This window comes from Ylistrum balloti, unplaced genomic scaffold, assembly GCF_031769215.1.
Source record: "Ylistrum balloti isolate Yb309-2 unplaced genomic scaffold, AGI_CSIRO_Ybal_v1 Utg370126, whole genome shotgun sequence".
Lineage (NCBI taxonomy): Eukaryota > Metazoa > Mollusca > Bivalvia > Pectinida > Pectinidae > Ylistrum > Ylistrum balloti.
This window is the reverse complement of record NW_026782140.1, coordinates 1657060-1785552: the sequence shown is the minus strand read 5'-3', so window position 1 is coordinate 1785552 and position 128493 is coordinate 1657060. Positions and strand designations below refer to the sequence as shown.

Sequence of the window (128493 nt, the reverse complement as noted above, 5' to 3'; positions counted from 1 at the left end):
TCTCCACACATACACAGTTAATGTTACAGACCACTGAATCTATTACACTGAACACCTTGTTCTCCACACCTACACAGTTACAGACCACTGTTACATCTATTACACTGAACACCTTGTTCTCCACACCTACACAGTTAATGTTACAGACCACTGAATCTATTACACTGAACACCTTGTTCTCCACACCTACACAGTTAATGTTACAGACCACTGAATCTATTACACTGAACACCTTGTTCTCCACACCTACACAGTTAATGTTACAGACCACTGAATCTATTACACTGAACACCTTGTTCTCCACACCTACACAGTTACAGACCACTGAATCTATTACACTGAACACCTTGTTCTCCACACCTACACAGTTAATGTTACAGACCACTGAATCTATTACACTGAACACCTTGTTCTCCACACCTACACAGTTAATGTTACAGACCACTGAATCTATTACACTGAACACCTTGTTCTCCACACCTACACAGTTACAGACCACTGAATCTATTACACTGAACACCTTGTTCTCCACACCTACACAGTTAATGTCTACAGACCACTGAATCTATTACACTGAACACCTTGTTCTCCACACCTACACAGTTACAGACCACTGAATCTATTACACTGAACACCTTGTTCTCCACACATACACAGTTACAGACCACTGAATCTATTACACTGAACACCTTGTTCTCCACACCTACACAGTTACAGACCACTGAATCTATTACACTGAACACCTTGTTCTCCACACCTACACAGTTAATGTTACAGACCACTGAATCTATTACACTGAACACCTTGTTCTCCACACCTACACAGTTACAGACCACTGAATCTATTACACTGAACACCTTGTTCTCCACACCTACACAGTTACAGACCACTGAATCTATTACACTGAACACCTTGTTCTCCACACCTACACAGTTAATGTTACAGAACCACTGAATCTATTACACTGAACACCTTGTTCTCCACACATACACAGTTAATGTTACAGACCACTGAATCTATTACACTGAACACCTTGTTCTCCACACCTACACAGTTACAGACCACTGAATCTATTACACTGAACACCTTGTTCTCCACACCTACACAGTTACAGACCACTGAATCTATTACACTGAACACCTTGTTCTCCACACCTACACAGTTAATGTTACAGACCACTGAATCTATTACACTGAACACCTTGTTCTCCACACCTACACAGTTACAGACCACTGAATCTATTACACTGAACACCTTGTTCTCCACACATACACAGTTAATGTTACAGACCACTGAATCTATTACACTGAACACCTTGTTCTCCACACCTACACAGTTACAGACCACTGAATCTATTACACTGAACACCTTGTTCTCCACACCTACACAGTTACAGACCACTGAATCTATTACACTGAACACCTTGTTCTCCACACCTACACAGTTACAGACCACTGAATCTATTACACTGAACACCTTGTTCTCCACACCTACACAGTTACAGACCACTGAATCTATTACACTGAACACCTTGTTCTCCACACCTACACAGTTACAGACCACTGAATCTATTACACTGAACACCTTGTTCTCCACACCTACACAGTTAATGTTACAGACCACTGAATCTATTACACTGAACACCTTGTTCTCCACACCTACACAGTTAATGTTACAGACCACTGAATCTATTACACTGAACACCTTGTTCTCCACACCTACACAGTTACAGACCACTGAATCTATTACACTGAACACCTTGTTCTCCACACCTACACAGTTAATGTTACAGACCACTGAATCTATTACACTGAACACCTTGTTCTCCACACCTACACAGTTAATGTTACAGACCACTGAATCTATTACACTGAACACCTTGTTCTCCACACCTACACAGTTACAGACCACTGAATCTATTACACTGAACACCTTGTTCTCCACACCTACACAGTTAATGTTACAGACCACTGAATCTATTACACTGAACACCTTGTTCTCCACACCTACACAGTTACAGACCACTGAATCTATTACACTGAACACCTTGTTCTCCACACATACACAGTTACAGACCACTGAATCTATTACACTGAACACCTTGTTCTCCACACCTACACAGTTACAGACCACTGAATCTATTACACTGAACACCTTGTTCTCCACACCTACACAGTTACAGACCACTGAATCTATTACACTGAACACCTTGTTCTCCACACATACACAGTTAATGTTACAGACCACTGAATCTATTACACTGAACACCTTGTTCTCCACACCTACACAGTTACAGACCACTGAATCTATTACACTGAACACCTTGTTCTCCACACCTACACAGTTACAGACCACTGAATCTATTACACTGAACACCTTGTTCTCCACACCTACACAGTTACAGACCACTGAATCTATTACACTGAACACCTTGTTCTCCACACCTACACAGTTACAGACCACTGAATCTATTACACTGAACACCTTGTTCTCCACACCTACACAGTTACAGACCACTGAATCTATTACACTGAACACCTTGTTCTCCACACCTACACAGTTAATGTTACAGACCACTGAATCTATTACACTGAACACCTTGTTCTCCACACCTACACAGTTAATGTTACAGACCACTGAATCTATTACACTGAACACCTTGTTCTCCACACCTACACAGTTACAGACCACTGAATCTATTACACTGAACACCTTGTTCTCCACACCTACACAGTTAATGTTACAGACCACTGAATCTATTACACTGAACACCTTGTTCTCCACACCTACACAGTTAATGTTACAGACCACTGAATCTATTACACTGAACACCTTGTTCTCCACACCTACACAGTTACAGACCACTGAATCTATTACACTGAACACCTTGTTCTCCACACCTACACAGTTAATGTTACAGACCACTGAATCTATTACACTGAACACCTTGTTCTCCACACCTACACAGTTACAGACCACTGAATCTATTACACTGAACACCTTGTTCTCCACACATACACAGTTACAGACCACTGAATCTATTACACTGAACACCTTGTTCTCCACACCTACACAGTTAATGTTACAGACCACTGAATCTATTACACTGAACACCTTGTTCTCCACACCTACACAGTTACAGACCACTGAATCTATTACACTGAACACCTTGTTCTCCACACCTACACAGTTACAGACCACTGAATCTATTACACTGAACACCTTGTTCTCCACACCTACACAGTTAATGTTACAGACCACTGAATCTATTACACTGAACACCTTGTTCTCCACACATACACAGTTAATGTTACAGACCACTGAATCTATTACACTGAACACCTTGTTCTCCACACCTACACAGTTACAGACCACTGAATCTATTACACTGAACACCTTGTTCTCCACACCTACACAGTTACAGACCACTGAATCTATTACACTGAACACCTTGTTCTCCACACCTACACAGTTAATGTTACAGACCACTGAATCTATTACACTGAACACCTTGTTCTCCACACCTACACAGTTACAGACCACTGAATCTATTACACTGAACACCTTGTTCTCCACACATACACAGTTAATGTTACAGACCACTGAATCTATTACACTGAACACCTTGTTCTCCACACCTACACAGTTACAGACCACTGAATCTATTACACTGAACACCTTGTTCTCCACACCTACACAGTTACAGACCACTGAATCTATTACACTGAACACCTTGTTCTCCACACCTACACAGTTACAGACCACTGAATCTATTACACTGAACACCTTGTTCTCCACACCTACACAGTTACAGACCACTGAATCTATTACACTGAACACCTTGTTCTCCACACCTACACAGTTACAGACCACTGAATCTATTACACTGAACACCTTGTTCTCCACACCTACACAGTTAATGTTACAGACCACTGAATCTATTACACTGAACACCTTGTTCTCCACACCTACACAGTTAATGTTACAGACCACTGAATCTATTACACTGAACACCTTGTTCTCCACACCTACACAGTTACAGACCACTGAATCTATTACACTGAACACCTTGTTCTCCACACCTACACAGTTAATGTTACAGACCACTGAATCTATTACACTGAACACCTTGTTCTCCACACCTACACAGTTAATGTTACAGACCACTGAATCTATTACACTGAACACCTTGTTCTCCACACCTACACAGTTACAGACCACTGAATCTATTACACTGAACACCTTGTTCTCCACACCTACACAGTTAATGTTACAGACCACTGAATCTATTACACTGAACACCTTGTTCTCCACACCTACACAGTTACAGACCACTGAATCTATTACACTGAACACCTTGTTCTCCACACATACACAGTTACAGACCACTGAATCTATTACACTGAACACCTTGTTCTCCACACCTACACAGTTACAGACCACTGAATCTATTACACTGAACACCTTGTTCTCCACACCTACACAGTTAATGTTACAGACCACTGAATCTATTACACTGAACACCTTGTTCTCCACACATACACAGTTACAGACCACTGAATCTATTACACTGAACACCTTGTTCTCCACACCTACACAGTTACAGACCACTGAATCTATTACACTGAACACCTTGTTCTCCACACATACACAGTTAATGTTACAGACCACTGAATCTATTACACTGAACACCTTGTTCTCCACACATACACAGTTACAGACCACTGAATCTATTACACTGAACACCTTGTTCTCCACACATACACAGTTAATGTTACAGACTACTGAATCTATTACACTGAACACCTTGTTCTCCACACCTACACAGTTACAGACCACTGAATCTATTACACTGAACACCTTGTTCTCCACACCTACACAGTTAATGTTACAGACCACTGAATCTATTACACTGAACACCTTGTTCTCCACACCTACACAGTTACAGACCACTGAATCTATTACACTGAACACCTTGTTCTCCACACCTACACAGTTACAGACCACTGAATCTATTACACTGAACACCTTGTTCTCCACACCTACACAGTTACAGACCACTGAATCTATTACACTGAACACCTTGTTCTCCACACATACACAGTTAATGTTACAGACCACTGAATCTATTACACTGAACACTTTGTTCTCCACACCTACACAGTTAATGTTACAGACCACTGAATCTATTACACTGAACACTTTGTTCTCCACACCTACACAGTTAATGTTACAGACCACTGAATCTATTACACTGAACACCTTGTTCTCCACACCTACACAGTTAATGTTACAGACCACTGAATCTATTACACTGAACACCTTGTTCTCCACACCTACACAGTTACAGACCACTGAATCTATTACACTGAACACCTTGTTCTCCACACATACACAGTTAATGTTACAGACCACTGAATCTATTACACTGAACACCTTGTTCTCCACACCTACACAGTTAATGTTACAGACCACTGAATCTATTACACTGAACACCTTGTTCTCCACACATACACAGTTAATGTTACAGACCACTGAATCTATTACACTGAACACCTTGTTCTCCACACCTACACAGTTAATGTTACAGACCACTGAATCTATTACACTGAACACCTTGTTCTCCACACATACACAGTTAATGTTACAGACCACTGAATCTATTACACTGAACACCTTGTTCTCCACACATACACAGTTAATGTTACAGACCACTGAATCTATTACACTGAACACCTTGTTCTCCACACCTACACAGTTACAGACCACTGAATCTATTACACTGAACACCTTGTTCTCCACACATACACAGTTAATGTTACAGACCACTGAATCTATTACACTGAACACCTTGTTCTCCACACATACACAGTTAATGTTACAGACCACTGAATCTATTACACTGAACACCTTGTTCTCCACACCTACACAGTTACAGACCACTGAATCTATTACACTGAATACCTTGTTCTCCACACCTACACAGTTACAGACCACTGAATCTATTACACTGAACACCTTGTTCTCCACACCTACAAAGTTAATGTTACAGACCACTGAATCTATTACACTGAACACCTTGTTCTCCACACCTACACAGTTACAGACCACTGAATCTATTACACTGAATACCTTGTTCTCCACACCTACACAGTTACAGACCACTGAATCTATTACACTGAACACTTTGTTCTCCACACCTACACAGTTAATGTTACAGACCACTGAATCTATTACACTGAACACCTTGTTCTCCACACATACACAGTTAATGTTACAGACCACTGAATCTATTACACTGAACACCTTGTTCTCCACACATACACAGTTAATGTTACAGACCACTGAATCTATTACACTGAACACCTTGTTCTCCACACCTACACAGTTAATGTTACAGACCACTGAATCTATTACACTGAACACCTTGTTCTCCACACATACACAGTTAATGTTACAGACCACTGAATCTATTACACTGAACACCTTGTTCTCCACACCTACACAGTTAATGTTACAGACCACTGAATCTATTACACTGAACACCTTGTTCTCCACACCTACACAGTTAATGTTACAGACCACTGAATCTATTACACTGAACACCTTGTTCTCCACACCTACACAGTTAATGTTACAGACCACTGAATCTATTACACTGAACACCTTGTTCTCCACACCTACACAGTTACAGACCACTGAATCTATTACACTGAACACCTTGTTCTCCACACCTACACAGTTAATGTTACAGACCACTGAATCTATTACACTGAACACCTTGTTCTCCACACCTACAAAGTTAATGTTACAGACCACTGAATCTATTACACTGAACACCTTGTTCTCCACACCTACACAGTTACAGACCACTGAATCTATTACACTGAATACCTTGTTCTCCACACCTACACAGTTACAGACCACTGAATCTATTACACTGAACACCTTGTTCTCCACACCTACACAGTTAATGTTACAGACCACTGAATCTATTACACTGAACACTTTGTTCTCCACACCTACACAGTTAATGTTACAGACCACTGAATCTATTGCACTGAACACCTTGTTCTCCACACCTACACAGTTAATGTTACAGACCACTGAATCTATTACACTGAACACTTTGTTCTCCACACCTACACAGTTAATGTTACAGACCACTGAATCTATTACACTGAACACCTTGTTCTCCACACCTACACAGTTAATGTTACAGACCACTGAATCTATTACACTGAACACCTTGTTCTCCACACCTACACAGTTAATGTTACAGACCACTGAATCTATTACACTGAACACCTTGTTCTCCACACATACACAGTTACAGACCACTGAATCTATTACACTGAACACCTTGTTCTCCACACATACACAGTTACAGACCACTGAATCTATTACACTGAACACCTTGTTCTCCACACCTACACAGTTAATGTTACAGACCACTGAATCTATTACACTGAACACCTTGTTCTCCACACCTACACAGTTACAGACCACTGAATCTATTACACTGAACACCTTGTTCTCCACACATACACAGTTAATGTTACAGACCACTGAATCTATTACACTGAACACCTTGTTCTCCACACCTACACAGTTACAGACCACTGAATCTATTACACTGAACACCTTGTTCTCCACACCTACACAGTTAATGCTGCACCACTGAATCTATTACACTGAACACCTTGTTCTCCACACCTACACAGTTAATGTTACAGACCACTGAATCTATTACACTGAACACCTTGTTCTCCACACCTACACAGTTAATGCTGCACCACTGAATCTATTACACTGAACACCTTGTTCTCCACACCTACACAGTTAATGCTGCACCACTGAATCTATTACACTGAACACCTTGTTCTCCACACCTACACAGTTAATGTTACAGACCACTGAATCTATTACACTGAACACCTTGTTCTCCACACCTACACAGTTAATGCTGCACCACTGAATCTATTACACTGAACACCTTGTTCTCCACACCTACACAGTTAATGCTGCACCACTGAATCTATTACACTGAACACCTTGTTCTCCACACCTACACAGTTAATGCTGCACCACTGAATCTATTACACTGAACACCTTGTTCTCCACACCTACACAGTTAATACTACAGACAACTATTTTATACGTCCTATACTTATTTCTTGTTTGAAAGTGAAATGAAATTAAAAGTTTTTAGTTACACTCTCTGGATCCCATGTGTTTATATAGGTGAGAGATTGTGGACACTTCTGGGCACAGTATTCAGAGAGAGACAACTGTGATGCAATAGTGGGCATCCACATGTGTCTTAACCAGGGCACATGTCTTATGGTGAGTGTTTTTAGCAGGTGTCCACACCTGTCTTAACCAGGGCACATGCCTTATGGTGAGTGTTTTTAGCAGGTGTCCACACCTGTCTTAACCAGGGCACATGCCTTATGGTGAGTGTTTTTAGCAGGTGTCCACACTTGTCTTAACCAGGGCACATGCCTTATGGTGAGTGTTTTTAGCAGGTGTCCACACTTGTCTTAACCAGGGCACATGCCTTATGGTGAGAGTTTTTAGCAGGTGTCCACACTTGTCTTAACCAGGGCACATGCCTTATGGTGAGTGTTTTTAGCAGGTGTCCACACTTGTCTTAACCAGGGCACATGCCTTATGGTGAGTGTTTTTAGCAGGTGTCCACACTTGTCTTAACCAGGGCACATGCCTTATGGTGAGTGTTTTTAGCAGGTGTCCACACTTGTCTTAACCAGGGCACATGCCTTATGGTGAGTGTTTTTAGCAGGTGTCCACACTTGTCTTAACCAGGGCACATGCCTTATGGTGAGTGTTTTTAGCAGGTGTCCACACTTGTCTTAACCAGGGCACATGCCTTATGGTGAGTGTTTTTAGCAGGTGTCCACACTTGTCTTAACCAGGGCACATGCCTTATGGTGAGTGTTTTTAGCAGGTGTCCACACTTGTCTTAACCAGGGCACATGCCTTATGGTGAGTGTTTTTAGCAGGTGTCCACACCTGTCTTAACCAGGGCACATGCCTTATGGTGAGTGTTTTTAGCAGGTGTCCACACCTGTCTTAACCAGGGCACATGCCTTATGGTGAGTGTTTTTAGCAGGTGTCCACACTTGTCTTAACCAGGGCACATGCCTTATGGTGAGTGTTTTTAGCAGGTGTCCACACTTGTCTTAACCAGGGCACATGCCTTATGGTGAGTGTTTTTAGCAGGTGTCCACACTTGTCTTAACCAGGGCACATGCCTTATGGTGAGTGTTTTTAGCAGGTGTCCACACCTGTCTTAACCAGGGCACATGCCTTATGGTGAGTGTTTTTAGCAGGTGTCCACACTTGTCTTAACCAGGGCACATGCCTTATGGTGAGTGTTTTTAGCAGGTGTCCACACCTGTCTTAACCAGGGCACATGCCTTATGGTGAGTGTTTTTAGCAGGTGTCCACACTTGTCTTAACCAGGGCACATGCCTTATGGTGAGTGTTTTTAGCAGGTGTCCACACTTGTCTTAACCAGGGCACATGCCTTATGGTGAGTGTTTTTAGCAGGTGTCCACACTTGTCTTAACCAGGGCACATGCCTTATGGTGAGTGTTTTTAGCAGGTGTCCACACTTAACCAGGGCACATGCCTTATGGTGAGTGTTTTTAGCAGGTGTCCACACTTAACCAGGGCACATGCCTTATGGTGAGTGTTTTTAGCAGGTGTCCACACTTAACCAGGGCACATGCCTTATGGTGAGTGTTTTTAGCAGGTGTCCACACTTAACCAGGGCACATGCCTTATGGTGAGTGTTTTTAGCAGGTGTCCACACTTAACCAGGGCACATGCCTTATGGTGAGTGTTTTTAGCAGGTGTCCACACTTAACCAGGGTATATAATCATTGTAAGTGTTAGTAGATGATTTAAGATATGTATACTGGGAAGATAAGGTGGTGAGGTAGGGATGATCAGTCACTCGAAAGGACAATATGGAGGTTTGTGAATGGGAGACTCCCACCTATATTGAATTGGGATTTGATGGAGGAATAAGGAGGGGATGGGGGTGTAGGGGTTGAGAGTTGACAAGGGGAAAACACTGAAGATATATAGAAGGAAGGGATACTTAGGCAGGTTTGACAAGAGGTGGTGGGATGGGAGTGTGAAGATATATAGAAGGACGGGATACTTAGGCAGGTTTGACAAGAGGTGGTGGGATGGGAGTGTGAAGATATATAGAAGGACGGGATACTTAGGCAGGTTTGACAAGAGGTGGTGGGATGGGAGTGTGGAGATATATAGAAGGACGGGATACTTAGGCAGGTTTGACAAGAGGTGGTGGGATGAGAGTGGGGTTGGGGGGATGGAGGGAATCATTCACTAGAGATTGACAGTGGAAAACACTAAGAGTAGCTTCACAGGTGTAAGGATTCTGAGGTAATTTTTTACTGTATATTAAGGGATAGGGACCTTGGGGTGGTCAGTCTCTGGTGCTTTAACACCAGGAAAACATGGAGGGTAGGTATGTGGATGACAGGGGCTATCATTTAGGTTTGATTTTGGTATACTTTACATTGTTACAAATGTTGATGACTGTTTCAGCCTTTAGTGGGATGCATTACTGTGGGGAAGATGTGTGCTGCACCGTTTGAGGATGAGACAAGAGAATACTACAGGGCAAGAGTAGACAACATCATTCGAACACAACTGCCTCATACTAAACAATTCAGGGAGTCCTTAGAGGTAAACCTACTTCTGAGACACTGCACGACTTTACACTGATTCAGTTTCATATGTTTTCATTATTTTAAATGTAGATGACATTAAAATTAAAGTTTTATGTGTTTATTTTAAGAGTGTGCAATGTATGCATGATGCATGTAGAAATTTGAAATGTTTATACACAGTTGCCTCCATGACAGGTTTTCTTTGTGGATTACGGTAACACAGCTGTGGTTGCCCGAGAAGATGTCCGAGAACTGCCCGACTCTGTCTCCACGGTGCCCTTCCAAGTAAGTGTTGTAGATTCAAAGCCCATAGTTTATCCTGCAGTTAATAACATATGTTATCAGTGGAATCAGATGTTCATCAACCAATCAACATCATGATGTTAGAGGTTTTACTTAAAGTGAAAAGTTTGATTATTGAAATATTTTCTAAATGACTCACAGGTCTCGGTTTGGGGGACCAGGACATTTAAATGTATTTTTCTGTTTTATTTCTATCCAACTCTGAATAATCAAAGTCAAGTCAGCACACTTAATAAGGATTACCTATTTCATTTGTTTCAATCATACAGGCTGTGGAGTGCTTTCTAAGTGGGATACGGCCATCCGTCATCAAGTGTCCAGATGGACGATGGACAGAACAGGCCCACAACACTTTCATTAGTATGGTGATGAACAAGGATCTGTTCGGAAAGGTGAGGGCATTGGTCTGTGTGCAAAAGTGAGGGCACTGATCTGTGTGCAAAAGTGAGGACACTGATTTGAGTGTAAAGGTGAGGGAACTGGTCTGTATGGCAAGATTAGGGCATTGATCTGTTTGCAAAGGTGAGGACATAGTCTGAGTGGAAAGACAGCTTATTTTGTGAAAAGGTGAGACAACTAATGGTGGGTCTTGGGTGAGATAAGTAATAGTGGGTCTTGGGTGAGATAAGAGATGGTGGGTCTTGGGTGAGATAAGTGATGACAGGTCTTGGGTGATGGTGGGTCTTGGGTGAGATAAGTGATGGTGGGTCTTGGGTGAGATAAGTGATGGTGGGTCTTGGGTGAGATAAGTGATGGTGGGTCTTGGGTGAGATAAGTGATGGTGGGTCTTGGATGAGATAAGTGATGGTGGGTCTTGGGTGAGATAAGTGATGGTGGGTCTTGGGTGAGATAAGTGATGGTGGGTCTTGGGTGAGATAAGTGATGGTGGGTCTTGGGTGAGATAAGTGATGGTGGGTCTTGGGTGAGATAAGTGATGGTGGGTCTTGGATGAGATAAGTGATGTTGGGTCTTGGGTGAGATAAGTGATGGTGGGTCTTGGGTGAGATAAGTGATGGTGGGTCTTGGGTGAGATAAGTGATGGTGGGTCTTGGATGAGATAAGTGATGTTGGGTCTTGGATGAGATAAGTGATGGTGGGTCTTGGGTGAGATAAGTGATGACAGGTCTTGGGTGAGATAAGTGATGGTGGGTCTTGGGTGAGATAAGTGATGGTGGGTCTTGGGTGAGATAAGTGATGGTGGGTCTTGGGTGAGATAAGTGATGGTGGGTCTTGGGAGATGAGATAAGTGATGGTGGGTCTTGGGTGAGATAAGTGATGACAGGTCTTGGGTGAGATAAGTGATGGTGGGTCTTGGATGAGATAAGTGATGGTGGGTCTTGGGTGAGATAAGTGATGACAGGTCTTGGGTGAGATAAGTGATGGTGGGTCTTGGCCTATAATTCTATGTGAAGTAAACTTATATAGTTTACTGCAGAGAAGTGATTGAATGTTTAGTGCGATTATTTATGTTAGGTTGGTTGATGTTATGTAAACATGTTTGGATATGAGTGTTTTGAATGTTTACCTGGACAGATTCTAAACGATCTTATTCTGGCAGATATACTCAGTGGTCAGAGGAGTGCTTCGTCTGGAGCTGATAGAGGTGTTGAGAAACGGTCGCCAGATTTGTTTCAACCATGAACTCATTGCCTTGGAGTTTGCTGACACTGCTGAAGAAAGCTTTTTGTCCAAGGTACAAACAGACTCTTTTGTACTTATAGCCTGTCATCTATACCACAGTTATTAATGATATATTATACATGTGTGTAGTGAACTAAAGAGGAATGGGAGGAGGATAGATCTGATAGTTAACCTATCAAATATTTGTCGGTGGATAGACAAAGATAAACCACTTAACACAGGCAACCAAAATTTAACTAAGATCAAATCATTTGTAAAGACAAATGTTAAGATTGTGGTTTATACTTTACCAAGCAAAACCATGAGCAGCGTGCGATGGAGGAGTCTACAGGGCAGCTAGGTCAAACAGGACAACAAAGGAAAAACATCAGTCAACAGACGAGCTGGCTTAACCTCTCACTCAAACCAAGTATGACCTTCAGGGAAGATCGCAGAGGAGGCAAGGTAAGTCTTTCAAATATGTACAACTTATCCTATGACTCTAACCAAGTATAATGTTTGGGGAGAATTCTTAAAGCAACAAGGTAAGTCTGCTGGAGTCCTTCGTACTTCTGTCATATTGTCTTGTAAAGTTACTCAAAATACTTCGCATATTGTCACCAGTATAATAGGAGAATACTTAACATATTGTCACCAGTATAATAGGAGAATACATCACATATTGTCACCAGTATAATAGGAGAATACTTAACATATTGTCACCAGTATAATAGAATACTTAACATATTGTAACTGGTAAAATAGAAAAATACTTCACATATTGTAACTGGTAAAATAGAAAAATACTTCACATATTCTAACTGGTAAAATAGAAAAATAGTTCACATATTCTAACTGGTAAAATAGAAAAATACTTCACATATTGTAACTGGTAAAATAGAAAAATAGTTCACATATTGTAACTGGTAAAATAGAAAAATACTTCACATATTGTAACTGGTAAAATAGAAAAATAGTTCACATATTGTAACTGGTAAAATAGAAAAATACTTCACATATTGTAACTGGTAAAATAGAAAAATACTTCACATATTGTAACTGGTAAAATAGAAAAATACTTCACATATTGTAACTGGTAAAATAGAAAAATAGTTCACATATTGTAACTGGTAAAATAGAAAAATACTTCACATATTCTAACTGGTAAAATAGAAAAATACTTCACATATTGTAACTGGTAAAATAGAAAAATACTTCACATATTCTAACTGGTAAAATAGAAAAATACTTCACATATTGTAACTGGTAAAATAGAAAAATACTTCACATATTCTAACTGGTAAAATAGAAAAATACTTCACATATTGTAACTGGTAAAATAGAAAAATACTTCACATATTGTAACTGGTAAAATAGAAAAATACTTCACATATTCTAACTGGTAAAATAGAAAAATAGTTCACATATTGTAACTGGTAAAAAAGAAGAAACAAAAAGTGTAATGATTTACATGAAATGCCGTACCATTATTTTTGTCGTCCAACAGATGAATCTAAGAGGTCCTCACAATCCGTACGAGATGAGCTTCATCAGTATGACCAATGTAGGATCCTGTCGGTAGGTATCATTCACCGGGTTATCACCCACAATTTAACAGGAAATCTGTCCTAGATCAACAATACAACACATGAAATCTGTCCTAGATCAACAATACACACAGGAAATCTGTCCTAGATCAACAATACAACACAGGAAATCTGTCCTAGATCAACAATACAACACATGAAATCTGTCCTAGATCAACAATACACACAGGAAATCTGTCCTAGATCAACAATACACACAGGAAATCTGTCCTAGATCAACAATACAACACAGGAAATCTGTCCTAGATCAACAATACAACACTGGAATCCTTATTGTTGGGCAAGCTTCCCTGCTAATTAGTTGTTTATCCATTGTCTACCAGATAGACATGTCTGGTGTTAGGACCAGAGGAGGCTCTGTCTACCTGATAGACATGTCTGGTGTTAGGACCAGAGGAGGCTCTGTCTACCTGATAGACATGTCTGGTGTTAGGACCAGAGGAGGCTCTGTCTACCTGATAGACATGTCTGGTGTTAGGACCTGAGGAGGCTCTGTCTACCTGATAGACATGTCTGGTGTTAGGACCAGTGGAGGCCCTGTCTAATTGTTGACCAATATAGTTGATACAGAAGTGCTGGTGTTGATAGATTATGTTAATGATAAGAGACAATAAGATAATTCAAAAAGAGATCCATCTATATCAATGGTATTTTAATTTTGAAGGTGTGCCAAGATTGAACCAGGTAGCATTAACTGTGTTTCCATCGACGATGAACCTCATGACCCTCACTCGAGACTGATGATTGCAGCATTTGTTGGACTTAACCCAGGGGGATCCACCATGTTGGCGCGGGACACCACGGTGATGCCACTGATACCAGGACTACCCACTTTGATTTCTTTGCTGTTTGCACCTATCGCGGAATTCAGGTAAATTTCCAGCACAGAATTAATGTTGTTAATCACATCTAAAATATCTAGAGAAAAATTCTTCAAATATGAGAAAGGTTTGTCGATAATTTTTCACAAACAAGATCCATCTCTATAGCTGTGATATCAGACCAAGGCAGGATTAAGAAGGTTTGAAGGCTTCATGAAAAAAAAATCATGCTATTTTCAATAATCAATCTACTATTTATTAGGTCATCTTGACCCTGTTTAGATGACAGATAGCCATTGAGTTTCGTCTGTTGTTGTGCACCATCCTTTTTGAAACCCTACTCCTCTTTCATACTTGGATGGATTTCAACCAGATTTGGTCAGATGCATCATTGGGTTTAGGTAATCATTTCTGTAATTCAGAATTTTGATTTGACCCTTAGAGGTCAAGGGATAGGACCCCAAAGGAGGAGGTGCTGAAATTAGATTTAAAACCCTACTCCTCCTTTCTGCCTAGGTGGATTTCAACAAAATTTGGCCTGATTCATCGGTTAGAGTAGGCAATTGTTTTTTAAATTCAGAAATTTGATTTGACCCCTTCAGATTTTGGGGGTGGGGGGTAGAGCCCCAAAATGGGAAGTTAGACAAGATTTTGCTGCAAAGTGCTACTCTTTCTTAATGCTTGAATGGATTTCAACCAAATTTTGTCTAAAACATCACTGAGAGTGGGGAATCATTTCTTAAATTCAGAAAGTTAATTCCACCCCTAGTTAATAGGAATGAACTTGATCCACTTGAAAGGTCACAGGGATCAAGTATGTTAAAATCTTTAAATGACTTATTCTCAATAACCAAAATGCCAAGGATGATGATATTAGGCCTGTAGCATGCTACATGGATGAAGGGCTACCTACTTTCTGAATATGAATGACATTGACCCTCTCTCAAGGTCACAGGTACCAGATGTGTTAAAATATGTAAGTGACTTCTTCTCAATAACTAAATGGCCCAGGGTGCTGATATTGGACCAACTTTCAAAGTCACAGGAGTTACATGTGTTGAATTACTTAAGCAACTTCTTCTAGATAAATAAAAAAGGCCAGGGGTCTTGATATTTGGCCTGTAGCTTTTTTTTCAACATGCAATATCTCCGGAGTAATGGCAATTATGTAGTGCATGTCTTGATGAACCAACAATGTCTTCTGCAAAAGCTGTAGAGCAATTTATTTATAGTCCATATTATATTTATTTATAGGCCTGTTTGTTATCAAAAGTCCTTTTCAACTTTATTATTAAAAACTACGAATAGAAAATTTAAGTGTTTCCAGAAATTCAGTGCGACCCTTGAAAATTCAGCGAGTACAGGTTTCAGGACTCACCAGTAGATCTATCTCTGTATCATCAGTGTTAGAGAAGAACCACCTTTAAGTGTTCTTTCCACATTTCATTTCTTTATCATTTCTTGTTCATTACATCAATTGCAAGCATGAGTAACAAGTATATATGATTTTACTTTGTCATGATGGTGTACAGGACAGATCCAGAACTGACCAGTCTGACCGGTGCTATTTGTGGACTTGGACCGGCCCAGAATATGGAATATTCCTGTTTCCCTGACCATGACCTTGAGGTCATCTTTGATACTAAGATTGACATGGAAGATATTTACAAGGTAATGATGAACCAGGTTGCAGCCTGGAAGAACAGTTACTTCATTGTTGGTCAAAATATTTCACCATTATCAACTTGCAAGTTGGGATGAAAGGTTAAGTTTTCAATCCATATGAATTATCTAAACCAAATTCAGTGTCTGCATGTGTCCATTCATCTAATCCTTTGTCAAACATACATGATGTAATTGTAGTGAGGACAAGAGTTACTTTGATTTCACCCACAGAAGTGGGATACTTGAGGAGATACAGGCTCTCTTGTTGGCTTTATTAAACACCTCTTTCCCAATAACTATTATAACTGTCTCCTCCCCAGATGTCATTTTCACCTCAGGCCAAAAGGTAGATATGACTCTTCAAGGTCTGTATCACCTTCACCTTGGGCATTCAGGTAGTTTGAACTAAATAAGGTCTGTCTCATCTTCACCTCTGACCTACAGATAGTTTTGACTATGTACATTCTGTCATGCCTTCATCTCAGGCCTACAGGTAGTTTCTGATGTAGTCCATGAAGATTTCTTTTGACATGGTCCTCATCTTCCTAACAGAGTATTTTTATCAAGTTCAGGTAGATTAGGAGTCATTGTATCTTCCCACTACATTGATTGTATGGATATTTTCAGATCAATGGTGTACGAATGGCCATCAACCTTGCTGTCGGCAGTCAGGAGAAGGTGATGGGCTGGGGCCCTGATGCTGTCTACAAGATACAGGACTCAGCTCGCACTAAACTTATGGAGTATGTTTTGTCAAGGCCCCAAGTCTGGTCGACATACTCATTATAAAGTCTGGAACTAAGTCTTGCCAAACGAAGATCAATCAATCAGTCTTATCTGATCACACTAAAATCAGGGAGTAACTTTTGTCTGGTCACACTAAAGTCAGGCAGTAACTTTTGTCTGGTCACACTAAAATCAGGTAGTAACTTTTGTCTGGTCACACTAAAATCAGGTAGTAACTTTTGTCTGGTCACACTAAAGTCAGGTAGTAACTTTTGTCTGGTCACACTAAAGTCAGGTAGTAACTTTTGTCTGGTCACACTAAAATCAGGTAGTAACTTTTGTGTGGTCACATTAAATCAGGTGGTAACTTTTGTCTGGTCACACTAAAGTCAGGTGGTAACTTTTGTCTGGTCACACTAAAGTCAGGTAGTAACTTTTGTCTGGTCACACTAAAGTCAGGCAGTAACTTTTGTCTGGTCACACTAAAGTCAGGCAGTAACTTTTGTCTGGTCACACTAAAGTCAGGTAGTAACTTTTGTCTGGTCACACTAAAGTCAGGTAGTAACTTTTGTCTGGTCACACTAAAATCAGGTAGTAACTTTTGTCTGGTCACACTAAAGTCAGGTAGTAACTTTTGTCTGGTCACACTAAAATCAGGGAGTAACTTTTGTCTGGTCACACTAAAATCTTGTAGTAACTTTTGTCTGGTCACACTAAAATCAGGTAGTAACTTTTGTCTGGTCACACTAAAATCTTGTAGTAACTTTTGTCTGGTCACACTAAAATCAGGCAGTAACTTTTGTCTGGTCACACTAAAATCAGGTAGTAACTTTTGTCTGGTCACACTAAAATCAGGCAGTAACTTTTGTCTGGTCACACTAAAATCAGGCAGTAACTTTTGTCTGGTCACACTAAAGTCAGGTAGTAACTTTTGTCTGGTCACACTAAAATCAGGCAGTAACTTTTGTCTGGTCACACTAAAATCTTGTAGTAACTTTTGTCTGGTCACACTAAAGTCAGGTAGTAACTTTTGTCTGGTCACACTAAAATCTTGTAGTAACTTTTGTCTGGTCACACTAAAATCAGGCAGTAACTTTTGTCTGGTCACAATAAAATAGGTAGTAACTTTAGTGTGATACAAATCTGAAAATCTTGTGAGGGAGTATGTCTTGTTAAAGTGTGATACAAATCTGTGAGGGAGTATGTCTTGTTAAAGTGTGATACAAATCTGTGAGGGAGTATGTCTTGTTAAAGTGTGATACAAATCTGTGAGGGAGTATGTCTTGTTAAAGTGTGATACAAATCTGAATATCTTGTTAGGGAGTGTGCCTTGTTCAAGTTTGGTACAAATCGACTTTCACCAGGAAAGTTTCAGGTTAAGTGTTTGTTGTTACAGGGTTCTACAGAAGAGAAGAGAGAGTATCCAGATGAGGAATGCTGAGAGACCATACAAATGGAACCAGGTACTCTTTAGTATATTATTAGCTCACCTGGCCCGAAGGCGTCCACCGTCACCCTTTTTCCATCAAATAATTTCTTCTCAATAACCAAAGGGTCAAATGTTTTGACATTTGGCTGGTATGTTCCTAGGATGAAGCATGAGAAAGTTTGTGAAAAGAAGTTACCTTGACTTATATTTAAGGTCACAGGGATCAAATTTAAACATTTAGGAAATGAATTGAATAATTGTCAAGGTCACATTGGTCAAATTTGTTAAAACCTTTAAACAACTTCTCCTCTGAAACTAAAAGGCCTAGAGGCATGATATATGGCTGGTATATATGTAACAGGTGAGTGATGCAGGCCCATTAGGCCTCTTGTGTACTTTTTTCATGCTAAACTTTTCATATGGAAAAAAATTCACAGGAAATTGTCAATGCTTTGTGTCCTATACTCTACTGGAAACAAGCCATAGGGATGTTTTTAAGATTTCCATTTTATATTAAACTGGAAACAAGCAGTGAGAATGTCTCCATAATTTCCATCTTTTATTCTACTGGAAACACACAGGAAATATGGAAAGTGGTGTAAAACATGCTAACAGGATTCTTTTGATGAAAATTTCTGAAACATTTGATAAATAAGTTAGTTTGAAGGAAATTGATATGCTGACAAATGATAATCTTTATGTATTTAAGGACACAGACTGTCCCATTTTATATTGAATAAAACATGAAATCTTGTTTCAGCTGAACCCCGACGACATCCTACACCATAGACTGGAGAACACAGATGCAGACAATCCAGTGTTACTTAACCTCCACTCGGCTGTAGCCTTGGTAGATGACGAGGTGAACGAGCTGAGTCTGGACACAACTGACCAGCACAAAGAATATCTCAAGCAGCATGTTAAATTTCTCAAAATGGCTGCCAAGAAGTAAGTTGGCAAAATGACTTGATATTGTAGTGTGTATCAACATTTTCTTTGAGGCAATACTTACTCCTGAATGCCTTATTTAGACGACATTTTGTCTAAAGAATGATAAGGTTGATGTTATGAAATTTTGTTTTTGACTACAGTGGAGGATGATAAATATTTAGAAGTAGTGGAGGGAAATGGAAAAACATGAGCCAATCAGATGACATTTTGTACGTGGCCTGTCATTCATAAACGATTCTTGTTATCACTACTCCACATTCCATTGGATCTTCTACATCCTGTCATTACATGTATGTGTCCCACGGTCGCTAGCTGGTCCTAACATTTTTCATATTTATTTAATTTTAAAGATTGCTACAAGTGGCCATTTTGAGTTTCGGCAGGAAAAGTTTGTTATCGGTACTTCTCCTAAAACTATCAGGTTTGATACTGTAGATGTGTGTTTCCCTTGGTCCCCAAGCTAGTGCTTAGTGATATTCAACATGACCTAATATTTATTCTGAACTACAGTTCGACCTCTGCCCGTGTTCATAGAAAACCTTGTTCTTGTCATATCTCCTATCCTGTTTCATATTGGTTCACCAAACTTCCTCCATAGGAACATTTTAGGCACATAGCAAGGTCACTGTGAACTATTACATGACCTTTGACCTTGTTCAAACATTTTCTCAACATGTCTCTACCACTATTTCGGGCAGGAATATTAGTTTTGATGTAGAGGGACAACTTAGGCAACTTGGATCATAATAAGGTCACTATGCACATTTTAGAACCAGATTGTCAGGTGACCCATACAGTACTAAAGCTTTGAGATTTCATGTTAGCTCACCTGGCCTGAAGGGTCAAGTGAGTTTATGCCACGGTGCATCGTCTGTCATCTGGCATCCGGCATCAACTTTTTTCTTTAAAACAACTTCTCAATAACCAATGGACCAAAAGTGAGCGATGCATGCCCATTGGGCTTCTTGTATACAAGTTCACCAAATTCCATCTGGAGGCCAAGTCAAGAACAAAAGGCATTGAATAAAGAGACTTAAATTTGTTGGTCAAATGCATTCTTCGATGAAGGGAATCCAAGTTTGTTTGTAAAAAAAAATGAGAAAGTGGGGGGTATAAGAAATAAATAAATGTTCATCATTATATAAGATTGCAAGAGCAGATGCCATATTGGGAAGTTGTGTGTGATATTGTTGTAGTCATGATGGCTGAAATAACCAGTTGAGTGATATCCTAAAACTCCTAAGTAACAAATTTCACCTCTGTTTTCAGTTTATACCGACGTGACCCTATAACATGTGAGCTGTGTAATGTGACAGCAAACACTCCTCAGCTCCTGGCATCTCATCTTGACATGCGAAGACACAGAGAGAGAGAGGAAGCTCTGCAGGAGGAAGGATAAGTGAAGGAAGATGATGATGTGTTCTATCAGTGATATACAGTGCTAAAACTATCAAGTGTGGTCCCAACAACACAAAAATGGATTGATCAATCTAAACACAAATTTTAGTGGGACTGGAAGCTATACAACAATGGCAGATTGATGACCACAAGTCTGGTTTACTGAAATCCTTGTGGACTGACAGCTAGACAACAATGGCAGACCACAAGTCTGGTTTACTGAAATCCTTGTGGACTGACAGCTAGACAACAATGGCAGACCACAAGTCTGGTTTACTGAAATCCTTGTGGACTGACAGCTAGACAACAATGGCAGACCACAAGTCTGGTTTACTGAAATCCTTGTGGACTGACAGCTAGACAACAATGGCAGACCACAAATCTGGTTTACTGAAATCCTTGTGGACTGACAGCTAGACAACAATGGCAGACCACAAGTCTGGTTTACTGAAATCCTTGTGGACTGACAGCTAGACAAAAATGGCTGATTGATGAAATCCTTGTGGACTTACAGCTAGACAACAATGACAGACCACAAATCTGGTTTACTGAAATCCTTGTGGACTGACAGCTAGACAAAAATGGCTGATTGATGAAATCCTTGTGGACTTACAGCTAGACAACAATGACAGACCACAAATCTGGTTTCCTGAAATCCTAGTGGACTGACAGCTAGACAAAAATGGCTGATTGATGAAATCCTTGTGGACTTACAGCTAGACAACAATGACAGACCACAATTCTGGTTTCCTGAAATCCTAGTGGACTGACAGCTAGACAAAAATGGCTGATTGATGAAATCCTTGTGGACTTACAGCTAGACAACAATGACAGACCACAAATCTGGTTTCCTGAAATCCTTGTGGACTGACAGCTAGACAAAAATGGCTGATTGATGAAATCCTTGTGGACTTACAGCTAGACAACAATGACAGACCACAAATCTGGTTTCCTGAAATCCTAGTGGACTGACAGGTAGACAGCTATGGCAGATTGGACATCATAAACCAAAATTCTGGTTAACTTGAAACTTGGTGGACAGTAAACTAGACAACATCATTGTTTGAACAGTGACTGCTCAGGATGGATTATATTTGTAAGATGCTGATTTGTATAGGTTGGACCAGGATGTATCTGGCAAAAGTGTTGGACAGCTCTAGTCATCTCTCTTTGTCAATCTTCTACACAACTTGTGCCTCGACAAAAAGTGTGCCATCATTTTTCTGCAGTCAATCTTCCTGCTGATAGACTTTTTATACTAATAACAAAATTAACATTTTTCATCAGTATTTACCATTGTCACTATGGTAGGAGAACAATAGGGTAGCTAAATCTGTTTTCATGTTGTTGAAGTGACCTATTGTCATGGTTACTTCGATAGACGGGTCCAAGATGTAGAGTGCCAAGAAGGATCAACAATTTTATATTTATACCTGTATGTAAGCTGTATGTGATGAGGATGTTGGCGTGTGAAACAATGAAAATTGAGACAGTTATAGATTTACATACTAATGTTTCTCATTAAACGTTAATCGTCATTTAAACATTGAAATGTGATTGCTGTTACTGTTTTTATACTCTCCGTATAGTACTACAGATTCAGTTTCATAAAGATCCAAAGATAAGTCAGACAATGAAAATCAGTGTTTCCCAACTTCTCAATGTATCTCATTCAAATACTCAGGGCTACTAGCTTGCTATTCCAAGCCACAGTATTTAGCCGTTCGCTTCACTTAGAAGGCTCTAGGACAAATGATTGTGGCATTGTTTGATATAGAGCACTCCATGTCCTAGGCCAATAACATATATAACTAGTAAGACTTTAAATGTGTTTTTCATGCAGCTTATTTTTCCTAGAATTAACTCAGTTATTGATTTCTTCATGTACATGATGGCGTACTGAGCCAATTTATCTTCCTATATAAACCTGCTTTTTGTAATTGAACTTGAAATTGATGTGATAATTATATCTTAAATGTTTAATGCAAGTCGGTGGAGAAGATAGAAATAGACAAATGAAAGTAAGTTTAATGGATGTAAATGAGGTTTGCATGGCTGTGGACTGAGAAAAACAAGGTTTGTTTGGTGTAAATGAGGGTTTCATGGCTGTGGACTGAGAAAAACAAGGTTTGTTTGGTGTAAATGAGGTTTTCAAGGCTGTGGACTGAGAAAAACAAGGTTTGTTTGGTGTAAATGAGGGTTTCATGGCTGTGGACTGAGAAAAACAAGGTTTGTTTGGTGTAAATGAGGTTTTCAAGGCTGTGGACTGAGAAAAACAAGGTTTGTTTGGTGTAAATGAGGGTTTCATGGCTGTGGACTGAGAAAAACAAGGTTTGTTTGGTGTAAATGAGGGTTTCATGGCTGTGGACTGAGAAAAACAGGGTTTGTTTGGTGTAAATGAGGGTTTCATGGCTGTGGACTGAGAAAAACAGGGTTTGTTTGGTGTAAATGAGGGTTTCATGGCTGTGGACTGGCTGTGGAGAAAAACAAGGTTTGTTTGGTGTAAATGAGGGTTTCAAGGCTGTGGAGTTTGCTGGCTGTGGACTGAGAAAAACAAGGTTTGTTTGGTGTAAATGAGGGTTTCATGGCTGTGGACTGAGAAAAACAAGGTTTGTTTGGTGTAAATGAGGGTTTCATGGCTGTGGACTGAGAAAAACAAGGTTTGTTTGGTGTAAATGAGGGTTTCATGGCTGTGTGGACTTCAAGGCTGTGGACTGAAAAACAGGGTTTGTTTGGTGTAAATGAGGGTTTCATGGCTGTGGACTGAGAAAAACAGGGTTTGTTTAGTGTAAATGAGGGTTTCATGGCTGTGGACTGAGAAAAACAGGGTTTGTTTGGTGTAAATGAGGTTTTCATGGCTGTGGACTGAGAAAAACAAGGTTTGTTTAGTGTAAATGAGGTTTTCAAGGCTGTGGACTGAGAAAAACAAGGTTTGTTTGGTGTAAATGAGGGTTTCATGGCTGTGGACTGAGAAAAACAGGGTTTGTTTGGTGTAAATGAGGGTTTCATGGCTGTGGACTGAGAAAAACAGGGTTTGTTTGGTGTAAATGAGGGTTTCATGGCTGTTTTTGTTTGGTGTAAATGAGGGTTTCATGGCTGTGGACTGAGAAAAACAAGGTTTGTTTGGTGTAAATGAGGGTTTCATGGCTGTGGACTGAGAAAAACAGGGTTTGTTTGGTGTAAATGAGGGTTTCATGGCTGTGGACTGAGAAAAACAGGGTTTGTTTGGTGTAAATGAGGGTTTCATGGCTGTGGACTGAGAAAAACAGGGTTTGTTTGGTGTAAATGAGGGTTTCATGGCTGTGGACTGAGAAAAACAGGGTTTGTTTGGTGTAAATGAGGGTTTCATGGCTGTGGACTGAGAAAAACAAGGTTTGTTTGGTGTAAATGAGGGTTTCAAGGCTGTGGACTGAGAAAAACAGGGTTTGTTTGGTGTAAATGAGGGTTTCATGGCTGTGGACTGAGAAAAACAAGGTTTGTTTGGTGTAAATGAGGGTTTCAAGGCTGTGGACTGAGAAAAACAAGGTTTGTTTGGTGTAAATGAGGGTTTCATGGCTGTGGACTGAGAAAACCAAGGTTTGTTTAGTGTAAATGAGGGTTTCATGGCTGTGGACTGAGAAAAACAGGGTTTGTTTGGTGTAAATGAGGGTTTCATGGCTGTGGACTGAGAAAAACAAGGTTTGTTTGGTGTAAATGAGGGTTTCATGGCTGTGGACTGAGAAAAACAGGGTTTGTTTGGTGTAAATGAGGGTTTCATGGCTGTGGACTGAGAAAAACAGGGTTTGTTTGGTGTAAATGAGGGTTTCATGGCTGTGGACTGAGAAAAACAGGGTTTGTTTGGTGTAAATGAGGGTTTCATGGCTGTGGACTGAGAAAAACAGGGTTTGTTTGGTGTAAATGAGGGTTTCATGGCTGTGGACTGAGAAAAACAGGGTTTGTTTGGTGTAAATGAGGGTTTCATGGCTGTGGACTGAGAAAAACAGGGTTTGTTTGGTGTAAATGAGGGTTTCAAGGCTGTGGACTGAGAAAAACAAGGTTTGTTTGGTGTAAATGAGGGTTTCAAGGCTGTGGACTGAGAAAAACAAGGTTTGGTGTAAATGAGGGTTTCAAGTTTGTTTGGTGTAAATGAGGGTTTCAAGGCTGTGGACTGAGAAAAACAGGGTTTGTTTGGTGTAAATGAGGGTTTCAAGGCTGTGGACTGAGAAAAACAGGGTTTGTTTGGTGTAAATGAGGGTTTCAAGGCTGTGGACTGAGAAAAACAAGGGTTTGTTTGGTGTAAATGAGGGTTTCAAGGCTGTGTTTGAAATGAGGGTTTCATGGCTGTGGAGAAAAACAGGGTTTGTTTGGTGTAAATGAGGGTTTCAAGGCTGTGGACTGAGAAAAACAAGGTTTGTTTGGTGTAAATGAGGGTTTCATGGCTGTGGACTGAGAAAAACAAGGTTTGTTTGGTGTAAATGAGGGTTTCATGGCTGTGGACTGAGAAAAACAGGGTTTGTTTGGTGTAAATGAGGGTTTCAAGGCTGTGGACTGAGAAAAACAAGGTTTGTTTGGTGTAAATGAGGGTTTCAAGGCTGTGGACTGAGAAAAACAGGGTTTGTTTGGTGTAAATGAGGGTTTCAAGGCTGTGGACTGAGAAAAACAAGGTTTGTTTGGTGTAAATGAGGGTTTCATGGCTGTGGACTGAGAAAAACAGGGTTTGTTTGGTGTAAATGAGGGTTTCATGGCTGTGGACTGAGAAAAACAGGGTTTGTTTGGTGTAAATGAGGGTTTCAACTGGCTGTGGACTGAGAAAAACAGGGTTTGTTTGGTGTAAATGAGGGTTTCATGGCTGTGGACTGAGAAAAACAAGGTTTGTTTGGTGTAAATGAGGGTTTCAAGGCTGTGGACTGAGAAAAACAAGGTTTGTTTGGTGTAAATGAGGGTTTCAAGGCTGTGGACTGAGAAAAACAGGGTTTGTTTGGTGTAAATGAGGGTTTCAAGGCTGTGGACTGAGAAAAACAGGGTTTGTTTGGTGTAAATGAGGGTTTCATGGCTGTGGACTGAGATTGTTTGTGTAAATGAGGGTGGCTGTGGACTGAGGTTTGGTGTAAATGTTTCAAGGCTGTGGACTGAGAAAAACAAGGTTTGTTTGGTGTAAATGAGGGTTTCAAGGCTGTGGACTGAGAAAAACAAGGTTTGTTTGGTGTAAATGAGGGTTTCAAGGCTGTGGACTGAGAAAAACAAGGTTTGTTTGGTGTAAATGAGGGTTTCAAGGCTGTGGACTGAGAAAAACAGGGTTTGTTTGGTGTAAATGAGGGTTTCAAGGCTGTGGACTGAGAAAAACAAGGTTTGTTTGGTGTAAATGAGGGTTTCAAGGCTGTGGACTGAGAAAAACAAGGTTTGTTTGGTATAAATGAGGGTTTCATGGCTGTGGACTGAGAAAAACAAGGTTTGTTTGGTGTAAATGAGGTTTTCATGGCTGTGGACTGAGAAAAACAAGGTTTGTTTGGTGTAAATGAGGGTTTCATGGCTGTGGACTGAGAAAAACAAGGTTTGTTTAGTGTAAATGAGGTTTTCATGGCTGTGGACTGAGAAAAACAAGATTTGTTTGGTGTAAATGAGGTTTTCATGGCTGTGGACTGAGAAAAACAAGGTTTGTTTGGTGTAAATGAGGGTTTCATGGCTGTGGACTGAGAAAAACAAGGTTTGTTTGGTGTAAATGAGGGTTTCATGGCTGTGGACTGAGAAAAACAGGGTTTGTTTGGTGTAAATGAGGGTTTCATGGCTGTGGACTGAGAAAAACAGGGTTTGGTTTGTTTGGTGTGGACTAAATGAGAGGTTTCATGGCTGTGGACTGAGAAAAACAAGGTTTGTTTGGTGTAAATGAGGGTTTCATGGCTGTGGACTGAGAAAAACAAGGTTTGTTTGGTGTAAATGAGGGTTTCATGGCTGTGGACTGAGAAAAACAAGGTTTGTTTGGTGTAAATGAGGGTTTCATGGCTGTGGACTGAGAAAAACAAGGTTTGTTTGGTGTAAATGAGGGTTTCAAGGCTGTGGATTGAAAAAAACAGGGTTTGTTTGGTGTAAATGAGGGTTTCATGGCTGTGGACTGAGAAAAACAAGGTTTGTTTGGTGTAAATGAGGTTTTCATGGCTGTGGACTGAGAAAAACAGGGTTTGTTTAGTGTAAATGAGGGTTTCATGGCTGTGGACTGAGAAAAACAGGGTTTGTTTGGTGTAAATGAGGGTTTCATGGCTGTGGACTGTCAAAAGAAAGGTTTCCTGATAGATAGAATGAGAGTTTCACAATTGCAGAGCAGTGACAGCATGATTAGTGGTGGTGTGGATTTAGTGAGATATCTGCCTACTTCAGACAGACTGATGTACATCTGGGTACTTCAGACGGACTGATGTACATCCGGGTACTTCAGACAGACTGAGGTATATCTGTGTACTTCAGACAGGATGTGGTATATATGTGTACTTCAGATAGGATGTGGTATATCTGTGTACTGCAGAAAGGATGTGGTATATCTGTGTACTGCAGATAGGATGTGGTATATCTGTGTACTGCAGATAGGATGTGGTATATCTGTGTACTGCAGATAGGATGTGGTATATCTGTGTACTGCAGATAGGACGTGGTATATCTGTGTACTGCAGATAGGATGTGGTATATCTGTGTACTGCAGATAAAGTGTCATATATTGTTTGATTCAGTTTCTTTAATGAACCTGAAGTAAGGTGCAATTTTCATACATAGTTTGTTTTTCTTTATTTTTCCTTTCACTTATAGTCATTTGTTTATTACTCCTCATCATGTATGTGATATTGCTTTGTTATAAAAAATCAAAAATTTAAATTGTTCTGTTGTGGATTTATTTTTTATCACCTCAAAGTTTCTAATACCCTTTATCTAGTGTCATGCATCAGTAAATAATTTGATACATTTGACTTCTTTTAAAAAAACACTGATCCAATTTCAATGAAAAGATCAACCAAAATTGTAAATTATACAGTCCCCCCAGCCCCTATCCCCTAGGGGCCTGAGGGATGGGACTAAAAGGAGTCAAATTGACTCAGAATTCAAATATCTTCCTCTCAAGACCCAGATATGGTATAATCAAATGCTCTTCTTGAATGGAAGCATCTTAAGGTGCTTTACCAAAATTGTGAATTTCATTGCCCCAGGGTCTCACATTTCCCACAGGAAATAACTTTATACGAATTATCAGTATAGGATGGCAGTTTTGATGGAATGCATGTATTGACACTGTCTATATTCAGTATCACAATTTATGATTCATGACACTATCCTTTAATCCTTATATTCAATATTGCTTATCTCAGGTGAGCGTCAAGGCTGCAATGCCTCTTGGTTTTTTGGAGGTTTTTTGGGGGTTTTTTTGGGGGGGAAGGACATGTTCCTTGGATGAAGCCTAACAAAGTTTGCAAAACAAAATGGCCTTGGCACATATCCAAAGTAACAGGGGCCAGATTGATTAAAACGTTTTGACAACTTCTTCTCATGCACTAAAAGGCTTAGAGGCCTGACATTTGGCTGGCATGTTGCTAGGATGAAGCCCAGCAAAATTCCGAAAAGAAGTGACCTTGATTGATATTCAAGGTCATAGGGGCCAAATTTGTTAAAACCTTTTAACTGTTCTTTTCATCGGTCATCGTGGGTGGTATGCTGAGTATGCCTTCCGCTGAACTTTCCATTCAACTGATTTCTTCTCAATAACCGAAAGGCCCATAGTGCTGATTGAAGGCCTGTAGTATGCTTGGATGAAGGACTACAAAGTCTTAAAGAATTAATGACTTTGACCCACTTTCAAGGTCACAGGAGCCAAATGTGTTGAAATCATTAAACAACTTCTCAATAACCAATAAGCCAGGGGTTTTGATATCAGGCCTGAAGTAAGCTGGCTGGCAGAATGGATGACCTTGACCCACTTTCATGGTCAAAGGAATCAAATATAGTAAATCTTTAGACGACTTTTGCTCAATAATCCAAAGGCTCGGGGTGCTGATGTTGGGCTTGTAGCATCCTTGGATGATGGGCAAACAAGTTTAAAATGAATGACCTGTCAAAATGTCAAAATCTTTAAACTAAACAACTTATCAATGACCAAAAGGTCAAAGGTTCTTTAATGTAAGTGAGTGAATGGCTACCAATTTGTTATATTCAAAATTTCTTGGGTTAAGTGAGTTGATATCTTAAAATTTCTTCTTCAACAAGCAGTAGGTTCCAAAGTAATGGCATTTGTGAAGTAGCAAGTATAAAGAATATGATTTTTAGAAAATTTAGTTGAGCAATTTATTTTAGGCCAATTTGGCTTCTTTTCTATATAGGTCTTTATAGTCAGATGACCGTTAAGACCCGTGGGCCTCTTGTTTCATTATCTCTCGATCAGAGACCAACAGGGATATTGTTGTCACTTCCTGTGTCCATTGGTCCATTTCTCTACATTTCTGATCAATTCCAATCACATTTCCTGACAGAAAGGTTTGAGACAACTTCTCAGTCTATATGTGAAAGGCCAGTTAATTCATTGTCTTAGATGTCAAAGGTCACCTACCATTTAGCATAAAAAGATGACTGATATCCATACAATTTCTCCCGTTTTGTTTGGCTAATTCATCTCGCACTTTATCAGTTGCTGTCTCACATAATGTACATGATTGGATCTTTTTTTTTCATGTCCAGAGGTCGAATTTCAAGGTCATTGTTACTATGGATAGAAAATTTGTTTCTCCAAAATTTCACGTTCTGCAGTATTGATGCATCCCCGACTTCATGCATTGAAGTCAAATCAGAATTTACTCCACTGATCGGTAATTCTCAGTCAAAGGTCAAAGTTAAACTTTATCTTTTCAATGTTTTATGTCGTTAAAACCTAATCAAATTAAAACAAAATTGTGAAGTCAGACTTCAGAGAAGTATAGTTTTACGCCTCCTAATTAGCTAGTATTTTGTTAAAATATTATGTTTACTGTAGATCAGAATTGTGGGAGTTCAAGGCTACAATCGGACGTGAAATTAATATCTTTAATAAGTTCATTAAATTTCATTTCCGTTGACACATCACAGCACAAATTTTAGTCTAGTGGTATAGACTTATAAATGAATATTACAGTAGTCAACATGTACAGGATCATGCTATCATTGTTTATAGACACACTTTATTGTTGGGGAATGTCACCACTAGTTTTCAATATAGCTCGGTTTCAAATGAAAAATATTAATTTTTTTCAGTTTGAATATTTGCCTATGCAGCTGTTTGCCCTCATTGGCCTATGAGTTTCTTAGCTCCCATGGACTCAATCTGGTATTCTCAACATTAACAATTCTACATGTCCACATCCTATCTGAAGTACACATATATACCTCAGTCTCTCTGAAGTACACATATATACCACATCCTATCTGAAGTACACAGATATACCTCAGTCTCTCTGAAGTACACATATATACCACATCCTATCTGAAGTACACGTATATACCTCAGTCTGTCTGAAGTACACATATATACTGCAGTCTGTCTGAAGTACACAGATATACCTCAGTCTGTCTGAAGTACACAGATATACCACATCCTATCTGAAGTACACAGATATACCTCAGTCTGTCTGAAGTACACATATATACCACAGTCTGTCTGAAGTACACATATATACCACATCCTATCTTAAGTACACATATATACCTCAGTCTGTCTGAAGTACACATATATACCACATCCTATCTGAAGTACACATATATACTGCAGTCTGTCTGAAGTACACAGATATACCACATCCTATCTGAAGTACACAGATATACCACATCCTATCTAAAGTACACGTATATACATCAGTCTGTCTGAAGCACATATATACCTCAGTCTGTCTGTAGTACACATATATACTGCAGTCTGTCTGAAGTACACAGATATACCACATCCTATCTGAAGTACACATATATACCACATCCTATCTGAAGTACACAGATATACCACATCCTATTTGAAGTATACCTCAGTCCGTCTGAAGTACCCAGATATATTTGATTTATCAGTTCCTAACCCATCTTTGAGATGTCCATTGTTTTGCCTTTAAGATCGCCAATCGTCATGGTATGTATCTCATAAGCTGTACTGAATTGTTCCAGTGTCCTTTTGTACAATCCTTTTAATAGAATCAAGTACACGCTCTTGTAAAATCCGCCAAGAGCGGAATGAAAGAAAGACAAATTTCAGAAACACATTTATTTATTTATTTCAAACGCGACAAGAAATAGGGTCAAGACAAATTTAACCCTTATCAGAGTCGTCCATCATGCTCACCTTCAGCCGACGTCCCGTGTTGTGTCTGATCTCCAGGGGCATCACGTCATCACCCCACGACTTGCCTGATGCAGTGAATAATGGAGGGTTGAAGTCGAACGGGCTGTTGCTACTGGAACTTTTGTCATTTGACAAAACATTGCGTTCCCACGGCGGTTTACACATGGCGTCCCTTAGACTGCTGTTGTTATGTGTGATGGGCGCCAATCTTGGCGCATGACGTCTTGGCGCATCCATTGAAGGGATATAAGGCATGTCATCCTGGTTAGATAACATCCTGGTTTGGCGCAGTTCTCCAATCGACCGTTCAGTTGCAGCATCCGCCGACACGATGCCCTGTTTTCCCAGCTGATTGAGAATGGCGGTTGTCCCTGGCTTTCTTTGTGACACATGGTGCAGTGTTAGGGTTTCTCTATCCAAGTCACGTATATTTGAGAACGGCTTATTGTCAAACACGTCGTTTCTCCCTGACCGGAGGATATCGGTGTTATTCATTTTCATGCTTCTTGCGAGCCGTGATTCCGATCTATCATCTGAAACTTCCCCAGTACCGTTTCTTTTCATTTGACAAGGTGACTGTTCATGTATTTGTAGTAAATTAACACCTTTCGTATTGGTGAAGGACTCGTGTCTGATTGGCGGTTCCACTGGCATGCCGTGACCAACAAATGGCGTACCCAAACGTTTGGAGGTATGCCGTGCGCGGGTGATGTGCGTTTCTTGAAGGAGACCCACTCCATTATATACATGATTCGTCTTCTGCTTCTTTCCAAGATCATTTCGACAATCGTCAACTGAAACATCTACTTCTTCTAAACTGACATTTGAACGTCTTAAATGAAGCGGACTGGTACTTTCGCAACGTAGGTCGAGTTCTGTGTTCTCGTCCTTTATAATAATCTCACTTTGTTCTGGTTCGAGTTGAGAATCCGAGTCGTCCCTTATATCGCTATCCTTACTTTTTGTGCTGGCTGCTGATCCCATGTTGTACTCCAAATCGTAAAGATAGAAGTCCAGCGTCCTTTTTCTCTTTTTAAGCAATCGTTTAGCCCTGAGTTCACAATTCCGCAGTGGTAGTTTATCCATCATCCATTTTATATCGTTTCGATATATCACCAAGGTAATAATGTCACATGGTTTCGACGTTACGTCATATGACTGCAGCAATTGTCTAATGACGTCACAATTGGTGATTGTTTGGTATTGATGGTTGTGCTTATCACTGGCGCTAACGCCCGTGTTTACTCCTCGTCAACAGCGGACCAGAGAAACAACACTCATGTGACTCAAGAGGGGGAGCGCGGGACAACAAATGGGGGCTTCTCCAACAAAACAGCAACCAAAAAATATCCAAGTGAAATGTGTTAGTGAGAGAACACCATCGAATTTCTCCTCGGATTGTGAGGACAGCGGGCATTCATTGGCAGCTTCCAGCAGTTCTACCGTTACGGATATAGATGAACCGACAAATTTATCTTCTGAAAAGGGAGACCAGTCCCCAATCAGCGCCGTCGACAGCGGTACGTCACCCGGAAAAGTTTCAGAAGAGAGATATGAATCAAAACAGGAAAACAAACAGAAAGCGAAATCAAAAGAAAGCAATTTTGTCGAAACGTCTGAGTTTCCTTATGCAAAAGCAAAACTTGTGCATCCCCAGACCAGCCGGGAATACCAAGAAGCCAGAAGCGAAGGCAGGCGTGTAGACGGCAGCTCAACAGGTCAAACATGGACTACGAAACCTCACCGACCAAAACAGCAGGTAAAACACGTGGTGTTTGGCGGCCACAGTCAAAGCAGGGCTGAGCGGACCATTAACCCACACCTTCTGTGGCGTCTTCATTCCCATGGTAGCGGAATCAACGTCGTTCCATGTACAGAAGTGTCCCGTCGAATCAGCGATCACATGCCAGCCAACACATGGAGGAACCCTAATAGAGTACATACATACTTTCGTGATCAGAGCACACTGCCCACAGAAGACCCAGTGTTGGATAACAATGACGTGCGCCGATATGACCAATACGCCGTCCGACCGCCAACACCGTGTACTCCCGCCAATACATCTTTGTGGTCAAGTGCCGCTAACAGCGGGTCTGCGTTTGGGTACAGCGATGAGGAGAGGAAGGCTTTGATCAGGGCACAATATAAAGTAGAGCTAGAAGCTATCAGACAGATGACCCAGCAGTATTCAAAGATGTCTACAACAGGACACAGGTGAATTTTCAACAATACGGCATAATCATTGCCACTGGCAAGAAAGTGGGTGAAATCCCAATCGCTTAACTGCGGTATCTAGATCGTTTCTTCATTTTAAAACTCTTAATCACGAAACGTAAATAAAATGCATCATTGAAAATAACGTTATCAAACTAAATGAATTGTCTTTATGGGCTTAAATTAATTACTGGTCAGAGTCATACACAATAATAGCTTTCTTGTTTTCAAACCTGAAAATGAATTAATGTTTTGCTAAGTTCCCGTGACGTTGGAATCTGATTACTTCCGTTTCATGAACATTTCTTGATTTATAGACAACATAATTGCGGTATACAGGATTTGACCAATGTAAAATAAAAATTCTAAACATGAAACATACCAAAGCAAACAATTGCAGAAGATGAAATGGAGGTGTTGAAGGTGCAACACCGTGTCTTATTTGTTTGACTACTAGAATATTCAGGAAAAAATGTGAAACATTTTCTCTTATTTTAATCCTCATTCTGCAAATTATCATAAAGCAAATATCACATAAAATAGATCCAGAGATACCTGTACCTGTACCAGGAAATATCTATATATAGACACCAAAACACAATAGATATGTAGTGTTTACCTGTACCAGGAAATATCTATATATAGACACCAAAACACAATAGATATGTAGTGTTTACCTGTACCAGGAAATATCTATATATAGACACCAAAACACAATAGATATGTAGTGTTTACCTGTACCAGGAAATATCTATATATAGACACCAAAACACAATAGATATGTAGTGTTTACCTGTACCAGGAAATACCTATATATAGACACCAAAACACAATAGATATGTAGTGTTTACATGTACCAGGAAATATCTATATATAGACACCAAAACACAATAGATATGTAGTGTTTACCTGTACCAGGAAATATCTATATATAGACACCAAAACACAATAGATATGTAGAGTTTACCTTTACCAGTGCTGGGAAAGGAAGAAAGATCCCAGGAGTTTATGAGGATAACAGATCAATAGATTTTATACAATACAAGAGATCCCAGAGGGATCTTGGCGCCCACCATTTGAGGATCTGTTTTCAGTTCTTGAATATTTGTTTTTTTTTTGTTTGTTACAGGTGTTGTAAATGTTCATGAACTGGTCTTCATTGAATGTACTCAATGATGGCACAAGATATTTTTATTAAGCACCTATTAGCAAATATCATTTAAAAAGATCCCAAAGTATTATTAGATAGCAGTCAGTTACAGGTGGATAATGGACAATATGCTTGTGCTGTATTACTGTCGACATCCAAGATGGCTGCCTGTGGGCCACCTTGATTTCAAATCAGTCCAAAAAAGGTACAATGCACAACAAGGGACCAAGGGAAACCAATATCTATGAAATATCAGAAGGATCCATCCAGTACTTCCTCAGATATAGCAGTAACAAGATTTTACTCTCAAAATCCAAGATGGCTGCCTGTCAGCCATCTTGATTTCGGATCAGTCCAAAAAGGTATAATGTACAACTTGGAACCAAAGGGAACCTGCATATGAAATTTGAGAAAGATCCATCCAGTACTTTCCAAGAAATAGCAGTAACAAACTTTTACATTCAAAATCCAAGATGGCCACCTGTCGGCCATCTTGAATTCGAATCAGTCCAAAAAAGGTACAATGCACAACTAGGGACCAAGGGGAAACTGCATATGAAATTTGAGAAAGATCCATCCAGTACTTTCCAAGAAATAGCAGTAACAAACTTTTACATCCAAAATCCAATATGGCCACCTGTTGGCCATCTTGAATTCGAATCAGTCCAAAAAAGGTACAATGCACAACTAGGGACCAAGGGGAAACTGCATATGGAATTTGAGAAAGATCTATCCAGTACTTTCCAAGAAATAGCAGTAACAAACTTTTAATTCCAAAATCCAAGATGGCTGCCTGTCTGCCATCTTGAATTCGAATCAGTCCAAAAAAGGTACAATGCACAACTAGGGACCAAGGGGAACCTGCATATGAAATTTAAGAAAGATCCATCCAGTACTTTCCAAGAAATAGCAGTAACAAACTTTTACATCCAAAATCCAATATGGCCACCTGTTGGCCATCTTGAATTTGAATCAGTCCAAAAAAGGTACAATGCACAACTAGGGACCAAGGGGAAACTGCATATGGAATTTGAGAAAGATCTATCCAGTACTTTCCAAGAAATAGCAGTAACAAACTTTTACATCCAAAATCCAAGATGGCCACCTGTCGGCCATCTTGAATTCGAATCAGTCCAAAAAAGGTACAAAGCACAACTAGGGACCAAGGGGAAACTGCATATGAAATTTGAGGAAGATCCATCCAGTACTTTCTCAGAAATAGCGGTAACAAACTTTTACTTCCAAAATCAAAGATGGCCACCTGTCGGCCATCTTGAATTCGGATCAGTCCAAAAAAGGTACAAAGCACAACTAGGGACAAAGGGGAAGCTGCATATGAAATTTGAGAAAGATCCATCCAGTACTTTCCAAGAAATAGCAGTAACAAACTTTTACTTCCAAAATCTAAGATGGCCACCTGACGGCCATCTTGAATGCAAATCAGTTCAAAAAAGGTACAATGCACAACTAGGGACCAAGGGGAACCTGCATATGAAATTTGAGAAAGATCCATCCAGTACTTTTCCAGAAATAGCAGTAACAAGAATTGTTTACGTCCGGACGTCCGACAGACGACGGACGCAGGGTGATTTGAATAACCCACCATCTATTAGATGGTGGGCTAATAATAAAAACACAACAACAAATTCACATATCATGATTGATTTATTGTGCATTAAATATCTGCATAATGTTAACTTGTATCAAACAAGAACAGCAGCCTATCCCTGGTTAACCAATTACAAGCACTAAAGCCTACACCACATAGAAATCACCACCATAAGAAACAGTGTGCATCAATTACAATATCCCACAAAAATACCTATGTATTGGAGCATACCAGGATGGGCTTTGTGAACATGAATTGTTAAAAAATATCAACGATTTAAATTTCTGAAATGATTAAACCAGTATATACAACCACGACAGGAAGTTCACAGGAATATACAACCAGGATACAGGAAGTATATACTACTGCGTTTCACAGGACAGACGCATACAACCAGGGAATTATATACAACCAGGACCTCACAGGACGTATATACAACCAAGATCTCACAGGAAGTATATACAACCAGGATCTCACAGGAAGTATATACAACCAGGATCTCACAGGAAGTATATACAACCAGGGTCTCACAGGAAGTATATACAACCAGGGTCTCACAGGAAGTATATACAACCAGGTGCTCACAGGACGTATATACAACCAGGATCTCACAGAAAGTATATACAACCAAGATCTCACAGGAAGTATATACAACTAGGGTCTCACAGGAAGTATATATGACCAAGGTCTCACATTAAGTAAATGCAGCCAGGGTCTCACAGGATGTATATACAATCAGGATCTCACAGGAAGTATATAAAACCAGGGTCTCACAGGAAGTATATACAACCAGGGTCTCACAGAAAGTATATACAACTAGGGTCTCACAGGAAGTATATATACGACCAAGGTCTCACATTAAGTAAATTCAACCAGGGTCTCACAGGATGTAGATGCAACCAGGATCTCACAGGATGTATATACAACCAGGGTCTCACAGGAAGTATATACAACCAGGATCTCCAAGGAAGTACATACAACTAGGGTCTCACAGGACGTATATATGACCAAGGTCTCACATTAAGTAAATGCAGCCAGGGTCTCACAGGATGTAGAACCAACCAGAAACTTTCTGGTGTGTTCATATGAACAGTCATTTAGAAGACATTGACAGTAGGCAGCTTGAAGTACACTTAATAACAACAATATTGCACTGTTATAATAACACTACGAACACTGATCCCAGACTCAAAGGGACTTGAATCCTTTACATCAATAGTATCAGTTCTAAGATCACAAAAGTATAAGATTCTATTCCTCAGCCTTACACCACCTCCTCTGTGATGGTACACCAGTCTGACAGCTTCCCAGAGAGTTGATAACTGTCCCTTGTTATTGATCGGCTTGGTAAAGTCTCTAACGAACCCATCATAGCACCTAATAGAAAAAAGGGAAGATATTTGAAATGATTCCAGACTCTCTTCATTTGACCCTTTATTTTGACAATGTCCAATCACTTTCTGAATTTTTCATAAATAACATTTAAGGTATATAAGCATTATTGAGTTTTTTCTCTGTATAGTCTTTTTTCATTGATGAGATGAACTGATGCAGGTTAAGTTTTCAAAGCAGAGAGTATTTATCATTAATGAGGACAATGTCAGGTTAAAGCCAATAACATGTTCTTACCCCCCAACCATGCAGCATAGTTTTCCTTAGCTGGCAGCTTATGGAATTTGAATGTCTGGATGGATAACTGTTCCTTGTACTTGGGTTTCCTGAGCAGGTCGTAGAGTTCTGATCCAACACGATGGTGGAAACCCTTCAGCATTGATGTGCCGCCAATGATCACAATATTACTCGCCAATTCCAAACGCATGTCTATTGGACACTGAATCAACAGGCAACACATTTTGTATGGAACTAATATTGTCTAAGATTTAAGTAACTTGGGAGATTTTTTTTATTTCTTTCTTCATTTTTTGTTTTTAAAAGGTACATGCCATAACTATATCAAATTAGCTTTTATATTGTGCTAGAAAGAATGACAAGAAAACATGTTTACAGCAGACTAACACAAGGCAGCATACATTTGTAGGACAATGATAAATGCCTAATTCTTCTTTCTGAGATACCTTTTAACTTAAACTCAATCCTTTGGCAATTGTTTTGTATAAGGAAACTCTGTATGATGCGTGAACATGAATTTATCAGTGTGATCATAAATGATACCCTCTGATTGTCATTACATTATCCCTGTTGGTCTCTGAGGGTGTACAGATTTACACCAGTTAATATACAACAAAATTACATATTCCACAGATCACAGCAAGATATGTAAAAATACATCATTATTCACACCCACCTTGAGGATGGCATCCAAAATGGAGGTAGTCACAGACTGTTCCTCGTTATCCTGTTCAAACAGTACTTCACAGCTTTGTTCTCTGTTCAAAGCATTTACAAAGTCTCAAAACAGTGACCACAACAACTCATAGAGGACACATTTACTTTGAAATCAGATTTGAAACCCCACACTATACTCTAAAAGATATATTCTGAACAAGCTAGCAAATTTCTTGATTTTTCCCCCCTTTCTTTCTTTTTAGAACTATTTATAATGACTTTTAAAGCTATGTCAACATCAAAATATATTTCCTAAGGTCAGTTTGGACATGTGATGATTTTATGTTAAGTATTGTAACACTAACATGTACTGACCTGACTTTTCCAGTTATGTTCAGGACTTTGCCCCCATCCAGTGGATATTGAACACTGGGAGGAGGAGTAGGCAACTACAAAATACAAGTGTAAATACATGTCATAGCAGTATCTGGATCACCAACAATGTCTATTTTTCCTTTCAAATAAACTGTAAATCCCTAAACAACTCTATAACAGATATACAGAACACATCAGTTCCATTTCCTATTACTTCATTCTTCATTTGTTTTCTTAACACAGCTCACGTAGGGGTATTTTACCAGTGACTTGTTAACACAGTTGATCTAGGAGTACTTACCAGTGACTTGTTAACACAGTTGATCTAGGGGTATTTTACCTGTGACTTGTTAACACAGTTGATCTAGGAGTACTTACCAGTGACTTGTTAACACAGTTGATCTAGGAGTAACTTACCAGTGACTTGTTAACACAGCTGATCTAGGAGTACTTACCAGTGACTTGTTAACACAGTTGATCTAGGAGTTGTTAACACAGTTGATCTAGGGGTATTTTACCTGTGACTTGTTAACACAGCTGATCTAGGAGTACCTTACCAGTGACTTGTTAACACAGTTGATCTAGGAGTACTTACCAGTGACTTGTTAACACAGTGATGATCTAACACAGTTGATCTAGGAGTAACTTACCAGTGACTTGTTAACACAGCTGATCTAGGAGTACCTTACCAGTGACTTGTTAACACAGTTGATCTAGGAGTACTTACCAGTGACTTGTTAACACAGTTGATCTAGGAGTACCTTACCAGTGACTTGTTAACACAGTTGATCTAGGAGTACCTTACCAGTGACCTGTTAACACAGTTGATCTAGAGGTACCTTACCAGTGACTTGTTAACACAGTTGATCTAGGAGTACTTACCAGTGACTTGTTAACACAGTTGATCTAGGGGTATTTTACCAGTGACTTGTTAACACAGCTCATCTAGGAGTACCTTACCAGTGACTTGTTAACACAGCTCATCTAGGAGTACCTTACCAGTGACTAGTTAACACAGTTGATCTATGAGTACTTACCAGTGACTTGTTAACACAGTTGATCTAGGAGTACCTTACCAGTGACTTGTTAACACAGTTGATCTAGGAGTACCTTACCAGTGACTTGTTAACACAGCTGATCTTGGAGTACCTTACCAGTGACTTGTTAACACAGTTGATCTAGGAGTACTTACCAGTGACTTGTTAACACAGTTGATCTAGGAGTACCTTACCAGTGACTTGTTAACACAGTTGATCTAGGGGTACCTAACAATTGAATTGTTAACACAGTTGATCTAGGAGTACTTACCAGTGACTTGTTAACACAGCTGATCTAGGACTTGTTAACACAGTTGATCTAGGGGTATTTTACCAGTGACTTGTTAACACAGTTGATCTAGGAGTACTTACCAGTGACTTGTTAACACAGCTGATCTAGGAGTACCTTACCAGTGACTTGTTAACACAGCTGATCTAGGAGTACCTTACCAGTGACTTGTTAACACAGTTGATCTAGGAGTACTTACCAGTGACTTGTTAACACAGTTGATCTAGGAATAACTTCCCAGTGACTTGTTAACACAGTTGATCTAGGGGTATTTTACCAGTGACTTGTTAACACAGTTGATCTAGGAGTACTTACCAGTGACTTGTTAACACAGCTGATCTAGGAGTACCTTACCAGTGACTTGTTAACACAGCTGATCTAGGAGTACCTTACCAGTGACTTGTTAACACAGTTGATCTAGGAGTAACTTACCAGTGACTAGTTAACACAGCTGATCTACGAGTACTTACCAGTGACTAGTTAACACAGTTGATCTAGGGGTATTTTACCTGTGACTTGTTAACACAGCTGATCTAGGAGTACCTTACCAGTGACTTGTTAACACAGCTGATCTAGGAGTACCTTACCAGTGACTTGTTAACACAGTTGATCTAGGAGTACTTACCAGGAATAACTTCCCAGTGACTTGTTAACACAGTTGATCTAGGGGTATTTTACCAGTGACTTGTTAACACAGTTGATCTAGGAGTACTTACCAGTGACTTGTTAACAAAGTTGATCCAGGAGTAACTTACCAGGAGTAACTTACCAGTGACCTGTTAACACAACTGATCTAGTGGTACCTTACCAGTGACTTGTTAACACAGCTGATCTAGGAGTACTTACCCGTGACTAGTTAACACAGTTGATCTAGGAGTACTTACCAGTGACTAGTTAACACAGCTGATCTACGAGTACTTACCAGTGACTAGTTAACACAGTTGATCTAGGGGTATTTTACCTGTGACTTGTTAACACAGCTGATCTACGAGTACTTACCAGTGACTAGTTAACACAGTTGATCTTGGAGTACCTTACCAGTGACTTGTTAACACAGCTGATCCAGGAGTAACTTACCAGTGACTCATCTGCGCCATGGATTACAACTTCCTGGATGGCTTTAGATCTCTTCAGGTTTGTCACAAAACAACAACGAACTACAACCAAGATATCACATTGTTAATCACAAAATAGCATCACACTATAACCAAGACACCATAATGAAAATTATTTCATATTTATTAACATGACCATAAGGCAGAAAGTAAATATCTATCACAAACACTTTATGGTTAGATGAGCAGGATAATGTTACTGTGAAATTTCCAATAAATCTTTTTCTGTGGTAGTTTCATAAACGAAACACAAAACTATTTAAACAGTTGGAATCCTTTGGAGTAGGATCATGAAAGTCTGATACCTCAGATGTATGTCTGTGTCAACACGTAACACTCAAGAGAGTTGGAATCCTTAAGAGTTGGAAAACGTATGCCTATGTTATCTTTACAAGTTTAACTGCTATCAAACAAAAGTAATATTCATTTTCAGCTACCAATAATTAACTCCCTTTCACCTTACCTTTTATATCTTCTAAAATTTGGTTATTTAAACAATCTGAAAATAAAGAAAAAATTGTACAAACATGTACAGGATGTAAACAAAACTACTGATGAAGGCACACATTTAAGACTGAAATTTTCTGAAACTCAGAAAATCATATTTCAAGAATGTCAGGAGAATAAGAGAGTAGCTCAGATCAGGTATCAACTGAAGCATTCTGTACTAATATAGAATTCAAACCTTGGAAAATTAAAAAAAGACATTCTTCTCTGAAACTGTACCAATGACTTGTTAACACAATACTGTACTAGTGACTTTTTAACACAATACCATACCTGTGACTTGTTAACACAATACCGTACCCGTGACTTGATAACACAATACCATACCAGTGACTTGATAACACAATACCATACCAGTTACTTGTTAACACAATACTGTACCAGTGACTTGTTAACACAATACCGTACCCGTGACTTGATAACACAATACCATACCAGTGACATGATAACCCAATATATTACCTGGTAGACTAGATAGAGGACATTCCTCTCTGGTATTTGTCATCACTGTTGCAGAATCCAATAGGAGACTTTCTATTTTTCTGTTGGAATGAAAAACATTGTTTTTTGAAAAGAACAAATCCAGTCTGTAAAATCGTAATCAGTATGTAGCAATGTAATTGACATCATTTGATAATGGATATGAGAAATTATTTCTCAATCCGATATTTTACAAAAGTACTACAGTATAAATTAAAACTCTGCGCAAATTCAGTATTCACAAAGGCCTCTAGCTGCACAACACATCGAAGTTTAATCCAAGCACTCAGGATGACAAAGAATATGGATGTAACAAATGATCTTATCTAACATCAGCAGATTAAAGAATAGATAACTGTTTTACAATTATATTATATTAAAAGAACAATTGGGGTTTCATACTCATGTATAGCTTTGGCTGCTAGTGGAATACACTGAATCGCTTTCACCACAGGAATGCCTTCATATACCTGTATCAAGTTAAGGTTATAAAGAGCTGTATAAACAAGGTGACGTGTGAAACAGCCTATATATCATTTTCTTCCTTTTCAAAATAATTTGTAAAATAACAAATGCTAAAAAGAGCTCCCAGAGGGATGTTGGTGCCCACCATTGTTTAGCCTTTGTATGTTTTTTGAAGTATTGATAATTTCCCTTCTTTTCTATTCTTTCTCCTAGGTTTGCTTTAAATTATATAAAATTTGAAAACTCCTCTAATAAAAAAGCAACAATAATCTTGAACTGCCAAATCCAAGAGTTGCCGATCTGTTACTTGGTATTTCTGATCAGTCCCTAAAACAGAAATGCAGATCTGGAGACCTATGGGAACATACATATGGAATCGGAGAAAAATCTATTCAGTACTTCTCAAGAAATATCTTTAATAAACTTTCATAGTCAAAATCCAAGATGGCCTTCTGTCAGCCATATGGTTTTCTGATCAGTCCCAAAATCAAACAAGCACAATGACAGACCACGGGAAACTTGCATATAAAATTTAGGAATGACCCATCCAGTACTTTTCAAGTAAAAGCAAAAAAATAAATCTTTCATAGTTCAAATCTAACCAGTCAGCCATTATTCCTTACCCATCCCAAGAGCAAGAGGGCACAACTAGGGACCGAGGGAAACCTACAGATGAAATTTGAAAGAGCCCCGTCTGGTACTTATGCAGAAATAGTGATAAAAAAAAATTTCATAGTCAAAATCCAAGGTGGCCACCTTTCAACCAATTTCTTTTTCTGATCACTCCCAAAGTCTAAGTGGCACAACTGATATGGAATTTGAAATAGATCTATCCATTGTTTCTCTAGAAATAGTGATAACAAATTTTCAATGTCAAAATTCAAGTTGACTACCCACCAGCCATTTTGTTTTCTAATCATTCCAAGAATCTAATGGGTACTAGTGGGAAAGGAGAACCTTAATAATAAATTTGAGAAAGATCCATTCAGTACTTCTGGAGAAATAGTGATAACAAGAATTGTTTACAGACAGAGGAACACTTTTGTTGAAAACTCAATTATGCATCTGATTTCTTGAAGTCTTTATTTCTCCATGCTGACTCTGTTGAGTTACATATTTTAATGCCTCCTTAGGCTAAACTAAGGATACGGGAACAACCAGGGTTTCTGTGTAGCCAATGTCCATCACAAGTCCAACTGTGGACCCAAGAGTCATTAGTGACATGACATGACTGGAGGCAAACATCACCGTGGCAACCTAAAAATCACAAACAGTTTGTTTAAATGTGCAGATTTATTATTATACTTTATCAGAATAAATCTTAAGGTCTTTAAAACTCTTTTAAAAACTTAACAAGTTGGCTTTTTATAATCAATCAAGTACGAAACAGTCTCAGCCAGCCTCCACCAGGGATGATCTGACAGGAAAGGAAAAATCTGAGATCTTTCTGATTGAACAACATAAAGAATTAAAAAACTTAAATGTTTATACAGGAACCTTTGATGGATAATGGCATACCTCATAGTGAGTGAAAAGAACTTTGCCCAATGTCTCTCTGAACACATCAGGACACAGAAGGGACTCACAAATAACCACTCGCTTGTTCTTCGGACTCAGAAGCAAATGTCTACAAAAAGAAACCCAGCAATCTCACATCAACAAATTCAAAATATAAAGTCTCACACGAACAGATTTTAAATATACCTACAACATACAATCTCACGCCAATAGATTCTAAATATAGAAACCTTCAACATATAGCCTCACATCAATAGATTCTAAATATAGAAACCTACAACATACAGCCTCACACTGATAGATTCTAAATATAGAGACCTACAACATACAGCCTCACACTGATAGATTCTAAATATAGAGACCTTCAACATACAGCCGCACATCAATAGTTCTAAATATAGAGACCTAGAAACAGTATTTAAATATTTATCAATCAACAATGATGTAAAATGATAGCTTATAGATAGTATTTCTGGAAGAATTAAACACATTTTACACAATTCTATCTCTTTGCATAAGTGAGTGTTAAACCAACACCTAAGTTTGAAATATATACCAACTGATATGGTATTAGTGGTGAATAAGAACGAGTTTAAAGTACCAAACAAAATATAAGCATCTACTATACAGTCATAACTTACCTAAAAAACAGGACAAACAGAAAATCTTTGATGTTCTCAAACAGCTCATATTTTTTTTCAAAGTCCGACAAATTGACAATCTGGAAAAATAAATGTAAATTGACAAATCAACTTTCCTATGATTATAATCTTTTACTAAACACATCCAATCTCCCCTATTCCTTTGGAGAAATTATTGTATATATTACTAAACACATCCTATCTCCCCTATTCCTTTGGAGAAATTATTGTATATATTACTAAACACATCCTATCTCCCTTATTACTTTGTAGCAATTACTGTATATCACTTAACACATCCCAATTCCTTACAACTATGTTAAATCTGACAGGTTCTCTCAGTTTGATATACAGTATCAATCACATCCTAAGTAAACAGTACCTTTCCTGATTTGGCATTTTTTACTTCACTTGGAATAATACACCTTGGTCCAGTTTCTCCAGCTAAGCCACATCTGAAACAACAGAAGATTTGGTTTTTTTTTCAACCAGCACATTAAATGTTATTGTATCAGAAGTCCTCTAGTCTCTCAAACATCTATGGCTCCTGTTTCAGTCATAATTTCATCACTATCTTGTACATTATTTTCTATCTTGATGTATTTAGGATTACAATACCCAACAGTGTCTTGTCAATTACTGTCTCATACACTGTACACATCAGTATATTTATTGAACACTATGTTAGCAACTGGTTATGTAATGTTTGGTATTACAATAGTACATGAGTAATCTATTCTGTATATGATATATTGGTTATAATGCTTCTTTACTATGTTATTGTATTACTCTGTATTTCTTGGATATTCAATTAACAATTCAACATTTCAACTATTTGTATTTTCTGACATGACCATTGCCCATTTGGGTAATATGAAATAAACATCATACATCGGATGTTGGTCAGTCAGTCGACCACAGATACCAGATGTTCCTGTACAGGTGTCCCAATTAATTGATTACACCTGCAGGCAGTACCCTGGTGGAGTAGGGCTTACTTAATTGTCTTTATATAGCCAAGATTCGCAGTCTATAACAACTTGTGTATCTGTAGGTAATTACTTACCTGTACAGAAATAGGGTATTATTTTGAAATTTAAAGGTTACAATAAGGTACACTTGATAGATATGCTTGCATGTTACATAAGAAATAATGGCCCTTGTGGTGTGTCACACCCAGGAGTCAATTTTTACATAAAAATGTGTTTATCTCTTGATGCCAAGCAATTCTATATATATATATGGTGGGTATTTCAACTGTTTCAAAGGTATCATCCAGATATTAAGTCCAGAGAGGCTGGACCACATCCAAGAGCCTCTTGATACCCAACACTGTTATATATGCATGGTTATTGGGTAGGGATCTTAACAGCTTCACAGATATAACAAGGAAACTAAGTCCCTGGGGATGGGGCGAGAATCAAGTGCCAATTCTAACATCATGATTGCGTTTATCTCCTGATGCCAGGCATTGCTATATATTGTTAAATATAAACCTCTCCTTAAATACTTTTCTCATGGCCATCATATATGTAAACCCCTATATATATAAATCTCACCCAGAAACTTTTCTGATAGTCATCATACATATGTATTTCCCTATATATAGGATAAATCTCTCCATGGATACTTTTCTGAGGGCTATCATATATGTATACCCCTATATATAGGATAAATCATTACAGAGGAGTTAAGTTTATCAGCATCTTTATTAAGTGTAATAGACTGAAACAGAGGTAAATCTACCTGTACCCAGCAGGTCTCCTCTCTGGCAGGGGTGATCCCTGCTCCCCTGTTATATAACACAGGTAAATCTACCTGTACCCAGCAGGTCTCTTCTCTGGCAGGTTGTGATCCCTGCTCTCCTGTTATATAATACCTGTACTGCTTGACCATAGCCAGGTGTCATTAACTAATTACCTACTTAAGACACCACGACACCTGCAGTTATCTATAACTATTTTTGTGATTGTCTTCCTCAAATTAACCTTGCACAATGTCAATGAAAAAGATGTTGAGGGGGGATACAAATACTATGGGGGAGGGGGGTACTTTTATGATGACCAGAAAAAGTATCATTATACTTTTATGATGGGGGATACAGATATGATATGATACCAGTATGAGCACAATTTCTCCAGGAAATGTGTTTTTACCATTTTTTCCACACCACTTTTAGAATTTCTCACCTTTTTTGGACAAATGGTCCCTTGGAGTTATAAATGATCAGGGACAAGATTGAAGAATGGCATGATTATAATTTGTACTAAAACATGGGGATGTATGATAAAACCCTGCATGATATATTCTTTTTATAATAATCATGAAAAACTAGACAGCATGTATTTTTTTTTAAGATGATGCTTATAGGTGTAAATGTCTCAGCCTGTGAACAAAAAATGACATTTTGTGCAATGATTTTTAAAAGCACTTTATGGCTCTTAAAAAAATTTCTGTGATAATAGGCCGTGTTGGGGTCTCTAAAAACCAAGGATGTTCCGAGCCTGACCATTAATGTATCCTTGGCCCATTTGTTTCGGATCCATTAAGAACTATTTCTTGATAGCCATGCTATGCGAAAGAACAAACATATGACTTGAAATGTGTTCATACTGTAAGATTTAAATAAAAAAACCGAGCGGTGATGAAAGACCAGCATTTTTTTTTTAAATATCCACAGATACAACCTAAAATTCGCTCCCCTGAAATGATTGTCATGTGTATCGGACATGTAACTGCACTTCTATTTCCGATGAAATCACTAAATCACATGTTACAGCAACATAAAACTATCCGTATGTAAGGTCACGATGGTCAATAGTTCTTGTGATTTGGCTCGACAAAATGACCGTTCCGAAATACATAACGGTCCGGAACCGATTTCCAGACGATAGCGGAAGAAAAAACAACCTAGAACCGGTGTAGTTTGAACTAGTGACCCTTCGGTCTAGCCGGTCACTCTATTGCTCAAAGAAAAAAACCCTATTGTGGAGTAAAGACTAAGTTTAGTGCTACCTTTCACCAACGTGTTCATTATTGGTAAGGACTTAATCAAATATAGAAACTTATGACAGGCGCCTTCTGGTAATGTTTGACAATAACTCCTCTGACTAGCAGCCTCTTACGTTTTAGTACAATGGAATCACGGACTTAGACTAGAACATTGCAAGTCCGTGTTGGAACATTACAGTTAGGAAAAAACTCCAAATCATTCAACAACTTTCTTGGATTATAAGTTTTCTCAAACTGATTTCCTATGTGGATTACGAACAGGCAAGTAAGCGCAGCACAGAAACCAAGACTTTAAAAAAACTCACTTTGTGTATGCTGTTCCGATGTCTATCACAATGACATTTTTATCGCTGCTGTAGCTCAAACCTTCAAATAACGACATTTCGACAGTTATACATAGATTACACTGCCTTAAATGAAAGGAATGAGTAACGCAGACAGCTTATGCAGCCATTTTCTCCTAGCGGAGAACTCAAAGTAGGGTACATAACTCTTGTTAAGCACTTTCTACGGTCGCGTATATTACATACATATTGATTAAACCCTACTTATTTGACTTAATGTTCTCGAGCTTTGTAATTAGAGTTTCAAGGTAATATGATATATAATGTTAAGCAAATTACCGTAAAATGCTTTACTTCCAAAGTACAACTGCATAAAAAGGAGAGAATGGGTGGGATCTCTGCAGATTTTTGTTAATCAAATAATACGTTTGCTCTGCACCTGTTGTGGTTACTACTAAGAGAAAACATATTTGTGATGTTATCTATTGTTCACTCATTAAATTCCTTACACAGCAAACAACATGAAGATCTGTCAGCCATTCCAGAATAATTGACCCACTTAGAAGAGGTTGAAACTACCTTGTGTCGCAGTGTCGACAAAATAAATATTTTACAACAACTTTCCTGTTCCTACAATTTGTTCTAGGTTTTGTCTGACAAAATTAATTACCTTGTTCACAACTAACACTTATATTTTTCAGATACGGATGGTATTATATTATAGTAAATAGACAATAATAAACGATTTTGCAAGGTCGCTTTAGTTGTCTTTGATATTGACAGTTGAAGCTCACAATGTTGTGGCGAGGTATGCATAAATCAAGTACTGTTTCGGTTGCTAAAAATACGTTACATGACAACAAAATACTTTTTTACAAGCCCTCTCTACGCTACTGTTTTTAAAACCTAATGCAACATTGTCGCCTTAGACGGTCTGACATCCGTAACGCCTAAAACTATAACCGGTGTTTCTATATTTACTGGATTTGTTGCTAAATAACTTCACTAAAATCACTCGTTATACATCACTTACGATCGCCATTGCGTTTATTTAAAAAAAAGGTTTGTCAAACACGTTCTGCTGATCAATATATACAACACATTGCAATGTCGCATTTAAGGGCCTGACATCCGTAACGGCTTTAAATTGAATATAAAACTACAGAGAGCAAAAGTTTTGCATATATTTGAGTTAAAGTTAAGTAAAGTTTAAAAAAAACACGAAACTGGCCTGATATTATTTGTTATGATCTGTGAAATGGAAATAACAATGCTGAAATCTGACTTCCGTAACGTCTGACATCCGTAACAGAAAAAACGTTCTCTACATGCTGTCAGACTACGACGAAGCCAAGGCACTACTCTCCCAACGTCCAACTACACGTGCAGTCCCAGGAACTTTTAAAGTTCACTATGTGTTGTCATATGTACCAATGGAAGTGTATACCAGGAACATATCTTACTATTGTGACCAATGTCTAGCGGACGTTGTCTCAACATCATGTGACGGTTACACAAAACACAATCTTGCTCCAGTAAAAAACAGAAATCAAACATCGACAGTCCATGTAGTGACAAATCAAGAAACGACTACCAAAGAAACAAACGACAAACCAACAAAGGAAACAGAACATACAGAAATTGGAACTAACGAACCTAAAGAAGCCGATGTAGTCATGGACGAGCAAGACCTACCAGGGGGGTCTACAAAGAATGGTGAACATGATGGCGACTTGGCAGTTGAAATTTCAATAGACGATTGAGTTGCTGCCATTTACAACACAATATGGTACATTGGTCAGGTCATCGAAGTAGATGAAAACGACGGCGATGTTTTTGTTGACTTTCTGGAGAAATCTGGCAGAGTATCAACCACGTTCAAAAAGCCTTCCAAACCGGATCAAATATGGATTGAAAAGCAGAATATTTTGCATATTCTGTGCACGCCGCCAGTCCTCGTTGGCAGTCGCGAGAGATCGCTAAAAATTCATGATCTTGACTTGGAACTAATTAATCAAAAATTTGAAATATAACCAATCAGTGCACGTGACATTTTGTGGCGCTTTCGTGGTTTCGATCTGCCTCATATAGGAATTAGCAAATTCTAACTTCCGTAACGAAAGTATATAGTTGGCCTAAAATCATTTCCACAATTTTGCAGTGTGAATACAGAAAGTAAATCTCATAAATATACAAATATGAACTAAAAGTAAGATTTTGGTATGTTTCTGAAGCATATAATTTGAACATATAATGTCTTTATCGAATGTCAAATTGACTTCCGTAACGTTTTAAGATATCCCTTTGAAACGTATATAATTTTGTCTGAAAATTTGTAAATATGTCCAGTTATTGTTAAATGATTTTTTTTCGTTCCAGTTGTTCTAAAGAACTTTATGTTATTCCGTTAGTTTCTTTACCGGTTGGTTGTGTTGTTACCTTCTGACCTCCGTAACTAAAATCCTTCTGTATATAAAACTTGTTGCGCAATCAAATAATCGTTTTGCACAATTATGACACTTTTTAAAATACCCAATGATATCAAAGAATGAAATAATGGATTGATTGATGCCAATAATGGCATAATGAAGGTGCATGATGTTGTTGTTTTGACGAATAATAAAATTACATGAAAAATGTTGTAATGTTTCATGCGATTTCTCATTGTCACAGTGTGTATAATGAACGATATGCATAAAATGTTTTCTAGTCTTTATTCATATCAAGTACTTTAAAGAAATCAGAAAAGAAAGGTACGATAAATCCATTACTTTTTCACCAGTGGATAATAAAATCTTTTCTAACCTCCATAACAACAAATTTTGTTAACTATTTTGTGGTTCAGATATTTTTTGATTGATAAGAGTCGTGTGTGTGAAAACTTGTCAAATCACTCCCGTAATACTCTACTTCGATTTTAAATACATTTGCTGAATAGAAAAACTTTTTTTTATTTTTCATCACTTTTCATACAATAGTGGGTCAATTATTCTGGAATGGCTGCTGTGTGAATGAGGCCATTCTCAAAAATGTCCAATATGTTCATGAAATTCTCGACTATCCAAATAGTTTGTTGTTGGGCCTAATATTTTACTGGACACACTTTTGGGTAAATCTTCCCAAGCATTTGAAGTGAGCAGGGACGTATATGACATATACGTCCATGAAGTGAGTAACTAGATAAATTAATAAAATAACTATCAAATAGTAATATAATGCGCAAAAATTTAAAATGAACAATAAGTACTTATTGTCCTGTACACATCAGGTCATATAGTCCTGTACACATCAGGTCATATAGTCCTGTACACATCAAGTCATATAGTCCTGTACACATCGGGTCATATAGTCCTGTACACATCAGGTCATATAGTCCTGTACACATCAGGTCATATAGTCCTGTACACATCGGGTCATAGAGTCCAGTAAACATCGGGTCATACAGTCCTGTACACATCAGGTCATACAGTCCAGTACACATCAGGTCATATAGTCCAGTACACATCAGGTTGTATGGTCCAGTACACATCAGGTCATATAGTCCTGTACACATCAAGTCATATAGTCCAGTACACATCAGGTCATATAGTCCTGTATACATCAGGTCATATAGTCCTGTACACATCAGGACATATAGTCCTGTATACATCAGGTCATATAGTCCTGTACACATCAGGTCATATAGTCCAGTACACATCAGGTCATATAGTCCTGTACACATCAGGTCATATAGTCCTGTACACATCAGGTCATATAGTCCTGTACACATCAGGTTATATAGTCCTGTATACATCAGGTTATATAGTCCAGTACACATCAGGTGATACAGTCCAGTACACATCAGGTCATATAGTCCAGTACACATCAGGTTGTATGGTTCAATACACATCGGGTCATATAGTCCTGTACACATCAGGTCATATAGTCCTGTACACATCGGGTCATATGGTTCAGTACACATCAGGTCATATAGTCCAGTACACATCAGGTCATACAGTCCAGTACACATCGGGTCATATGGTTCAGTACACATCAGGTCATATAATCCTTTACACATCAGGTCATATAGTCCTGTACACATCGGGTCATATGGTTCAGTACACATCAGGTCATATAGTCCAGTACACATCAGGTCATATAGTCCTGTACACATCGGGTCATATAGTCCTGTACACATCAGGTCATATAGTCCAGTACACATCAGGTCATATAGTCCTGTACACATCGGGTCATATGGTTCAGTACACATCAGGTCATATAGTCCAGTACACATCAGGTCATATAGTCCTGTACACATCGGGTCATATGGTTCAGTACACATCAGGTCATATAGTCCTGTACACATCAGGTCATATAGTCCGGTACACACCAGGTCATACAGTCCAGTACACATCAGGTCATATAGTCCTGTATACATCAGGTCATATAGTCCAGTACACATCAGGTCATATAGTCCAGTACACATCAGGTCATATAGTCCTGTACACACCAGGTCATACAGTCCAGTACACACCAGGTCATATAGTCCTGTATACATCAGGTCATATAGTCCAGTACACATCAGGTCATATAGTCCAGTACACATCAGGTCATATAGTCCAGTACACATCAGGTCATATAGTCCAGTACACATCAGGTTGTATGGTCCAGTACACATCAGGTCATATAGTCCTGTACACATCAGGTCATATAGTCCTGTACACATCGGGTCATATGGTTCAGTACACATCAGGTCATATAGTCCTGTACACATCGGGTCATATGGTCCAGTACACATCAGGTCATATAATCCTGTACACATCAGGTCATACAGTCCAGTACACATCAGGTCATACAGTCCTGTACACATCAAGTCATACAGTCCTGTACACATCAGGTCATACAGTCCAGTACACATCAGGTTGTATGGTCCAGTACACATCAGGTCATATAGTCCAGTACACATCAGGTCATATAGTCCTATACATATCAGGTCATATAGTCCAGTACACATCAGGTCATATAGTCCTGTATACATCAGGTCATATAGTCCTGTATACATCAGGTTATATAGTCCAGTACACATCAGGTCATATAGTCCTGTATACATCAGGTCATATAATCCAGTACACATCAGGTTGTATGGTCCAGTACACATCAAGTCATATAGTCCTGTACACATCAGGTCATATAGTCCTGTACACATCAAGTCATATAGTCCTGTACACATCAGGTCATATAGTCCAGTACACATCAGGTCATATAGTCCTGTATACATCAGGTCATATAGTCCTGTATACATCAGGTTATATAGTCCTGTATACATCAGGTCATATAGTCCAGTACACTACACATCAAGTCATATAGTCCAGTACACATCAGGTCATACAGTCCAGTACACATCAGGTCATATAATCCTTTACACATCAGGTTATATAGTCCTGTATACATCAGGTCATATAGTCCTGTATACATCAGGTCATACAGTCCAGTACACATCAGGTCATACAGTCCAGTACACATCAGGTCATACAGTCCAGTACACATCAGGTCATACAGTCCAGTACACATCAGGTCATATAGTCCAGTACACGTCAGGTCATATAATCCTTTACACATCAGGTCATATAGTCCAGTACACATCAGGTCATATACCATATTTTCTGGGTCTTAGCGATTTTTTTTATTTGATCCACATATATGACATACTGGGATATAAACCACACTATTACTTACGATGTGGTAACAGTTATGGGGACCAAAGTTTGTTGCTATAACAGACAACGGAAGGAGATTATCAAGATTGTCAGTGAAACATTTAATATAAGTTTGCAAATGAATTATACACAGATGGTTCTATATTTTCTTGATGTGTATGAAAAACAAAAAAAAATAGCAATTATCCAACTAGGTTGGCTTGGGAGCCTTCAAAGATTGCCTACGCACAGATACAACCAACACAGTACTGCATTCATTGGTTTTTATTTAGACATGTACATCAAGTAAAAGAAATATAACAATACAGAAGATGAAAACCCCACAATGATAAAGCATTGTTTACTGGTGGATTCCCCAGAACTACAACCCGCTGTAAACAGCACTTGTGCATGATAAATCGGAGGATTTCTGGAAACCCATGACTTTAAACAAAGGCATATATTGTTCAACCCTTTTATACTTCATTAGCATTGGTTCCAACTCTCTAACATAGAGTTTATGAAAGAACCTTTACAAAATCTCATTTTTTAAAGTGACATTTCTCTATTTCCATTCATTCGATTATCATTACTATTCTATATAATGAGTCTGACCGAGATTTTAACGACAAGCAAAAGGAAAGTCTATCATATAAAATATACGACATTTCAGACATATTCTTAATTATGTCTACTTAGTTTTCAAAGTTTGCCAGTCTTAGGAAGTCTGATGGCACTAACAGAATCTATGTGGTCAGGTCCTAGTTGGCGTTCACTGCTGTGTCACTTCTAACTACTTGTGTTCTATTTATTTTCTAAAATGTTTAGAGAAATGTCACTTCAATAAAGTTTGTACAACATAAAAATGAGTTTGTTTTCATCACATTGCTGAGAAAACCTCTTATCAAAGCAAAAAAATATTGCCTTATCATTTCCGAATAGATCTCGTGTAAATATTTTCAAAGCTTCTTACACATATATGAATTATGGGTGTGGTTCTTACTTATATAGGAAGTAAGTTTGAGTAATGTTGTCCAATGTTATAGCAAATGATTGCAAAATTCAAATAAAGTAAGTATACAACTCCAATTTTATTCCAATAATAATTTTGACTGATGTCTGTAAATTGTCCAGTCTGTAACTACATATATGGTCTATCTTTTTCATTGGCCATATAAATCATTTCACATAGCATAATTCAGAAGATGCCCTGATGTTTTTGGCTTTTTAATAATTAACAACTGATATTAATATTTGACACTTATAAAAGGTAATCTTACACATTATATACTAACCTTTGTCAGAAACATAATATCTCACCCCATTGGAAGAGCTGTACAAATATATTATGTTGGTGTAGTAAAAACAATCTTTTTATTTTCTCAATATCTACACATTCAACTACTGGAAAAGAAGTTCTTTGAATTTATAGAGTAAAATCAACCATTCTATTTATGTCTGGTTATACCAAATATTTTATCATTCTAATGCCTCTGCTAGGATTCAAAACCAGAACATCTAGCTTACTAGCATATAGTGGATAGTACTAACCAGGGTGATATATTTATCATGAATTTACATTTACTTCAAAATGGAATCCTGGCCAAATAAACAACAATTTAAAAGCATATGATGATGATGAAGACGATGACAATGATGATAATGACAATAACTCAGATGATGACTAAGATGATGATAATGATAATGACAACTGGTCCCTCAAGTTCCAATGTCTGATCAGCATTAACTGTTTAAGCTGTCCAAATTCTGTTATGCCTTACGACGACATAATACCTACATGATTTCTGTTTGTGTTAAAAATATTGAAATTTCAAACTACGACTTCAGATAGCAAAGGAAAAAAATACATCACACCTCCCAGATATTTCTCAACATCATAGTTTGCTATAACACTATAAGGGCCCATTTATACTGGTCTGAACAATATGACCCAAAACAAAATCTTTAAATGGTCATCTGATTAAGACAATGAAATAAAATTGTAGTGGGAATAATAATTTCATAAGTAAAATATTCTGAATGTTTAAACAGTAAAGGCAACAAAAATAACAACACTCTTCATTTCAGATTTTCAGCATCCCAAGAATTTCAGCTCAACGATACATGCAGTTGGAGAAAAAAAGTTCAAAATGTGTTTTTAAAGATGGTGGTTATGGCAGCCACTTTGTCAGCTTCCTTTCCTTAACGTACCCACCAATTTTCAGCAAAATGGCACCAGTGGAACTTGATCAGTTTAAAAAGTGTGTTTTTAAATGATTGTCCTTGCAATCATACTGGATTTCAGGTCAATAAAAACAACATCAATTGGTCAGGAGCATCATGGGATCAATTCAGCTGAATTCCACTTGTGGAACTTGCGAAAAAGTTTGAAATAGGTGTTGTTAAGAGAAATCCTGATTGCAGTATAATGTTACAAAATGGCTGCCATGTCAAACTTCTAACAAGGGCAAAAGATTATACCAGTATAGATTATTCTGTTGGCTGCCTTTCCTTTTTTTTTATTTTTAACTTATTTTTTATTCATCAAGTTATTTCTTTAACATCTCCACCACATTTTAGTTCTGGGACATCAGAGAAACTCAGAAAATAACAAAAAAAGGTGCTTTTCAAGAAGGCAATCATGGCAACCATATTGAATTTTTGACTGATCTGAAAAATAACAGCACTTTGTTAGGACTATCTTGGGACCATTACAGCCAAGTCTCAGCTAAATCCCACAGATGGAACTTGTTAAGAAGTTTAAAATGTAAAAAGTTTACATCCAATGCACGATGATGGATGAAACAAACTGGCTATAGAGTCAACCTGAAAACCAACGAACGGTTTCGTCAATATCTGCCGACAGATTGATGACAGTGTAATAAACAAGACAGAAATCACATGTTTACAGGTCTATAAAGTTACACAACAAATTGTAGACCCTGAATTAACACCGCAACAACAAGCCTACAGACAGGTGTAAACAGTTACCTGAGTTCTAATATAGTTGCTTATTGTTGTTTCAAGGGACATGGAAAATGTTAACAAAACAAGACTAAGTGAACATGATATGCAGAAAAGATAACTGAGAGTTCACTGCTAACTGAATGTACGGTCAATTATATTGTATAACTAAAAATTGTCAAAACAAAAGGCTTTGCCAATACATCGATAATAGAATGTTGATTTAGTACACAATATTACCTCTATACCGAAACATCCTTTGAAGTTTTCACATTCTAAGCACTAAAGAGATTAAACCCTAGTTGTGTAATCAATCCATAGGTAAATCTAACATTCCTTTCCCAGGGGAGGAGGGAGGAAATTCATACCTTAAACAGGGGAGGAAGGGATGAAGGAAACATTGGGTGATGAACTTCATACCTTTAACAGGGGAGGAAGAGATGAAGGAAACATTGGGTGATGAACTTCATACCTTTAACAGGGGAGGAAGGGATGAAGGAAACATTGGGTGATGAACTTCATACCTTTCCCAGGAGAGGACAGGTGGAGGAAACATTGGTTGATGAAAGTCATAATGCACAATGTTGGACCTAAAGACCATTTGTCCTTGAGAAGATTCGTCAACAACAGTTCACCTGTATGACTGGTGATGTAGAGATCGCCAGAGTTTGTCAACAACAGGTCGACTGTATGACTGGTGATGTAGAGATCGCCAGGGTTTGTCAACAACACGCCGCTTGTATGACTGGTGATGTAGAGATTGCCAGGATTTGTCAACAACAGGTCGCCTGTATGACTGGTGATGTAGAGATCGCCAGGATTTGTCAACAACAGGCCGCCTGTATGACTGGTGATGTAGAGATCGCCAGGATTTGTCAACAACAGGCCGCCTGTATGACTGGTGATGTAGAGATCGCCAGGATTTGTCAACAACAGGTCGCCTGTATGACTGGTGATGTAGAGATCGCCAGGATTTGTCAACAACAGGCCGCCTGTATGACTGGTGATGTAGAGATCGCCAGGATTTGACAACAACAGGTCGCCTGTATGACTGGTGATGTAGAGATCGCCAGGGTTTGTCAACCACAGGTCACCTCAATGCCTGGTGGTGTAGAAATCTCAAGGGTTTGTCAACTGACTTACATTTTCAAGAAAAATTGCAAAACATATATAAGGAATTTATCTTTTGCTGCATAGAAATAATGGCATGTAGTAACTGTTAATTCTATTTTTCAGGTATGCAATCCTGTTCATTGCTGTCATGAATTGAGTGCTTGTATATATGTGAATTCCTCATAGGAATATCTATTTGATTATAACCAAGACTGCTTAAGTTTGACACAACAAGTCATTCTGATGTATTTATACATTTTACACCAAGAAATTTTGATAAATTTATTCATTACTCAACAAGTCTTCCTGATGTGTCTATTCCTAACAGTCATATATACATTTCAATTCTATCCATACGTAAATGTATTGTCATACGTGTCATACACTACACAAATATATTGTCATACATCACACAAATATATTGTCATACACCACACAAACATATTGTCATACACCACACAAATATATTGTCATACATCACATAAACAGATTCCTGTATAAATTAAATTTACTGATCTTATAACTTAAACAAAAGATCCTAGAGGGATCTTGGCGCCCACTGTTGTTTGATCTTTATTTGCTCTTTGAAAGTTGGATCTTTTCCCTTCTTTTCTCTTCTCTTCTCTGTTTTTGCTCTTCATGATAAGACGTTTGAACATTCCTTTGCAGAAATGGCAATGAAATCCTTTACCTGCAAAATCCAAAATGGCTGCCTTGAAGCCATTTTTCCCTTCTGATCAGTCCAAAAATCAAATGGGCACAAGGAGAGACCAAAGGAACATACATATGAAATTTGAGAGATATCCATTCAGTACTTCTTAAGAAACAGGGATGACAATCTTTTCTAGGCAAAATCCAAGATGGCTTCCTATCGGCCATTTTGATTTTCTGACCAGTCCCAAAATTAAATGGGCACAACTTGGGACAAGGGGAACCTACATAAGAAACTTGAGCGAGATCATCCAGGACTTCTCAAGAAATAGCCATAACAAACTTTCAAAATCAAAATCTAAGATGGCCATTTTGTTTTTGTAATTAATTCCAAAATTTTATAACACAACAAGGGACCTAAAGAAACTTATATTTGAATTTTGAGAAAGATGATCTATATAGTAGTTCTCAAGAAATAGCGATAACAAACATTCACAGAAAAAATCCAAGATGGCTGCTTGTTCACCATTTTGTTTTCCTGATCAGACCCAAAATCAAATGGTCACAATTAGGGACCAAAAAGAACCTACATATGAAATTTAAGAAAGATCCATCCAATTCTTCTGCAGAAGTAGAGATAACAAACTTCATTGGAAAATCCAAGATGGCCTCCTTTCAGCCATTTCATTTTTCTAATCAGTCCCAAAATCAGATTGGCAAAACTAGGGACAAAAAGGAACCTAAATATGAAATTGAGGAAAGATCCATCCAGTACTTTTCAAGTAATAGCAATAACAATCTTCATTGAAAAAATCAAAGATGGTCACCTGTCAGCCTTTTGTATATTTGATCAGTCCCAAAATCAAATGGGTACAACTAGGGATCAAGGGGAACCTACATATGCAATTTGAAAGATCCATCCAGTACTTTGCAAGAAACAGCAATAACAAAATTTGTTAATGGACAGACAGACGTACGGAAGACAGACAGACGGACAGACGCAGGTTGATCTATTTAGGTATGCAAACCAAAGGTATGCAAACAGAAAGGTTCAACTGTAAGCTTTAGAAATTTGAAAAAAACATGAATAAGGAATTATCGTAAATACTGGCAAATCACCATGGATAGGCAACTATACTTTTCTACTTTCTAAATATTTCATCTGGCCTGACATTTTTCACTTGAACCCAAAAATCTTAAGAAAAAGCCTCCCTTGTCCCTGCATAGTAATCCAAGAAAAAGCAAAATCTCCTTATCCCTACAGTCGTCCAAATTACTTTAACCTTCTACTCAAATGACTTCTATCTTCTATCAAAATTATTAAGATTGGTCGGTTGTCAATTAATCAGGCCCTAGTTGCTCAAAGGATGGTTAGAATTAATCGGTAGTTCATGAAAAATTCCATTTGTTGCCAATGAAAAAAATAGCTCCGCAAACGCGGGCAGTACCCCACAGCCTTATTATAAAGTTGGGTGCAGGGCTGAGATTGTGAAGAACCTCAATAGGCTGTGTAGGTCCATAGACCCAACATGCCCAGCTAAAATGGTGGTCACCGGTGATGTCGTTCTTGAGATAATGAGTGGAATGCAAATTCAAGATGGTGGCCGTAACCACCATATTGGATATCGGGCGGCGACGAAAAACAATAGGGTTGTATAGGTCCATAGGCCCAACATCCCCAGTGAAAATGGTGATGACCGGTGACGTAGTTTTTGAGATAATAAGCGGAATGGAATTGTGGACAGACGGACAGACAGACAGACTATCAATCAATATCAATCTGACCTCTGAACCCTACTGCTGTGATATGTCAAAGATTCCTCTAATTTTTGTTTTGATTCATATATGAAAAATTCACTCACCATTCGTTAAGTCTGACCAAGCTTTGAGCAACCAAGTCAGGATCAACTCCTAAAATGATACTTATAAAAGGGGATAGAACATGGGAATAATGTGCAGTATCCCTACAGATAACAATGGTGCTTTAGGTTGTCTTTACCAGTAGACTTGGTAAACATGTGTCAATTACAGTGTGGACAATCATTATATATACAACTTACAAATTCTACAGAAATATCACAGGTAGCATAAAAAGTGATTTTACTTCACTTCAACAGTCAATATTTTGCTTAATGATATCCGATTAAAATTTGGTCTGACCTTTTTTTTATTTACTCTAATTGTTGCCCCGATCTTAAAACAATAACAAAATTCTGACGAAAAATTTATCTGCAAGTGATGTTTCACTACACATACATGTATATATAAAATCAAATATGCGTGTATATACAATGAGCAAATTCCTTTAAAACAAATATAACAATGTGATTTCCATTTCTATATTGCTTTATCACCATGCAGATGTAAACTGTCTGGATTAACATTGTATAATAAATTACATCACCAACACCATCTAAAATGTTACCTATTAAAGCAGAACAGAAATACCAAACAATACACCATCAACTTGTCAACATGATAGAGTTGAATCCAATAGTTTTAAGATTTCTCACATCCACAAATATTACATCTGAAAATGCATCTAACTGCCACATTCATTGTCAGTATAGAGGAAGCTCCACATTCACTGTCAGTATACAGGATGTTCCACATTCACTGTCAGTATAGAGGAAGCTCCAAACTGACTTACTTTCACAGTCAGTATAGAGGAAGCTTGGTATAGACAAACATTCACTGTCAGCACAGAGGAAGCTCCACATTCACTGTCAGTATAGAGGAAGCTCCACATTCACTGTCAGTATAGAGGATGCTTCACATTCACTGTCAGTATAGAGGATGCTTCACATTCACTGTCAGTATAGAAGATGCTCCACATTCACTGTCAGTATAAAGGAAGCTCCACATTCACTGTCAGTATAGAGGAAGCTCCACATTCACTGTCAGTATACAGGATGTTCCACATTCACTGTCAGTATAGAGGAAGCTCCAAACTGACTTACTTTCACAGTCAGTATAGAGGAAGCTTGGAATAGACAAACATTCACTGTCAGCACAGAGGAAGCTCAACATTCAGTCAGTATAGAGGATGCTCCACATTCACTGTCAGTATAGTTGAAGCTCCACATTCACTGTCAGTATATAGGATGCTCCACATTCACTGTCAGTATAGAGGAAGCTCCACATTCACTGTCAGTATAGAGGATGCTCTACATTTACTGTCAGTATAGAGGATGCTTCACATTCACTGTCAGTATAGAGGAAGCTCCACATTCACTGTCAGTATAGTTGAAGCTCCACATTCACTGTCAGTATATAGGATGCTCCACATTCACTGTCAGTATAGAGGATGCTCTACATTTACTGTCAGTATAGAGGATGCTTCACATTCACTGTCAGTATAGAGGAAGCTCCACATTCACTGTCAGTATAGTTGAAGCTCCACATTCACTGTCAGTATATAGGATGCTCCACATTCACTGTCAGTATAGAGGAAGCTCCACATTTACTGTCAGTATAGAGGATGCTCCACATTCACTGTCAGTATAGAGGATGCTCTACATTCACTGTCAGTATAGAGGATGCTCTACATTCACTGTCAGTATAGAGGATGCTCTACATTCACTGTCAGTATATAGGAAGGTCAACATTCACTGTCAGTATAGAGGAAGGTCAGCATTCATTGTTAGTATAGAGGAAGCTCGATACAGACATACATTAACCGTCAGTGCAGCATGTAGAATCTCCACATGTGTAATATTATAGTATCATAGTTTACTTTGGCAAAATGATCTAGCCCTGACACTAGAACATGTACAGGTGAGTGAATCCTCAAATTGTTTTGAACTTACACCAGAGCGTTGTCAATATCCTAAACTAGAAATATTAGGAGAGAATAGATGAAAGGTTTGATAATAATGACATAAATATCAAATAGTATGTGTTATGATATGTTAACACACAACCAACCAGTCACAGGAACTATCAAAAAGTCAGGAACTCTGTGCAGCATTAATATGGATCATTCACACACGTGGTTTTAAGTGTTGGTACACATGAGGTACAATCCTCATTGCTTTAATTATATGTTTATATAACACTCTTACAAAGTCTTTTTCATGCTGAATTTATTTAATATAATTTGATAAAGAACCAGTCTGTGTGTCTTACCACATTCTATATACTTTTCTACCACCAAAGTCCCATATCATTACAGTATTTATAACAGAAGTACAACTCAAGCAAAACTATCAGATTAATCTTAACATGTTTGTGATAGACTGATCACAGACATAGGCTGAAATTCTATAACAAGAGGTCCATGGGCCTTAATGGTCATCTGACTATAAAGAACTATATATGAAAGAAGTAAAATAGGTCCAAAATAAATAGCTCAACAACTCTATCCCATCCACAGGCCTAATATCATCATCCTTGGCCTTTTGGTTTTTTAGAAGAAGTCATATGAAGATTTTAACATTTTGATCCCTGTGCCCTTTCAAATGGATCAAGGATCATTCCTATTAACTAGCGGTTGGATCAACTTTCTAAATTTAAGAAATAATTCTCCACTCTCAGTGATGTTTCACGCCAAATTTGGTTGAAATCAATTCAAGCATTGAGAAAGAGTAGCATTTTGAAGCAAAATATCGACTAACTTTCCCATTTAGGGCTCACCCATCCCCAGGTCCCGAAAGGATGTATTGAAGAAATAATTCTCCACTCTCAATGACGTTTCAGACCAAATTTGGTTGAAATCCATCTTAGTATGAACAAGGAGTAGGGTTTTAAAGAAAAAGCTTATGCATGACACACAGCGCCCCTTGGGTCAGATGACCTAAAAAAACCCTGAAGAACAGAATGAGATGTTAAAACAGAATGTCAGCCTGACATATGTCAAACACACTCAGGTATTTTTTTAAATAAGTCAATTATTTTCTCATACATTATTTTTGTCAATATTGCATAAAAAATGGAACCATTTTCATTTTCAAATTCCCAGATTTCACATAATTATCTCCCTTTTGTACTTCAGAGTGTCAACATGATATGAGGTTGTTAAATCATTATATAACTTAATGTCATGTAAAAGGTCTAAATCTCCATGTCTCATATATGAGAAGAATGTTGACAAGATATGTTGGCATGAGGATAAGATTTTGTGGAATAAAAGTCTTGTAAACCTAACGATTTCCTATACTTTACTTAAAATACTGTAAGTTGCTGTGGTGAACTAAATATGGTACTATCATACCCCTGTATGTGTTTAAAGCCTTAAATGGATGTGATTAAAGCCTTGTTGTATGATCGTAAACTACACTTGACATTGCAGGCACATCACAGGCTGATTCTATACACAATATAGAGTGTTATTAAAATCTATGGTGAAGGAGGAAAGCTCGCCCATTACAGACATTGACTATAACATAGCAGTTCTCCACCTGCTGCCGTGGTCCCTTTAAAATCATACGGATCCCACAATAAGCCCATGCCTGGCATTTAGCCAACTGGTATGTTTCATCAGTAAAGTTATAAACCAATGTTATGTCCACGCATGACTTTGAGTAAGAGGTTTTAATGGTCCCCTCGGCTTATTGTAGGATATTACTGTATATAATATCTGATATGGAGAAATGTTGTAATGTTGTACACTACATTTAGGGTGAAATGTTCCCCGTTCAAATGTTGTACACTAGCTTGGAAAATCTCTCTCAAACATATATTGGATATACCTGATGTCTATTATAGCACTGATTCTTCAGTTTTGTTTATAAATCATGATTGCTTTAATATCATCCCTTAGGAAATTTTTTTCACAAGACATTGCAGGGTTTATCTTGCTTGTACAGGTATTGTTAGACGTAGTCCAGTGTTATGTTCCAGTCCCTGTACAGTCCTGGGTTACTTCCTCTTTGTTTGTTGTCAAACCTGAAAAAAATTACAAAACTAGTTTAATTCCATGATATCTTAACATTTCAGTACTCTGTGATGATCTTCTAAGTTAAGTTAAAATCCCAACGTTTTACCAGCAAAAAAAAATAATACTGAGTTTAAATGCAAAAAAGAGTTGTTCATAACTACAAGAATAAACCTTTGAATAAATCTGCCATTTGACACAACAGCTATCTCTAGGGATGCAATGTCAGAAGGGCAACAAGACTGATGTGTTTTAGTCATATGATTCCGCTAATGTGTACTGACAACACTAACACATCCATACTACACCAATGTGTACTGACTACACACCACTGTGTACTGACTACACCACTGTGTACTGACTACACACCACTGTGTACTGACTACACCACTGTGTACTGACTACACCACTGTGTACTGACTATACACCACTGTGAACTGACTACACACCACTGTGTACTGACTACACCACTGTGTACTGACTACACCACTGTGTACTGACTACACACCACTGTGTACTGACTACACCACTGTGTACTGACTACACCACTGTGTACTGACTACACCACTGTGTACTGACCACACACCACTGTGTACTGACCCCACACCACTGTGTACTGACTACACCACTGTGTACTGACTACACCACTGTGTACTGACCACACACCACTGTGTACTGACTACACCACTGTGTACTGACTACACACCACTGTGTACTGACTACACCACTGTACTGACTACACACCACTGTGTACTGACTACACACCACTGTGTACTGACTACACCACTGTGTACTGACTACACCACAGTGTACTGACTACACCACTGTGTACTGACTACACATCACTGTGTACTGACTACACCACCGTGTACTGACTACACATCACTGTGTACTGACTACACCACTGTGTACTCCACTGTGTACTGACTACACCACTGTGTACTGACTGTACTTACAGGAAGGTAAGTTTAGATTATTTCCACTTTTTACATCTGCTAACATTGCATCCAACTCTTTCTCAAAATCATCAATAGTGCCACTTGAATTTTCATCTGAAAAAAATGAGAAAGATTTATTTTAACTGAAAACTATGCACATGTATGAATGAAGTACACAGTAAAAATGTTTTAAAATCCCTTTATAAATATTTCCTTGGCCTTACCATATATGTAATGCCCATGTGACCTTTTAAATATGTGTATACTATAATCGTGCTAATTCTGATGTTTGTACACAATTCTAATCAGGAACTATTTAGTGGTGTTACCAGTATCAACTCTTCCCTCCTTTATCCGAGTTAATATCCAAATTTTAAAAATCAATTATATACTGCATTGGTGTGTACTACCTACCAGTATCAACTGTCCCCTCCTTTACTCCATCAGAGTCTTTATCGGAGTCAATATCCAAATTTTTAACTACTTATGTACAATTTGGTGGTGTACTACCTACCAGTAATAACTGTCTCCTCCTTTATTCCACCTGATTCAATACCAAAATACTATAAGTGCTTATGTACAATTTGGTGGTGTACTACCTACCAGTATTAACTGTCCCCTCCTTTACTCCAGCCGAGTCTACATCCAAATTTTCCAAAGCACTTGCTAATTCCTGTGTTAAGCCATTGAATGTCAAGTTAGTGTAAAAGTCCGGGTTGGTAATAGGTAAATTTGACCCATCAGTTTGACTGTCACAACCATTGGTTTTCATTCCTTTACTGGGAGCATCAAGCCTTGTCCAATCACGATCATTTTCATAACTACCTATACCAGAGTCCTTCTCTTGTTTCAGTTTATCACATGGTAAACATTTAGACAAAGTGTGCATCTCTTGGGAATCCTCACTCACACCATCATTTCTATCACTATTCTCCTCAATTTGATCACAATGTGTAACGTCTAATTCAGGTATACTTCCTGATAATCTACCAGTCACACTGTCAGTGATACTGGAGTTATTCTCTACACAGTTATCCCCCTTACTTACAACACTTATTGCACTATCGAGACAAACACAAGTCTCCTCATTTTGTTTATGAATATCACAGTCACTATCACTAGTCTTTAGATCAGCAGACTCCTTCACTTCCATGTCACTACTGTCTGAAATCACACTCTTTTGGCTAACTACCTCTGTTTCACTATTGCTTCGAGTCACATTGTCTGTCATAACACTGCATTTATTTTCTATAGAGTCAGATAAGGATGGGTTGTTCCCATCAACATTTGCCACTGCATCCTGTGAATCTACATCCTCACTTGCTATGCTTCCCGATTCTGAACAAGAGTTTTGTACACTTTCCTGGAATGTTTTTTCGCCACTTCCATCCTCCTTTGCAGCCTCCTGTGATGCCCCTGTCACTATCTCCTCTATGATGTGACTAACACTCTCTGCCTGTATACTAAGAGTGACATCAGAAGGACTTGTTATGTTTTTTGATGAGAGACCCTGGGACATGACATGGGTCCCATTACTCATTTGCGAGATCATGTCGTTGGTATCAGATGGTGAGAGGACGCTGTCCAGCCGGGAAGAAGTAGAGTGACCAGCACTCACATCGGCATTGGCAAGGGACAGATGGGGTGGTCCTGCAACACGAGACACTGTGAAAAGTTTTTTAGCTTTGACAGTGCAGTATTGTGGACTGAGCAGCAATTCTGCTGGAGGAGCCCCAGCCTTTGCCAACACTTTGTTAGAAGGCAGGACAGTTCCATCCTCATCATCACTGCTAGGTAAGTTCTCCGGCTTTACGTGTGGAGAGTCAAGAGTTTTTTGAGCTTCCTTGTCCTCCATAACAAGAAGCATTGGACGTTTTATTTTATCAAATGAAGCAATAGTTTGAGCGTCCTCCTTGGCCGACTCTGCTGGTTCAATTACAGAGTCTGATCGGCCAGGTCGAGTATCTGCCTTTATGGTCCTCTCCAAATTGAGTCTCTCTTCTTCCGTCCTCTTCCGTGCTAGGCCCTGGTTTCTCTCCAGGAAGTTACTAATGTCCTGCTGTAATCTCCTCTGTTGCTCTGCAAAATCTTTCATTCCCTGCAAAAGAAAACTTACATATCATATCATGTATAACAAAATTGACAATGACCATGATCTATAAACAAACACATGATCCCTGTCTATTATGTCCAGTTGGATCTAGTCCCCTTACTGATCCCTATCGATAGGTTCGACTCTATTAAGACATCTGTGTATGTTGTTAATCTATTGAAGTCCTACTGGCTCATTTGTGTCATTGAAAAAAATGTCAAAAAATTGATGACAACAATCTATATAGTAAATAAACAAGAGATCCCTAGGGCATTTTGGTGCCCACCATTGTTTGATCTTAATTTGTTCTTTGAAAGTTGGAAATTTTTCTCTTTCTTCTCTGTTTTTGCCTTTAATGATAACAAATTTGAACATTCCATTGCAGAAATAGTTGTAATAATCTTTATCTGCCAAATCCAAGATGACCACCTGTCACCCATTTCGCTATACTGATCAGTCCTAAAACCAAACTGACACAGCTAGGACAAAAGGGAACCTGCATAGGAAATTTGAGAGAGATCCATCGAGTACTTCTCATGAAAAAGTGATAACAACCCTTACACAATGAAATAAAATCAAATGTGCACAGCTAAGGACCAAGGGAAACCTACATATAAAATTTTAGAAATATCCATCCAGTACTTTTGAAGAAATAGTGATAACAAACTTTCAATTAGAATACAAGATGACTGCTTGTCAGCCATTCTGTTTTTTGATCAGGCCCAAAATCAAAAGAGCACAACTAGGAACCAAGAGAAACCTACATATGAAATTTGAGAGAGATCAATCCAGTACTTCTCAAGAGCTGGGATAACAAAAATTGTGTACACACCATGTACGTAGGGCAATTTGAATAGCCCAACATCTGATGATGGGGGCTAAAAAACTTGAATTTAATGTGTGTTAAATATGTATACCGTAAATATTCGCGTATAGTGCACACTTTTTTAAGCTGAAACTGTCGTGTCAAAAAGGGGGTGCGCACTATACGCAGGTACATGCCATTCCTGGGGTTATCATTCCCGAGTTCTGCATCCGCCATATTGGAGTACCTCCCTTCACATAGTTATATGTAAAAGTCGTCGGTCTTATGTGATAGTTTGGAGATAAAAACAAAAAAATAAAATGTTTTAATCATCTGCCATTCACGCTAGCATTACTGTGAATCTAATTTTTTTTCGTTTCCAGTCGGTCTTACTATTGGTTGGGGCTATAGTAGTGTCTGAATTTCTGCCTCATTTTGATGATGTATCTGTGGAATTCAATGAATCCGGAAGTTTTTAGGCAATTGTCGTTCTGTTCATAAATCGGACAGCCCATCCCACTGATGCCCATAGTTGGTGACCCCATGACCTCTCTTGATCTGCATGGCCCGCACGCGCAGTTCTGTTGTACTGGCAGCGATGCCGGGATATCGGCGATCGCATACAAAGTTGAACAGCTCTCTCTCTCCATCTCTAAGTGTTTCGCTGTCGCACCTATGTCAGCCCTTCTGGTCAGTGGTTGGGACTTTAAACGGTCTTTTCTTTCTTCCGTGCCTTGATATTTCACTCTGGAATGTCGAAGCGGCGACCGGCGGCACGAAACTCCAGTCTCTCGGCGTAGTCAAATGGCGTTCGCAGTTTCCCCATGTCGAAGTCGGTGTAAACAATCTATCATTAAATACCTTCGGATACTGCGGTGGGTACAGATACCATGAAAGATCATGCCTATACTGAACAAACCACTTGCTTTTATGGGGACAAGGTAGGATTGAAAATGTTCAGACAGTTAAAACAACATCTTTTCTAACCAATAGTACGCGTTCAGCCCAAGCCGGTTGTCATCAGTCTCCTCATACTCAACGTGTTAACTGTCATTAACCGTTAATTATACAATCAGCCAAGCCTTTCATGCTTGTTAGGTCACCTGGGTAAATTTGTTTACTTAAGGTAATTCCATGTGTTAGGGTCACGCTCATTGTGGTTGCCTGATTATCAATGGATCAGACCACATCAAATGTTTCGTCGCAGTGACCAGTCAATTAATTTTTCTGTAGATTTTTTTTTTTTAAATCTGATCTCCAAAAAGTACCTGCGCACTATACACGAGTGCGCACTATACGCGAATATTTACGGTATGTTTTATCTTAAATGTTTTATCCAATTAAATATCTATATTTTACAACAATTTCTTATGTCGAGACATAATATGATATAAAAATGAATTATCCTTTTACTTATGTCGAGACATAATATGATATACAAATGAATTATCATTTTACCATAATTTCTTTTGTAGAGAAATATCATGATATATTCCATACTTCAATACAACTGTAAATACTGTTCTTCCTCAAAAATATAAATGAATTTTGCTATTTCCCATGTCATTCTACAAACTCTTTAATATATCTCAACCCATGTAAAATCTCTACTTCAATATTGTAACAGATTCAATATTCTGTGATGACCAATGTAAAAGGTTCCCTTATCCTCGATGGAAAAGTGAAACTTATTCCTGGCCCCAGTTAAGTTGTCAGCTTACCGACTCTCGCTTGGTGTCACGGTCCATATCAAGTCTTGTGACTGTCTCATTGACTTTGAGGGCTAAAGACAGGGCCATCAAACCAGCTGTCTTAATCTCATTTTCCCGCAGATCAAGCCTGAGAAGTCGAGGACTGTCTGCTATTACCTCCGCCAAGGCTACAGCACCTGTATGTATAACAGCAGCAACAATTAACATTTTACGATAATCTAGATGGCATAGTTTGTCCAGTTTTTCATTACATTATATAAGAAAGAACCTGTAAAAGTTCCAGTAATGTCATAGGTATCGAAAATGTGCCCTATTCCTATATCTTAGGAACATACCAGCCAACTTTTAAAAAAAACTTATTGAGAAGAAGTTGGTTAAGGACAAAGTTGACGCTGGACTCTGCACCGATTGATAGGCAATGATCTCTAAATCTTTTATTCAGTCCATATAGAGACAACTGAACAATAGCAATTCTGTTTCTATTCATGGGATAATTTTCAGAAATTGTGGAAAAGGTTGTTTTTACATAAGTTTGAATATAAATTTGAGGGGTTTTTCCCTAATTTTGTCTAAAAGTTCCAAAACAAGAACAAATTTTGTTGCTTTTTGATCATTCTCTAGTGTGATATTTCCAATATCAGAATTCTGAACTAGAACTACAAGAACTTTGCCTGAGCATGCAGTAAATCTAATGACCTTTGTGTTCATAGCTAACCCTTGCCATGTGGACCTACACCTAAACAAAACATCTGACTTCACATCTGATCCTGGTACCATGTGGACCTGCACCTAACCAATGACCTTCACCTTCACATGTGACTTTGGTTCCCTGTAGACCTATCCTGAGGAGAGACTTGGACTTGAGAAGACCATCCTTCATCAGGTGGATTCCTTCGTTGGTGACATTGTTATGGCCAAGATTCAACGTCTCCACACTATCTGTAGCAGCCTGAAACAAGTGAAACAACTATACAATATCACCAATATCAAAACCACACAATCAAGTATACTAAAACTTCTTTAGACAAAGAAGATTTCTATTACAATTACATACAACTGCTATTGAAATAAATAAAATTTACAAACACTGAAAAACTAGTTTCTGTAGTCTGATCATGCTTGTCATCCCATTCTGCTGCATCTCTTATCCACTCACCATTGCTTTGCCCACAGCTGCCATGGCATTGTAAGTGATCTGGTTATTCCACAAGACAAGCGTTTGTAAGCCGATACCAAGGTTCTGTTCACACAAACCATCACAAACATGGCTAGCTCCAATGTCCTGTAAGTAAAGAAAATCACCTGCTGTTGATGGCGAAATATTTTACCTGATGTAAATATTCTCATGATTATCTCAGGGAGTAGTACTGCATCTTATTTAACGAAAGGTAATTTTACTTAAAAACTTAAGTGCCTCTATAGCAAATTATACCTTTAAATGGTTGTTACAAGTTGTACGTGTGGGTAGTTGTTACTACTTGTACCTGTAGATGGTTATTACTAGTTGTACCTGTAGATGGTTGTTACTAGTTGTACCTGTAGATGGTTGTTACTAGTTGTACCTGTAGATGATTGTTACTAGTTGTACCTGTGGGTAGTTGTTACTAGTTGTACCTGTGGGTAGTTGTTACTAGTTGTACCTGTAGAGGATTGTTACTAGTTGTACCTGTGGAAGATTGTTACTAGTTGTACCTGTGCATATTTGTTACTAGTTGTACCTGTGCATATTTGTTACTAGTTGTACCTGTGGAGTATTGTAACTAGTTGTACCTGTGGGTAGCTGTTACAAGATGTACCTGTGGAGGATTGTTATTAGTTGTACCTGAGTTGTACCTGTAGAGTATTGTTACTAGTTGTACCTGTGGGTAGTTGTTACTAGTTGTACCTGTGGAGGATTGTTACTAGTTGTACCTGTGGGTAGCTGTTACAAGTTGTACCTGTAGAGGATTGTTACTAGTTGTACCTGTGGGTAGCTGTTACAAGTTGTACCTGTGGAGGATTGTAACTAGTTGTACCTGTAGGTGGTTGTTCCTTATGTCCAGAAGTTGTAGCTTGTGATTGTACTTCAGTAGGTTCCCAAGTTGAATCCCATCACTGGGCATCAGACGATTATCAGCCAGGAACAGCTCCATCAAGATCTCATTCATCTTTAATGCAGCCACTGACCAAAACAAAGTAGTATATACAGGTGTAGAAGATATGCTGGGGACACAATATCACGATATGCTGGGGACACAATATCACGATGTGAAAAAATGTTTCCCCATTTTCATTCCTTTCAACTAAAATTTTTTTTATTTTTCATGATTATGTATCATTTCTTTTTTTGTTCTATTTCTTTAAGTGAGGGAAGTTTTCAGAGTTTCGTCATTTGAATGGTCATTAGAATCAGCTTAGAATAATTGATATTATTTACCGAGTATAACCAGGGGTCTGCCTGACAGTGATGTACTCTCCAGATGTAGGGTAATTAGGAAGGATCCCATCAATATTACTTACCTAGTATAACCAGGGGTCTGCCTGACAGTGATGTACTCTCCAGATGTAGGGTAGTTAGGAAGGATCCCATCCTCAATGCTCGACCCATTACAGGGATGAGACGATCATTCAAATCACAGTTTCTTGCATCAAGGAAGTACAGGCATGGTGTCTGATAAAGAGTGAACAACGGTCACAAACATAATAGTTCTATTACATAATAGTTCTATTGTCATGTTAAACCTTATTGTCATACTGGTTGGATACAACTAAATTATTACTGTCACATTGTGGATCCTATCTGTGAAGCCATCAGAATTTAAAAAAAAAACTGATAGAAATAAGCAGGTTTGAACACATGTACCGATTCAAACAGAGAAACAAGACAATTAAGTGATTTACAGTCCCCAACCATATTCTTAGATGTAGGTCAAAGGTCAAAATGTAGGTCAGAATGACCTACTTTTGATACAACATATATTGTCTCACGGAGGTGAACATATATACCCAAGTATGAAGTTCCAGTGACAAGTAGTGTATGAGATAGAGATTGGACAAGATAGCTGAAAAAGGGATACATGGAAGTGGATAGACAAAAATGCAAAACTATAATTCCTCTCCAGTTCCTGGTAATGGACTTCTAGTGCCAGAGTAAAAGTGAAGGTTCAGGAGAAACAGATTCTCAGAATAGTTAACTCACCTTCCTGATCATACGAGAACATGACTGCCATCCTCGCACGGAAATATTTTTATTGAAAGACATGTTGACTTTACAAGCAGACTCATAATATTCGATCATGTCAAACAGTGCCACCGACGTCTGTAACAAAAATTATTAATGTCAAACAGTGCCACTGATGTCTGTAACAAAAATTATTAAACTTTCATTACGGTCAAACAGCATCACTGACATCAGTTTGTAAAAATAAGATAATACTCGATTGTGCCACCAATATGTCATCAGTGTCTTCAACAACAACAAAGTGACAGTGTATCTAGTTACTAACAGTTGTCAATCAGTTGCACTTCATCTTAAGTACAATAATATCTTACTAGATTTACAATAGTCCTTTACATGATCTACAACATTTCTTTACCTCATCATCCAGATGGCATGCTTCAAAGTCAATACACTTGAACTGTACCCTCCTGAAAACCTCCTCCAGACTCTCACAGTGGCGAATTTCAAGTTTCTCACCTGAAAATGTTACATGCCGACTGATCACCTTTAAATGTTAAATGGCAAGTTTCTCACCTATGAATGTTATATATCGAGTTTCTCACCTGTAAATATTATATGTTGAATATCCCACCTGTAAAAACTGAGAGTAAAGTTTCTCACTTGTAAATATTGGGAGTAAAGTTCCTAACCTGTAAATAAGAAGTTTTTCATTTTTTTTAAATATCAAATTTTTGAGGGCCCATGTAGATGTTGTGTATTACAGCAAATGTCAAAATACCCCAGTCACCAACTGGATTGGGTTTTTTTTTTAAAAACAAATTTATGTTGTTGACAAGGAATATGGTAGTGGAATTATGTTTATTTTTTATTTTGACGTTTGATTGGTCATGCTGACATACATTTGAAGTTTCATGACATTGGGTCTTAATCAAATTTTCATCAATGTTCAACAGATAATAACTGATCATGCTCAGTCAAGCGTGACTGTGAAATCTTTGAAACTATGGACACTGTAAGTGCTCCCAGTGTCATGTTTAAGCCACATACAATGAGCATACTAAAAGCAGACAGCAGTGGACTCAAAAATCAGTTCAATATTTTCTAGTGTTGGGAATTGGTTAAGATTTCAACATCAGTGATCCATTTTTTTAATTGATTAGTAACAGTAAATTCTAACCAAAAAAAAAATGCTTCTATGATTTTCGAGTACCCAACACAATACATAATCATGTACAAATTATGACATACATACCCTTAAGGGTAAGGAGTTCATGCCTCTCTCCTGTATTTTGGATACCCTGAAAGTTATCAATGAATTATGTAAAATCATATCACTACAACAAATATAAACAATTAAATAAGTAATACCCATCATTCTCATACAAGAGTCCATAGAAAACTAAAGTAACTGCTACAAAGTTGTTCAAACATTAAACTTATTATACAAGGCAGACAATGGTAAAAGTCACGTAAAGGGTGATGTCTAGCTGACATGTTGGTGACATCCATAAATCAGAAAGAAGTGTTCATTAAGTAGATTCTTTATCACAAAATCAAAGAGCATTTAGATCATCTTACCTGTAACTGATTCAAAACTTTACTCAAAGGTTTGACATTGTTTTGTTCACATCCATGTCTGTATGCTGTTATCAAATCTTTGTTGTTCCAGACTTCAGCTGAAATATCAAGTATAGCAAAATAAGTACTTCTGTTGGATAATGGATAACTTTTAACTTCGTACAATTTGAATATATAAACAATTTATTTTACTACAACTGTTCAACAAGTGCCAAGCGATCACTCTTTTTGGCTTGGTTAGATACAAGTGAGGGGTCAAACTGAGGGGTCAAACTGAGGGATGATAGCGTAGTACTCGGGGGGGGAAAAGCCACAAAGTCAGGCTGCCTAATTATCTCAGCTATTCTGGAATTTCAACACTAGACATCTAGTGAAAGGTAATAAATACTTTATGCAATTTGTAGTCTTAGATAAGTTACATCTAACACATCTCTAAGGATACATATTGGTGCTAGTACTTACAAAAACCATAATTGACATTTAGCTAAAACATATTAATTTACTTTATATAGACATAACTCTATATGTAAAGGACAATCAACATTTTTAACATTTTGCTGATATGGGCATCTTCCTCTCCTTTTTAGCCATAGGTTGCCATCATCTACCAACAGCATGCATCATATAACAAGCAGCCATCATCCTTTCCAACATGAACATCAGCAGTATCTTAGTCATTTTTTCTTCCCAAATATAATTTGTCAAATGGATATTTTTAGAACTAGTTACTTAATTGTTGCCATTTCAAAAGGATCTTTAAATTTGTAGTTGATGACAAACCACTTATCATCAAAGGGTATAACAAAATTATAAGTTTTGATATATAAAAAAAAAAGGTTTGCTCTCCAGCCCTACAACAGTTACTGACCTGTCAAAAAGTCTACAGTTGATTTACCTATTATAAGTTTATGAAATTATTTTCAGAATTTAAAGTCAAACTTCAATGATCACCAAAGTTTAACAGACATGTACACAGACTAAGGTTTCACTCTGAGGTTACATTAGAAATTATGCATGTCAGTACTAGTGTATCTTGCTGGTTTAATGACTACCAGTAAGATTGTTTGTAGCCTACCAAATGATGCCTCACAAGAGAGAAATTGTTAACTGTGTGAAAGCTGTGGCCTGAACAGGAATAACAGTGCTTTTTTGGTTGGTTAGATAAACTCATTTGTCTGTTAATAATGTATTATGTAAGGTTTACTGTCAGTAACACAAAAATTAGTCACAACAAATGTTTCAGAGGATTTGGTCAGTGAGTATGCAAAGAAATTCCACATCCTCAGCAACACAGTCACATATTATGGCAGATAACTAATCATGATGGGATTAGTAATTTTCATCAAACACATTCCTGTAATTTTATAGTATTTCACAGGAGAGGCAAAAGTACATTGCTTCCAAATACTGCAGGAATGTTCATAGGATTTTTTCAAGTGAGTCAAGACCACCACTTCCAAAATTTTATTGAGTCCAATTTCTAGAGATATACTGGGTCTTCAGAATTTGAGTTCCACTGGAAAATCTTTGGTATGATAAAGTAAATGTTGAACTGAAGAAAACTCGAACTAGCAAAAGTTTGCAATATTTCCAATGAAAAAATGATTTCAGCAACATGCCATTCAATCATTGAAAGATGAAATCCATTAAACAATATCCCATATGTGTATAAAGCAATCTCCTATGCTGAAATCAAGCCAGACAAACCTGAAGAAATATGTTATATATGCATTCAATTTTGAAAGCGTGTTCAGATAAAAGCACAATGTTTGAAATCATTAAAAAATTTCCAATGTAACCCTGATAAATAATATATGTAATATACCATTCACATAATATTGTTATTTAGATGTATCACCTAATTTGTTTCTTCTAAGTGGGAATATCCCATTAGCAACAGAAAGTAGTATCCAGCTAGAGATCAAAAGGTTGCTAGTTCAATGACTTAAAGAGGATGGGATATTTTTCACTACTTCTCTCAATTACATATTTGGTGCTACAAACCAACCAAAAATATAAGCTATTAAAGAATGAGATGCTTCACTTGTAAAACCTGGATTGCGGTTATCTTCTGGGGTAAATGAGGTAGTTGCATAGATGTAGATTCACTTAAGTCATTAATCAAGTGTCCTGCGAAACCCGAAGGTCACTAGTTCAAGCACTAGACAGGGCATTTTTCATCACTCCTTTCTATGTCTTCGAAAGTTAAAGGCTATAGAATGAGATGCTTCTTTGAAGCCAAGAAACTTTGGTTGTGGTTGTCATCAAGGGCGAAGAATGGAGGATTAGTGTGAAATTATGATTATAGGTCAGCTTACTGGGCGTAGCTAGGGGATATTTTCCTTTGAACTAGTGGTAGATATCCGTTTTGATAGCGAATAGTCGCTAGTTTGAATACTATATTGGGGCAGGACATTTTCCACAACTCCTTTCGTTGTTTATCAGTGTATCATTGAACGTAGGATTGTACATACTAAGATAAACTTTTAAACTAAACATGTTTAGCCTCCTTTAAGTAAACAGAAAATGACACAAAGAATCGATCATATCAAAATTATTTACAGCTAGACCTTGAGAATGACATTTGTCATCTGACAGATCTACTTGACATTTACCATGTTTCCATGGATCAGGCGCTTCCGAGTAAGTTGCTATAGCGTGAGGTTCTGGAAAACATATGTTTTTTTTCGTTGTCCCCGCCTTCTTGTTACTTGCATTCTTCGTATCTTCTGTCGAGTTCGTTTCGACACTTGTAGCAGTTTTGTTTACTTCCTGCATATCAGTGTCGTCCATTGAGGGGGCAGTTCCACTTCCAGCTGGTCCAACACATCGATCATCCCCTGTGTCACTTACGACGACAGAGTCAACAGTCCCTGAACTATCCGTCATTTTCTATTTTACATCTTCGTTGATTTATTAATCACAAGCCACGGGTTCATCTTATATACAGTGAAAATAAATATTCTACGTCTAGCCACCTCATCCGACTCGTGCATCCTCCATGTTTACTTCACGCAAGCGCATTTGACATAAATCAAAAAGAGTTGTGAACCATTACGTGATTGGATATCTGAAATAAAGATCAACCAATGCCTTCCCAGTTCTCAACATCGCTTTGGCGGAATTTTTGAAGGAAGTCGCAGTTCAGGTTTTTGTTTTGAAAAAGTTCTTCGTCAAAATAGAAGCGGCATGCATTAGAGGAAGACGGTAGGTAATAAGCAATCAAGCAAATAAGATAGAGAAACCATAACCAAGCAGGTTGCCATTGCGATACTGGACTTTTCAAACACCATAGTCCATGGACACTATTCCTCTCCACAATTACAGACAACTCTGAAAAGTAGAAAAAATACAGGACCCGGAAAAACCCCCATGCATAGTGACAGTGACTTAAGAGAACCACAGGAAATAGTTATATGTCCTATTCTCTTTCTGTGTTGCATGAACGACCTGCCAGAAACGCTGAAGTCTCTGTTCGTTTTGTTTTTGTTGACCACTGCTTATTATACAGAGATCAACAATGATGAAGTAGTTTTTCATCTCTTCATTTTGATACCTATATAATATACGGTTATTTCTTCACATTACATTTGAGTTTTTGACATGTTTACATGCATACTACTGTATGTGACGGAGGTGATAATTTTCAATATCTCTGTTTTGCTTACTTGGGGACATCAGAGACATATATAACGCATGTGATATATATACGTCTCTAGGGACATATAGCCTTTTACCAGGGACGTATATGACAGTCATATACATCCCTGCTTTTACTTATATGTCTCTATATGGCTTTGTGGGAAAAGGCAATTTAAGATGTATCTAAAGGAAGCTGGTGTTTTAATAAGGTCAGGTTATATACTTACACTTGAGGGATTCCCCAGGAAATCTTCCCCAAGTTCTCCAGGAATAATGGTTATACTTGTACAGCAAGGCTAAGACAAAGTGTATCCATTGTCATCACCCACTACTCTACCAGCTGGGGCAAAGAAGCATGCTCTGTCAGCTGAGTTACAGATCAAAGACCATGTTTAATACTGCACAAACCATACTGACTTAATCATTTTGAACCATCAATATATCATCGGCTCTTACAAACTGGACTAGTGTGACAAATTAAGTCTAACAGAGGTCATTATTTTCCTCATTGCTTCTGTTCACAGTCCACTTACCGCATCATAACTTGTCAAAGATTCACTTACAGACAATATTATGAACTGTGACCATTGAGCATCATATTTTTCATAGCTGTAATACATTGAGAATATGTTTTTTAATTTTCAGAAGCAGTGTTCGGCAGACTTGTTATCAATCATGCCGAGAGGAAAAGCTGCAGCGGCAAGTGGTGGTAAATTATCTCATTTCCTCAAAAAAGATCAGAAGGAAACTTTAGTATAACTTTCTGTCTGTGTGTACCTGTTTGAAAAATCATGGTTATAGAGACCATATATATATATATAGTCATTTTATATTCAAAAGTCAAAGGTTAGTGTCACTGTTTCTACATCACACAAATACTCTGGAATTCAAAACCTTAGCTTATGACTCCAATGTGGACTATGAAATATCAGTACATATCACACTGTGAAACCTTGTATTTAGTTGCCTCCTATTTCAGATATTGCAGAAGCTGTTGTAGTTATCATATTGAAATCAGATTTGTAATTACAGTAAGGGGATCCAATGTTATCATGTAGAATCCTTTCTTCCCCTGTGAAATTAATCAAAATATTACCAATATCAGGAGCTAAAAAGCCCAGAGGACCTAAAGCTCAGAAATTGCCAGACTCATTTGCACCTGGAACAATTCTAAGAGACCTACGCAAAAAGGAATGGCAACTTGGGAAGGAGATTGGGCAGGGAGGATTTGGTCTCATTTATCTGGGTAAGACAAATAAATTATGTAGAAAATGGTTCATATTTTTACTTAATGTTTATTTCCAGTAATTGATGAAATAATTTAATTTGGTAAAATGTGCAGTTTAAACTTTTTTTTATATATAAATGAAACTCATGAGGAAGGGTTTCCATATGTGTTTGATTATTATGAAATAAAATAATTTATTGACAACTGTTCATGTCAACTTTTGGTACTAAGACTGCTGAAATCTATTTCTTTTTTGTAGCATTATCAACTTTTTCTTTTTCCTTTGATAAACCCACCCTTGCAATTTTGGGATTTTATGTTGTTTCCTGGGTTTATTCCAGGATCTACCTTTGAAATGCTTTCTTCCAGTTATCTTGTCTTTCATCTGTTCAGACCAAGTGTTGTTTTGTTGTTTTTTTTACATGAACAATTGTGTATTTCAACCCAGTAAAAAGGAGGTTTGAAAATTGTGCTGTCTCCTGGAGCTTTTGTATGTTTTGGCCGATTGTTGTTTTGTTGGGTTTTTTTGGTGATATGTTCCAAAGTCATCTGCTATATGTCTATAGACTGAACTGTTGAATGATTTCTTTGTACTGGTGGTAAATCACATTAGCTATAAGATGTCTATAGACTGAACTGTTGAATGATTTCTTTGTACTGATGGTAAATCACATTAGCTATAAGATGTCTATAGACTGAACTGTTGAATGATTTCTTTGTACTGGTGGTAAATCACATTAGCTATAAGATGTAGACATTTGTCTATAGACTGAACTGTTGAATGATTTCTTTGTACTGGTGGTAAATCACATTAGCTATAAGATGTCTATAGACTGAACTGTTGAATGATTTCTTTGTACTGGTGGTAAATCACATTAGCTATAAGATGTCTATAGACTGAACTGTTGAATGATTTCTTTGTACTGATGGTAAATCACATTAGCTATAAGATGTCATTTGTCTATAGACTGAACTGTTGAATGATTTCTTTGTACTGGTGGTAAATCACATTAGCTATAAGATGTAGACATGTCTATGGTGGTAAATCACATTAGCTATAAGATGTCTGAACTGTTGAATGATTTCTTTGTACTGGTGGTAAATCACATTAGCTATAAGATGTCATATAGACTGAACTGTTGAATGATTTCTTTGTACTGGTGGTAAATCACATTAGCTATAAGATGTAGACATTTGTCTATAGACTGAACCGTTGAATGATTTCTTTGTACTGGTGGTAAATCACATTAGCTATAAGATGTCTATAGACTGAACTGTTGAATGATTTCTTTGTACTGGTGGTAAATCACATTAGCTATAAGATGTCTATAGACTGAACTGTTGAATGATTTCTTTGTACTGGTGGTAAATCACATTAGCTATAAGATGTAGACATTTGTCTATAGACTGAACTGTTGAATGATTTCTTTGTACTGGTGGTAAATCACATTAGCTATAAGATGTAGACATTTGTCTATAGACTGAACTGTTGAATGATTTCTTTGTACTGGTGGTAAATCACATTAGCTATAAGATGTAGACTATAGACTGAACTGTTGAATGATTTCTTTGTACTGGTGGTAAATCACATTAGCTATAAGATGTAGACATTTGTCTATAGACTGAACTGTTGAATGATTTCTTTGTGCTGGTGGTAAGTTACATTAGCTATAAGATGTAGACATTTGTCTATAGACTGAACTGTTGAATGATTTCTTTGTGCTGGTGGTAAGTTACATTAGCTATAAGATGTAGACTAAGATGTCTATAGACTGTCTATAGACTGAACTGTTGAATGATTTCTTTGTACTGGTGGTAAATCACATTAGCTATAAGATGTAGACATTTGTCTATAGACTGAACTGTTGAATGATTTCTTTGTACTGGTGGTAAATCACATTAGCTATAAGATGTAGACATTTGTCTATAGACTGAACTGTTGAACTGTTGAATGATTTCATTTGTAATGATTTCTTTGTACTGGTGGTAAATCACATTAGCTATAAGATGTCTATAGATTGAACTGTTGATTTGTACTGGTGGTAAATCACATTAGCTATAAGTGTCTATAGACTGAACTGTTGAATGATTTCTTTGTACTGGTGGTAAATCACATTAGCTATAAGATGTAGACATTTGTCTATAGACTGAACTGTTGAATGATTTCTTTGTACTGGTGGTAAATCACATTAGCTATAAGATGTCTATAGATTGAACTGTTGAATGATTTCTTTCACATTACTGGTGGTAAATCACATTAGCTATAAGATGTAGACATTTGTTAAAGAATGAACTGTTGAATGATTTCTTTGTACTGGTGGTAAATCACATTAGCTATAAGATGTCTTTATAGACTATTGAACTGTTGAATGATTTCTTTGTACTGGTGGTAAATCACATTAGCTATAAGATGTCTAGACAACTGTTGTGATTTCTTTGTACTGGTGGTAAATCACATTAGCTAACTGTTGATTTTCTTTGAACTGTTGAATGATTTCTTTGTACTGGTGGTAAATCACATTAGCTATAAGATGTCTATAGATTGAACTGTTGAATGATTTCTTTGTACTGGTGGTAAATCACATTAGCTATAAGATGTAGACATTTGTCTATAGACTGAACTGTTGAATGATTTCTTTGTACTGGTGGTAAATCACATTAGCTATAAGATGTCTATAGACTGAACTGTTGAATGATTTCTTTGTACTGGTGGTAAATCACATTAGCTATAAGATGTAGACATTTGTCTATAGACTGAACTGTTGAATGATTTCTTTGTACTGGTGGTAAATCACATTAGCTATAAGATGTCTGTTGAATGATTTCTTTGTATAGACTGAACTGTTGAATGATTTCTTTGTACTGGTGGTAAATCACATTAGCTATAAGATGTAGACATTTGTCTATGTAGGCTGAACTGTTGAATGATTTCTTTGTACTGGTGGTAAATCACATTAGCTATAAGATGTAGACATTTGTCTATAGACTGAACTGTTGAATGATTTCTTTGTACTGGTGGTAAATCACATTAGCTATAAGATGTAGACATTTGTCTATAGACTGAACTGTTGAATGATTTCTTTGTACTGGTGGTAAATCACATTAGCTATAAGATGTCTATAGATTGAACTGTTGAATGATTTCTTTGTACTGGTGGTAAATCACATTAGCTATAAGATGTCTATAGACTGAACTGTTGAATGATTTCTTTGTACTGGTGGTAAATCACATTAGCTATAAGATGTAGACATTTGTCTATGTAGGCTGAACTGTTAAATGATTTCTTTGTACTGGTGGTAAATCACATTAGCTATAAGATGTAGACATTTGTCTATGTAGGCTGAACTCTACCTGAAGACTTTTTGTAATGTATTGTTTCTACAAAGATTGTTTTCCCTTTGTTTTCCAGCCAATGAAATTGGATGTCCAGTGGAAGCAAATGCTCCATATGTTGTAAAAATTGTAAGTTTGACAATATAGTGTGGTAGATCGATTAAAACTTGATACCAGAAGTGAATTTAACTTGAGTTAGCTCTAGAGACCAATGTAAGATAAATTTTACTAATACAGATGTATAATAAATCTCCCAATCTTGGTGATCCCTCCCAATTCTCTTTGTTATACATCTTTAGATACAGATTCTGTAGATTATACATGTACATAAGATAGGGATATCTTGTCATGTCAGGCACTGAAATTGAGAAGCTAATTATCTCAACTCTGTATGTCGTTATATTAAAATATATATTTCAGGGTTATCAGGAATAATAAACTGAACACATGAAATGTTTATATTATTTCAGACAGATGTGTAATACATGTCATATCAACTAGAGTTTATTGCACCAGACAGATTGGTATTACACAGGTGGAAGTGTAGCAGTGTGCTGTGGAAAAACTTATCATGTTATATTTCCTTTATTTTCAGGAGCCACATTCCAACGGACCATTGTTTTGTGAACTCCATTATTATCAAAGAGTGGCAAAAGCAGACATGAGTAAGATGTGTTTTTAGCTCATCTAGTCTGAAGGATTGGTGAGATTATGCCATGGTATGGCATCCGTTGTCAATTAACTTTTTTTTCCTTAAAGATCTCTACAAGTCATGAATGACGAAACAGATTTTGACCAAATTTTGTTAGAAGCATCCCTGGGGGAAGGAGAACCATGTTTGTATAATATTGGTTCTATGCCCCAGGGGTCTGATAGGCTGACCAAACATGGGAAATTTAGCATGTTCTTTAAAATCCCTCTTCTTCTGCAGAAATAATGGGATTTTGCCCAGATTTGGTCTGAAGCATCCACGGGTGAATTTGAATCAGTTTTGTATAAATGGTGGGTTTCAGTCCCTTTGAAGGGGAGGGGCAGGGGCCCAAGTAGTGAAAAAGAGAAAATTCTTTAAAACCCTACCCCTACTTCAGGAATTATTGGATTTTGCCCAAATTTGGTCAGAAGCATCCTTTACAGTGGGTCTTGGCTCTCTGGGGAAGAACTGGTGGGACAGAATAGGGGAAAAGCGAAATCTTTAAAATCTACTCTTCCTGTAGGAATGATTGGATTTTGGATTTTGCCCAAATTTGCTCCGAAGCATTCTTGGGTAAAGGGGAATCAATTTTGTTTAAATGGTGAGTATTGACCCCCTGACCCCCTTGGAGGGGGTGAGGCTCAATAGGGAAAATAAAGCATCTGCATTAATACCCATCTTCTCCCTGTAGGAATTTCAGGATTCTGTTCCGGTGTGGTCTGAAGCATGCTTTGGTGAAGCAGTTTGGTATAAATTGTGGGTCTCTGCCTCCTTGTTGGGACAGAAGGGGCAGGACCCAATCTGTAAAACAGAGCAAATTCCTGAAATTTCTGCTCCCCCTGTAAGTATGATAATGGACTTAGCCCAAATTTGTTTTGAAGCAACCTTTGCTGAAGTGAAATAATTTTTATGTAAAAAGATGGTCACAGGACCGTTTGGGGTGGGAGGGGATTGACCCAGTAGGTAAAAGTTTTTTTGGGGCTTTTTTTTTCAATTTATCATTTTCAATAGAAATGCTTCAGTGTTGTCCCAATTTGGTCAAAGTATGGTTGGATGAAGGGAATCTAATTTGTATAAACAGTAGGATGGGGCAGGAGAGACGAGTAAAATATGGGAAATAGAGAAAATATTTAAAATCCTTCAGTAGGAATGCTTGGATGCTGTCCTTATATGGTCTGTAGCATGCTTGGGTGAAGAGGACTCAATTTGTATAAATGATTAGTCTTTGTACTGTGGAGGAGGTAGGGTAGGGTCCAATAGGGGAAATAGAAGAGTTCTTCAAAATCCTTCTTATTCTGTAGAAATAACAGGATTCTGTCTCAGTTTGGTCTGAAGCATACACGGGTAAAGGGAAAGCCGTTTTGTATAAATGATCGGTCTCTGCCCTCTGGTTTTCAGGAAATTCTCCAAAGTTTTGTTGATGTAACTAAAATTTGACATTCAGTGTAAACACTGAAGATATAGACAGAAAGTATGTCCTATCAGTAGTGCATTTAGATTGCTGATTTCAATCTATCATTTAACAGATATTTACTCAAATAGACAATGTTGCCATGCTGTTTTCCCAAAGTTTCAAGAAACATTCCTGAAAGTGATATCTGACACATTACAAACTAATAACCTTGAAGATGCCATTTAAAGACACAGCAGCTAGCTAATTTTAATTGACAGAAAAATAATCTCCTGTTTTAGATGCGCTAAAGATGATAGCAAGCCCCCGTGCTGTATTTGATTTTATCTTTAGAGGGTCTACACCATGCTGTACCACATAGTACTGTTGGTTACATTTTATCTTTAGAGGGTCTACACCATGCTGTACCACATAGTACTGTTGGTTACATTTTACCTTTAGAGGGTCTACACCATGCTGTACCACATAGTACTGTTGGTTACATTTTATCTTTAGAGGGTCTACACCATGTACTACTATGTAGTACTGCTGGTTACATTTTATCTTTAGAGGGTCTACACCATGCTGTACCACATAGTACTGTTGGTTACATTTTATCTTTAGAGGGTCTACACCATGTACTACTATGTAGTACTGCTGGTTACAAGTACTAATAATTTAGTCGTTGTCACTAAAATTATTTGCTGCATTTACGAAAAATTGAAAGTCAAATGGAAGCATTTCATGTTTCACTCCTGATTGTATGTGGATATTTTGTGGAAGTTAGTTAGCTGACAGATGGTACAGGATAGTAAAAATACAGAAGCAAACACTAAGTTTCTATGATGACAAAATGTTTTTATTCATTAGATATGCATGTATGTTTGACATGAAAGACAATACACTAACGAACCATTAGTGAATCGCCATCTTCTTTACCACATTTTTTAAAGTTGAATCATGGAAAAAAGAAAAGAAGCAAAAATATCTTGGAGTGCCAAAGTTTATTGCCACTGGTTCATATATACGTGACAACACACAGTTCAGATTCATGGTCATGGAGAGGTTTGGCTCAGATGTACAGAAGCTATTTGAAGGTGCAGGGAAACGCTTTGAAACACATACAGTGTACTGCCTGGCACTAAGGATGGTGAGTGTTACCAGAAGGATTGGGATCAGATAGAAGATACAACTTTCATTGAAGTCATATAGTCCTGTTACTTGTATTTTGTCCTTGATGCTGACTTCCTTTTCTTATTTTGTAGAACTGCTTATTGTAAAATCACTGTTTGAATACCAGCAGGAAAACTTACAGAATGTATTTTCGTTTTATATTCAAAACACTTTCAAATACCATTGTCTCTGTATGTAAAACTTACATGTATTTGGATCTGTGATTGAGAGTCACTGTGACAATTGGTAAGAGCAGAAGGTATAAGAGAGACATGGATTTCATCTTTTCATTAAAACAACAAATATAATCACGATGCATTTTCTTCCAATGACAACATTTTCTTACTGAATGTTTTACTAATTTTTGACAGATTGATGCTTTGGAGTATATACACCACAATTCTTATGTCCATGCAGACATCAAGGCATCCAATATGTTACTTGGGTTTAGTGCAGGCAAACAACAACCTAATGAGGTAAGACTATTTTGGGGTTTAGTGCAGGCAAACAACCTGGTAATGTAAGACCAGTTTGGGGTTTAGTGCAGGCAAACAACCTGATGAGGTAAGACTATTTTGGGGTTTAGTGCAGGCAAACAACAACCTGATGAGGTAAGACCAGGTTGGGGTTTAGTGCAGGCAAACAACAACCTGATGAGGTAAGGCCAGGTTGGGGTTAAGTGAGGCAAACAACAACCTGATGAGGTAAGACCAGTTTGGGGTTCAGTGCAAACAAACAACAACCTGATGAGGTAAGACCAGTTTGGGGTTAAGTGCAGGCAAACAACAACCTGATGAGGAAAGACCAGTTTGGGGTTTAGTGCAAACAAACAACAACCTGATGAGGAAAGACCAGGTTGTGGTTTAGTGCAGGCAAACAACAACCTGATGATGTAAGACCAGGTTGGGGTTAAGTGAGGCAAACAACAACCTGATGAGGTAAGACCAGTTTGGGGTTAAGTGCAGGCAAACAACAACCTGATTGGGTAAGACCAGGTTGTGGTTTAGTGCAGGCAAACAACAACCCTGATGAGGTAAGACCAGGTTGTGGTTTAGTGCAGGCAAACAACAACCTGATTGGGTAAGACCAGGTTGTGGTTTAGTGCAGGCAAACAACAACCCTGATGAGGTAAGACCAGTTTACTGGTCATTTAGCAATAAGCTGTTGTCTGATAGTAAGCAGTTAAATGGTGCATGATAAGTTACGACATATGATCTCTTTGATTTTGTCACAGAATGAATAAAACCATATATTTTTACATTAGGTTTTCTTAGTGGACTATGGCCTTGCTGTCAAGTATGAGAAAGATGGTGTACATAAACCATATAAAGAGGACAAAAGGATGGCTCACGATGGTACCATTGAATTCACAAGTACTGATGCTCACCTTGGTGTAGGTAGGTATGACACTCAGCTGGTTGTAGGTAGGTGTGACACTCACGTGGATGTAGGTAGGTGTGACACTCACCAAGATGTAAGTCAGTATGACACTCACCTGGATGTAGGTAGGTGTGACACTCACCTGGATGTAGGTAGGTGTGACACTCACCTGGGTGTAGGTAGGTGTGACACTCACCAGGATATAGGTAGGTGTGACACTCACCAGGATGTAGGTAGGTGTGACACTCACCTAGGTGTAGGTAGGTGTGACACTCACCAGGATGTAGGTAGGTGTGACACTCACCTGGGTGTAGGTAGGTGTGACACTCAGCTGGTTGTAGGTAGGTGTGACACTCACCTTGATGTAGGTAGGTGTGACACTCACCTGGATGTAGGTAGGTGTGACACTCACCTAGGTGTAGGTTGGTGTGACACTCACCAGGATGAAGGTAGGTGTGACATTCACCTGGATGTAGGTAGGTGTGACACTCACCTAGGTGTAGGTTGGTGTGACACTCACCAGGATGAAGGTAGGTGTGACACTCACCTGGGTATGTGGTAGGTGTGAGGTAGGTGTGACACTCACCTGGTGTATAGGTAGGTGTGACACTCACACTCACCTTGATGTAGGTAGGTGTGACACTCACCAGGATGTAGGTAGGTGTGACACTCACCTAGGTGTAGGTTGGTGTGACACTCACCAGGATGAAGGTAGGTGTGACACTCACCTGGGTATAGGTAGGTGTGACACTCAGCTGGTTGTAGGTAGGTGTGACACTCACCTTGATGTATGTAGGTGTGACACTCACCAGGATGTAGGTAGGTGTGACACTCGGCTGGTTGTAGGTAGGTGTGACACTCACCTTGATGTAGGTAGGTATGACACTCAGCTGGTTGTAGGTAGGTGTGACACTCACCTGGGTGTAGGTAGGTGTGACACTCACCTGGATGTAGGTAGGTGTGACACTCACCAGGATGTAGGTAGGTGTGACACTCACCAGGATGTAGGTAGGTGTGACACTCACCTGGATGTAGGTAGGTGTGACACTCACCAGGATGTAGGTAGGTGTGTTACTCACCTGGATGTAGGTAGGTGTGACACTCACCTGGATGTAGGTAGGTGTGACACTCACCTGGATGGAGGTAGGTGTGTTACTCACCAAGATGTAAGTAGGTATGACACTCACCTGGATGTAGGTAGGTGTGACACTCACCTGGATGTAGGTAGGTGTGACACTCAATAGGATGTAGGTAGGTGTGTTACTCACCTAGATGTATGTAGGTGTGACACTCACCAGGATGTAAGTAGGTATGACACTCAGCTGGGTGTAGATGTTTGAAGGTAGGACACTCAACCTCGATGTATTTAGGTACGACAACAATATCACATCACAACATTTACAGCAGAATAAAGTTTATGTAGCTGTACTTGGGAATGTCTTGTAAAATTCAAGGGAAAAAAATGTTCAGGGAAGTTGTACAATGGAATGAAGTGAGGATCACATTGTACAAAGTTTGTACAAAAGATACCCTAGTGAATAGCACAATTTCATATTAAAATTTGGATACAGCACAGCGAAACAATGAACTAAACTGCATCATACAGCTGTTTTGTCCTTCTAGGACTCCTCAGTGATGCTAAGAACCTAAAATTTGAACCCTAGGAGGCGACTAAGAAAAATCCCAAGTGATAGAAAGAAAAGTCAAAATTTAGACAGGAAGTGCAGCAGCCCCATAATTAGATGAAGTTCATAATTTTCATATATCAGACAATTTAAGAATAATGTCAAGTACATGTGTATTTTCTGAGTGAATTTGAATGTGGCAAGCAAGTTATGGCAAATTTCAAGTCCACCAGCAGTGTCTACCAACTGCTATCATAAAGATTGTACAAAAGACACACAAGTTAATAGCACCTTTTCATAATTTAGAGTGAGATACAGTAGAGTCAAACTATGAATTAAACTGCATCATACAGCTGTTTAAGATCACTATATTACTCTTCTTCTTTGCATTCTTCCTTCAGCACCATCACGTCGTGGTGACATGGAGATTTTGGGTTTCTGTCTGCTACAGTGGCTGTGTGGCCGTCTTCCATGGGAAACCAACCTGGCTAACAGCGACTTTGTAGCTGCGGAGAAGTTTAAGTGAGTGTTTGTTCTTTTAAATTACCAATAATAATAATGCATATCCAAATTCAAGATTGATTTAACATCAAGAAGGAAAGCAGAAATTCTGAAAGCTGCATTCAGTGAATGAGAAAATTGATATTTCACCTGTAGATTCTTTGTTCATACCTTGGAAATAACAAATGCTGAACATTACTCTCCTTGTTTGCTATAATTTAGTTAGATTATCCTTTTTGGTCATTTTTTCTCAGTCCTTCACATTTTCTATATGCTGACTGAAACATTGTTTTAAGAGACCTAACTTAAGGGATAGAAGTTTGATGGGATATGTTAGTTTATACTTAGATTATAAATATTCTCTGTTGATGACAATACAATTAACAGTGGGTTCTAGAGACCATACAATACAGCTATCCCTGCACAGCTGAAAACCAGACTCTGGACAAGGGGGATATAGGGAAGTTACCAAGTGTATGCATGGTGCTTTGTACACAGTTATGTATGTAACAAATGGACTTGTCAGTGCTCTGTGGACTTCTTTCTTTGAGGACCAAACATCATACACTTATCCAATACTTCATCAGAGTTTGGTGTATCCTGTGGGAGCCTCAGACTACTCACACAGCCTCTTCACTTTTAAACAACATTTGGTTAGTGCAGCGTAAACAATGTAGGCCGCACTTACAAAAAATACAACACATTTTACAGTGAAGATTTTATTTTGTCTGCAACTTCAGGAATCTTAAAAACATGAAAAAAATACACAATGACATTACCTATGTTTTTGTTGGAATGCATGGGTGTAGGTGCCACAGTGGATGATACACTGTTATGTAAAAAATTCTGTGAAAATACAAGTAAGGGTACTAGACAAAATCTAGGTTTAGGTGAGATATCCCTGTCTTTGGTGCATTAATATGCTATTTCAGAAGAGCTTGACTTTAAGGACTGTAGGGTCAGTTTCACTGCTTTTAAAAGATCTCTTATCAGCAGTGGTAAAATGTAATCTTTTCTTGAGGAAATCTGATCAAATTCATACACTTACAAATCAAGGACTATAACACCTCGGACTTGTTCATATTTTCAAGGTTAAAAGGTTAAGAAAATCAATATCAGCCTTCAGTCCTTGAGGAGATTTGATCAAACATCACACACTTAAACTTATAAGGACCCAGATATCTTAGATAGGAGTGAATATCAGGGTTTTTTTTTGTTAAGACATTTCATGTTAGGACTCAAGTACATGTAACTTCATTGTTTGAGATAATATGATCAAACTTGATATTCTTATAGTGGACCATGATATATTTGAGTAGATTTAGGGTTGCAAGGTCAAGGTGATATTTTTAACATCCTTATCAACACTCTAGTAGCATCTTTCCTCAAGCGATTTTTATCTAACTTCCCATCTCCGAAAGGGTCATAAAATCCCATTGCATTGATCAAACTTCACACACTAAGTGATTTTTTATTGTGCATCAGTCAAGGTTGAATTCCAACGAGATTTGTGTTGTTCCAATTGCTTGTTGTTTTTGTGTTATAAACATAGATGTGTTCTGAAATCAGTTATTCTGTCTCATCCCAACAGATACACCAAAAACATCGCCAGTTTGATGAAGGTCTGTTTTAGTGATGGAAACATTCCTGGTAGGTACAGGGTACATTATAGCCAGATAGACAGACTGCTGTGTGTGTAAGACTTGTATACTGTATGTTAGATACAGGGTACATTATAACCAGATAGACAGACTGCTGTGTGTGTAAGACTTGTATACTGTACATTAGGTACAGGGTACATTATAACCAGACAGACAGACTGCTGTGTGTGTAAGACTTATATACTGTATGGTAGGTACAGGGTACATTAAAACCAGACAGACTGCTATGTGTGTTAGACTTGTATACTGTATGTTAGGTACAGGGTACATTATAACCAGACAGACAGACTGCTGTGTGTGTAAGACTTATATACTGTATGGTAGGTACAGGGTACATTAAAACCAGACAGACTGCTATGTGTGTTAGACTTGTATACTGTATGTTAGGTACAGGGTACATTATAACCAGACAGACAGACTGCTTTGTGTGTAAGACTTGTATACTGTATGTTAGGTACAGGGTACGTTATAACCAGACAGACGGAATGCCCTGTCTGCTTATATCCTTGATAATACTTTTAAGACAGCTATATACTCCTACTGAAGTAAATAGGTTGCATGTTTATTAATTGACTGTTTAAACAAATGTGTGAGAGTAGACTTAGATAAAGGAACATGAGAGCTATTTTGAGTCGGCTGTTATGATAGAGAAACATAAGGGAAATATTTTGTCCAGTGTTAAGATGAAGGAACATGAGTGCTGTATTTTGTCCAGTGTTAAGATGAAGGAACATGAGGGCAGTATTTTGTCCAGTGTTAAGATGATGTAACATGAAGACTATATTTTGTCCAGTGTTAAGATGAAAGAACATGAGGGCTGTATTTTGTCCAATGTTAAGATGAAGGAACATGAGGGCAGTATTTTGTCCAGTGTTAAGATGATGTAACATGAAGACTATATTTTGTCCAGTGTTAAGATGAAGGAACATGAGGGCTGTATTTTGTCCAGTGTTAAGATGAAGTAACATGAAGACTATATTTTGTTCAGTGTTAAGATGAAGGAACATGAGGGCTGTATTTTGTCCATTGTTAAGATGAAGGAACATGAGGGCAGTATTTTGTCCAGTGTTAAGGTGATGTAACATGAAGACTATATTTTGTCCAGTGTTAAGATGAAGGAACATGAGTGCAGTATTTTGTCCAGTGTTAAGATGAAGGAACATGAGGGCAGTATTTTGTCCAGTGTTAAGATGAAGGAACATGAGTGCTGTATTTTGTCCATTGTTAAGATGAAGGAACATGAGGGCTGTATTTTGTCCAATGTTAAGATGAAGGAACATGAGGGCAGTATTTTGTCCAGTGTTAAGATGATGTAACATGAAGACTATATTTTGTCCAGTGTTAAGATGAAGGAACATGAGGGCTGTATTTTGTCCATTGTTAAGATGAAGAAACATGAGGGCAGTGTTTTGTCCAGTGTTAAGATGAAGTAACATGAAGACTATATTTTGTACAGTGTTAAGATGAAGGAACATGAGGGCTGTATTTTGTCCATTGTTAAGATGAAGGAACATGAGGGCTGTATTTTGTCCAGTGTTAAGATGAAGGAACATGAGGGCAGTATTTTGTCCAGTGTTAAGATGATGTAACATGAAGACTATATTTTGTCCAGTGTTAAGATGAAGGAACATGAGTGCAGTATTTTGTCCAGTGTTAAGATGAAGGAACATGAGGGCAGTATTTTGTCCAGTGTTAAGATGAAGGAACATGAGTGCTGTATTTTGTCCATTGTTAAGATGAAGGAACATGAGGGCTGTATTTGGTCCATTGTTAAGATGAAGGAACATGAGGGCAGTATTTTGTCCAGTGTTAAGATGAAGGAACATGAGGGCAGTATTTTGTCCAGTGTTAAGATGAAGGAACATGAAAACTATTTTTTTCCACTGTAACTGTGATGATGTATGGATATCGGCCCATAAAAAACTTTGAGTGTCAGTTTGTGTAAGATGGCTGTATTAAAAACCAAAGCATATTTTATTCTTTTACAGATGAAGTACAAAAGTACTTTGAAATGGTTGAGAAATTACGATATGAAGAATGCCCAAACTATGACGGCATGAGGATGATATTTAGAAGAGGTCTTAAAAATCTTGGAGTAAAAGATGAATGGAAACTAGATTTACCCCTCAGCGGCCCTATCTCACCAAAGGTAGATATTTACCTGATTTTGTCTCACCAAAAGTATATATTTGTCTGATTTTATCTCACCAAAGGTAGATATTTGTCTGATTTTGTCTCACCAAAGGTAGATATATGTCTGATTTTGTCTCACCAAAGGTAGATATTTGTCTGATTTTGTCTCACTAAAGTAAATATTTGTCTGATTTTGTCTCACTAACAGTAGATATATGTCTGATTTTGTCTCACCAAAGGTAGATATTTACCTGATTTTGTCTCACCAAAGGTAGATATTTACCTGATTTTGTCTCACCAAAAGTATATATTTGTCTGATTTTGTCTCACCAAAGGTATATATTTGTCTGATTTTGTCTCATTAACGGTAGATATTTGTCTGATTTTGTCTCACCAAAGGTAGATATTTGTCTGATTTTGTCTCACTAAAGTAAATATTTACCTGATTTTGTCTCACCAAAGGTAGATTTTTGTCTCACTAAAGTAAATATTTGTCTGATTTTGTCTCACTAAAGTAAATATTTGTTTGATTTTGTCTCACTAACAGTAGATATATGTCTGATTTTGTCTCACCAAAGGTAGATATTTGTCTAATTTTGTCTCATCAAAGGTAGATATGTCTGTTTTTGTCTCATTAGCGGTAAATATTTGTCTGATTCTGTCTCACCAAAGTAGATATTTACCTGATTTTGTCTCACCAAAGGTAGATTTTTGTCTCACTAAAGTAAATATTTGTCTGATTTTGTCTCACTAACGGTAGATATTTGTCTGATTTTGTCTCACTAACGGTAGACATTGTCTGATTTCGTCTCACTTAAGTAAATATTTGTCTGATTTTGTCTCCCTAACGGTAGATATTTGTCTGATTTTGTCTCACTTATTGTAGACATTTTTCCTTTTGAGCATTTATTATCTGTAATCACATGTATACTGACAATATTAATATCACTGAAGAATAAGGATGATGTTATCCTATTTTCAGCATCAACATCAGAGACAGATGTCAGTCATTAGTAGGTTTTAATGTTAAAATGCTTTAATATAGTGTAAATCAATTTTCTTGTAAGATTCTTCATGATCTGTTCTTGTTAAAACAAACGTGATATACATTGATTTTATTACATATGACAATTTACCTTACAGTTCATCCCTAATCTATGTCAGTCACTAATGACACGTATCAGAGGGACATTAACAATATATGACAATTTACGTTACAGTTCATCCCTAATCTATGTCAGTCACTAATGACACGTATCAGACATTAACAATATATGACAATTTACCTTACAGTTCATCCCTAATCTATGTCAGTCACTAATGACACATATCAGAGGGACATTAACAATATATGACAATTTACCTTACAGTTCATCCCTAATCTATGTCAGTCACTAATGACATGTATCAGAAGGACATTAACAATATATGACAATTTACCTTACAGTTCATCCCTAATCTATGTCAGTCACTAATGACACTTATCAGAGGGACATTAACAATATATGACAATTTACCTTACAGTTCATCCCTAATCTATGTCAGTCACTAATGACACATATCAGAGGGACATTAACAATATATGACAATTTACCTTACAGTTCATCCCTAATCTATTTCAGTCACTGATAATGTCACATATCACATGTATAAGTAAACACAGATCAATCATGTCTTACAGACATATTTCTAGTGATCAGTACCTAGTTTGAAGGAATATAACTTGTGTCATTAAGAAATATGTTTTGCTGATACATCAAGAGGGGAGTGATGCTGTAACATTGTTAAATATTGAATAATTCCTAGTCGGTACATATTCTTTCACTGTGATATGTAGCAAAGTTTTAATTTTCATTGTCTGTATTGTTTACAGAAAGGAATAAAACGGAAAAGTACAGGAGTTGAGGTGTCTGCTTCCAAACCTAAACAAAAAGCTGTGGCTAAGACTTCATCTGCTGCTAAACAAAGGGAATCTACACCCAAGAGGAAAGTAGCAGCTACCAGTAGGAAAATATCAGGGGTCCAGTCTCCAAAGGTTGTGACATCTCCTAGGGCTGTGGCATCTCCCAGAACTGTGGCATCTCCTAGAAACATGGTGTCTTCAAAGGGAATTATCCCGGGCAACCCAACTAGGACTCCTAAATCACCAACAGGGGCTGCTATTAGGATGAAATCACCAGTTACCATCAATAGTGGAGGCAATAGTGATATGCCTGTCAAAAAAGGTTGGACATGTGGGATATCCTGACCTCAGCAGTCCTTGACCTCAAGGTTATCATATAAAGGTCACTGAACACCTGGATAACATTAACACTCCACATTTCTCCTTCAACTCATTGAAAAAATATCAAATCCCTCCATAAACACTCCATTCATTTTCTCTAACTCTAAGCAAACTAAAGACAAAATTCTCCAAACTTTCTTAAAGGGACAATTTAGTAACAAATATGAAAATGGTTACATACTGAACATATTTAGCTCTTAATGAAAGGTTACCTAAGCAGTAAGAAGACATGAAAATTTGTAGATGATGACCACTGTGGTGAAGTTTATTTCTAAGGAAAAGTTTAGATAATTTTAAGTATATCAGAAATAGCAACAATTGAGTGTTAAACCACAACCTAACAGTGAGAATGTGTAGCTGATGTACATGCAGTGGAAAGTTCATCTCACTTTGGCTTCAATAGGTCACAATGCAGAGTTATTACAGGAGATTTTACAATATTTTTGTACAAATTGTTTAACAAAAATAGCATGTAATTTTGGGACTGATCAGAAAAACAAAATGGTTGAAAGGCAACCATCTTGAAAGTTTGATCGCTTTTTCTAGATGAATCTTTCTTAAATTTCATATGTAGCTTTCCTTTGGTCCTTAGTTGTGCCGCTTTGATTTCGGGTCTAATCAGAAAAGCAAAATTGCCGATAGACAGCCATCTTAGATTTTGACTTTGAAAGTTTGTTATCACTATTTCTTGAGAACTACTCTATAGATCTTTCTCAAATTTCATGTAGACCTGTAGGGCTGGCAGAAGGGGATCTCTAAATGTAAGTGGGTGAAAACCAAGTAAAGACACGTATCATGCGTGACTATGTCTTCATTTTGTTTGGTGACAAACAACCAAGTAATGTCACAGAGCAAAGTCTGGATATTTAAGGCTGATGAAAACTCCACTCAATTTTCACAAAAAATGGATTTTAATCCTAAGCATTGATGGAATTACAAACATTCTTGTCAAATTTAGATTGATTATATGAGAGATATATACAGTGTAACTGGTATTGTATCAATCTGAGGTGATGTCTGAGAAATACGTTGTAACTGGTATTGTATCAATCTGAGGTGATGTCTGATATAGACAGTGTAACTGGTATTGTATCAATCTGAGGTGATGTCTGATATAGACAGTGTAACTGGTATTGTATCAATCTGAGGTGATGTCTGATATAGACAGTGTAACTGGTATTCTATCAATCTGAGGTGATGTCTGATATAGACAGTGTAACTGGTATTCTATCAATCTGAGGTGATGTCTGATATAGACAGTGTAACTGGTATTCTATCAATCTGAGGTGATGTCTGAGAAATATGTTGTAACTGGTATTGTATCAATCTGAGGTGATGTCTGATATAGACAGTGTAACTGGTATTGTATCAATCTGAGGTGATGTCTGATATAGACAGTGTAACTGGTATTGTATCAATCTGAGGTGATGTCTGATATAGACAGTGTAACTGGTATTGTATCAATCTGAGGTGATGTCTGATATAGACAGTATAACTGGTATTCTATCAATCTGAGGTGATGTCTGAGAAATACGTTGTAACTGGTATTGTATCAATCTGAGGTGATGTCTGAGAAATACGTTGTAACTGGTATTGTATCAATCTGAGGTGATGTCTGATATAGACAGTGTAACTGGTATTGTATCAATCTGAGGTGATGTCTGATATAGACAGTGTAACTGGTATTGTATCAATCTGAGGTGATGTCTGATATAGACAGTGTAACTGGTATTGTATCAATCTGAGGTGATGTCTGATATAGACAGTGTAACTGGTATTGTATCAATCTGAGGTGATGTCTGATATATACAGTGTAATGGTAACTGTTATTGTAACTGGTATTGTATCAATCTGAGGTGATGTCTGAGAAATACGTTGTAACTGGTATTGTATCAATCTGAGGTGATGTCTGATATAGACAGTGTAACTGGTATTGTATCAATCTGAGGTGATGTCTGAGAAATACGTGTAACTGGTATTGTATCAATCTGAGGTGATGTCTGATATAGACAGTGTAACTGGTATTGTATCAATCCGAGGTGATGTCTGATATAGACAGTGTAACTGGTATTGTATCAATCTGAGGTGATGTCTGATATAGACAGTGTAACTGGTATTGTATCAATCTGAGGTGATGTCTGATATAGACAGTGTAACTGGTATTGTATCAATCTGAGGTGATGTCTGACAAATACCTTGTAATTGGAATTCTCCTTGTTTTTGTTTTCTGCAGTTGTCCCAAGCAATAAAAAGATGAATTTCTGAAGGAATGTCTGAGAAGTCACATTTGATAAAATGCAACTTCTTATCATTGGCTTACAAGAAATCATGACCTAGTTTCAAATGAACTTTGTAATACATAGTGATACTCCATTAATTGTGTATGTACTATCAGAACATAAAGTCTTCCTGTCTTCTTTACAGTCACAACAACAAAGAGACGTGTGAAGAGGAGGAAAGTTGTAACAGTAGATGTGAGCATGCAGACTTCTCCACCCTGAGAACAAAACAAGAAAAATAATGTTATAATGGACTTGAGTGTGCTGCTAACTTGTCCACCCTGAGAACTAAACAACTGGAAAAGATTGTTACAATGGATATCAGCATGCTGATATTGCTGCCAAACCTGCACTACTATGTCATAGAAGGGACATAACTCTTGAGTATCATCTACATTTCTTCATGGAAGTTTATGATGACTGTTCAAACAGTGTAGATTATGTGCATGTCCAATTCTGATTTGTCGTCATATGGTTATTAAGGATGATCATTGTTTTATTGTTGTACTTGCCTGTCAAGGCTAGTTTTAGCTAATGTTTTATTAAATTTTGTTATCATTGTAAAATATTCAATGTGATCAGGGATTGTTGAAAGTTTTGTATTATAAGAAACTTTGCATTGTTCATTTGGAGAAAAGAGGTTTTACAGTATGTTTGAACTTTCCCTATATGTATATGATCATCAAATAACTGATCATTCTAAATTGTTATTTATATCCTAATGTCAAAGGTTACATGCTCTTTGATTACTATGGCAACATTGTAAAGATAAAGGACTCCAACAGTGTGGGACCATAGGTAGACAAAGTTTGCAGACTACCGGTAAATTACTGGTGAAGGACTCACAGTGTGGGACCATGTCACAACAACAAAGAGACGTGTGAAGAGGAGGTAAATTACTGGTGAAGGAATCACAGTGTGGGACCATAGGTAGACAAAGTTCGCAGACTACTGGTAAATTACTGGTGAAGGACTCACAGTGTGGGACCATAGGTAGACAAAGTTCGCAGACTATCAGTAAATTACTGGTGAAGGACTCACAGTGTGGGACCATAGGTAGACAAAGTTCGCAGACTACCGGTAAATTACTGGTGAAGGACTCACAGTGTGGGACCAGTTTATGATGACTGTTCAAACAGGTAAATTACTGGTGAAGGACTCACAGTGTGGGACCATAGGTTATTAAGGATGATCATTGTTTTATTGGTAAATTACTGGTGAAGGACTCACAGTGTGGGACCATAGGTAGACAAAGTTTGCAGACTACCGGTAAATTACTGGTGAAGGACTCACAGTGTGGGAAAGTTAGTATTAAAGAAACTTTGCAGGTAAATTACTGGTGAAGGACTCACAGTGTGGGACCATATGTATATGACATCAAATAACTATCATTCTAAATTGTTATTTATATCCTAATGTGGGAAAGGTTACAAAGTTCGATTACTACTGGTAAATTACTGGTGAAGGACTCACAGTGTGGGACCATAGGTAGACAAAGTTCGCAGACTACCGGTAAATTACTGGTGAAGGACTCACAGTGTGGGACCATAGGTAGACAAAGTTCGCAGACTACCGGTAAATTACTGGTGAAGGACTCACAGTGTGGGACCATAGGTAGACAAAGTTCGCAGACTACCGGTAAATTACTGGTGAAGGACTCACAGTGTGGGACCATAGGTAGACAAAGTTCGCAGACTACCGGTAAATTACTGGTGAAGGACTCACAGTGTGGGACCATAGGTAGACAAAGTTCGCAGACTACCGGTAAATTACTGGTGAAGGACTCACAGTGTGGGACCATAGGTAGACAAAGTTCGCAGACTACCGGTAAATTACTGGTGAAGGACTCACAGTGTGGGACCATAGGTAGACAAAGTTCGCAGACTACCGGTAAATTACTGGTGAAGGACTCACAGTGTGGGACCATAGGTAGACAAAGTTCGCAGACTACCGGTAAATTACTGGTGAAGGACTCACAGTGTGGGACCATAGGTAGACAAAGTTCGCAGACTACCGGTAAATTACTGGTGAAGGACTCACAGTGTGGGACCATAGGTAGACAAAGTTCGCAGACTACCGGTAAATTACTGGTGAAGGACTCACAGTGTGGGACCATAGGTAGACAAAGTTCGCAGACTACCGGTAAATTACTGGTGAAGGACTCACAGTGTGGGACCATAGGTAGACAAAGTTCGCAGACTACAGGTAAATTACTGGTGAAGGACTCACAGTGTGGGACCATAGGTAGACAAAGTTCGCAGACTACCGGTAAATTACTGGTGAAGGACTCACAGTGTGGGACCATAGGTAGACAAAGTTCGCAGACTACCGGTAAATTACTGGTGAAGGACTCACAGTGTGGGACCATAGGTAGACAAAGTTCGCAGACTACCGGTAAATTACTGGTGAAGGACTCACAGTGTGGGACCATAGGTAGACAAAGTTCGCAGACTACCGGTAAATTACTGGTGAAGGACTCACAGTGTGGGACCATAGGTAGACAAAGTTCGCAGACTACCGGTAAATTACTGGTGAAGGACTCACAGTGTGGGACCATAGGTAGACAAAGTTCGCAGACTACCGGTAAATTACTGGTGAAGGACTCACAGTGTGGGACCATAGGTAGACAAAGTTCGCAGACTACCGGTAAATTACTGGTGAAGGACTCACAGTGTGGGACCATAGGTAGACAAAGTTCGCAGACTACCGGTAAATAAATAGATAAAATTCTGTTCAGTTAATTGCTTTGAAGGTTGATGTAGTTGATGTTAGTATGCAACTAACTGACTCCAGACAAAGTTCATACAATGGATGCAAAAGTAAATATGAGTTGATCCTTGATTTGCCATTGTCAATATCATTAGTTCACATGACCCAAAGGGCCAGGTGAGCTTATGTCTTGGTGTGTTGTCTGTCCCTTTGATGTCAACTTTTCCCAAGAAGACTTGAATTTTATATTTAGCTGGAATATTCTGTTGGTGAATCCCAACTAAGAAATGATCTTGACTTCTATTCAAGGTCACAGGGGTCAAATTTGTTAAAACCTGTAAAGAACTTGTGATGATTACACAAAAGTTCTAGAAGGCTCACTTTGTAGGTTCCTTGCATGAAGCTTGTTAAAAAATGCAAAAAGAAATGACCTTGACTCCTGTTCAAGGTCACAGAGTTCAAATTTGTTCAAAGGACTTCTTTAAAACAACACTATGAATGTCAATAGAGTGAAATGTTAATGTATTTGGGAAAAGCATTAAATACCTGGTGAGTAATACATGCCCATTATGCCTCTTGTAATGGTACACACCGTTAACACCACCAGTCATCAAGCAACACTTTCCTAGAAAATCCAACACAAGCAAACAAAACTAAATACTTGCTGATAATGGGACCATTCATAGTTTACAGTGTCATTCCTTCTGTCAGCGATTTTTTCTCTGTAATGACTGTGCTGAGCGTGGGTGGTACTTAGATGACACATGTATATACCAATTGTCTGGTCATTGTAATCACAATCCATTGATAAAGAAAGGAATGTTTTGTCAAGTTTGATGTCTTTTAGAAAATCTTTGATTTGAGACTATTTTATACTGTACACAGTACTACTCCGTGTGAACATGGACCAGAGGTTTACACTCCAGAGTGTGTTATTGTGTTGGTTCATTTGATACTGTACACAGTAGTACTCGGTGTGAACATGGACCAGAGGTTTACACTCCTGAGTGTGTTATTGTGTTGGTTCATTTGATACTGTACACAGTAGTACTCAGTGTGAACATGGACCAGAGGTTTACACTCCAGAGTGTGTTCATTAAGTTACCCTAATTATAAGGAGTTTGAAATCTTCCTAAAATATTTAAAGTAGGAAGATTTTCATACTTCTCATTTGCCTTCTTTCTTCTACTTGTATTGAGATCAGATTATTTCCTTTTAATAACTCAAAATATTTGTTTTAATAAAAAAACAAAAAAAGATCATTTTTCTCGTTCTTTAGTTTGAAAGTGACAGAAATTTATTATTGGATAGTTTATATCAAAAATTTTAAACATAAACTAACCAATGATATTTTCCCCATTTTTACATGTGAACTTTTATTCTCACTGCCCTTTTCTACCTTTTTCCAGTCACAACATACTGTACTACAATATTAATCCACTTCAGTGGCAATAAACCATGTTTTCCAAAACTCTTTGTCCCGAGCTTAAAATGTCGGCACAATATAGATGTGGGATGTGGTGGTGCTCACGGCCACCATATCGAACCCAATCTTTTTCGTTCAAAGTCGCAAAATTTCGCTGTTTGCAGGCTAGGGCAGCAATGGGGAAGCTGCAGAAGTGACACGTTGGTTAGTTTTCTCTTCTGAAATCCACACTACTTCCCCACTATACAAGATTTCTCAGCTATAATCAGTTTTTTTTCCACGTGTCAGGTTGTCTACATTCGTGTATTACTGGCATATATTTCTGGTCAATTGCGGTGACAATACAGACTTCGGTGTCAGTTTTACTGCATACAGATTTACAATGCAGGAGTATTGACATGTTTATTTTGTCGTGTTGAACGTCATTGATACACAAACACTATGGAGGCCCAGCTGCATGTTGTATCAATGATATTCAACACGACAAAATAAACATGTCAGTAATCCTGCATTGTAAATCCGTATGCAGTAAAACTGACAGGAATCAACAGCACATAGCCTACAACGTGTTCACTCTGGTAAACACCAACTGTATTTGACTGCTTAGGGCTTCCATACATGAAGTTCCACTGTCAGCTCATAATATGCTTATGAATACCTTACCCGTCATCCTTTGCCCATGCACGATAACTTTTAAAAAGTTTCGCACGAGAATAGGTGCGGAATTCAAATAGTACAATCAATACACATAAGACATACTTATATGAAATATACAAATATTTACACACTTCAAACAGGTAGGTGACAACACCATCAACCACAGAAGATTTGGAGAGACTGGAATAGGATGTTTAAGCTGGTCTTTCAAGCTGTCACCAAAATATAGCGGTATCACCATATCTGCTTTTCCTCCTCACACCCAGGTAATTAATAATGCTAAAATGATGTACTGCTACATATTCTAGGATATTCCAATTCAGTATTGGATAATAAAATAACATCAAACTTCAATTTTGATATATCAAATCATTTTAAATAACAAAATAAATCAAGAAGACAATATTTGTTTGTAGTTTCCTTTGCAAATCACTCTTCTAATAAAATCTTAGAATCAAGAAGACCATATGAGTTGTGTGTTTTCTAGAGCATTTACTGGGTTGTCCTTTGTCTGCAGAAATAAGCCCTGTAGCTGAGCAGGACTACATTTCTTTCCGTGACTTTCCACAGTTTGTGAAAACAATTCTGCCATTTCTTGAGACTGATCAGGAAAAAATCTGAGAAACATCTGCTGCATTTGATAGGGTGTGCTGTAATCAATGAGTTCTTTGATATCCACTCTTCCTGGACGGATTAAGGCTGGATCCAGTCTGAAACATGGATGGATATTGTTGGTGTTTTATACAGGTGTTCCTATACAGTAAATCCCTAACCTTCCTAGCTCTATATTAGCTTGATAGTAAACCATTCATCATGTTTGTTAATGTTACAAAAAGGTTGTTGAATGATACAAACCAATCACAAATTAAAATAACTGTCCATTAAATGTTATATAATATACTGTCTACAAACAAAATATTACTGTCTACAAATGTTATATGATATAAGTCTATAAACATATAATTTAACTACCTACAGATGTTATATAATATTGCTGTCTACAGATGTTATATAACATTACTGTCTGTTATAAAGTATTACTGTCTATGGATATGTAACATTACTGTCTACAGATGTTATATAACATTACTGTCTACAGATGTTATAAAGTATTACTGTCTATGGATGTCATATGTAACATTACTGTCTACAGATGTTATATAACATTACTGTCTACAGATGTTATAAAGTATTACTGTCTATGGATGTCATATGTAACATTACTGTCTACAGATGTTATATAACATTACTGTCTACAGATGTTATAAAGTATTACTGTCTATGGATGTCATATGTAACATTACTGTCTACAGATGTTATATAACATTACTGTCTAAATGTTATAAAGTATTACTGTCTATGGATGTCATATGTAACATTACTGTCTACAGATGTTATATAACATTACTGTCTACAGATGTTATAAAGTAGATGGATGTCATATGTAACATTACTGTCTACAGATGTTATATAACATTACTGTCTACAGATGTTATAAAGTATTACTGTCTATGGATGTCATATGTAACATTACTGTCTACAGATGTTATATAACATTACTGTCTACAGATGTTATAAAGTATTACTGTCTATGGATGTCATATGTAACATTACTGTCTACAGATGTTATATAACATTACTGTCTACAGATGTTATAAAGTATTACTGTCTATGGATGTCATATGTAACATTACTGTCTACAGATGTTATATAACATTACTGTCTACAGATGTTATAAAGTATTACTGTCTATGGATGTCATATGTAACATTACTGTCTACAGATGTTATATAACATTACTGTCTACAGATGTTATAAAGTATTACTGTCTATGGATGTCATATGTAACATTACTGTCTACAGATGTTATATAACATTACTGTCTACAGATGTTATAAAGTATTACTGTCTATGGATGTCATATGTAACATTACTGTCTACAGATGTTATATAACATTACTGTCTACAGATGTTATAAAGTATTACTGTCTATGGATGTCATATGTAACATTACTGTCTACAGATGTTATATAACATTACTGTCTACAGATGTTATAAAGTATTACTGTCTATGGATGTCATATGTAACATTACTGTCTACAGATGTTATATAATATTACTGTCTACAGATGTTATAAAGTATTACTGTCTATGGATGTCATATGTAACACAGATGTTATATAACATTACTGTCTACAGATGTTATAAAGTATTACTGTCTATGGATGTCATATGTAACATTACTGTCTACAGATGTTATATAACATTACTGTCTACAGATGTTATAAAGTATTACTGTCTATGGATGTCATATGTAACATTACTGTCTACAGATGTTATATAACATTACTGTCTACAGATGTTATAAAGTATTACTGTCTATGGATGTCATATGTAACATTACTGTCTACAGATGTTATATAACATTACTGTCTACAGATGTTATAAAGTATTACTGTCTATGGATGTCATATGTAACATTACTGTCTACAGATGTTATATAATATTACTGTCTACAAACATATAATATAACTGTCTACAGATATAACATTCAAACTCTGAAGACAATCAGTTAAACACAAAATTGCTAGATAATGTTATTTTAAATACTGAAGAGAAAGACTTAGTGTATCAACTTTGGAGAGAAATCTCGGTGGTATCATACTTTTAAGATTACTAACATGTATTTTAATAACTTAATAAAGGATGGAGCATCAACACCAAGGATTCCGTGATCGGTAGTTTTATTTGGTTGACATGTTTTGACTAGCTAGGCTAGCCGTCATCAGAACAATGGTACAAGTATTGGCATAGCTAAGGTTAAAATTACGGTTCAGTCGTGACGTAATAACGCATTGTCTTGATCACGTGATGATAACAATACAGATTGTTACGCTATACAAAGTGAAAGGAACAAAGATAACTATAGATTATATACATATAAAAATAGTACAGCGATGCTGTTTATAAATTATGTATTTTAATAGTTGACCCGTGTGATATTTAGTAATGGTATGATAGACAAGATGTAGATGTCATAGTCAAACTGTCTATTTATAGATTCTGACCTATTGTAGTTAAATTGAAAAATAATGTATGAAATTTGGTAACCTAGCTATCAATGTTGTAGGGTAACCCTAGCTGTCAAGGCTTAAGATAACCCAGCTGTCTATATAGTATGGTAACCCAGCTGTCAGGGTAGTAAGATAACCCAGCTGTCAAGGTAATAAGATAACCCAGCTGTCTATATAGTATGGTAACCCAGCTGTCAATGTAGTACGATAACCGAGCTGTCTCTATAGTATGGTAACCCAGCTGTCAATGTAGTAAGATAATCCATCTGTCAATGTAGTAAGATAACCCAGCTGTCTATATAGTATGGTAACCCAGCTGTCAATGTAGTACGATAACCCAGCTGTCTATATAGTATGGTAACCCAGCTGTCAAGGTAGTAAGATAACCCAGCTGTCAATGTAGTACGATAACCGAGCTGCCTATATAGTATGGTAACCCAGCTGTCTATATAGTATGGTAACCCAGCTGTCAATGTAGTAAGATAACCCAGCTGTCAGGGTAGTAAGATAACCCAGCTGTCAGGGTATTAAGATAACCCAGCTGTCAGGCTAGTAAGATAACCCAGCTGTCAGGGAAGTAAGATAACCCAGCTGTCAGGGTAGTAAGATAACCCAGCTGTCAGGGTAGTAAGATAACCCAGCTGTCAGGGTAGTAAGATAACCCAGCTGTCAGGGTAGTAAGATAACCCAGCTGTCAGGGAAGTAAGATAACCCAGCTGTCAGGGAAGTAAGATAACCCAGCTGTCAAGGTAGTAAGATAACCCAGCTGTCAGGGTAGTATGATAATCTAGCTGTCAAGGTAGTAAAATAACCTGGCTGTTTATGTTGAATAACCCAATTCTCTTTGAAGTAAGATAACCTAAGTCTATAGGTTGTTATATATCCCACCTGTCAATATAGTTTGTGGTCATGAAGATGATCCGTGCCTCTGCTGATGCTACACCGTCAATAGCATTGAGGAGTCCACTGAGTGTGAGTCTGCCCATACCCTGGTACATCACTGGATCTGTGTTAAAAATATAAAGCATAGTGTGATTTATAAATAATGTCAAATAACTACACATCAGTCTGTACTGATTTAAATAACATCATTAGTTACATATTGGTCAGTACATAAGGCTATAACTGTACAAGCACAGAGTCCTGTAATTGTATACATCGGTCAGTATTGAGGCTTGTATCTGTACAAGTACAGAGTCCTGTAATTGTATACATGGGTCAGTACATAAGGCTATAACTGTACAAGCACAGAGTCCTGTAATTGTATACATCGGTCAGTATTGAGGCTTGTATCTGTATAAGTACAGAGTCCTGTAATTGTGTACATCGGTCAGTATTGAGGCTTGTAACTGAATACATCCGTCTATACTCTATACATCGCTCTGTACTGTTGTGAGATACATGTACTACCATTGTACTGTACTCAGTTATTCCTTGATCAAACAGTATTCAGAAAGTGAACCAGAAATATCACAATGTCAATTTTTGTGGTCAATACTCACTTTCCTGAGGCAAGTCCCAGCTGTCTCTTGGTCAATACTCACTTTCCTGAGGCAAGTCCCAGCTGTCTCTTGGTCAATACTCACTTTCCTGAGGCAAGTCCCAGCTGTCTCTTGGTCAATACTCACTTTCCTGAGGCAAGTCCCAGCTGTCTCTTGGTCAATACTCACTTTCCTAAGGCAAGTCCCAGCTGTCTCTTGGTCAATACTCACTTTCCTGAGGCAAGTCCCAGCTGTCTCTTGGTCAATACTCACTTTCCTGAGGTAAGTCCCAGCTGTCTATTGGTCAATACTCACTTTCCTGAGGCAAGTCCTAGCTGTCTCTTGGTCAATACTCACTTTCCTGAGCCAAGTCCCAGCTGTCTATTGGTCAATACTCACTTTCCTGAGCCAAGTCCCAGCTGTCTATTGGTCAATACTCACTTTCCTGAGCCAAGTCCAAGCTGGCTATTGGTCAATACTAACTTTCCTGAGCTAAGTCCCACTTGTCTATTTGTCAGTTCATTGGTCAATACTCACTTTCCTGAGCTAAGTCCCTGTTTAGGAAGGCAGCATCTACATCCTCTAGGAGGACAATGCTTTGTTCTGGGGCTGTGGTCAGTAGATGATTCAGACGGTCATCTGACATGCCTCGCTCACTCAGGTTCATCACACATATACTGAAGTCCAGCTCTCCTGTTAAAACAACACCAAGTAGGCAATCTTACCAAACTTATGCACAAAAGAAAGTCCATAACAGAAAGCTGTCATAATGGCTATGGACCTAAAAATAATCATCAAGTGTGGTGAAGCTACGTGTTGGATATTTTCATCATTTGTAGAGAAAAAGTCCATTCTGATAAAATTCTTTTGACTGAAATAATGCTGTACATTTGATTTTGGATCAAACTTTGAATTTATATCAATTCAGAAACCCTTGCTTGGATATAGGGGGTTGGAAATGTTTACAAAATGCTTCCTCAGATGTTGAAGGTTGATGTATAATATCAAAACCCTTGTTGGGATAAAGGGGGGTTAGAATCACATACAAAAACACTTTCTCAGATGTAGAGGGGTAAAGTAGTATACAAAAACCCTTTCTCCTATATAGGGGGTTTTAGTCCCATACAAAAACACCTTCTCATATATAGGGGGTTTTAGTCCCATACAAAAACACCTTGATCATATATAGGGGGTTTTAGTCCCATACAAAAACTCTTTCTCATATATAGGGGGTTTTAAATCCCATACAAAAACACCTTGATCATACTCCACATTTGTTTTGTTACATGTATTGTATGGCCCTGTATTATTACTGATATTGTTTACCTGCCAGTGCTGTTATGTAGCTACTTTTGCCACATCCAGGAGGTCCATACAGGAGATATCCTCGTCTGTAAGGAATGCCTCGGTCCATGTACCATTTAGGATTATTGGTAAATTCTCTTATATCTGTCAATATCTTTTCAGAAACACTTTTATCTAAAACAACTGACCCAAGAGGGCGCTTCTTTCTGGGGTAGCCAAACGGACGCCATTCAGCACCCATAGCTGTATACATGACTGTTCTCCCCTCTGTTTGTTCAAGGGCAAGGACTTTAGCTTCCTCAAGAATATTGAAAAATAAACTTCTGTCTCGGCCAAATGCAGTCAGTGTTACAGATTCCCAGGGAACACCTCTATGCATGTCAAGCATTTGCTTTTCTCGAGTTCGTTCCACACGGATCCACGTTGATTTGTGGACAATGAAGTGAGCACCTGGACTAGGCACAAAGTCAAAATGTGTGCTGATTCGACCCGTCTCAGACTGAGTAAACGTGGTTTCTACGCTGAGGTGCTGAGTTCGAGTGCTTCGTAAGGTAATCCAGTTCAGTAACCAATCATAACTCTTGTCCTTACTTGGCACTTCCATACTCATCATGCAGTGTCTCCTAAACATAATCATTCCTATCTGGGATCCCTTCCTCAACACAGCTGTGGCAAACCCTAGTCCAAACAACCCTGCTCCAGCACCGAAGTAGGGATTGTCTGTCAGGGATGTGGCCATTTCTATCACACCCATATTTAATGTTGGTATTACACAGCTCAGTCATTCATTTACCTAAATAAAAAGATATGTATATAATCAAACTACTTGCATCCACTGATTTTTAACGTAACTCATTACAGGGACTGGATGGTAAGATTTCTTTATTTTTTCCATACATTTATTTCGAGCAAGCATTGTACTACTTAAATAAAAAAATACTTAAAATTCACAAAATTAAGCACTTTCTGAGCAAACAATTGATGAAGATTACCAGTTTCAAACTCACACTGGTCAACACTCACTATTGTGTCTATCACCATTCACTGCCAACATCTAAGGAAGGGTTTGATCTGAGATAGCCAGGTTTATCACACCCTTTCAGATCCCCATTTTAACCAAAGGCTTTGTTATGATTCCTAATTTTTCCCACATCACACATCATGCAAAAACACTGCTTATGCTCCTATTTTATCTAACTTTTTGATATTTTTGATAAATGGTTATGCAAACTTTTAAATATTATAATGAACAGAAAGTACACATATTTTAACAGGTATTGAGATGTTATAATGGTTTTTATCAGTTATGAAATGAAAATCTAACCATTTCATCCCTTTAAAAATAGAATACTTGAATACTTGTTTTAAACATTTTTAAAAACATATTTCATTAAAAATAGAATACTTTAAGTCCAGATAGTGACATGACATGTATATATCTTTAATGGATAACTAAAATATTGCATGTAAAACTGAGGAAATAAAACACCTGTTGACAGTTTGTACTGTGACAATACGGTCGGATTTTCACATTTCCTGTATTTCAGGGTGTTCTACGGTTCCTTGGGAAACTGAAGCATGTAATGCTTTTACTAGTATGCAACCTGTTCCCAGTCGGTACAGTACCACTCGAGGGACTAGAATACTAGACACCAACATAGATTTGCATTTCATGCATCAGTAATTTCGGGAACCAGAGGATCGACAGTGACCCTATGGAACGCTGAATACCTCTTGCTCACCTCGCCGGTGTCTGACCGTGTCACCTTGTCCGACTTAAAAGTACATCCGTTACTATTTTGAGCGGAATTGCTTACTTTTGGATATTGTGTTTTCATTTATATAAGTTCAATCAAAACACAATTAATATATTTCACGTATGTCATTGTCAATTAACAGTATATTCTTACATGTGTACTGTAAATCCGTGCGGTGTCATGCTTGCAATGGGCGCAGCCATATTGAATCCAACAGATACAGCGAGTAAATAAAGCAAGGGCACACAACTCCGTATGCCATTTTGGATGGAAGAGTGTCCCACCGATGCTGTTTTCAAGGGCTCAAAACACTTTCTAGCAACTTCTACTAAAATATCGAATATCAACAGAAAAACACACAAACACGTGCATTTCAAGTGCGCACACACAAAGTTCTATTAAGGATGTACTCCTCTGAGAAATATAAAAAAAATCCACTATTGATTTTTTTCTGAGGATGAGTTGTTTGAAAGGTGTGATTTTAGAAAGACGATTGAAAGCAAAAATCTATATGTTGCTGTACTGGATTTTCCAGTACAGGAGTCAAAATATAATTCTCATTTTTTTCCAGAATCACAGACATCCTCTGTTATTTCCGCTACAACATTTTTAAAAGTAAATTTTCGTCTTTCATAACAAAGTTAGGGTATTATATTAAGGAAAGCAAATCATGTGAAAATGTTAGTTTACATTTTATTTTAAAAGTTTTAATCTCCATACCAACCAAAAAATGAAACTGTTCAAAAATGAAATAAATCTCTATATGGCCATTTTCTAGTATTAAACTTTTATTAAGAATTTAAGTTTTGATGGAGAAATTTTCGATGCCAATTTTAATGATTAACAAGATGCCGCAAAGCGTAGCATTATCCCCCGCGCACAGGTGTTGGTATGGAACCCAAATATGCTATATATAGCACTGTAATAATTTGAGACTTCACACACTTATGTATCAGTACTTTGCACGTGAAGGTCTATTACAGTGAAAGCACTAGTAGAAAATAATAAACTCACATCTCCTCAACTTCAAAATTATAGATATATATATAGAGATATAATTGAAAATATAGAATCAACACAACAAATGTGTTTCAGTAGCGTTTTCAGGCATAACAGTTATCTTCAGGCAACAAAAGATTCACTATGCAAGAGATGTAAAACATGTAATAACAATGATAATGATCACACTCTGAAGGGCCAATGCTTTGAAGTTGTAGCTCAGAAAAAGCCTTCTTTTGAGTTTTTTTTAACTATATTTTTGCAAAAACTGAAAAAAATATAATAAAAAATGAAATGTTGTTGATAGCAAAAGGTTCAACTATGGCACTAAGTTAATATGTGCAGAAAGTTTTGTGAAGTTGAGTGGAACAGTTTGGAAGATATAGCCTGGAAAGGCCTCTTTTTGTGTTATCTGACTATGTTTCCATGGAAACAGAAAAAATATATATAAAGTGAAATGACGGTAATAGCAAAAGGCACAAATAGGGCACCCACTTAATATGTACAGAAAGTTTTGTGAAGTTGAGTGGAACGGTTTGGAAGTTATAGCCCGGAAAAGCCCTCTTTTGATGTTTTCTGATTATGTTTCCATGGTAACAAAAAATATAATAAGTGAAATGTCGACAATAGCAAAAGGCACAACTAGGGCAATGACTTAATATATACAGTTTTGTGAAGTTGAATTGAACGCTTTGGAAGTTAAAGCCCGGAAAAGCACTTGGACGGACGGACGGAGCCCAATTTAATATCCCCCGCAAACGCGTTTCGCGGGGGATAAAAAAGTGGGGTCTGTGTGCTTTGATATTTTGCAATTTTCACCTAAATAGACAGTTTTTCCAAGATCAAGAAACCGTCTGAAATATTTATTTTTGGATGCTACAAATTCGGGAAGGTAGTCACCAAGTCGGGATTCACGAATTTGAAATCTGTGATTCGTGGTGATAATTCATGCAACATTTAGTTGAGTTATACTCAATGGAAATACCTTAGCAACCAGCAAACGTTGAAATTGTTTGACGCTCTCAACTGAATACACCGGCACAAAATGTAGTTCAAAAAGCGAAATTTCTTCAAAACGTCATAAAAATCGCCCGTTTTTAACTTAGAAGTATAACTGCAGATGTCATTGCATAGAGAGGGGCGATGGTCCTAAACCACGGTTGACCATATATGTAATATGATAATAAGGTCTTTTGAGAGAAGGCATTTCATTGGTCAGACCATTGATTTGATTGGATGATGCACCCGATTCCTCTTTTGAATCCATACGGAGAAGAGGCCGTCAATTGAGCGATGATACCCTTTTAGCTATTGGCCATTTGCCTCTCCCATGTGATAATACCATATTTAGGCATCCGTGGTTTGGGACCATCGCTCGAGTGATATGAAAAGACAAAAGTCGAAGATATCACGCTGGAATCCATCTTATATTGAATTATGTCTCAATTCCGGTCCAAACATCAGTGGAGTACATCCTTTACACAACAAGTAGCAGATTTAAGTGTGACGTCTCGATGACGAAATGGTCATCTTCATCAGACAAATGACCGGTGTGAATTCGTACCAGCACTGGCGTGCGTAGTGTCCGTAATAGGCACATTTTTCATTCTGATGTCTCAACAAGGGACCTTTAGCTTACTAGTCTTACGTTCAACCCATCTTTCTTTCGTGTCGAGCGATATATGTTCTGTCTCTTGTGGGACATGACTCATTATTATTCCCGAGTCTCTACACGTGTGTCACTGTAACGAAGGCCAGTCTCTACACAGGTGTCACCGTAACAAGTGCCAGTCTCTACACAGGTGTCAATGTAACGAGGGCCAGTCTCTACACGTGTGTCACTGTAACGAAGGCCAGTCTCTACACAGGTGTCACCGTAACAAGTGCCAGTCTCTACACAGGTGTCAATGTAACTAGGGCCAGTCTCTACACGTGTGTCACTGTAACGAAGGCCAGTCTCTACACAGGTGTCACCGTAACAAGTGCCAGTCTCTACACAGGTGTCAATGTAACTAGGGCCAGTCTCTACACGTGTGTCAATGTAACAAGGGCCAGTCTCTACACAGGTGTCACTGTAACAAGTGCCAGTCTCTACACAGGTGTCAGTGTAACAAGGGCCAGTCTCTAGACATATGTTAATGTAAGAAGGACCAGTCTCTACACAGATGTCAATTTAACAAGGGCCAGTCTCGACACGTGTGTCAGTGTAACTAGGGCCAGTCTCTACACGTGTGTCACTGTAACGAAGGCCAGTCTCTACACAGGTGTCACCGTAACAAGTGCCAGTCTCTACACAGGTGTCAATGTAACTAGGGCCAGTCTCTACACGTGTGTCACTGTAACGAAGGCCAGTCTCTACACAGGTGTCACCGTAACAAGTGCTAGTCTCTACACAGGTGTCAATGTAACTAGGGCCAGTCTCTACACGTGTGTCAATGTAACAAGGGCCAGTCTCTACACAGGTGTCACCGTAACAAGTGCCAGTCTCTACACAGGTGTCAGTGTAACAAGGGCCAGTCTCTAGACATATGTTAATGTAAGAAGGACCAGTCTCTACACAGGTGTCAATTTAACAAGGGCCAGTCTCGACACGTGTGTCAGTGTAACAAGTGCCAGTCTCTACACAGGTGTCAGTGTAACAAGGGCCAGTCTTTACACAGGTGTCAATGTAACAAGGGCCAGTCTCTACACGTGTGTCACTGTAACAAGGGCCAGTCTCTACACAGGTGTCAATGTAACAAGGGCCAGTCTCTACACAGGTGTCAGTGTAACAAGGGCCAGTCTCTACACAGGTGTCAGTGTAACAAGGGCCAGTCTCTACACAGGTGTCAATGTAACAAGAGCCAGTCTCTACACAGGTGTCAATGTAACAAGGGCCAGTCTCTGCACGTGTGTCACTGTAACAAGGGCCAGTCTCTACACAGGTGTCAGTGTAACAAGGGCCAGTCTCTACACATATGTTAATAAAAGAAGGACCAGTCTCTACACGTGTGTCAATGTAGCAAGGGCCAGTCCCTACACAGGTGTCAATGTAACAAGGGCCAGTCTCTACACAGGTGTCAATGTAACAAGGTCCGGTATTTATTCCAGAGCGTCTGTTCTCGAACGGAACTACTATTAAAGTGTTAGGTGTTCAAGACAGGATGACACTGAAGTGAAATCGGCTAGACGAATCACCTTTAGGGTACGAGATACACAACGAATGGACAAGTCGGTTCGAATATACGTTTTAGACCCCCTAGTGATCGACAATTATAAATATCCACGCTCTTGTACCGTCATCGGCGTAAACAATTGTTTGGAAGGATTGGTTACAGATTTCCAACCCAATGTCAATACACGTATGTAATTTGTCCAGCTTAAACGTAAATCCGTTTCTATTTTGAGAGGAAAATCTTACTCTTAGATCTGGTCTTTTCATTTAAATTATCGCCTTTACTCTCGGGTAACTCAGGACAGGATCTCTCCTGGGTGGAAGTATGTCTTAAAACAGTTTTGCTCTCATCCGGAAAACGTGTTTTCAGCACACTTTTTAAAATCAAAGACTGGAATGATTAAGGATAGAAACACGATGATAAATCTGACATATGCCCATTTACCGTTGTTTTCTTAAAGAAGTCCGCCTTTAAGACAAAACTTTACTACAAGTTACCTCCCCTCTACCGTAAACAACTAAGCCCACAAGTATTATGGACATTCTCGGCCCCGTTAGCGGTGAAGTCTGTCACATTACCATGTACTGACAGTGAAGGGAGGTAACTCTGGAATATCAGAATGGGAGGAAAAAGGTCGGACGGAGCACATGAGATTGGAGAGGGGAAATTTGGGATAAACGGAATAGGTTTGGGTAGGGGATAGGCGGGGTGTTTTTAGTGTGGCGGGGAAATGATATTTTGGATGGGGTTAAAGGGAAGGGGATATTTGGGGTAGTAGTGTGGTCGGGAGGATTAGTGAGGCGGGAGATGATAGTTTGGGTGGGGTTAATGGGAAGGGGATGGTAGTAGTGTGGTCGGGAGGATTAGTGAGGCGGGAGATGATAGTTTGAGTGGGGTTAATGGGAAGGGGATATTTGGGGTAGTAGTGTGGTCGGGAGGCGGGGAGATGATAGTATGGGTGGGGTTAATGGGAAGGGGATATTTGAGGTAGTAGTGTGATCGGGAGGATTAGTGAGGCGGGGAGATGATAGTATGGGTGGGGTTAATGGGAAAGGGATAGTTAGTTGAGATTGGGAGCGTTATTGCGGCGAGGAGATGATAGGTGAGGTAGGGTTAATGGGATGGAGGAGGGGATAGTTGAGATGGATGATTGGGATGGTGTGGGCTAAGGAATAGGGAGTGGAATATTTGGGGTAGGGTAATGGGATGGGGGATGTTATATAAGAGATGGGGTAGTATATTTGGAGAGAGGATAGCTGGGGCGGAGTTAATGGGGCGGTGGAGGGATAGGTGGGTAGTGGGATGTTGGCGGGATAGGTGGGTAGTGGGATGTTGGCGGGATAGGTGGGCTGGGGGTAGTGGGATGTTGGAGGGATAGGTGGGCTGGGGGAAGTGGGATGGTGGAGGGATAGCTGGGCTGAGGGGGTAATGGGATGGTGGATGGATATCTGGGGCGGATTTAATGGGATGGTGGAGGGATAGGTGGACCGGGGGTAAAGGGATGTTGGAGGGATAGGTGGGCCGGGGGTGGGGGGTAATGGGATGGTGGAAGGATAGCTTGGGCGGATTTAATGGGATGGTGGAGGGATTGGTGGACCGGGGGTAAAGGGATGTTGGAGGGATAGGTGGGCTGGGGGTGGGGGGTAATGGGATGGTGGAAGGATAGCTTGGGCTGGGGGTAGTGGGATGTTGGTGGGGTGTAATGGGATGGTGGAAGGATAGCTTGGGCTGGGGGTAGTGGGATGTTGGAGGGATAGGTGGGCTGGGTGTAGTGGGATGTTGGAGGGATAGGTGGGCGGTGGTGATGGGATGTTTGAGGGATAGGTGGGTTGGAGAGGGGGTAATGGGATGGTGGAAGGATAGCTTAGGCGGAGTTAATGGGATGGTGGAGGGATATGTGGACTGGAGAGGGGATAATGGGACGGTGGAAGGATATGTTGGCAGGAAGATAATGGGATGATGGAGGGATAGCTTTGGCGGGGGTAAGGTGATGGTGGAGGATTAGGTGGGCTGAGGGGGTAATGGGATGGTGGAAGGATATCTGGGGGGGGGGTTAATGAGATGGTGGAGAGATAGCTGGGCTGGGGGTAGTGGGATGTTGGAGGGATATGTGGGCTGAGGGGGGTTATGGGATGGTGGAAGGATATCTGGGGCGGAGTTAATGAGATGGTGGAGAGATAGGTGGCTGGGGGGAGTGGGATGTTGGAGGGATAGGTGGACTGGGGGTATTGGGATGATGGAGGGATTGGATGGACTGGGGGTATTAGGACGGTGGCGGGATAGCTGGACTGGAGAGGGGGAAATGGGACGGTGGAAGGATAGGTTGGCTGGAGGGTAATGGGATGGTGGCGGGATAGCTGAACTGGAGGGGGTAATGGGATGGTGGAGGGATAGCTGGGGTGGGGGTAGTGGGATGTTGGAGGGATAGGTGGCTGAGGGGGTAATGGGATGGTGGAGAGATAGCTGGGGCGGATTTAATGGGATGGTGGAGGGATTGGTGGACCGGGGGTAAAGGGATGTTGGAGGGATAGGTGGGCCGGGGGTGGGGGGTAATGGGATGGTGGAAGGATAGCTGGGGCGGAGTTAATGGGATGGTGGAGGGATAGGTGGCTAGGGGTAGTGGGATGTTGGAGGGATAGGTGGACTGGGGGTAGTGGGATGATGGAGGGATTGGTGGACTTGGGGGTAATGGGATGGTGGAGGGATTGGTGAACTGGGGGTATTGGGATGGTGGCGGGATAGCTGGGATGGAGTTTATGGGATGATGAAGGGATAGTTGGGATTTAGGGTTTATGGAATGTGAGAGGGAGAGCTGGGGTGGAGTTAATGGGATGATGGAGGGAAAGGTGGGCTGGCGGTAATGGGATGCAGGAAAGATAGCTGGGCCGGTGGTCATGGGATTGTAGAAGGGGCGGATGTAATGGGATGATGGAAGGATAGCTAGGGCGGAGTTAATGGGATGATGGAGGTATAGCTGGGGCAAGGGGTAATGTGATGGTGGAGGAATATTAGGGCTGAGGGTGTAATGGGATGGTGGAAGGATAGCTGAGGCGGAGTTGATCGGATGGTGGAGGGATAGCTGGGCTGGGGAAGTGGGATGGTAGAGGGATATGTGGGCTGAGGGTAGTGGAATGTTGGAGGGATAGGTGGGCTGGGGGAAGTGGGATGGTGGAGGGATAGGTGGGCTGGGGGTAATTGGATGATGGAGGGATAGGTGGGCTGGGGGTAATTGGATGACGGAGGGATAGGTGGGGCGTCATGTAATCTGTGTGAAATCAACAATACGTAATACTATTGATTAGATGTCGCTTATTGTTCCGTAGCTCCGCGCGCTTACTTCCCTACATTTAAGTGCTAAAGCGGCATCTTAACGATTGGGAAGCCACATTTCTTTAGTTACTGAATTCAAGTAATGTTCATCTGGATGGAGTTACGTTTGAACATGCTGTGGACTGTATGAGCGGCACTATCGTTATGCAATCTGCCGCTGTAGAACTTGTATGTATAGAGTAGTATGAGCGCGAAACTTCGGAGCCTCGAGACATGTAGTTATAGCAGTGTGTATATTCGCATTATGTTTTTGAACATCAAAACCTAACCTATCCTATTATCACACATTTTCGCTCATATTTGTATATCTAAATAATGAAAAGATAGTTTGAAGAATAAAAACGCATTAAATTGAACATCTAGTGTTTTAGATTCAGTGTTTTGTACAACACTATTTATAACTAGGTCCGTATTTCTTTAGGGGCTATTCACAATCTAAATATATAACTAGCTCTGTATTTGCTTCACTCACACAAAACTGTTTAATTTTTTTATTAGTATTATATAATTCCTATGTAAATCGTTTCAGATTTCATTTCTAAACAAATATAAGTTAGCGTTGATGTCTGGTAAAATGTGTGGGCGTTGGTGTCGCTGATATTTATCTACAATATGTTTTATTAAGACCGTCTAATGGAAATGCTACACTTCCTCGTCACTAATTTTCATTAATACTTTTTTTCACGGCGTATTTATGTGTCGGCTGTGTCGTAAAAAGTCATTAACATAGGTATACATAGATATATACTAACTACCTTCATCAATTCTCCTCCCTTTTTACTGACTTTTTACTGACATATCCACGCAATACCCAGTCGTGTATGTACTTTTGGATTATACTTTATGGTGAGAGAGTGATAATTAAACAAATTGACAAAGCAAAAAAAAATGTGCCTTAACATTAAACTAATGTGCTAGTGGCAAAATGTGATGTGGAATTGGACGAGAATGGGAGCGGGAGACGGGTTAACGTGTTCTCAAACTGACGCGGAGGCGATTAAGGGCGGGGAAGGGGAGGGGGTGGGGGAACGTACCAGGGGAAAACGAGGTGGGGCATATGAATTATCCACCAGACGCCAAGAGAAATCTGGATGGGAGGGGTATACTAACATCCAACTGGCACAGGGAGAACAAGTTTGAAATCAGGGCAGTTGAGTCTGTACCATCCAACTGACAAGGGGAGAACTGGATGAAATAGGATAGGGATGTTCCCTCCAACTGACGAGGGGAGAACTGGATGAGATAGGATAGGGGTGTTCCCTCCAGCTGACGAGGGGAGAACTGGATGAGATAGGATAGGGGTGTTCCCTCCAACTGACAAGGGGAGAACTGGATGAGATAGGATAGGGGTGTTCCCTCCAACTAACGAGGGGAGAACTGGATGAGATAGGATAGGAGTGTTCCCTCCAACTGACGAGGGAGAACTGGATGAGATAGGATAGGGGTGTTCCCTCCAACTGACGAGGGGAGAACTGGATCAGATAGATTAGGAATGTTCCCTCCAACTGACAAGGGGAGAACTGGATGAGATAGAATAGGGGTGTTCCCTCCAACTGACGAGGGGAGAACTGGATCAGATAGGATAGGAGTGTTCCCTCCAACTGACGAGGGAGAACTGGATGAGATAGGATAGGGGTGTTCCCTCCAACTGAGGAGGGGAGAACTGGATCAGATAGATTAGGAATGTTCCCTCCAACTGACAAGGGGAGAACTGGATGAGATAGAATAGGGGTGTTCCCTCCAACTGACGAGGGAAGAACTGGATCAGATAGATTAGGAATGTTCCCTCCAACTGACAAGGGGATAACTGGATGAGATAGGATAGGAATGTTCCCTCCAACTGACGAGGGAAGAACTGGATCAGATAGAGTAGGAATGTACGTACCCTGTAACTAACACAGATGGTGTACGGAATTAGATGATATGAAGGGGATGTCTTTGCTCTAACGTGGATAGGGAAGCAGAGAAAGGGATGTAATTACCCCTTCAACTGATGCGGATGGTGGGGAAGGGGACAAAGGAGGGCTGACGTCCCCTATAGAATACTTTGTTTAGACTCCTAACCTAACTCCATTCCTCCACCCCCACCGTCAACCTACACGTGGAAGATGTCTCGGCTAGGTGGTAATCTTTTGTCACAGTCTAATAACATCCGGGTATATTTTATTTTCTGTCTCATACGAACAGATGATCGGCCACATTAAGATTCTTAAACATTCCTCGTTCTATCTTCCGAATGTTGAAAAAAAAATCGACGTCCTCTTTGGGAATGTTCTGGTATGTGCCATCGTCACTCCTATGCGGCCCCATTGCGTGGAGATGCCATGGAAAACGGCTCTCGGTGCCAGGCAATGCCCGCTGTCGCATGTTTTAAGTATTGTGGCACACTAATAAATACATTATTATAGATTGTATTACTATACAGAGGGAAGAATATTAGGGATAATGGTGTCATTGTTACCGTTTGTTTAAAGCATCTCTTAATGTTTAACCGTGTTTACGCGACTTTTACCGTTTTTGACGTGTTTATAGTAACTTTTACCGTATATGGCCTGTTTAAATCTTAAATTACCGTTTGCAACGCTTTTTAACGAACGTTTGTGCCGTATTGTGACCAACTAATACCGTTTTGTACCGTGACTAACATTGACGTTTTTTTCAGATTTAAGCAACTATTACTGTTGTACATTGTTAAACTAAACATTGCCATTTTTACGAACTGTTACCATATGTTTTAGCCAGCTAGTTGCTACAGTTTGTAACCTGTTTTAGCTGCCGTGCTGTTATACAAACATCAAAAGTTTGAGATTATGACGGCACGGTTATCCTTATCATGAATCCCTGGCGTCGCCGCTAATTACGAGTGGTCCCTACAAAGGCGAGGTGGAAAAATTGGCCCGATTTGGAGTTATGCGTGCTGTGGTGTTCTCAAACGACGTAACAAACCCGCCGTTATTACGCCGGTCTTGATGCCATGACTGGCGTTGGAAGCTGATAATGTGTACAGGTTATCGTGGACTCGCGATGTGTCGCTTTACTAGAAACATCAACCTTATTAGCCTTGATTGGTTAAGTAACGATGTAATCTACCTTTTGGAACAGTTTCCTTTTATACCTAAACCCATGCTAAATATATCAACCTCAAGCCCAAAAACTCGCTTTGGATTAATTTTAAACTTTTTGATATCTCGGGTTGAAGTCACAGAAAATCCTTAAATCGCACAGCGAGTAAAACGGAATACCATCAAACGTTGTTTGTTTGTTTGTTTTTTAATGCTAAAGAGACATTCAGGCATTTAAAAGTGTTCTCAAAAGAAGAGCTCAGGTAACAGGTATTTGAGGTGTAAACATATGCAGGTTCCGATAGACAGTGTTTAGAGGTGTTCAGAAAGGATGATTTAGGTAGCAGGTATTTAGAGATGTTAAGAAAGGATGACTCTGGTAGCAGGTATCTAGAAATGTTCAGAAAGAAAGAATGAGGTAGCAGGTATTTAGATGTGTTCAGAAAGAAAGAATGAGGTAGCAGGTATTTAGAAGTGTTCAGAAAGAAAGAATGAGGTAGCAGGTATTTAGATGTGTTCAGAAAGAAAGAATGAGGTAGCAGGTATTTAGATGTGTTCAGAAAGAAAGAATGAGGTAGCAGGTATTTAGATGTGTTCAGAAAGAAAGAATGAGGTAGCAGGTATTTAGATGTGTTCAGAAAGAAAGAATGAGGTAGCAGGTATTTAGAAGTGTTCAGAAAGAAAGAATGAGGTAGCAGGTATTTAGAAGTGTTCAGAAAGAAAGAATGAGGTAGCAGGTATTTAGAAGTGTTCAGAAAGAAAGAATGAGGTAGCAGGTATTTAGAAGTGTTCAGAAAGAAAGAATGAGGTAGCAATTATTTAGATGTGTTAAGAAAGAAAGAATGAGGTAGCAGGTATTTGGATGTGTTCAGAAAGGATGACTCTGGTATCAGGTATTTAGAAGTGTTAAGAAAGAATGAGGTAGCAGGTATTTAGAAGTGTTCAGAAAGAACGAAACAGGTTGCAGGAATTTAGAAGTGTTCAGAAAGAAAGAAACAGGTTGCAGGTATTTAGATGTGTTCAGAAAGAAAGAAACAGGTAGCAGGTATTTAGATGTGTTCAGAAAGAAAGAAACAGGTTGCAGGTATTCAGATGTGTTCAGAAAGAAACAGGTAGCAGGTATTTAGAAGTGTTCAGAAAGAAAGAATGAGGTTCTAGGTATGCGGTATCGAGTGTGATCAGATGTGTTTAGGTACAAAGTGTTCTGAGAACAGTACTCAAGAATCACTGAGGAAAAATTGTATCTAGATGTATTTTTACGTCTCTGAAATACTTAATGACCAATCACCTTTGTCCTTATAGACTGTAATATCAAAACTAACAAATTAACGTAAAGACAAATACGACATATGCACTTTAAAAGACAAATATTGGAATTGTACTGTAAGAGACCAATACTATATTGGTACGATAAAATACAAGTACAAGATTTGTGTTATTAAATATGCTGGCCTTTCCCTTGGATATTTCGCTAGCCATTTTTATGTTGTAACAGCCATTTCATCACTCACATCTTCCCTGAACGCCTAATGTCTGCCTCTCTCACCCCCTCCCTGAAACCCCTAAACCAGCCTTTTTCACCCTTCCCGAAACCCCCCCCCCCCCCCCCCCCCCCCCCCCTGCCTCTCTCACTCCCTTCCTGAACCCCAAATTATAGTCTCACTCACACGCTCCCTGATCCCTTATGGTACCTCACTCACACCCTCCCTGAACTGCAGATGCCCGTCTGACTCACCCGCTCCCTGATTCCTTAAGGTACCTCACACCCTCCCTGGCCGTCAAATGCCTGTCTTACTTACCCGCTCCCTGATTCCTTATGGTACCTCACTCACACCCTCCCTGACCCCCATGTCTACCTCACTCACATATCCCTGAACTCCAAATGATTGTCTCAATCACCCCCCATCACTGACCCCCCATGTCTACCTCACTCACACCTTCCTGAACTAAAAATGACAGTATCACTCACACGCTCCCCGACCCCATATGGTACCTCACTCACACCCTCCAAATGCCTGTCTCACTCACCTCACTTACATATCCCTGAACTCCAAATGATGTCTCAATCACCCCCCATCACTGACCCCCCATGTCTACCTCACGCACATCCTCCCTGAACTCCAAATGACAGTATCACTTACACGCTCCGCGACCCCATATGGTACCTCACTCACACCCTCCAAATACCTGTCTCACTCACCAGCTCAATGACACCCCTCCTTCCCCCATGTCTACCTCACTCACACCCTCCCTGAACTCCAAATGACTGTTTCACTCACCAGCTCACTGACCCCTCCATGTCTACCTCACTCACCCCCTTCCTGAACTCCAAATGACAGTATCACTCACACGCTCCCCGACCCCATATGGTACCTCACTCACACCCTCCCTGAACTCCTATTCCTTCCTCAGTCAACCTCTCATATGACCTTCACGCCTCCTCAATCAGCTCCTAACTAAATCAAAACCCTTTCTCACTCAACCCCCTCCCCGAACCTCCATTCCTTCCTGTGCCTCTTTCCCATTCAATCCTCTCTGGACTCTTACCAAATTCCTGTCTCACTCAACTCCTCTCTGGATTACCACCATTCTCACTAAAAATCCCTCCCTGAACCCTAATCCGTTCCTCACTCAACCCCTCCCTGAACCCCATCCTATCCTTTCCTACCCTTGCCTCTTTCTCATTCAACCTTCTCAGTGCTCCTATCCCAATTTTTACATTCATCCTCTCTCTGAACCGCCCCATGCCTTCTTCACTTAACCCCTCTCGGGAGTCCCGCCGTTTCCTCACTCAACCTCTCCCCGAACCCCAACCCTTTCTGTTTAATCCCTCCCTGAATCCCATCCCTTTCTTGTTCAATCCCTCCGCGAACCCCTACTCCAACCCCTTCTACACTCAACTTCTCCCTGAGGCCCCACCCTTTCTTCATTCAACCCCTCCCTGAACCCACAATCACACAGTCTCACCATTAACTACCTGGAAACCAGAAACAGTAAAATTATAAAACGATGTTATGAGCTGTTAATGATACGAATCTCTATAATTGTATAATCAACCTCCTCATTGTTAATCATTCGTGGAAGGAGATGGTACACATCGTTCATACGGTATAGATGATGGCTCCTGTCAAGGTAAACTCGTTTGTAGGAGGCTCCAGCTGCTGTGATGTACCGATGATTGGGGAAGTAGGCGGACGATCACGTGATTAGCAGAAAAATAGGCGGACGATCACATTCATGTCAAAAGGAATAGTTCCCGTGCCTTTATCAATGGTAATTAATAGTATACAAGAATATCCTAAAATGTGTACAGATCAAAAGTGAAGCATATTTTCGGAGGTTTTGATAATCTGAGAACATCGCGGCAGGAGGGTCGACAATGTCTTATAACAAGACGTTCTCTGATTGCGCGTTAACTTGTGTCCTAATGCCTTCATTACGATGTTTATAGAAGAACGGTGATTGAAGCATTCAGAATCATGAAAAACGCTTTGATTTATCAAGAACATCGTAAATCATTTTATAACGTTATTTTTATAGATCTGAATATTTTTGTTCATAATTATATCAGAGTTTCACAGAATTGCTCGAATTCCAAAACGTGCAGTTGATATTTTCATTGATAGTGAACCTGTTGCTTTTTAAAGATGAAAATATGAAAGAATTGAAACTGCTGGAATGTGTAGGGCGGTAAATGTAATAGCGTTTGCTGAACAGTTGTGTTCTGATAAAATGTGTAGGACGGTAAATAAAATAGCGTTTCATAGTTGTGGTCAGTTGAAATGTGTAGGGCGGTAAATGTAATAGCGTTTCATAGTTGTGGTCAGTTGAAATGTGTAGGGCGGTAAATGTAATAGCGTTTGCTGAACAGTTGCGTTCTGATAAAATGTGTAGGACGGTAAATAAAATAGCGTTTCATAGTTGTGGTCAGTTGAAATGTGTAGGGCGGTAAATGTAAAGGCGTTTTTTATAGTTGTGTTCTGTTGAAATGTGTAGGGCGGTAAATGTGAAAGCGTTTTTTTTATAGTTGTGTTCTGTTGAAATGTGTAGGGCGGTAAATGTTATAGCGTTTTTACAGTTGTGTTCTGTTGAAATGTGTTATGTGGTAAGTTCGGCGTTCGTCGTCCCACTGAGAACAATGTCCTATTAACAGCCAGATATTTTAAAAATGACAACCTTATTACTTGTAGCTTTGCGCTTTAAAATTCCTTTTGAAAAAAAATCCCATAACATCACTATAAGAGGTGGTCGGGTGGCACAGTGGTAACGCACTCGCCTTTCACCTAGCCGACCGGGTTCGATTCCCGGAACGGACGTGAAAAGGTAAGGTGTCACCTGCCCGACCACGTGGGTTTTCCCCGGGTACTCCGGTTTCCTCCCACAATAAGACCCCTCGCGCGCTTACATACGGGCCAACAAGAGTGATTAGTATAAGTTGACATAACCTGTTTCGCAATTGTTGTAAAATAAATAAAGTTTATATTTTTATATATCATTTTAAGAATTAAAGTCGTTCTGTAACAGAGTCCATCAATGAAAGACTAACAACATTCAGCCTGGACAGTTAGATGGAGGCCAGTTTGCGGAGATGGTTTAAATCAATTTTGATCAAACCCACTTTGAATGTCAACCAGTACCAGTGGTTATTTTGGAAGAATTAACATGATTAAAACGGAATTTTAAACAACTCCTTACTCACCCGATAAACCATATTTGGTTTCCTAAAGCTTTTATAAAATATTTACTCAAGTTCCTGGAACGTTTGACATTTCTGCCGGCAAGCAGTTCTATTGATTTAACGTAAACAGTGCAAGATGTTGAGGCGTTTTAAATGTGAAGTTATTTCTAAAAAAGAAAAAAAAAAAGCCGAGCATGCATGTACATGCACAGCATAAGCCACTTATATCAGGTAGCGCGCGTGTTTAACGCATTGGAAGTCATCGTCACATCAGTATGTACAGCTGTATAGAACACACACGTGCCAGCATTTCCCTCGCATACCTGTCAAACTCCACATTTTATACATTCTTAACATCTATCTTTTTTAAATAACGGAGTATCAACTTTCGATATTGTGTAAACTGTTACCGAAGCTATATCAACAGCATTGTATTACGATACAGGGCGTTGAAGCGAGCAGACATGAGAGGAGTTTAGACTCATCTTCTTGTACGCCTATTACTGTTACAATTTGATGAATATATAACAATTAACAATCTATCGAAAGAAGATATCAGTCAGGGTGTGCTATGTAGGTATTTATTACTTGGTGTAACCTATAGCGTTACCAACACCCAAATCTCGGCGTGATACAAGGGATTAAAGCTTGTTTGTATACTTCCGAATATACAGATGCATCCTTTATTACCAATTTGATTTTTTCTGTGTGATTGACCTTTTGTCCTTCTTCATGCAGGAAACGTCCATTCACACGCCCATATCACGTGTACTTGTTACATTTCTACATAGTATATTAGGAATTTAAAAAAAAAATCCGCAGTTCAGCGAAACGTATGAAAAATGTTAAATGAAGAGACAGGCCCCACTCCCTCCCGAGGATACATCTATATATAGGATGAAGAGACAGACCCCACTCCCTTCCGAGGATATATCTCTATATAGGATGAAGAGACAGACCTCACTCCCTCCCGATGATATATCTCTATATAGAATGAAGAGACAGACCCCACTCCCTCCCGAGGATATATCTCTATATAGGATGAAGAGAGAGGCCCCACTCCCTCCCGAGGATATATCTCTATATAGGATGAAGAGACAGGCCCCACTCCCTCCCGATGATATATCTCTATATAGGATGAAGAGACAACCCTACTCCCTCCCGAGGATATATCTCTATATAGGATGAAGAGACAGACCCCACTCCCTCCCGAGGATATATCTCTATATAGGATGAAGAGACAGACCCCACTCCCTCCCGAGGATATATCTGTATATAGGATGAAGAGAGAGGCCCCACTCCCTCCCGAGGATATATATCTATATAGGATGAAGAGACAGGACCCACTCATTCACTATGATATACCTCTATAAAGGATTTGGAGACATGTCCCTGTCTTTCCCGAGGATATACATCTGTATATGATATTAAAACACGTCCCTCTCCCCTGAAAGATATACCTGTATTTAGGATGAAAACATTTAGACAGGTCCCTCTCTCTACTGAGGGTATACCTATACACCACAAAGTTTAAGGCCAGTTAGTTTGTAAAAGGATAGTGATGCGTCAATTGATATCAAATAGCAATGGACCTTTGGACTCTCTATTGGATGCTCAAAATTGTGTAAAAAAAAGTGAGGGAAATGCCGAAAACCTGCGAAAAGTTAAGAGCGAATTGGCGTGACTAATCAGTACTGTGGGTGTTGTGTAGTGTCCCAACTTGTTGTTGAGTGTCCCGAGTTCCGAATCCCTGACTTTCACTTCCTGTGCTGTCTCCATGACTAAGACACATAGGTCATCCCTTAGTTATTGAAACAATGGACAAAAACCCAGTGTGGACAGTGACAGTTTTCTTCAATGTATCACAACAGTAAATATCACAGAACGACAACCCCGACTCCAAACCGAGATTAGACAATTCTGTTATATGATTGGTGATATAATGAATACGAAATATCAGATATATATGTATATATATGTGGTGTATCACTCGTGTTTATCTATAACATCAGCGACACGGTACTGGGTATTATATAATTATGTGGTGTATCACTCGTGTTTATCTATTACATCAGCGACACGGTACTGGGTATTATATAATTATGTGGTGTATCACTCGTGTTTATCTATTACATCAGCGACACGGTACTTGGTATTATATAATTATGTGGTGTATCACTCGTGTTTATCTATAACATCAGCGACACGGTACTGAGTATTACATAATTATGTGGTGTATCACTCGTGTTTATCTGTAACATCAGCGACACGGTACCAGGTATTATATATTTATGAGGTGTATCACTCGTGTTTATCTATAACATCAGCGACACGGTACTGGGTATTATATAATTATGTGGTGTATCACTCGTGTTTATCTATTACATCAGCGACACGGTACTGGGTATTATATAATTATGTGGTGTATCACTCGTGTTT

At 38.6% G+C, this 128493-nt stretch overlaps 6 protein-coding genes and 1 long non-coding RNA gene across 8 annotated transcripts; 3 read left to right on the top strand and 4 right to left on the bottom strand.

Annotated features, from left to right (window-relative positions):
- The first annotated feature begins 9995 nt into the window (after nt 1-9995).
- LOC132550498 (ATP-dependent RNA helicase TDRD9-like) lies at nt 9996-17535 on the top strand. Its single transcript, XM_060214568.1, has 10 exons — nt 9996-10001; nt 10606-10746; nt 10926-11015; nt 11303-11425; nt 12592-12726; nt 12969-13118; nt 14161-14231; nt 14925-15131; nt 16614-16752; nt 17374-17535. The coding sequence occupies exons 1-10, from the start codon at nt 9996-9998 to the stop codon at nt 17533-17535; spliced, it is 1224 nt and encodes a 407-aa protein (XP_060070551.1).
- Nucleotides 17536-23982: 6447 nt separating this feature from the next.
- Nucleotides 23983-26263, top strand: LOC132550515 (uncharacterized). 2 transcript variants are annotated; one of them, XR_009554220.1, is made up of 4 exons: nt 23983-24098; nt 24337-25234; nt 25639-25995; nt 26100-26263. It is a non-coding gene; the product is annotated as an uncharacterized LOC132550515 (long non-coding RNA). The 2 variants fall into 2 exon arrangements; XR_009554219.1 differs by lacking the exon at nt 26100-26263 and having other exon boundaries at nt 25639-26011.
- Nucleotides 26264-36932: 10669 nt separating this feature from the next.
- LOC132550503 (actin-related protein 10-like) lies at nt 36933-48694 on the bottom strand. Its single transcript, XM_060214573.1, has 13 exons — nt 48560-48694; nt 45625-45697; nt 45243-45322; nt 44602-44710; nt 44233-44340; nt 43021-43088; nt 42601-42680; nt 42095-42130; nt 41594-41673; nt 39191-39264; nt 38835-38916; nt 38159-38360; nt 36933-37906 (listed from the first exon to the last, which is right to left on the bottom strand). The coding sequence occupies exons 1-13, from the start codon at nt 48634-48636 to the stop codon at nt 37794-37796; spliced, it is 1182 nt and encodes a 393-aa protein (XP_060070556.1). The 5' UTR covers nt 48637-48694; the 3' UTR covers nt 36933-37793.
- A 16008-nt stretch (nt 48695-64702) lies between these two features.
- LOC132550497 (protein phosphatase 1 regulatory subunit 37-like) lies at nt 64703-77990 on the bottom strand. Its single transcript, XM_060214567.1, has 13 exons — nt 77717-77990; nt 75102-75199; nt 74776-74821; nt 73939-74039; nt 73542-73661; nt 72863-73013; nt 72379-72524; nt 71520-71645; nt 71171-71312; nt 70373-70539; nt 66400-67852; nt 65773-65895; nt 64703-64827 (listed from the first exon to the last, which is right to left on the bottom strand). Exons 1-13 carry the CDS (start codon nt 77988-77990, stop codon nt 64772-64774), a joined length of 3003 nt encoding a protein of 1000 aa, XP_060070550.1. The 3' UTR covers nt 64703-64771.
- A 277-nt stretch (nt 77991-78267) lies between these two features.
- On the top strand, nt 78268-98900 carry LOC132550533 (serine/threonine-protein kinase VRK1-like). The gene is made up of 13 exons (XM_060214626.1): nt 78268-78308; nt 79389-79452; nt 79849-79989; nt 83381-83433; nt 83900-83969; nt 86339-86535; nt 86930-87034; nt 87823-87955; nt 89965-90085; nt 91656-91714; nt 93714-93874; nt 95732-96067; nt 98565-98900. Exons 2-13 carry the CDS (start codon nt 79419-79421, stop codon nt 98661-98663), a joined length of 1509 nt encoding a protein of 502 aa, XP_060070609.1. The 5' UTR covers nt 78268-78308; nt 79389-79418; the 3' UTR covers nt 98664-98900.
- Nucleotides 98901-103168: 4268 nt separating this feature from the next.
- Nucleotides 103169-111039, bottom strand: LOC132550519 (mitochondrial chaperone BCS1-like). The gene is made up of 5 exons (XM_060214603.1): nt 110984-111039; nt 109095-109866; nt 108306-108461; nt 107176-107293; nt 103169-103923 (listed from the first exon to the last, which is right to left on the bottom strand). Exons 2-5 carry the CDS (start codon nt 109825-109827, stop codon nt 103668-103670), a joined length of 1263 nt encoding a protein of 420 aa, XP_060070586.1. The 5' UTR covers nt 109828-109866; nt 110984-111039; the 3' UTR covers nt 103169-103667.
- Nucleotides 111040-117247: 6208 nt separating this feature from the next.
- On the bottom strand, nt 117248-120681 carry LOC132550496 (uncharacterized). The gene is made up of 4 exons (XM_060214566.1): nt 120496-120681; nt 119921-120169; nt 119478-119676; nt 117248-118203 (listed from the first exon to the last, which is right to left on the bottom strand). Exons 1-4 carry the CDS (start codon nt 120679-120681, stop codon nt 117248-117250), a joined length of 1590 nt encoding a protein of 529 aa, XP_060070549.1.
- Between the last annotated feature and the right edge of the window lie 7812 nt (nt 120682-128493).

Bases quoted from the DNA above. Each gene is read 5' to 3' on its own strand.
- LOC132550533 (XM_060214626.1), top strand. From the start codon at position 79,419: ATGCCGAGAGGAAAAGCTGCAGCGGCAAGTGGTG. The intron at 83,434-83,899 runs GTAAGTTTGACA...CTTTATTTTCAG, and splicing joins CTCCATATGTTGTAAAAATT to GAGCCACATTCCAACGGACC. The intron at 87,035-87,822 runs GTAAGACTATTT...TTTTTACATTAG, and splicing joins GCAAACAACAACCTAATGAG to GTTTTCTTAGTGGACTATGG.
- LOC132550497 (XM_060214567.1), bottom strand. From the start codon at position 77,990: ATGACGGATAGTTCAGGGACTGTTGACTCTGTCGTCGTAAGTGACACA. The intron at 74,040-74,775 runs GTATGTATGTCA...TAACATTTTCAG, and splicing joins TGAACTCCTTACCCTTAAGG to GTGAGAAACTTGAAATTCGC. The intron at 71,313-71,519 runs GTGAGTGGATAA...CACTTGTTTCAG, and splicing joins CAGCTGTGGGCAAAGCAATG to GCTGCTACAGATAGTGTGGA.
- LOC132550503 (XM_060214573.1), bottom strand. From the start codon at position 48,636: ATGTCGTTATTTGAAGGTTTGAGCTACAGCAGCGATAAAAATGTCATT. The intron at 45,698-48,559 runs GTGAGTTTTTTT...CTGTTGTTTCAG, and splicing joins ATCGGAACAGCATACACAAA to ATGTGGCTTAGCTGGAGAAA. The intron at 43,089-44,232 runs GTATCCTTAGTT...AACTTGATACAG, and splicing joins CAGAAACCCTGGTTGTTCCC to GTATATGAAGGCATTCCTGT.
- LOC132550519 (XM_060214603.1), bottom strand. From the start codon at position 109,827: ATGGGTGTGATAGAAATGGCCACATCCCTGACAGACAATCCCTACTTC. The intron at 108,462-109,094 runs GTAAACAATATC...TTGTTTTAACAG, and splicing joins CTACATAACAGCACTGGCAG to GAGAGCTGGACTTCAGTATA. The intron at 103,924-107,175 runs GTGGGATATATA...TCCATGTTTCAG, and splicing joins ACCACAAACTATATTGACAG to ACTGGATCCAGCCTTAATCC.
- LOC132550496 (XM_060214566.1), bottom strand. From the start codon at position 120,681: ATGCGACAGCGGGCATTGCCTGGCACCGAGAGCCGTTTTCCATGGCAT. The intron at 119,677-119,920 runs GTCAGTTGGAGG...TCCCCTCGTTAG, and splicing joins ATCTCATCCAGTTCTCCCTC to TTGGAGGGAACACCCCTATC. The intron at 118,204-119,477 runs GTACAGACTCAA...AATTACCCCCAG, and splicing joins CTCCCCTTGTCAGTTGGATG to CCCACCTATCCCTCCATCAT.
- LOC132550498 (XM_060214568.1), top strand. The intron at 12,727-12,968 runs GTACAAACAGAC...TACTTTACCAAG, and splicing joins AAGAAAGCTTTTTGTCCAAG to CAAAACCATGAGCAGCGTGC. The intron at 14,232-14,924 runs GTAGGTATCATT...TTAATTTTGAAG, and splicing joins ACCAATGTAGGATCCTGTCG to GTGTGCCAAGATTGAACCAG.